Source organism: Panicum hallii, chromosome 5, assembly GCF_002211085.1.
Source record: "Panicum hallii strain FIL2 chromosome 5, PHallii_v3.1, whole genome shotgun sequence".
In the NCBI taxonomy this organism is placed as follows: domain Eukaryota; kingdom Viridiplantae; phylum Streptophyta; class Magnoliopsida; order Poales; family Poaceae; genus Panicum; species Panicum hallii.
In genome coordinates this window covers 5390740-5522055 of record NC_038046.1, presented here as the reverse complement: position 1 = coordinate 5522055, position 131316 = coordinate 5390740, and the positions used below count along the sequence as shown (strand labels likewise).

At 51.2% G+C, this 131316-nt stretch overlaps 23 protein-coding genes and 1 pseudogene across 35 annotated transcripts; 11 read left to right on the top strand and 13 right to left on the bottom strand.

The window, feature by feature from the left end:
- The first annotated feature begins 5377 nt into the window (after positions 1–5377).
- LOC112893669 lies at positions 5378–7631 on the top strand. The gene is made up of 5 exons (XM_025961123.1): positions 5378–5941; positions 6047–6388; positions 6487–6796; positions 6879–6986; positions 7091–7631. Exons 1-5 carry the CDS (start codon positions 5711–5713, stop codon positions 7195–7197), a joined length of 1098 nt encoding a protein of 365 aa, XP_025816908.1. The 5' UTR covers positions 5378–5710; the 3' UTR covers positions 7198–7631.
- Positions 7632–14105: 6474 nt separating this feature from the next.
- Positions 14106–18789, top strand: LOC112891886 (phosphatidylinositol:ceramide inositolphosphotransferase). 3 transcript variants are annotated; one of them, XM_025958885.1, is made up of 12 exons: positions 14109–14616; positions 14703–14792; positions 16348–16434; positions 16528–16596; positions 16971–17051; positions 17130–17201; positions 17282–17342; positions 17411–17513; positions 17660–17755; positions 17826–17872; positions 17955–18109; positions 18300–18789. In XM_025958885.1, the coding sequence occupies exons 1-12, from the start codon at positions 14590–14592 to the stop codon at positions 18378–18380; spliced, it is 969 nt and encodes a 322-aa protein (XP_025814670.1). In that variant the 5' UTR covers positions 14109–14589; the 3' UTR covers positions 18381–18789. The 3 variants fall into 3 exon arrangements, with proteins under 3 accessions (XP_025814671.1, XP_025814670.1, XP_025814672.1); XM_025958887.1 differs by having other exon boundaries at positions 14572–14616; positions 16297–16434; XM_025958886.1 differs by lacking the exon at positions 17660–17755 and having other exon boundaries at positions 14106–14616.
- A 1102-nt stretch (positions 18790–19891) lies between these two features.
- LOC112891953 lies at positions 19892–23624 on the bottom strand. Of its 3 annotated transcripts, none has more exons than XM_025958968.1 (3): positions 23214–23620; positions 22582–23093; positions 19892–20385 (listed from the first exon to the last, which is right to left on the bottom strand). In XM_025958968.1, exons 1-3 carry the CDS (start codon positions 23610–23612, stop codon positions 20163–20165), a joined length of 1134 nt encoding a protein of 377 aa, XP_025814753.1. In that variant the 5' UTR covers positions 23613–23620; the 3' UTR covers positions 19892–20162. The 3 variants fall into 3 exon arrangements, with proteins under 3 accessions (XP_025814753.1, XP_025814755.1, XP_025814754.1); XM_025958969.1 differs by having other exon boundaries at positions 20211–20344; positions 23214–23624; XM_025958970.1 differs by having other exon boundaries at positions 22582–23621.
- Positions 23625–27491: 3867 nt separating this feature from the next.
- LOC112891585 (transcription factor MYB1-like) lies at positions 27492–29273 on the bottom strand. Its single transcript, XM_025958482.1, has 2 exons — positions 28753–29273; positions 27492–28526 (listed from the first exon to the last, which is right to left on the bottom strand). Exons 1-2 carry the CDS (start codon positions 29204–29206, stop codon positions 27778–27780), a joined length of 1203 nt encoding a protein of 400 aa, XP_025814267.1. The 5' UTR covers positions 29207–29273; the 3' UTR covers positions 27492–27777.
- Positions 29274–31104: 1831 nt separating this feature from the next.
- Positions 31105–34175, top strand: LOC112891584 (laccase-6-like). The gene is made up of 5 exons (XM_025958480.1): positions 31105–31277; positions 31529–31683; positions 31804–32156; positions 32237–33232; positions 33844–34175. Exons 1-5 carry the CDS (start codon positions 31188–31190, stop codon positions 33972–33974), a joined length of 1725 nt encoding a protein of 574 aa, XP_025814265.1. The 5' UTR covers positions 31105–31187; the 3' UTR covers positions 33975–34175.
- A 1586-nt stretch (positions 34176–35761) lies between these two features.
- Positions 35762–39609, top strand: LOC112894912 (laccase-7-like). The gene is made up of 6 exons (XM_025962756.1): positions 35762–35982; positions 36423–36574; positions 37331–37575; positions 37721–37843; positions 37960–38862; positions 38970–39609. The coding sequence occupies exons 1-6, from the start codon at positions 35902–35904 to the stop codon at positions 39410–39412; spliced, it is 1947 nt and encodes a 648-aa protein (XP_025818541.1). The 5' UTR covers positions 35762–35901; the 3' UTR covers positions 39413–39609.
- A 1597-nt stretch (positions 39610–41206) lies between these two features.
- Positions 41207–43524, top strand: LOC112891654 (laccase-8-like). The gene is made up of 6 exons (XM_025958564.1): positions 41207–41302; positions 41416–41567; positions 41641–41879; positions 41963–42085; positions 42196–43113; positions 43225–43524. Exons 1-6 carry the CDS (start codon positions 41207–41209, stop codon positions 43356–43358), a joined length of 1662 nt encoding a protein of 553 aa, XP_025814349.1. The 3' UTR covers positions 43359–43524.
- A 1712-nt stretch (positions 43525–45236) lies between these two features.
- Positions 45237–46202, top strand: LOC112891427 (heme-binding-like protein At3g10130, chloroplastic). Its single transcript, XM_025958280.1, has one exon. It carries the CDS (start codon positions 45356–45358, stop codon positions 46025–46027), a length of 672 nt encoding a protein of 223 aa, XP_025814065.1. The 5' UTR covers positions 45237–45355; the 3' UTR covers positions 46028–46202.
- Positions 46203–46672: 470 nt separating this feature from the next.
- On the top strand, positions 46673–52511 carry LOC112893002 (fructokinase-like 1, chloroplastic). The gene is made up of 3 exons (XM_025960135.1): positions 46673–47626; positions 48227–49068; positions 52207–52511. The coding sequence occupies exons 1-2, from the start codon at positions 46739–46741 to the stop codon at positions 48917–48919; spliced, it is 1581 nt and encodes a 526-aa protein (XP_025815920.1). The 5' UTR covers positions 46673–46738; the 3' UTR covers positions 48920–49068; positions 52207–52511.
- Positions 49654–54055, bottom strand: LOC112893001 (O-fucosyltransferase 19). Its single transcript, XM_025960134.1, has 8 exons — positions 53289–54055; positions 51970–52042; positions 51779–51849; positions 51606–51694; positions 51395–51527; positions 51059–51288; positions 50483–50959; positions 49654–50403 (listed from the first exon to the last, which is right to left on the bottom strand). The coding sequence occupies exons 1-8, from the start codon at positions 53712–53714 to the stop codon at positions 50193–50195; spliced, it is 1710 nt and encodes a 569-aa protein (XP_025815919.1). The 5' UTR covers positions 53715–54055; the 3' UTR covers positions 49654–50192.
- A 9239-nt stretch (positions 54056–63294) lies between these two features.
- LOC112891649 lies at positions 63295–63690 on the bottom strand. Its single transcript, XM_025958557.1, has one exon. It carries the CDS (start codon positions 63688–63690, stop codon positions 63295–63297), a length of 396 nt encoding a protein of 131 aa, XP_025814342.1.
- A 5793-nt stretch (positions 63691–69483) lies between these two features.
- On the bottom strand, positions 69484–72083 carry LOC112894981 (reticulon-like protein B12). Of its 2 annotated transcripts, none has more exons than XM_025962835.1 (4): positions 71519–72083; positions 71168–71397; positions 70522–70639; positions 69484–69901 (listed from the first exon to the last, which is right to left on the bottom strand). In XM_025962835.1, the coding sequence occupies exons 1-4, from the start codon at positions 71592–71594 to the stop codon at positions 69741–69743; spliced, it is 585 nt and encodes a 194-aa protein (XP_025818620.1). In that variant the 5' UTR covers positions 71595–72083; the 3' UTR covers positions 69484–69740. The 2 variants fall into 2 exon arrangements, with proteins under 2 accessions (XP_025818620.1, XP_025818619.1); XM_025962834.1 differs by having other exon boundaries at positions 70522–70733; positions 71168–71351.
- Positions 72084–72260: 177 nt separating this feature from the next.
- Positions 72261–75919, bottom strand: LOC112894980 (putative ataxin-3 homolog). Its single transcript, XM_025962833.1, has 2 exons — positions 75397–75919; positions 72261–73258 (listed from the first exon to the last, which is right to left on the bottom strand). The coding sequence occupies exons 1-2, from the start codon at positions 75661–75663 to the stop codon at positions 72524–72526; spliced, it is 1002 nt and encodes a 333-aa protein (XP_025818618.1). The 5' UTR covers positions 75664–75919; the 3' UTR covers positions 72261–72523.
- A 1388-nt stretch (positions 75920–77307) lies between these two features.
- Positions 77308–80603, top strand: LOC112894644 (steroid 5-alpha-reductase DET2). Of its 6 annotated transcripts, XR_003229015.1 has the most exons (4): positions 77312–78918; positions 79035–79129; positions 79800–80268; positions 80399–80565. XR_003229015.1 is itself a non-coding variant. In XM_025962414.1 (2 exons), the coding sequence occupies exon 1, from the start codon at positions 77563–77565 to the stop codon at positions 78343–78345; it is 783 nt and encodes a 260-aa protein (XP_025818199.1). In that variant the 5' UTR covers positions 77308–77562; the 3' UTR covers positions 78758–78865. The 6 variants fall into 6 exon arrangements, 1 of the variants encoding a protein (XP_025818199.1); XR_003229019.1 differs by lacking the exon at positions 79035–79129 and having other exon boundaries at positions 77308–78345; positions 80208–80268; positions 80399–80603; XR_003229018.1 differs by lacking the exon at positions 79035–79129 and having other exon boundaries at positions 77308–78345; positions 80399–80603.
- Positions 80604–81014: 411 nt separating this feature from the next.
- LOC112891643 (E3 ubiquitin-protein ligase WAV3-like) lies at positions 81015–83851 on the bottom strand. Its single transcript, XM_025958548.1, has one exon. It carries the CDS (start codon positions 83849–83851, stop codon positions 81236–81238), a length of 2616 nt encoding a protein of 871 aa, XP_025814333.1. The 3' UTR covers positions 81015–81235.
- Positions 83852–86630: 2779 nt separating this feature from the next.
- LOC112891640 lies at positions 86631–88536 on the bottom strand (annotated as a pseudogene).
- A 67-nt stretch (positions 88537–88603) lies between these two features.
- LOC112891636 (alpha-glucan phosphorylase, H isozyme) lies at positions 88604–94505 on the bottom strand (the record flags this gene model as incomplete). Its single annotated transcript, XM_025958543.1, has 15 exons — positions 88604–89015; positions 89131–89321; positions 89421–89684; positions 89846–90004; positions 90140–90343; positions 90422–90640; positions 90880–91011; positions 91092–91209; positions 91336–91520; positions 91898–91990; positions 92128–92317; positions 92854–92939; positions 93024–93200; positions 93847–94026; positions 94137–94505. Coding segments are annotated over 15 exons (2694 nt in total), but the record flags the coding sequence as incomplete, so codon positions are not given.
- A 2091-nt stretch (positions 94506–96596) lies between these two features.
- On the bottom strand, positions 96597–99874 carry LOC112893289 (calmodulin-binding receptor-like cytoplasmic kinase 2). Its single transcript, XM_025960532.1, has 6 exons — positions 99302–99874; positions 98676–98899; positions 98395–98563; positions 97952–98041; positions 97366–97670; positions 96597–97279 (listed from the first exon to the last, which is right to left on the bottom strand). The coding sequence occupies exons 1-6, from the start codon at positions 99576–99578 to the stop codon at positions 96971–96973; spliced, it is 1374 nt and encodes a 457-aa protein (XP_025816317.1). The 5' UTR covers positions 99579–99874; the 3' UTR covers positions 96597–96970.
- Positions 99875–100043: 169 nt separating this feature from the next.
- On the bottom strand, positions 100044–103710 carry LOC112893287 (probable anion transporter 3, chloroplastic). 3 transcript variants are annotated; one of them, XM_025960531.1, is made up of 9 exons: positions 103205–103330; positions 103039–103121; positions 102384–102610; positions 101882–102245; positions 101735–101779; positions 101501–101647; positions 101061–101198; positions 100926–100959; positions 100044–100831 (listed from the first exon to the last, which is right to left on the bottom strand). In XM_025960531.1, the coding sequence occupies exons 3-9, from the start codon at positions 102584–102586 to the stop codon at positions 100647–100649; spliced, it is 1116 nt and encodes a 371-aa protein (XP_025816316.1). In that variant the 5' UTR covers positions 102587–102610; positions 103039–103121; positions 103205–103330; the 3' UTR covers positions 100044–100646. The 3 variants fall into 3 exon arrangements, with proteins under 3 accessions (XP_025816316.1, XP_025816314.1, XP_025816315.1); XM_025960529.1 differs by lacking the exon at positions 103039–103121 and having other exon boundaries at positions 103205–103710; XM_025960530.1 differs by having other exon boundaries at positions 102384–103121; positions 103205–103336.
- A 499-nt stretch (positions 103711–104209) lies between these two features.
- Positions 104210–105615, bottom strand: LOC112895043. The gene has a single exon (XM_025962907.1). The coding sequence runs from the start codon at positions 105612–105614 to the stop codon at positions 104487–104489; it is 1128 nt and encodes a 375-aa protein (XP_025818692.1). The 5' UTR covers position 105615; the 3' UTR covers positions 104210–104486.
- A 4735-nt stretch (positions 105616–110350) lies between these two features.
- LOC112891628 (small ubiquitin-related modifier 1-like) lies at positions 110351–110847 on the top strand. The gene is made up of 2 exons (XM_025958536.1): positions 110351–110533; positions 110593–110847. Exons 1-2 carry the CDS (start codon positions 110351–110353, stop codon positions 110845–110847), a joined length of 438 nt encoding a protein of 145 aa, XP_025814321.1.
- Positions 110848–111420: 573 nt separating this feature from the next.
- Positions 111421–113904, top strand: LOC112891625. The gene is made up of 2 exons (XM_025958532.1): positions 111421–111615; positions 113335–113904. The coding sequence occupies exons 1-2, from the start codon at positions 111421–111423 to the stop codon at positions 113902–113904; spliced, it is 765 nt and encodes a 254-aa protein (XP_025814317.1).
- A 2547-nt stretch (positions 113905–116451) lies between these two features.
- LOC112894742 (sedoheptulose-1,7-bisphosphatase, chloroplastic) lies at positions 116452–119395 on the top strand. The gene is made up of 8 exons (XM_025962542.1): positions 116452–116703; positions 116809–116940; positions 117047–117232; positions 117325–117406; positions 117848–118069; positions 118155–118255; positions 118386–118457; positions 118975–119395. Exons 1-8 carry the CDS (start codon positions 116599–116601, stop codon positions 119254–119256), a joined length of 1182 nt encoding a protein of 393 aa, XP_025818327.1. The 5' UTR covers positions 116452–116598; the 3' UTR covers positions 119257–119395.
- A 4466-nt stretch (positions 119396–123861) lies between these two features.
- On the bottom strand, positions 123862–125442 carry LOC112892002 (UPF0503 protein At3g09070, chloroplastic-like). Its single transcript, XM_025959047.1, has one exon. The coding sequence runs from the start codon at positions 125440–125442 to the stop codon at positions 124042–124044; it is 1401 nt and encodes a 466-aa protein (XP_025814832.1). The 3' UTR covers positions 123862–124041.
- Positions 125443–131316: the final 5874 nt, after the last annotated feature.

The following is a 131316-nucleotide window of genomic DNA, read 5'->3' as shown; positions in this document are numbered from 1 at the left end:
GGGACGGCCTCGCGGCAGGAGAGGGCAGGTGCCTTCCCGGTTTGTACTGCGGGGCGCGACGCAAAGAAGAAACCAGCGGCGCTTCGGCCCGGCGCGGCGAGGAAACAGCGCCGTGGCGGGGCCACGACACGACCGCGACCGTCCCGGCTGCGTGACTGACGCTGGCCGGCGTTGAGGTCAGGTGCCTAGAGGCGCGTCCCCGGGGTTGGGCGGCGGCCGCAGCCGAGACGACAGCGTGCCGTGCCCGCACAGCGAACGCCGCGAAACGGACAGCGGCAAGGATGTGCACGACATGACAGCCGTCAGATCAGATCCGCTGTTCTCCCATTGTTTCGACGAAACTGCCCCTCTTAGCCTATCTGCAACCGTCGTTCTCTGTATCCTTCTCTATATCCTTCATTTACAGACTTCTCTACAAGATTCTCTCCTCTATATCTCATTTCTCTCCAACAACGTTCTCTAAATCTCGTTCTCTATATATTAAACCCTATATTAGAAACGTATTTTGTTCCAAATTTTTGTAGGTACGTATTTATCATAACTCAAATGCTATGGACATATTTTATTTTTATTTAATCCAGTGTTTAAAACATAAAGAAAAAATAGAAAAGAGAAGAGAGAATCTCTATATATAGAGGAAACCTATAGCGTTCTCTATTTTAGAGAACCATTTAAAACGCTGCTGGAGCATATAAGGAACGGAATTTTCTCTATATATAGGATACTAGAGAACGATTTAGAGTCTTCCGTTGGAGACAGTGTTACAGGTTCGAGCGGAGGAGGAGGACACGGTCGCCACTGGAGCCAAATCTTCCGGCCCGAGTCCTTTCTTCGCGTTCGCGTGCAGTGCTGGTCTAGTCCACACCGCGGCTACGCCAGTGGCTACCTGGCGAGTGCCTGAAGAACCGAAGATACGGTGCGATCATCGTCACCGATCAAAACAACTCGAGGAGTAGAGTCGCCGAGACGCCGAGCCGGCGTTGCAAACCTCCAGGGTCAAGTCCTCAACCGGCTTCCTTCGCGAAGCTGACGCGTGTGCATCGTGCAGACCAGGTCCCGTCGCCTAGACGGGACGGCACTTGAACCGTGAAGAACAGGACAAGAGCAGCAGACACGGCCGGAGAAGGGGATTTGGATGCAAGGATCGCTGTCCGGCCTGTCCCAGATGGCGGGTGCGCGCATCGGATGCGTGGCCGGCTGGCAATACATGAGCGCGGGTCGCCGCCCTCGGCCTCCATGTTGGCGCCGGCATGCTTCAAAATTTGAAGTCCGCGGGAGTAGCCCCTGCCGCCTGCGCCGTGTTGGTGAACGTTGCTTTGCTCTGGCTCCTGCGCCTGCCATTGCCAAATGGCGTCAGGTACGCAGGTCGCCCTCAAGTTCTGCAAAAGCGGCCAAAGTAGCCCGAGTCAAAGCACTGTTGCCACTCAGGTGTCTTTGTCCAGTTCATCAGCGATCCTAACGGCCTGTTTAGATCACGGCGCAAAAAGGCTAAATTTTTTTTTTGCAAAAGAATCTTATCAATTTGAAGTACTAAATGAAGTCTATTTACAAAACTTTTTACACAGATGGGTTGTAAATCGCGAGACGAATCTAATGATGCTAATTAATCCATGATTAAGCAATAATTAGCGGATGGTTACTGTAGCATCACTGTTGCAAAACATGGATTAAGTAGGCTCATTAGATTCGTCTCGCGATTTACAGCCCATCCATGCAAAAAATTTTGTAAATAGACTTCATTTAGTACTTCAAATTAGCAAGATTCCTTTGGCATCTTTGCGTTTACGGTTTTTTTGCGTTTTTTGCGTCGGGAACTAAAAAGGGCCTAAGTGTGTGCGTTTCTGGTATTAGTTTGGAACTTTGGATGGCATGGAAGATTGGAAAAGTTATGCGATATTAAATGTGCGCATTTCTGGTGTCAGGTTGGATGGAATAAAAGATTCCAAAAAAAATTAGTGGAACAACCAAGCAAACAACTCGATCTGAGATACTCGGAGTATTATTTATAAAGGAGTTATCTCGACAAGCTAAGCCAGACAAGTTAGCCGAGATCTTACGAACTACTCATCTTACTTTGGTTCGTGTAAGGATGTGTTCGTTTCCTACCTTCTAAAATTTAGACCCGTCGTATAAAAAAGAATCTTATCATTTAGAAATATTAAATAAAATCTAATTATAAATTTTTTTGCACAGATGGGTGCTAATTCGCAAGATAAATTTAATGAGCCTAATTAATCCATAAGTTGCTACAGTGATGCTACAGTAATCATCCCCTAATCATGAACTAATATACCTCATTAGATTCGTCTCGCGAATTAGCACTGGGGTTCTACAATTAGTTTTATAATTAGACTTTATTTAATAGTTCTAAATAACAAGATTTTCTTTGATGCGATACGTTCTAAACTTTAGACCGGAACACACCGTAAGTTTGAATCAGCGAGCCAAACCGATTGGGCGTTTCTGATCTTTGACGAGGCCTTTCCTTCTTAACCGTACCGCCTTAAAGTTCCACTGGTTTTGGCGGGAAACTCCAACTTGGCGGTGGGACGAAATGGCGGGAAAGCTGTTCCCAGTACGAAGAAGCGCGCAACAGAGCTGCCGCCGCAATGACTCGGAAGTACGGCGGTCAAACCTTACACCATCACCCTTTTACTGCACCCGTCAGCTGACGGAGTAACGGCGCAAGGTCGCCCGGGACGCACACAGCACAGCAGTGGATTTTTGTACCCCGACTCGCACGCAGCGCGTGCAAGACACTGTCTTCTTTGTGAGCGCCTACTTTTCTCTCCAACAGCGGCAGAGCTCGGCGATCAGGCAACGAGTCCTGCCACTGCCGATCTGCCATGCCCGCGCAGGGGGAGCCTGCACGCCGGCCTGGCGACAAATGCCACAAGACCCACCGGCACCACCATCCCCTGCCCATTGTTTTACGAGCACGAGGAGGCTCCCCCGTTCTTGAGCAGTGGCGCGGGGACGGCACGGTCCGCTAAACAACACGGCCCGACGCGCTGTCGCTTGACCGACGTGCCGGGAGCAAGGGCCGTGCTCGTCGAAAAGGCGCGCCCCGGCCCTCCTCCTCGCACGCCGTAAAGAAAGGGTATCCAAAGCGCACGGAACTTCGTCCGGACCCGACGGCTCGTGTCCGTGCCCTTCGATAAGCAAGCCTACGTCCCAGGCTCCCAGCAAAAACAGCGTAGCCCTGAAGAGAGCGCTGTTGATTCGCGTGCCCCAGATCGCTGTTCTGTTGACCTGCCCAAGTGTCCAGTAACCACCTCCTGCTAAATGCTAGCCTATGGAGCAGATTAGTTGCACCCTCGACGTGGCTTTCGCCTCGCTGAGGGAAGGAGCGAAAGGTTTGGGGCGCACGTCGGCCACGTTTGGCTTCCGAGCGAGGCCACCGCTCCCGGCTCCTGCGAACCCGGAGCACGATCACGGGGAACGTACGGGGGGGCGCCCCGGCCGTCTCGCTCTCACGTTTCTTTCTCCCTCACCCGGGATCGCAGGTGCTTTACTCGCGCTATTTCCGTCCGCCCGCGCTCGGCGAGAGCGCCGCGGAGGAAGCGCGAGTGCATGCGCGGCGTGGCCGCAGATGATTGGAGGTTGGGGGAATGCATGGCGAGGACCTAGCGCGTGGCGGCTGCGAGGCTGGCGCGCCGGCGTCGTCGGGCACGGCGGTTGCGGCATCAGCGCGAGGAGCGCGCGGACGGGAGGAGTGTAGAACTGGAGATGGGCGCCCCGAGGAATCTCCGCCTGCCACGTCGGCTGCCCAGGCGAGGCCGCGAGATTCACTGGGATCCAAGACCCCTCATTTGAACCACCGCCTCCGGCAATTTTTAACTTTTGAAGCATGGTCGTACATGGTCAACGCAGATACAGCTGATGGTTGGTCCCTGATTGGGGATGGACGGCAGCTGATGATGGCATGCTGCCCTGACGCTGTCAGAAACAAAATATTTATTTATACCGATACATTGGGCAACAGTATCAGTGCTGGCCTGCGCGGTAAAAACTGCGTGTGACACGAGCCCGATCCGAAAATGTAAAGGTAGGGACCGAGGGCTAGGAGCGATAATCCGGTTGAAATATAAATTTAGGAGCAACAAATCAATAGAAAAGTTTCAGTAAAATATATACTGCTATAAACCATGTCGTGGGCTCTCAACCGCAAGTCACATGTAATAAAAAAAGTTCGATTGAAATGTGATGTTTTTTTTTATAGAGGGAACTCAGGTCGAAGTGCGGATTAAATGACGCATCATATCCTTACGTGTGGAAGTTAGAGTTTCACAAAACCTGAATTCTCAACATTTTTATCTGTAAATGCAAATAACAAAACGGATAAGTGTTCGATACTCAAAAAAGAAAACCAATATATAACTAGTATATCCATTGCTAAGATAAGCGGTTAAAACTGCCAACCATAAGGCGGTGGCACTCATCGTAGGGAAGTTCCATTAAAATGTGATTTTAAGCGTGGGAAATGTAATGGAACACTTAGTATGATATATCTTAATTTTTATGGCATGTTCTAGAGCTCTACTGGGACCTTATGCGAGGCTTCAGGTTACGGATTAGATGGAACGTCACATCCATTTGAAGCCATACCACGTAAAATCTTTACCTTTATCCTATCTATTCATGTATACGGAGTAACTATGCCCTATTTATTTTAGCTTATGACCAATTCTGAAGGCTCAATTTTATAAAATCCAAAAGTCGGATGACTCTCAGAATACAAAATCGAGAATCCATAATCAGCTGAATTCTTAATTCCTGATTCCGAGGGTCATCTGACTTTTAAATTTTTTAAAATTGAGCTTTCAAAATCAGCCATAAAATGAAACAAACGAAGCCTAAGTAGCTTCGTGTTCAGCATTCCAAAAAAAGCCACTACGAAATTATGAGACATCATTGACAAAAAGTTTCGCCGATTGCTACACGTTTGATTGACCGAGTAATGTGTTCGGGTTCTATGAAAAAAGCGAGTTCCTTCGTGTAAACACGGAATTTCCTCGGTTAACATATGGTGCGGTCTAACATTAGTTGAGCTGCTCCCCGACGATGGAGCTGTTGGTGGGTGACACCACGAAAGCAGTGCCGAAACCACAAATAGGAGCAAGAGCAACCAACAGGCTGGAATTCTTCCTGTTCCTCGTTTCGCAGGAGCAGCGACGTCCATTTGGTTGGACTCCCTAGTTTAGCCCAGCCAGGCGGCCACACGAGGCGCCGGGGACGAGTTTGGGCGCCGCGAGACGCACGGGAACGCGGCCCCGCCGCTAATCCCATCTCGCGAAAAGCCCCGTTTTTCTCCCCTCGCCACGCTTTATATAAGCCACCCGCACATCCCCCAGCGGCAGAAGTAGTTTGACCTCCACCACCCCCCCCTCCACTGCTCCGCATCCACAGCCGCTCGCTCTCGCTCGCCGCCCTTCCACATTCCCGCTCGCTTCCCCTCCGCCCGTCGTCTTTTCCTGAGGCCGATAACAAAATCCGATACGCTCCGGTGGCCTCGCCGTCCGTGTCGGGTGCCCTCCAATCTTCTCGTCTCACGCAAAGCGGAGGGGGAGGAGTTTTAGGGGGGCCGGGAGGGAGCCATCACCGTGTCCGTGCTGGCCATTATTATTTCTTCCTCCAGCGGCAATTTCTGGCCACCGGCGGGGCTATATTATTCAGGCGCGCGGCCGGGCCCGTCCAAGCGTGCCGCGGGATGTTTTCCTTGGGCGGAATGGCGGAGGAGTGCCCGCGCGCTGGCGGCGCCGAGTTCTGGCTCCCGGACGAGTTCCTGGACGACGACTTCTTCTCCGAGGAGGAGAAGGCGGCCGTGGCCGCCAGGAGCGAGAGCGACGAGGAGGAAGGGCTCGGCGGGCTCCCGCGCCGCGTGGCGGGGCTCCTCGTCGGGAACGGCAAGGGAGCCGGCGATGATTCCTCCCCTGCAAAGGTTGGCTTTCCATTTCTGTTGCGGCGTGTCCTGTTTGGAAGCTTTTTTGGGTTTCGAATTTCGCGGAGCGCTGATTGTTATTGTTTTCCCCTTGTCGCGTGGCAGGCGGAAGTGATGGCCGGCTCGCCACAGTCCATCCTGTGCGGCCTGGCGGCGTCCGGGGAGGAGAGCCCCAACGGCGGAGCGTCGCAGGTCAGCTCGCCGCCGTCGTCGCCGCTGGAGCAGCAGCCGGCCGATCCCTGGGACGTGCTGCACCAGGCGGCCGGGCAGGTGGCCCGCCTGCGCAGCGACAGCATCCCCGTGCCGAAGAACGCGGCTGCCCATCATGGCCACTCCGTCGTACCGCCGACGAAGCAGCCCGCCGCGCCGGCCCCGGCTCCCAAGGCCGCCGGTGGCGATCACTATCAGCCGAATAACTTGCTGGAACAGCGCCGGAAAGTTGCTCAGGTGAGGACTTCTGCCATGGATTACGGCGATGCGCAAGCTTTTCCTCACTGATTTTTTTATGCGGAGTGGTTTCTGAGGCGTGGTTTCTTCCTTTGCAGTTTAATGCCCTGAAGCAACAGCAGATGCTCAAGCATCAACGGGAGCAGGAGCTTGCCGTCGCCGCGGCGGCAGCGTGGGGCACGCGCATCTGTGGGCCTAAACGAACCGCCGGCTATGGTGCCGCGCCACACGCCCTCAACCCGTCCGCGTGGCCTCCGCTCCAGAAGCAGCCGCAACAGCCGCCTGCGTCCGCGGCCGGCATGCGCGCCCTGTTCCTTGCCCCTCCCGGCGCCAAGCGCGAGTGCGCCGGCACCGGCGTGTTCATCCCCCGCCAGGCCGGCGCCCCCGCCGAGCCCAAGAAGAAGCCAGGTAAGCGCACACCTGAACTTGCCTGTTTGTTTTCCAGTGCACTGTCCATGAACTTTTGGCTGATTTCTCATTCTGGCAACAGCCTGCTCCACCGTTCTCCTCCCGGCGCGCGTCGTGCAGGCGCTCAACCTCAACGTCGAGGACCTCGGGGCCCGTCCCATCTACCCTGGCGGTTTCGCTCTTGATCACGGTAATTAATTCCCTCCAGTAGTACTACACTAATTAATGTGTCTTAGCTGGACTGTGAATGGCGCCCATTAACAGTTTCTTGCCTTTTTATCTTTGCTTCGTCAGACGCGCTGGTGAGCCGGAGCAACGCCCTGGTGGCGAGCCGTTCGTCCCAGCTCCCCGGCGGCGGCGCCGCTCGCGAGCTGAATCTCCCGCAGGAATGGACGTATTGACGAAGCGCCGGATCGCCGTCGCCGCAAGATGATCTCCGGCAGATTGACGGGGTCATGTCTAATGCAAAAATTACTATTGGTATTGCTAGCGCTAGGTAGGTGTTAGGCTAGAAGTAGGAGGCAGCGGTGGTAGCATTGCGCATGGTGCATCAGCGTTAGGTGTTCTTTTGTGTGGGTGATATATTGGTTATTTTGGATGACGGTTGGGGATGGATGGGGGCCGATGAACAAGAGCGGGATCCATGGCCTTCGCAGGTCGCTGGGGGTGAGGAACAATAAGTGGGTGCTTTTGGAGGATTTGGCAGCATGTTTGCTGCTCGTGGTACCCTGATGATTCCCAAGGGAAATCATCAGCAGTCAGTTTGAGAAGAAAAAAAGACGTGTCACTGTAAGCAAGAAAATAATACGAGCTCCATATTTCCTCTTTCGTTTTCTTTTGGTGTGCCATAGCATAACGCATCGGCTTCCCTTTTGCACCGCTTGCTTCCCGGGTAAGGAATTGCCGTCTTCAGGAAAGAATTGGTTGCTACTAGCTCTCAAGTCTGAACTCCCCTTTTCTTTTTTGGTCTGGCCCTGCCTCCATTTCATTTCCGTTTATGATTTGGTTGGAGAGCTCGGTTCAGTTCAGTGTGGTTGGATGATTGGGTGGTGGTGCAGGAAGAACAGAACCGGTGAGTGGTTGCAGTGTACTCGTTGAGCTCTCCCTCTCGCTCTCCTCCTGAGGACCGACTGAACAAGTCTAGATTATGACGTCCAGTTGCTTAGCTTGGTGGCGTCTAATTCCTTTATTCTGGCTTACCTGTTGCTGTCGAAGCCAACGGGTCAGCTACCGCCAAAGAATCTGGCCGCGGCCGGGGCTCCGGGCCCGGGATCTTGCATCTCCGTGGCCGCCATGTCCTTGTCCCCCCTGACAGAGATGCCTGTGAAACTCCCGTAAATTTCCCTGCATTGTTGGCAAGATCCCCCGGGGTCTCGTTTACCTCCAACAGGTGTAGCTCTGAATCTTCGCTGGTCCCTGTCCACGCGAGGCCCGCCGTTTTCCGTGGACGAGGGGAGGAACGCTGCGCGCCGAGGCTGAGAGGTGCGTGCGTGCGTGCGTTCGGCGGTGGCGCGGATTCCGTCTCGCGACGGGGATGGCAGGTTCCTGTCGTCCCGTTGCGTCTCGGTGGTGTGCGCCGTGGCTGCGCGCGCCGACCCGGTCAAGGCCAGGCGATCCTCGGCTCCTGCCCCGACCCCTTTCCTTTCGTTTTGGCTCGCACGCCCCTCTGCCGAAACTCGAGACTCGAAAGCATCGATCCGGTCCTCGGGTCCGTTCCTGTGCTGGAGATCAGCAGACGAGGCCTCGCGGCGCGTGGAGAACCGAGGCCGACCGTAATCTTTTCCTCCGCCGGTGAGCAAAGCGGGGGAAAGAAAGGCTGGTACTTCGATTCGTATCTCCCGGCAGGGCTGTGCGGCCTAGTGTGAACGAATCGGATTATCCCCCTCCGCTCCGGTTCGGATGTTCCCGGTGGCGCCTTTCGTCGAACGCCTTTCTGCTCCGCCTTTGGGTATGCTTATCGTTCTTGCGGGGGATATAACAATCGCGAGGCAACGCATTTGCTGCGTCGGCAATGCCTTTTCGGTGGGAATTTTTTTTTGTGGATTCCACCCATCTAACTTTTGGAAATCAAGTTCAAGTAGACCATGTGAACGCAACTGGCAGGGGGAAAGGAACCTGAGGCCGCATGGGGTCTTGATCTGGCGAGCTTTTTCGTTGTCCCCCTCCCCAGGCAGTCGAGCCGCTCGCTGATCGGGAGGCCATCCATGGCCTGATCCGGTGGCGGTGAGATGGGTATTCGCTTCTCGCTTCCGTACGAGGGTGCTGGTTTGTTTGGTTGTCCTCACCGGTGGAAAGGTGTGGTTGCGTCGGACCAGGTGCAACCGGGCGCCCATGTGGCCGTCACGTTCCGGGAGCCGATGCGGCAGCGGCCGGATGGTGGCGCGGCACCGGCCGCCCATGGCCATGGGTCTCGGCTCGCTGTCACGCCGGTTGCTCTGGGAGTCGAGTCCTGCGGTTGCTCTTCCGTGCCCGTCGTCCCTCACAGAACCCTCTCGTGTCGTCTCTGCTTGCTCGGGTTTGCGTGGGTGGCACAGAGAACAGTGGCGATTTCTAGGGCCGTATTTTAATCTACGGAATATACGAGGTGGGAGATGTCGTACAAGAGTACTAGAGTAGTATTCAAAACTGGGAAAGAAATGTATGTACACAAAGCGCAGAGTTCAAAATTCAAAAAACTCTGGCGGGTTGATTCTGGCTCAGAGGAGCAGCAGAGGCACGGATCCGTCAGGGATTTTGAAATGGCCGAGGCGGGGCTTGTTGCCAATAGTATACTGCTCCCAATCACCCCGCGAAAGTCAACTATATTTATGCGCCGCTGATGCGAGATCAGTAGCCTGTTCATGTGTCACGCTCGCATGGCCGGTGACGAGCAGAACCATCGCTGCCGACAGTTACCGAAGCAATTTTGAATCGAGGAAAGGCGATTGGAGGATTTGAGGTTGCTTTTAATTACCAGGCAGGCGTACCTCAGAGTTCAGAAGTAGGTCAACCTGCGGGCAGTTACCACTTACCACTAGGTCTGTTGTTAATTTGCTCAAGCAGCGTAGCTGTGACTGTAGCTACGATTTTTTTTTGGTGGAGAGCATTTGAAATTTCCCTCCAAAAGAAAAACAGAGGCAAACACAAGCGCAAGGACAAAGCGGAAAAAGGTTGCTCTTAGGCTATTCCCAGCAGGTATCGTATCTGGCACCTTATCCCGATTATGGGATCAAATTGTTACTATTGTGCCACCCAACGTCTGTCCCATATACGATCCCAAAATCCGAGCGCTCTCTTCCGACTTCCATTTTCGCACCTTCCCTCTTCTATCCGGATCTCAACTGCTGGTCCGTGTCTCGCCCCTGCCCAGTTCCAGATCCGGCCGCACACTGCCACCACGCCGCCGGCAGCACCACGCCGGCGCGGGAAGCAAACGGCCGCCTCGGCGGGCGAGCCAGCTACGATGATGTTTCGGAAACCTGCTGGAGGCACGATGCGGTGATGGAAGCGGAATAAGTGGGCCCTATACCGATTCGATCGGTATTTCCCGATCCGAACCCGCTCGCTGCTGGGAACAGCCTTAGATCCGCATGGCCCCCCCGTTTTGGCAGCTCACCGTTTCACCAGCAGTTTGGGCTTCCATTTAAGCTGGCGCTGGACCGACCATAGAGGCAGAGACACGCTCTTTTCTTATGTTCCATTCGCATACTTGTACCAGCCTACCAGGCCCTCTGGCGAGGGGACCGGCAGCGACAACAGATGAGATGAGCGAGCGAACAGCTTGTAGAATCTATTGGCACAACCGTCTCGCTGGTCTCGTAGTCGTAGCCTTTCTTTCTCCTCCTCCTCCCGTTGGGACCACGGACCACTGTCCGTCCAGCTCTACCGGTATGTCTGGTAGCCTTGTCGTCAAGATTCAGCAAGGGCGCGACGAATTTGTGAGCGGTCGCTGACATGCGGGCCTAGAGAACCGGCGTGCGGGCACCGGCTGTGTCGTCCAGGGTAGTTTCTCGCTCCGTACGTGTCCTTTCCCTTCTTCGGTTCTTCCCCATTTCGCCTGCAATTTTAGCATCCCCTGCCGTCATTTGGTCCCGAACGTGTCGTGGCACGCCGACGGGAACATGGGCTGCTCACCGCGTCTGTCTCGCACGGCGGCATGGGGGCAGCTGCAGCTCGCTGAGTTTTTCCATCCCATCCCATCCCTTCATCAAACTGTGACGTGCGTGCGTGTGGTGTGGGGCTACAGATGAAGAGGATGGTCGGTCGCGAAGGTTCGGCCCGGCGGCGGTCGTTTGGGCCCGCGGCTAACCACGTCCCTAGAGTTAGCAGGCAATGGCTTTATGGGACAGTTCCGAGGCTTGTACAGATCCCCGCTTCCGCTCGTCACGCATGTGCCGTGACGCGCCGACGGGCACGCACGTCACCGCCGCGGACCCCCATGTGCCGGACGCCGGTTGGCCGATCCCTCGCCGGCGTGCCGGGGGTCCAACCAGGATTAAACATTATAGCCATTCCATTTTGCCTCGGCACCGCGGCCAGGCGCCGGCAGCGTCTCACGTGCCGAGAAATGATCCTCCGGTGCGTGCACCGCAGCTCACGCGCTTGCCGCTGACGCGATGGATGGCCAGATGCATGCACGCATGGGCAGCCTGTTGCCTCGCTGCTGCTACGACTTCCTCGGTCGGGCTTTGGGCATGTCTGGCTACTCCATCGTCATTCCATGATGCTAGCGTACCAGTGCTGCTAGGGTGATTACGGTTGCTGGGTGTGGCATGGCAGCGATCCGCGGCCGGCGTGCTGATTCGGATGCTTCACACGGAAGTCTCGGCGCCGCTGAAGTGTCAGGACTCGGGAGCTCCTTTATTTTTTTGATTCACTCGGGAGCTCCTTTTGTTGTGGTGGTGATTGCTTTCTCGGCCAACAAAAACTCTTCAGAATTTTTTTTAGCTCCTTTTTAGGTTGCTAGCGCCACGATGCTTTTGGGCCTGGAGAGGAGAAGGAAGTGGAGCACAATGGGCCAAACTGACGCACACGTATTGGCCCATTGGACCTTTTGGGCCCAACGTTCACGCAGAACACACGCACACACACACAAAAAAAGAAGCTCTGACACTACTACGCGCAAGAATGCGTAGCAACAATGCGCCAGTGGCAGCAACAATGCGCCATGAACCCATTCGTTTGGCTGCTCGCATATTCGAATCGACCCGGAACTAGCAGAAAGTTGTTGTACTACCACAGAAACTTCCTCGACTGAATCCGATCCAAACGTGAAGCGTGTGCCGTTGCGATCGAGAGCGCATCAGCACCAGTGGCCTCCACGCGTCGGTGACGCTGATGCTCTCGCCTTTCCGCCCGAAAGCACCTCCCGGCCTCGACCGGATACCCGCGCCCTATCAGCCTATCTGGGAACGCCGCGGGCGTCCGGCCGGTGGGCTTGCCGCGCCTGCTTGTCCGTTCGCCGTTGCGTCGCTCCTCCCCTCCCCCGCCGGCCGCTCATGCCGTCGCCATGTGTACGCCGCGTGCGCTGCACCGCCAGATCAGGGCCGGCACCGATGCGCCCGTCACGCCCGTATTGAATACGGGGGTCGGTAGGGAATGCACGGGACTGCTGGTCGGTGGACGTGCACTTGTCAAGTTGTCATGCAACGTTGCCGATGCCTGGCCCGCCGCTCGGGGACTGCGACCCCAACAGTGCCGGTGTATTCGCCGGTCAGCAGCTGGATCTCGGCGACCGCAGCAGGAGAGGCCGAGAGGGTGAGTATGACATGGTGGGGCCCAGCACGTGTCCTCTCCTCCAGGTGCGTTACCCGGTTAATCCATTTTGAATGTTCCGGGTCTTTTGGCTTCGAACAGTTGTACGTGTAACGTGTTGGTGTCACGGTGAGTTCCATGATCTCCGAGGAGAGTGGCCTTTTGCGTCACCGTGATGGTTGCATTCCGCGGGAAGAGCGTGTGCTTTCTGCCGCCGGCAGCCTAGCTAGCACTTGACAAAGTTTTCAAGTGACGTTGATGGACTCGGCAGAGATTATTCTCTTTGTGCGAGGATGGTGACGCTGCCACCACTTATTGTATACTTCGTTTTCAACTGAAACTGCAGACATGCAGAGAAGAATTCACATTTGGCTCCAAATGGTGGAATATGGGGGGGGGGGGGGGGGGGGGCACGTTTGGGTTGTGCCATCTCCCTTAATGCTTTTTTATTTTTTCTATCTTGGGCTTTTCGTGGTAGTAGGCGGCCGTATGCTTCGTTTGATTAGGGATGGAGAGTGTCAAATGTCAGCTGTTTGTAGAAGTTGCCATGTAAAGAGTGTCGAGCGTCACAATCTGCAGAAGTGGTAAAACTAGTTGCACCTAAGAATCAGTACATCCCACAAAAACTTCTCCACGTCTATCTTGTCACGTAAGGGGAAAAAGCGGTAACCACAACTTTATTTTTTTCGGGTAACTACAAATTTATTAATTGAATGTAGAAGAACAAAATCGAGAGGGACACTGTTTTTGACGAATGGTTATACCTCTGGACGAGTGGAATGGTCAGAAACGTCCTTAGACACCGCGATGCAATCATTGCCCAAGACTATTGCAGTGGTACGCCGCATGGGTAAACGTTCAGTATGAACATCTGCAATCCATTCCGAGCCGAGCGAAAGCTATGTTAGAATTCGTTTGATATAGCTTCAGCTTTCACTAAAACGACTCCTGAAGCTATTTCTCTGGTGAAGTTGAATCTATTTTTAAAATCGTTTGGCGAAACGTGGGGCTGCGAGAGAAGTTAGACGAAGTTATGATTTCCAGCTTCTAACGTGGGCCTGCGAGAGAAGTTAGACGAAGTTATGATTTCCAGCTTCTCCTCCCCAGCGTAAGGTAGAGTTTCACTGGATGCTTCATGGATGAAACTATTGAAAAAAAAAATTTTGGGCACAACTTTGTATGAAGCTCATTTTAAACTCTTCGAGAAGGTGTGATAAGGGGCTCTTACATGGCGACATCTTTTTTCTTTTTGAACTGTACACGTCAACATCCGGTGATCTGGAAGGCGGCGGGCCCCGGACATGTACGCTGTCGACCATGGGCACCGTACAGCTAGCTTTCTCCGGTTCCCTGGCCCAACCGATCGAATTAAGAAAACACGGACACCCTTTGCATCTTCTCTTCTCTATCTGAACTGGTTATAAAAAATTATTTGGATACGATTTCTCGAACAAAAACTTAAAAAAGGAGAGGGATCATGGTCGGCGAACACGGTTGCCAGATGCATAAAAAGAGCAGTGGTACGCGCACATGGTCACGGAGGGGCACACGCACAAGCAGTCAAGCACAACACGGTGAATCGCCAAGTCCACCGGCTCCTCCCTCGGAATCAACGCAGCTGAAAGCAACCGCTCCGATCGAACTGGCCGAAGGGAGCCCGCGGCTTTTACCAAAACGCCCACGCCCCCCGGCTCCTTTTTTTCCCGATTCAAACCGTCGCCGCCGTCGCCGAGTGAGAGTCGTGGGTCGTGACTCCCCCAGCGGCGGCCTGCGACGACCACCCGTTCCCACCCGTCGCGTCTCCGGGAACCACATTTGCGCCCGTCCCCTCCGCTTCCCTCCCCCCTCGCCGAGGCCCGAGAGCTGAGGCTGAGCTGCCTGGGGCGGGTGGGTCGTCGTCCGCCCGGTTGCTGCTGCTGCGGCGGTTACGAGGCAGTGCGAATTCCGGCGCGGGACGCCGCGATCCCCGCAGTGATGTGCGGATCGGAGCATGGGTCTGACCCCGCCGGAAAGTAGCGGCGGCTGGCGGAGGGCTCGGAGCGGGAGCTGCGGACACGACGATGTACATCGCGCGGGAGGCTACCAAGGTATCGATTCGCCCCGCGCTTCCCCGTGTGCTAGGTATTTGCTTGTCAAGTTTTCCTGATTGTGATTGGTGTCCGCGGCCGCGCAGCTGTGGAGGAAGGTGAGCGCGGAGACGACCGCGGAGCTGCAGCTCCTGCTCGAGAAGTGGCAACTGCTCCTCGCAGGACTGGTGTTCCAGGTGAGCTTCTCAGTCGATCCAATTTAGTTTTATCTCATGTGGGGCATATTTACGAGACTGTGGGCTGTGGCGTTGCTTGTTGTTAGACCGGCTCTTTAGTATTTTTGGGTGGCAGATGATTCACACCGTTCTCTTGTTTTGAATTTTAGTTACCTCTGTCTTGTGTTCTTGCTGCTAAACTTAGTGCTCGTCCGCTTGATTTGGGGGCTGTCACCAATACTATGATGATTCAGCTCGAGGGTGTTGTCAGTTCAACTGAGAATATTCCCCTGCGGTTTATGCTAAACTTGTGTTGTGACTGAACAAACATTTATGCGGACACCACTCGCTTCTAGATTTATATGCATGATGATTTGTTGTTCATGAGGGCGAGAGTACTGTAGAAGCAAGTATACTGTGGAATTTATTCTGTGATGTGTCTTCTGTGTATGCAACTATGCATTGAGCTACTGATATATATGGCATCATGTGCGCGATAAGTGAGATTTCACATGGGCTGTTGAAGCGCGGCTTATTCAAATCTTTATTCAACTAAACTCAAGGTGAAAAGGCTCTATATCCTGAGCATATCCCAGTTTCCGTGCATGGATACATTATTACTCCCAGGAATACATTATATAAATAAATTGCCTTTTGTATCAGTAGATTCTTCAAGTCTTACTTTATATACCATAAAAAATTTCTTCAAAAAATTATAAAGCACTAACTACTGATTTAGCAGAAGTCTTCTTGAATCTATTTTTGTTCTGCATATAATCTAGGCCCTTTGCCATTTTCTTCTAGCAAACTCCTTTGCATATTTTTATTGTGACAAATAACACATCCTCATGTAAGCTTTATAGGAAAAGAAATATTAGTCCTAGACAGGAATAGAGATACAGCCGTAACAGTGCACATAACGTCCTTCGCTAACCTTATAAAAACATCGAAGATACATATATTCAAACTTCCTGCCTATACCCTCCATTCTGTTTCGGGATAACACTGGCATTTTGCTATCATGATCCACGTATGATGTGTCCTGGCAATCTACCTCGGCAGATGTAACTTATCCTTCAACTTTTTGAGCATTCCTTGTAGGTGGTTCTAAAGCTTCTAAATCTCTTTATTCATTTAGAGTAACTCAGGCCTTTTGTGCTAGCCTGGCCTATTTCTATCTTGTCCAAGAACTTGGTAATCTCTTGTATCATTTTTTTTTTCTCTGTGAGACTTCCGTGTGCTTATACAATATAGCTGTCTTGCTCTTTGCTTCACTAGGTCAGCCAAGAACTTTGGAGAAACCAGTAGACACTGGGTTCTTCTTTGTGCACAGTTAGTAGAGAAGGAAACTAGTGAATTATTTTTTTTAGATGGCTTGATAAGCTGCAAAGCAACACACCAACTGTCTGCTAATAAAAAGTCTTTTAGGTTCTCTATTTTAAGTTCGCAGAAAGTTCCTAATATCTGAATTTCCATAATTCTTCATTGTCTTCTCAAAATTTACTTGTTAACATATTTCCATCAGTTCAATAATGGATGATTTGGAGATTCATGCAATCATTTTGCCTATAATTAGTACATTCATGGATTGGCTGCTCGAGGAGTACATTACTTGCACCGACCCGGACCACTGCTCCAGGACTTGGGATTTATGGCCCTTCCGGTATGTCATCTGCTTTTATTCAGTTCATGTTAATAAAAGAATACAAGGTACTGATTTCTTTTGTCCCATTGGTAACATATCTCCATATGGTAGGAACTTGGACAAGAGAAAGGTTATCTTAGCGAGAGCGTATTCACTTTCATCTTCATTTCCTTTCTGTTGGTAGGTAACCTTTTACTTTGCAATTTTCTTCATTTCCTTTCATTTGTTGATTACTCCACCATGAGTTACCTTTAGATAAATTGGAGATCTCATTTAATTTCAATGTTTGTGAAGGTTAGATAATAGAAGTTTCATGTGGACTGTCCTTGTCTAAACTAACACAAATGTTTGTTTGGTGATGTTTTTTTACACTGCTATCCTGTAAGATGAAGGCTCCACATTTGTAAAAATTAGTTTTTGGACCTGTTTCTGTAATATGCTCTTGGTGCACATTGCATGCTTTCCTAATTGTTTAATGCTAATTTTCTATAATGATTGATCATACACTGGGATTATGAGCTATTGAGCCTTGACAATTTGTTATGGCATTGCAGTGGAGTTTTCACCCTTTTATTTATCATAGCAAACGTTTTTACACTGTTCTACTATGGCGAAGGGTGCTGGCGTTTTTAGTTGTAAGTGCGGCTGTCTTACTTTGATGGTGTTCAGATTTATATCTGTGTTCAAACAAGTGATCATAATTGCCTGTACAGGCTTCACAATTTTTACGGATTATCACATTCTACTCCACTCAACTTCCCGGTCCAAACTATCACTGCCGTGAGGTAACTTTGATTTCTCATTCTATCCAACGCATATACTCGTGAGCACTATTGCTAACACAATCATTTCAATCCATTCATAGGGCTCAAAACTTGCCACTCTTCCACCTCCAAACAATGCGCTTGAAGTGCTCCTGATTAACTGTAAGTCTTCTATTGTTTGCTTACTCATGTGGGTGGAAAGTTTTCTTGACTCAAATTATTCTTTGCAGTTCCTCGTGGAGTGCTTTTTGGTTGTGGTGATCTGATATTCTCATCTCACATGATATTTACCCTAGTTTTTGTGCGCACATACTATAAATATGGATCAAACAGGTACTGAAATCTATAGTGGCAGTCATGTGTCCCTCAGTGTGTCTTGCATAGTCGCATGTAATCTGCATGAAAATTTTCATTTCAGTTGCCTCCCATCCGACCCAGTTCACATGTTCTAGTTTCCCTGGTGGGTCTCTATCTTGTAGGTTGATTAAGCTCCTTGCATGGCTGATGGCTATAATTCAGAGTCTTCTTATAATTGCTTCTCGCAAACACTACACTGTGGATGTTGTTGTTGCTTGGTAGGGACAAAACTTAATTTCAGTGACATGATTATCTTATCTGCCTCCTTTTGACAGTCTCTTTCCACAGGTACACTGTTAATTTGGTTGTATTCTTTGTTGATAAGAAGCTGCCAGGTACATTCTTTTACCCTCATGTACTATGCAAAACGGCCATACAATATACATTCTGTAACAAGCTTATCTGGCAATTCTGCAGAAATGCCAGATCGTACAAATGGATTACCTTTGCTTCCAGTAAGCTCAAAAGATAAAGATGGCAGGACAAAGGAAGAGCTCCATAAACTTGATGGCAGGATGAGGGATGAGTTCCACAAATTGTTAAATGGAAACACTGTCGATGCTACTGATCGGGTACTATAGAATAATTTTTATGACCTCATAATTTCTCAATTACTATAAAGGGTTTGGGCCTTGGGTACCTCTGGATGCATGCATAAACTTAAAATGAACTAGTATATATCTCACTGCTTTCGCAGCTCACAATCCTCGACCTTTTTTTGTTCCGAGTTTTCTTAACGAATCCCTTTCCTGGTCATTTCAGCGACAACGATTGCAGATGAATGGGAAGCATGGAGAAGACATGAGCCACAGTGTCTCTGATGCCACTCCCACTGGTACATGATCAGCTGCTTTTCATTGTTCTATCGTCTTTAACGTCCACTGGGGAATCTGCTGGGAAAAAAAAATTGCCTGGTGCTCCTCTGCATGATGAAAGGCTTCTCAGGGTGTACCTCCAAGGCTGCAACATCATTTTATTCGGCTCGTCTCCATGATATATGGTGACGGATAAACGAGGCGTTTGAACTTTGAAATAGTGGTAGAAACTGTAAAAGAATCAGAATCTCACGGCTTTTCTCAGAGGCTGGTGCTAAAGTTTTGCATTCTTCAGACTTTCCAAAATGGCTGATATTAGAGACAGAAAAATTCATCTGTGATGTATATATCAATTAGATTCAGCTTAGTTCCCCTTCAAAAAAAAATTTCAGCTGTGGTGAATTGGTGATTGCTAATTTATGTTGATTGACAGTAATTGACTGATTGTACGTGAGCAGCGTGCGGTGGTTCCTTCTATTGGAGCTAGGATGCAAGTTATATTTATTTTGAATTATTGGGTTGATCTAAAAATATGATAAAATAAATTAGAATGGCACCATGTGTAATTAATTTAGAAGGAGAAATAAACTGGGACAGCGTGAATTATTTAGTTGGTACCCACTTGCGTCCGGGCAGATCGATCCGTGTGACGATTGACCACCGGGGGCTCACGGGAGCCGAGCGACTCACGGGTTTGGCGCTGTATAAAGAAAAAGGAAGCCGCTTCACTGCGGACGCCGCGTTGCGTGCGGCGACGGCGGGGGATGATGATAGGAAGGAAGCACATGCGCCCGATGCGTTCCGTGCACGGAGTTCGCGCGCATCGCCGATGCGCTGCGCTTACCAATGTCAGCGGTGCAGCCGTGCAGGTGCACGGCCCGAGCGCACTGATTGTTGCGATGCACGGCTTGCGAAGCGATACGTGCATCACTGTCAAAGGCTAAAGTCTTTTGGCAAACGCGTGGATCCGAGACCCTGAATCTAAATCAATCCGGATAGATGGCTACTCGTAGTTTGCGATTTCCAAACTGTAGCCAGTTTTGCAGGTACTCCTTCCGAAGAAGATCGGCCTGAAATGTCACGCAATTAATGAATGCTTATTGCTGCGGCTCGGGTGCATCTCCCTTGAACCGCGCAAGCTGCATGTGACTCGGTGCAGAGCCCCGCGTTTGGCTATTTGGAGTGCTTCGCCACCTTGGTCATCTAAACTCGCGAAATCTGCGAAATGATGCTGCCGGGTGCGTCGATCCTTCCCTCTCAGGCGAGAACGGAAGTAGTGAAGGTATGATCCGCCGCCAGAAGCGTATCCTGTAGGCTGCAGCTCTCGCCTGTTTGACTGTCGGGATGCAGGAATCCTGTCCTGTACAAGCTGCAGTTCCTACAGACGTCCGAATAACGGAAATTTGGCCACAGTCCGGCCTTTTGGCTGCCCCTTTTGAATTGCAAGACGAATCTACTTGGTGTATGATGCAAGAAGATGCAGAGTAGTACTGTATATGATAAGCAACCCAACAGAAAATTGCTCAAATCACGCAAACATGAAGCCATGAAACATGAGATCTTCCATTCCCCGATTTCCCGCAAATCCGCACCCAATCTTTACAGAATAACCAGCCTTCCACTTTTTTCTTTTTTGCAGCATGTGCAGTCATACTCTCAATAAATTAACACCACCCATTCACTTCACCCAAGCAACTCTCTTCAAATCTTCAGCCCTGCCCATACCCAGCCTGTTTGCGTTCTGGCACTTTCCCATACTTCATCAGTCTTGGTTCTGGAGCTTTTATGGAGAACAAATGCGCGCCTGGACTCATCCAGGGACATTGAAGTGGAAGAGCCAGGATATGACGAATGCAAACACCATGCAAGCGAGGAGGAAGTTGAGGAACCGGTGCCCTTGCCAAAACCTCCGAGGCTCGGTGGCTGTTGCCTGGGCGGCAGCTGTGCTGCTCGATTCATTCCACTGCTCGATGAAGTCCGCATCACTGAAACCTGCCACGTTGCATGCGGTTGAGCCACAGATTTCGCAGATCCTAAGACAATGAAAGAAGGGATGGAGACACTTAAAACAAATCCTTGCTTGTATTCAGATAATATGTTATGGATGCAATTTTACTTGCAGGACACCAATGCCACACATTTAATAATGACCACTAGAGTATAAGGACCGCCAGCAACACAAAGCTTGAATATGATACAAAGCAAAAGAAATCAAAGTAGACAGAATTTCAATTCAATCAGACATAGGCCTAATTTCATCTGAATACCAATCGAGGAGATAATTCTGAACTAGGGGGAAAAAGTTGCTTGAGTATCCTCACAAAATTACAAAACATAACTTGAGTGGTCAAGAGGGTTTATGAAGTAAACAGATAACAGTTTGTAAAGTTCATTTGAGTAAACAATTTCCAAAAATATACCTATCATGGCTATCTCAGTTCAAGTAATTAAAGTTGAGTGTCCAGAGCAGGGGCGAAGCTACGTATATAGCACTAGGTGCCTAGGCACCCACGAAAAAAACCAAAAATACTTAATACAATCAAATTTTCACCACTTATGCACCCTCCAAATTAGAAGCCATGCATCCCCAAGCAAAGCTTAAAGCAACGTAGTGCACCCCCCTCATGTTTTCTCTAGCTTCGCCCCTGAGGTTGTCTATTGATATCATGCATGGGAGTTATACTCATAATTTCCATCAATCTGGAAATAACTAAAAGGTTTATGAAAGATAGCACCATTTCATAAACCCTACCTATAGATGATGTTTACTCAAACAACTTATGATGTACTCCCTCTGTTTAAAAAAAACAAGGAGTGTATTTTGGAAAGTTCAAATTTTATAAATTTGACCAACAATTAGTCAAATAAGAAGTCTTTTTAGTCTTAAAATTTGTACAATTAGATTCATATTTTGAAATTCTTATACACAATATTGGGTCAGTAGCTATAAGCGATATATTTTATGAGAAAATAATTGAAAAAGTCTGCTCAAAGACCGAGTGAAAATAAAATACCACGAAAAGATTGTTTTTGTAGGCAGAAGAATTAGAAAGACCCGGAACATCTTTTTTCTAGAACATGCAGGAGAGCTGCGTATCTGGTTATAAAATCTTGACTATAAAGCAAATGAAAATATGTATGTTACATTGTAAAGAAAACTGTCCCTTCAATTCATCTGGATGCTTGCATTTGAATTGAAGGGGACCATGATGGCATCTTTTCTCTTGAAAACTTGTACTCAAAGAGTCTCATCATTGTTGTTTCTTCAAGTTATTTTCATGTGTGTTTGATCTACACAAATGGTTGATGAAAAAATTGAGTGGATTGGAGAAAACTAAAAAATCTGGCACTTCTGATGTAGGTTAACCTAGGTTCCGCTCTTATGCATGGTGCCTTTACCCATCACTTTCCACTTCCCCCCACTTTATTTTTACTATAATTGTCAACCAGAAATCTAGACTTCACATACCTGATGTAAGGGAAAACTGCCCTAGCCACTCTTCTGAATTAAGCATCTTCTGAATAATGTTTGACACTTAAAAGCATAGCCGCTGAGCAATCTTTTGGACTCAGTAACCTGTGCTGCTTATAACATTCAACCTATGTGGAATTCTCAGCCTAAACGAACTATTTGGAAAACCATTCTGCAGTAAGTTGTCCAACAAAAAGGACCCTCTCTTCCCCAACATGAAGATACTAAACACTCAGTGTACCTTTTTACGCTGAACTATGATTAGTAGCTACAATTTTCATGAAGTGCACATTTTCATGGAAGCTGACACGACAGCACCACTATATCAAAGTGACTTCCACTTTGGAGGATCAACAGAATCACACAAGAATCTGCAAGAGAAGGCCAGGCCAAAAAGGGGAATCTGACTTTATCGACTCTCCAATGTTCTACCATATGGTCATTCCAAAGCCCTTCGATAACCTACGAATCAACTGATTCCACTTTAACCTTTCCTCCCCCATCTCCTTGAAACCTTTATCATCCACCTAACTTAAGCAATTTCCTGCTAAGATTCTGTAACCATGCGTTCATACAGACAAATGGCAACCTTTTTTTTTCACAAAGGCATATGTCCTAAACAAATAGTGACAGGATTGCAGTTGCAAGGAACTCTTAACACATGAAAATATTTTAATTCTGGCAGCCTGTAAACTTGACATGTAATGGCAATCATGCAAAGTAGATTTTGTATGGACATGGCAGCGGGTGGACTTACTTGTTGCCTCTGATCTTGAACCAGGTCTCGGCGCACTGTTTGTGGGCGCAGGAGAGGTCGTCCTTGCAGGAGCAACCGAGCACGATGCCGGCGCCGGACTCGGCGGCGGTGCTGTCCAGGCCGAGGTGGCAGATGCGGCAGTTCCTCTCGTCCTTGTCCGGGCTAGCCTTTGTGATCTCGGCCAGCCCCGCCTCCAGGTCGACGACGTCGTCCAGCGAGCACTCCGACACACACGACTTCCGGGCGCGCTCGGCGGCGTCCCCAGGGCCGGCGTCGCAGCCGACGGACGCAGACGTGGAGTCCAAGGCGGAGCCTTGCCGCGAGTGCGACTGCCAGGACCGGTCCTCGGCGTCCGAGAAGCGATGGCTCCCCTCCTCCTCGTCCGAGCTCTCCTCCGCGAGCCGCCGCCCGCTGCCACTCACGCGGCCCCGCTCCACGCTAGGCTCGACTGGGGCGGTGGCGGCGGTGATCGCCGATTGCTCGCCGTCGTTCACCATGACCAGAAAAGAAACCTATAGAATGAATTCAAGGAGCGGAAAGGAATCACTCGAATTGACTCGGGGCATCTACTCCCGACCAGAGCAAATTGGGAAGGGAGCAAAGAAGAAACGCCGAAAGCGCGCAGTAAATACCACTCGCGCAGGCGGGCGTCGAGGAAACCGGACGCGAATCCGCAGCTCAATGCGGCCGATCACGAGGAGAAGCGAGGCAGCAACAATCCAGAGGGACGCTAGACGCCGGGTTGAAGCATGCAGGCCGCCGCAAGATTGGATTTTCAAGTGACCCCTCGAAGATCCACAGCCGTGGTCCGTGGACCGCGGCAGATAAAACAAAACAGAAGCGGCGAGGAGAGAGAGAAGCGGAAGGAGTAAGTTCGCTCTACACTTCCAAACGCAGGGTGGTAGGCGGAAGCCGGAAGAGAGAAGGGGAAAGAAAAGACTTCGCCGTGGCTGTCGGGGAGGGGAACTGGGAAAGAGAGGGCGCCGGGGATGGCTGGCCGTATCCGTCCCTCGAAGTCGTTTGGTACTCATCCCGTGGAGCGTGGAGTTGTACAAGCGGCGAGACCGTCATGTGCTGCTTCGGAGCTGGGAGTCAGCAACAAGCCAACAGTCGCTCATCAACTCCAACCCGGTGGTACGAAATGGTCAGCTTGGTCAATACTCTCTAGCGTCTGGCTGCACATGACATACAGGGCCGTGCCAGCCATTGATCACCAAACACGGGAGCATCATCAGGTGACGCACGCCGTGTACATTTGTCGGTAAGCAGCGGCGTCGTACGGTTCGGTTCATGGCTCGAATAGCCAGTTTGGTGTCAAATCCATGGTCGTGGCTTGATGATCCACCAATTCCATCAACCGCCAAAACCAAAAGACAAACGGCAGTTTTTCTTTTGTTTTTTGTTTTTTTGGGAAAAGGGATGAACCCAGCTTTTATAGAAAGCCAAACGGTACATGGTTACTGGGGTTACCAGTTTTACAAGGAAGACACACGGCAGTTTTCACCCTAAGATATCAAAACCATCGCGAATTGAAGACACACGGCTCTTTCTCTGCACGGCCTGCTCGCGCTGGGGAATCCGTCGGTCCTCGCTGCTTTCCGCGGGCTCCTTTTGCTCGTCTGCTTTCCTGGACGGGGATTGATAGGCATCGGGAGTCCCGCGCCTGCCGGCCGCGGCCGCGCTGGTCGTGTCGTGGTCGGTCTCCCGTGCATCCTGCCGCCGGTGCTGGAGGAGCAGTCAAGCTTCCAGCGAACAATCTTTCACGTGACTGCAACAGCGGATGAAACTTGGATGCGAAAGTAGAAGGTGTCTGTGCCTGCCCTGTACGGCTGATTCATCGGCGACTCTGCAGACGTTTGACCCACGGTCAAAGGCACTTTGCTACTTGGGGTAAACGGACCTCGACGACTCGTGTTGCCTGCCGGGTTACGGCGCGGAAGGATTCGAAGCTATCCACTGCCATCAGCGCGGCGTGGCCCGCGGCAGGCCGCAGCGCCGATGGCTCGCCGGCCGGCTGTTCTTTGTCGAGTGCGAGCAGAAACGTCTCCGGCCTGCGCGCCCAGTAAAACTGCAGCAAACCAGCCTGGGCCCTCGATCACGCGATGTGCAAATAGCTTGTCGAGTGCAAATGGCCAGATCGAAAGTACAGGGCAACGCCACTCCAGAAGAAACCAAGAAAAAGGGTACAGTTGCAGCTGAAGGGGAGACGGGGAGCACGGCGCCGGAGAGCGAGAGGGTCGTCCCGTGATCTCGATCCTGGCCTAGAACTACAAGTAGCAGCGTAGTGGTAGCTCGGCTGCTCGAGCATGGGTGCAGATGCTACCCGAAAACTAACACATGCGGCACGGGCAGGAGGAATCTAGCTAGGGAGATCAAATCGCCAAGGCTGGACTTGAACAAAACTAATCCGACCCGCCCAGCTCCCCCATCAGGCCCAATGAAATGCTATTCACCTAATCGAAATCCTAACCAACCCCATTATTTTCCTTCCGATGCGTCGAGCTGTTTCCAATCGGCATCCATGGGCCATGGCCGGCCCCCATGACGGGCAGAATCTTCCATCTCCACACCGGCACACACACATCCTACAACTCACCGGGCGGGCGGGGTGGGTCGGTCGCCAGGTCCATCGCCTGGTGCCAACCGGGCATCCAATCCAAGGAGCAGCAGCTCAACAGGCTGAAGGAACGTCGCGCCTAATCTGAACAGCTCAAAGCAGCAGTTTCAAAGGATTAGGTGCAGTACACATTCACCAGGCTTTGCTTGGTTCAGCACTCTAAATTGCCTATGGAGCCTCAGGGCCTAGCCCTGACGACCAAGGCAGGAAACATGTAAAAGTAACTTGGCTAAGCAGATTACCAACCCCACACAAACCAAAACCACGAGCTTTGTCTAAGCTCATGTTTAGCGGCATGTGCAGTCTATGTACAAATAGGTGTCGGGTGCAGGCACATAAAAGCTCCAGCAAGACCATAAACCCAGACAGCAACAGGAAAGGCCAAGGGACAATATACTCAAGGATGTCACCCTATAGCCTACCAGAGACAACAAAGAAAAGATGCACAATTCATACAGACATTGCTCATGCAGCAAGAGATAAAGATTAGACGACAATTAAAGGATATTGCTCAGAACAAATGAAATTAGAGGTAATATCACAGGACCACAAGAGTGAAGGGAAAATGGAAACGGACACCGGTGATAGAAATAGAATAAACCTTGGTCATGAGACAGCCAGGTTATGCCGACATTTATGAATGGGTGGTCATGGAGGGCGTCACATGGTCCCAAATAGAAACTTGATAATGCAAACCAGAGTATGCAATCTAATGAAAGCAAGACCAACCAACTACTAGACTAACATGATTACGCTAATACAAATTATCACACCCCGATAACCAGAACATTTCACCTTGATAAAGACAAGCCATATTCCTGCCGCCTTCAACAAGTGTTATAAGGAAGACAGGAATATAGATTTTTGCAAACCAACTGGGCAGACAGCACAAGCAGTGGTGACACAAAAGAAATTTGATCTCTGGCAAGGATGGCTTGTACAGGGATGTCAAAAGGACATGAAACTGTAGTTACTGCTGCCACCATCATTTAGGATTCATATAGTTTCTAGAAGATGGAATGCTTACAAACTTTATGCAAAGGAAGATAATAGAGAGCCATGTAATTTGATATGGTACTCCAATTCTCCAGAGCAATTCAAAGGCCTAAGACAATTCGCTTATTCTATTCCAATTCAACAAAATAAATGGGAGTATTTGTGTTCCCAGAGGACAATAGTGCACGATGAACAAACTGCAACATTTCCTGAAGCATATATATATAGCATAAAAGTCAGATGTATGGAGTATTTGACTTTTGCTGTTTAGTGATTATACCTCAAGTAATGGGAAACAGAATGTATATGTTCACCCAAAACCCAAAGGGGCAAAGAGAGAGACTCATCATTTGAAAACCCTCAAAGCCCCCACCACAAAAACCCTACCCAAAAAATAAAGAAACACGCACAATCGCAGCCTCCAATTCACATAATTGTGACTAAATATAGTGATGGAGCAAGTAACACAGCTATATTTTTTAAAAATACCACATGTCTGTTCAAAACCAATTTTCAGTAATGCTGCAAAAAAATTGGCAACCAAACATTACACAGACATAAATAGCAAGTTATATTTTTTAAAAGGAACACATGAATTTTCATATTTGTGCATACGTTTCCAAATAAAACCCATACAAAGAGTATATATGACAACAGATCCTAAGTGAAGGAAAAGTTTATATCTTCATTGATAAAGACCACAATATTTGTGAGCATGGTAGCTACGTGGATTACACAGATGTGAGATTTGTTGTTGGCTTATACTAGTGTGTGTCACAAACAATAGCTGGGATTAAGGTAAGAGACAATTTGTATTACAATCATAAGAAAATAAATTCAAGTAAACCATATGCAGTATGCAAACTTTAAGTAGATAATCATAAACTATTGGAGAAAGTAACAAACATTCAATAAAACAGCACGGAATGTGACATTAAAATCAACATAACCTCAACGAACGAACAAAATATTCGTGTAAGCTGATATCACAAGGCCAAGCTATCAAATCATTACTCAAGTACTACTTTATATTTACAACGTTTTGCAGTAGCACTGCTTTGGCCATAGATTAGCAATTCACTTTCCGTGAATTCAACCATGGCCTCCTTCCCCACAAAAGTGAATTCAAGCGACAGGGATTCAACCCGGGCGGTCTGCTCCCTGACAGCTTCCACCAATCAATTCAGTTTTAAAGATCTCTCTCCTTAAACTATCACGATAAGTCCATATTTGGCTACTTACTTATTTAGTTATTTTATGTCAACGCCCTATGATGAACTGACGACACATACAAACATAAAAGAAATGGAATGTATTTTTCCTATAATGCAGTAAAGTTGCCCAATAACTTAAGTAGCACATCCACATGCAACGTGGTAAAGTACATACTTTAGCCTAACACAGCAGCATATTATGGGTGGAAGCACCGGAAATAAGTATACAGTAATGCCCACAAAAGTAAATGCGTTGTCATCTACCGACGGTGAAACACAGAACTGTAATTAATGACTTGACATCATTATGTCTGAATCTAACGAAACTGCAAATATTCCAGCATGCAAGTTCACAAGATTCCTAATTTGTCAGGCTGGCGGAGCTGACTGCAATAAGCTACTGGCATCACCACTTTGCATACCGCTTCTCATCCAGGCAATGCTGCTAATTTCTGAAACCAGTGAAGCAAAACTACTACTCAAAATTGGCGGATGATCTTCAAACTCATAGAACTCAGGACCCAGCAATGAGTTCTTACGAGTCCGCTTGTGGGCACTGCTGCAACCATGCCCACATTTGTTTGGAACCCCAGCAGCAAAGCATGTAGGATCAGCAAACTTGAATACCTCACTTTCAGGAGTCAAAGCTTTAAGAGTTGAGTCACGTTTGAAGACAGAACTTGGCGTTTCCTGCTGGGTAGGTTCGGAAACATGTCCTAGATTGTATGGTCTGAAAGCACCAATCTTTGCAACTGGCCGGGACAGGTAGGGCGGATCAACAGCTTGAGTACTATAACACTGATCTGGGATGAGCCATGCCCCAGCAGATGTTTCCGTAACTGTTTGCACAGGAGCGTCCCTTACATCCATAGCGGTGAAGGAACTGAGGTCCTTTAAAGGCCAAGATTCTTCTGAAACTGCCCTGGACACCTCCGGGATACTCCTCTCCACAGAAACACCATGTTTGCATTGACCATCGTTGCAGTGTCGACGCCTCAGAGTGGAATTCCAGTGATTCTTGATAGCATTGTCGGTTCTCCCATCCAAAAGCTTTGCGATACATGCCCACTTGTTCCCATGGACAGCATGAGCAGCCATTATAATACGGTCCTCCTCTTCTGCAGCCAAAGATCACATGTTCAGCACGCAAATATGACATATACACATATAAGATTGGCACGAAAAGACAGAATGTACAATGTATCGAGTACATAAGGGCAACACAAAATCAGCACAGCCACTTGGATATTGCAAATGAAAAAGTTTGAGGTCAAGTTTAGGTGTCGGTACATTTCTCATGTCATGGGCTTAAAATAGCAATGTAAGGATGAAACGAGGCGGTACCGGTGAAAGGCTTGCGCTTGACTTGGGGGTCCAGCTGGTTGCACCAGCGCAGGCGGCAGGACTTGCCGGAGCGGCCGGGGATTCCGCGCGCGATCAGAGTCCAGTTCCGCGCCCCGAGCTTCTCCACCAGGTTGCTCAGCACCGCGTCCTCCTCCGGGGACCACGGCCCCCTCACCCTCTCGTCCATCGTCGCGTTGCCCGCCGACGCTGCGGAGGCCGCGGCGTCGCCACCAACGGAAGCACCTGAGACAACCACCACGTCGTCGTCCTCCCCGGAAGGAGGCGGGGAGGCTTGGAGCGATTGGGGCTGGGGCGGAGGCTCGGTTAGGGTTCGAGTCTCGACCGCCATCGGGGTAGAGTTGGAATGGGCGGCGTCGGCGTCGGCGTCGTCGTCGGCGGGTGGATCCGATGGCGGCTGCGGCGCCGGCGAAACGGCAGTTTCGGGCGCCGACATGGTGGGCGGGTTGGGCTCCGGCGCTCCGCTGCGGCGCTAGTTGGTGGGGACACGACTGGGCGAGTGTTCCGGAGGAGTGCCGCTTTATTCCTGCCTGCTTGACTGACGCGAGGTCCCACACTGGTCAATCTTTTCTCCTTCCTGGACAATTTTTCAGTTGGGCCGTAATGAGGCCTGTAATTAGTAAGTTTATGGGCTCTTAGCAGGGAACCTTCTTTGTCGTCGTTGGCTGTAATTGTTGGGCCCAAATCTCGCGAAGCCTGTTAGATTTTTCTCCTTCGACGGCAAAGCCTTATTTTTCTTAACACCATCCCCATGCCTGTCACTGTTAAAAGTCAGTAAAACTGCGCCATCTATCGAAATCGAAAACCGAAAAAGTCAGTAAAGCCGTGGGCTGCTACGCGACACAGTAGGTGATGCATGCTATGTTACGTGCTCATGGAAAGAACCACAAGGCATGCATTTTCTCCATCAAGGTTTCTTTCACCTTGCTTTCCCCAAGCGAGTAATCTAGCTTCGTCGCAAAAACCCATTCAATGATATCTCCGATCAAGGTTCTTTCTCTGACGCTAGCAGGCGACACACAGAGTTCTCCATCTTTTTTTTTTCCTTTTTGGACGAAAAGGGTTCTCCGTCCTGAAGATGCTTTTGCACTGTGATGATCTCACAAGCTAAAAAAATACTACGCCTCTGATTACTGCAGATTCGCATTTGTTATTCCCTGATAGGCAAGGCATGGAGTGTGTTCAAACTGAACGCAAAAGATTCTCCGAGTACACCTGGTTTGCCAGAAGTGAACGATGCCAGCTGAGAGATGCGTGGATGGGCGGTTCAGGTACTACGCGCCAGTCTCTCTCACGTATCGTTAAGCGAGGGACTGCCAAGGAGTGGCTAGTAACGACGCTCCCGTAGTAGGTAGCCGGTAGAAATGTGCACGTGCCAAGTCACACCAGCTGTTTACTGCAAGGATAATGTGTTTGTTCTGTTCTGATCCTTTTCAGTGTTAGGAGTACAATGGCGACGTCCCAAGTCAAGAGCGAGGATTCCTTCTCGACGCGAAATGACACCTTACACTGCAACTCTTCTGAGATATAACATATTCAGTGCTATTAACCCTAGAGTCGCCGCCGTGGTATTACCTCTCGAAAAATTATACTTCCTCCATTCTAAAAATATAGTTCGTTTTAACTTTTCTATATTTATAATTTATGCTATGCACCTAGACATACGTTAATCTAAATATATAACAAATACTACGAATCTAAAAAAACTAAAATGATCTATATTTTGGAACGGAGGGAGTACATAGGAAATGATCAAATAAATGTGTTGTTGCATGCATTTCGATGGATATATTACCCTGGACGCTGCAAATGGTTTCGTTGTTCTATTTATTAGGTTCAAAATACTTTTTGATTTATAGGCTGGGTACACCCTTTACAATAAGGTGGGCCAAATATTCTGTTCAAACAGAAAGAAACCTAGAAAAGTCACTTGACAAAAATGTTCTTCCAGAAAGAACTTGAATTGGCGCGATGTAGTGGTTATTTCTTCATAGTGAAGGTTGATTGACGACCAAACATGTATGACCTATCATTGGGGACCAAGTTTGTTTTTATTTTGGCCATTCTTTGAAATTTCTACTCTTTGGGATACAACTACATACCATGATTGGTTAGTGATAAACGTACAAAGTTGAAGTGTTTTGGGGAGAGTGAAGATAGAGATTCCCTCACCCAAACCTCAAAATCTAGTCGCAGAAAAGTATAGTCAAGAACCCAATAACTCGCGACTCAGGTAACAGCCCAATGCCTGACTGCGTCAACTCTGGCGAGTATAAAAGGTATTTGGGTTGCATTTGTAATCACGGTAGGTTCAGTCATTTGCAGCTAGTTCCTTTGCATGTATCTGAGTGAAGCCCAGACAGCAGCAAATTGTTACTGAGCACTTGTTGCGGCCTTGCAAATCGCAGATCGGTAGCATGCCGGGTTCTTGTCTGATCCTAGTGTTGGCTGCTGTGTCTTCGGCTGCAGCCCTTGCTCATGCTGCTACTGTGGAGCATACCTTCAACGTACTCTCTCTCACACGCTCTCTCGTCGCAGTTAGTCTTTTTTTTTTAATAATTTAGACCCTCAAAATCACAGTTGGTTTAGCAATTGTTTGAATCCACCTAGTTCTTGCCGCATATATGACTGACTATACGAGCATTATTCCTAGCTCTGAACCTCAATCATATCAAAGTTTCAGACAAACTGAAGGACAGTCGTTCAAATCGCGTTCAGTTTTGACATTTTGTCTGAACATTGTCCTCCAAATTTTCAGGTCGCCGCATTATCCTGGCCGCGCATCTGCCAGCCGGGGAATATAAGCATCACCGCCGTGGATGGAGTACCCGGTCCCGTGATCGAAGCCTACGAAGGCGACACCGTGGTGGTCCACGTCATCAACGACTCTCCATACGACGTGACGATCCACTGGTACGTACCCACGTAACTGAACAAGAACAACCAACCATGGCCACGATTTCAAACCGAAACGAACGCGCCGCCGCCGGAATAATCACCAGCCGCCGGTCCGGCGTGGTCATGTGCATGCAGGCACGGCGTTTTCCAGCGGGGCACGCCGTGGGCGGACGGCCCGTCGATGGTGACGCAGTGCCCGATCCGGCCGGGCAGCCGCTACACGTACAGGTTCAGCGTGGCCGGGCAGGAGGGCACGCTGTGGTGGCACGCGCACAGCTCCTTCCTGCGCGCCACCGTGCACGGCGCCCTCATCATCCGCCCGAGGCTGGCCGCCGGCGCGTACCCGTTCCCCCAGCCCGACGGCGAGGCGGTCGTCCTGCTCGGCGAGTGGTGGGACGCCGACATCGTCCTCCTGGAACGCCAAGCCTTTTTGAGCGGCACTCCGATCCCAAGCGCCGACGCGTACACCATCAATGGAAAGCCCAACCGTAAGCCGAGCTAATCGACATGCCTGCTACGTGTGCTGTGCTCATCATCGTGTTCATTGATAGCTACTTGCTGCACGCAGGAACCGAAAAGTTCTCGATGCGCGGCAACTCGACCTACTTGCTGCGGATCATCAACGCGGCGCTCAACACGGCCTTCTTCTTCAAGGTGGCGGGGCACACGTTCACCGTCGTCGCGGCGGACGCGAGCTACACCTCGCCGTACGAAACGGACGTGATCGTCATCGCGCCGGGGCAGACCGTCGACGCGCTCATGGCGGCCGACGCCACCCCTGGCTGCTACTACATGGCAATCTCCTCGTACCAGAGCGCGATACCCCTGCGGCCGGGGAGCTTCAACGGCGATGTCACCACGGCGGTCGTGGAGTACGTCGGGGCAGCACCGGCACCTGACGGCCAGCAGGCGGCGCCGGCGCAGCCCGAGATGCCCGAACTAACCGACACCGCAACGGCTAACCGGTTCTACACCGGCATGATAGCACTCGTCCTCCCAGGCAGGCCGACCGTTCCGCTCGCCGTCGACACCCGCATGTTCGTCACCGTCGGCCTCGGCTTCTCCTCCTGCCAGCCCGAGCAGACGACGTGCAACAGGAACGCCCCCGTGGTGGTGGCCAGCATGAACAACGAGTCGTTCACGCGCCCAACCACCACGTCGCTGCTCGACGCGCGGTACGGGAACGCGTCGGACGGCGTGTACACCAGCGACTTCCCCGACCGGCCGCCCGTGGCGTTCGACTACACGAACGCGACGGAGCTGGTGGCCGGCAGCGTCGCGGCGGCGCTGTCGTCGACGGGGAGGCCGACGACGAAGGTGCGGGCTCTGCGGTACAACGCGACGGTGGAGGTGGTGCTGCAGAACACGGCGCTGGTGGGGCGCGAGAGCCACCCGATGCACCTGCACGGGTTCAACTTCTTCGTGGTGGCGCAGGGGTTCGGTAACTACGGCGGCGGCGCCGCGGCCTCGGAGCGGCTCAACCTCGTCAACCCGCAGCAGCGGAACACCATCGCGGTGCCCACCGGCGGGTGGGCCGTCATCCGCTTCGTCGCCGATAACCCAGGTGAAATCTATGTCCACCGTTCATTTTTTTCCAACAAATATTCGCACGAATTTTATGCCGGATGTTTTGAACTTGACTTTGCAAACAGCGTTGCACGACCGCTAACTGAATCGATGTAACAGTTGTACAAAAAAGTCTCGTGTAGTGGTTGGCGTATTAGGAAGTCTGCTGAGGTCAGAGATTATCAAGTCAAACGCATGACAAATTTTAAACTTAAACGAATTTTATGCGAAATAAAAAAAACGCATGGGTTATTAGGGATTAAAAGGGCTAGGTTCGTGCTGCAACTGTTGGATTGGGTTGGGCGGCGACGGCCCACTAACGTAGGATAAGAAAGAAAGGCGTGCGGAAAGAATTTGGGCCTACGGCTAGACTGGTCCACTAATGATGATGTGTACAAGACGCAATCCCATTTCCTTTCTCTCTCTTTTTAGATTACATTTTTCTTCTTTATTCGAAAGGTCTACGATGCTCTTTTGTCACGTCACGATGCTCCTTCTTGCTCCAAGAATCTTATCTTCGATGTATAGTTTTTGCACATTGGAGGGACGAAATACGCACGTACAAGCATGCTGACATCGCTACAAAACTTTGGCGTCTTGTACCTGCAGGAATGTGGTTCATGCACTGCCACATCGACTCCCACCTCTCGATCGGCCTGGCCATGGTGTTCGAGGTGGAGGACGGGCCGACTCCGGACACGAAGCTGCCGCCGCCGCCGCCGGACCTGCCACGCTGCTGAGGCTGCCCGGGTGTGCCGTGTACGTTTCCGCCATGGAACCAGGCGGACCATGGGTTGCCAGCAGAAATAATGTTCCGGACGAGAAGAAGACAAGCTGTATGCTTCGATGATTCATTTTGCGACTGTATCTGTATGGGGGTGACAAAGTGTAAAGGACACCCCACTACCCATGTATTTTGCAGCACGTTTTATTAATCTTAAAATGTGATCCTTGATTGATTTCGGACCTGCATTTTTTTTCTTCCTGAGAGCGGTTTCAGTTGCAGATCCTTCCATTCGAAGCGATTACATGTTCTCTGCTCATAAATAATCCGTGCATTTTAGTCCATGCCATTTTCTAGCTTGGGTAATGCGAGGATGGAGCTGACACATCAGGAAGGACCAGAATGTGACAGTTCAGGGACGGATGGGGCCTTGTATTGTGATAAGTGCAAGCAATGTCCAGCGCGCCTTCGCACTGTATCTTCACAAGCTCAGACCACACCTGCCTTGCTTCTTCTCCAGGCAGCCAACCGTGCCCGGAGACCCGGCGCCGTGCGCAGCCGTCGGGATCGCGCACGGGAGGGCGCCGTCGCCCCAGCTGTCTATTCGGGGGTTCAGGGCTGGTACACTCTGGCCGCCATCGGACGCATCCGCCGGGGGAACGGTGGTGGTCTCCCCCTCCGGCGAGCTGGACGGAGCTTTTTATGATGAATTCTCGCCCGTAGCATAGGCATCACGGCGTTATCCCGTGAAGATAGATAGGCTCCCCGGGATCAACCCGGCCACAGGATTTTCCAGGCCATTTTTTCTCCCCCTCTTTGGATGCCATCCGATGCGGTACAGGTGTGCAGGTCTTGTTTTGTATTGGCCCGTGATGCCGATGCGTGACTGTAATGGCAACGTCTTGGGAAGTTCCTGTGCAGAGGCACGGGAGGTTCTTTGCTTCACAGGGCTAAACTAATGAGCTCCTTTTCATCTGCCTGACCTTTTGTTCACCTGCTCCACAGTCCGCCCTATGTACCTCCAGCTGGTCTGCACTCTGCTCGAGTAGAGGAGAGTGTCCTAATCTCTGACAGCGCATCAGTGCTAAATGCGAATGTGCACCAAATTTTCAACTCTCTGAGACAGAATATGGGGGAAACACTTGTTTTTTAATAGGAAACGGTTGTCTAGTAGCAAAGCTCCACGATTACAAGATTCAAGTAGCTGGCTACGAACCTGGTTCAGGCGCAAAGTTCAGGTACACCTCAGCTTGAGAGCTTCTTTTCTTGACCCGAAAGGCGATTTGGGACACTGAGAGAAACGCGATTAGTTATTCCTGCAATGATGGTTTCCCAGCCCTAATTCTTTTCCGCTGCCTACCTGATTGCAAGACCCATCTCGTACGCCAACCGTGACAGTTCGTCGGAAAACTGAATTCCCGCTGCTTGTGTGCGGAAGTAAAACTCCTCCTGATTGCCCCTGATGAAAGCGGCATTGCGGACGTGTCGAGAGTTCCAGCCAGGAAAGAGAGCTCGACGCTGTTCCATTGGATTCGCTATGGATTTGATACTGCAATCAGAGCGAGCACGAGCAGGTTAACATCCAGGCAGTGGCGGAGGTGGCATTCATTCAGCTATCATTTGGTCAGGCCGTCGCATAAAAAATAATTTGGAGCACTAACACCTAGGTTAACGAGCTGCGTGCGTGAGTGTGTTATCGACGGAAGAAGCTTTATGTCGCGGTCACGGGAATTGGTCACATATAGGACGGCAATCCTATCCAAGTCATTCCTCCAGAAGTTGCCGAAAGGCTTCCGGGGTATATATACTTATCGTGTGTCCTCTGCATTGAGCTACACAAGTTGCCCACGATCGCTGCCAGGACAGCTTTGCCTCTGCTTCGTCTTCCTCCCTCCTCTGAGTCTCTGACTCTGCTGCACTCTGCTCGACCTTCCATTCCACCCATGGTGCGGCTTCTGCTGGTGCTCGCGCTTCTCCTCGTCGGACCGGTGGCCGATGCAGCAACGGCGAAATACACCTTCACGGTACTTCTCCCTCCTCCCTTTCTATCTACATGCATTCGAGGTATACTCGATCAGTTCATTTGGTAGAATTCAGAAAGCTGAAGCTTTTGGCGAGAAGACGAACTTGCTTCAGTTCGTTCGTTCTGCTTCCTTGAAAGAACAAGGTGTTTAAGTCCGCGAGTTACACTCCAGTGAATTCAGCATCAGGTTGTGCCTTATGCCTGACAGAAAAGGAGAACCTGAACCTTTGAACTTGCTGGGCTTTCTTTTCAACTGGCTGAACTTGATGATTGCTAGGAGAGTTCAGTTGCTTAGTTCTGATGGCGCATCCTTATCTGCAATGCAGAGCCAGCGAACCCTAGCTTGATAAATGACACATGCCAATCTTTCTTTTTCTAGGACCCGCAATTTTGCGCGTATTCTACTAAAATGGCAATGCTTATCTGTAATGTTGCTATTAGGTGGGGAGCATGCAAATCAATCAGCTCTGCAGCACAACCAGTATTATTGCAGTGAACGGTCAACTGCCAGGCCCGTCGATAGAAGTGAACGAAGGTGACGCGGTTGAGGTCAAGGTCATCAACAATTCACCATACAACGTAACCATCCACTGGTAACTCCTACTACTCTTACTCAAACTCGAGAAACTTCTTCTTCTTTTTCTTCATCGTCGTCGTGTCGAAAGATAGGAGGGCGTGCCTCTACCTGAATTCAGTTTTTTTAAAAAAAATGAAAAGAAAACTAGGGGTTTGTCAGAAAAGACAGCATTACAGTTGCTGTGAGTTGTTTGTTTTTCTTAGAAACATCAAAGTCGCCCCCGCGACATCAAGACATGTACAAGGTGCCGTAAGGAACCTGCCATCCCAGCGTTTTATTGGATCCTTTGGTGTGATTGTCTTGATAGGTTTATCTGATTTTCTTAGCATCCATCCGGAAGAGACGAAAGTGAAACCTCTGAAAAGGACACCTTACCTGTCGAAACATAGCCTCTTAACTGTATGGATGCTCACCCAATATTCGCCAAGTGTAAAGATGATATGGTTTATCTTTACAACAGAGTGTATCCAAAAAGCTCACAAAAAGTGAGCCATGGAGCGCCATAGAAACTCCAGTTAGGACACTCAAGAGTGGCATAACGTCAGAATCATCCAAAAAGTAACCAAGGTTAAGCTAGTGCTGTACTGTTACTAATAATACTTATTACTCCCTACTCCACTAGGAGAAGAATTCGCATGGTTTTCACACTGCCTTTTGCACCTGAAAGCTCCAGCAATGGTCTATTCAGTTCAGTGCACTTCGACAGTATGGGCACCACTCGAGGCAGAGCTGGCCTAATAACGCTGCCTGCTGGTGCCTTGGAAATTGACAGGCATGGTGTGCTCCAGCTCATGACCCCGTGGGCCGACGGGCCGAGCATGGTGTCGCAGTGCCCCATCCAGCCCAGCGGCTCCTACACGTACCGGTTCAGCGTCCCCGGGCAGGAGGGCACGCTGTGGTGGCACGCGCACTCCTCCTTCCTCCGCGCCACCGTGTACGGCGCCTTCATCGTCCGCCCGCGCGCCGGCAACGCCTACCCTTTCCCGGCGCCGGACATGGAGGTCCCCATCGTACTCGGTAACCGGTGCTGTGCTTTGCTGTACTGCATGTCCGGCCGCCGCTTGGCATCGGTCGCCGCCCGTGCCAGCCGCGCGTACGAGCATATCTTGTTGGCGTGGACAGAAAGAAGAATCTGACGCTTCTTGTCTCTGGATGTGGACAGGCGAGTGGTGGAACCGGAATGTGGTCGACGTCGAGAGCGACGCCCTCTTGGCCGGCCAGCTCCCTGCCCAGTCCGACGCTTTCACGGTTAACGGCATGACCGGCCTGCTCTACCCGTGCGCGAGTACGTATGCATCGCGTCATCGATCGATCAATTGGATGCAGTAACGGAGTTAAATTTAGGCGTGGAATGTGATTAGTAACTGATTGTTACTGCTTGATTTGATTTGATTGGTTTAGATGATACGTTTACGGCGGTGGTGGAGCCCAACTCGCGGGTGCTGCTCCGGGTCATCAACGCCGGCCTCAACTCGCACCTCTTCTTCAAGGTGGCCGGCCACAACTTCACCGTCGTCGCCGTGGACGCGGGCTACACCTCCAGCCTCAACACCGACACGCTGGTGCTCGCGCCGGGCCAGACCGTGGACGCGCTGGTCGACACCGCCGCGGCGCCGGGGAGCTACTACATGGCGGTGCAGGCGCACGACACCATGAGCCCGCTGACGTTCGCCGCGTCGGACACCACCACCGCCACCGCGATCTTCCAATACAACGGCACGTCGACCAACCCGCCCGCGATGCCCGCCATGCCGTCCAGCTCCGACGCCGCGACGGCCAACGCCTTCTACTTCGGGCTGAGGGGCCTGGGCACGCCCGCCGTGCCGGCGCCGGTGGACGTGAGCATGACCATCGAGCTGGGGCTCGGCCAGCTGCCGTGCGACCCGTCGCAGACGAGGTGCAACGGGACCGCCGCGGCCGCGGCCATGAACGGCGTCTCGTTCCGGCTCCCAGGCCCGGAGACGTCCCTCCTGGGGGCACACGTCAACGGCCTCACGGGGGTCTTCACCGACGACTTCCCGGACGGCCCGCCGCCGAGCGGCACGGCGATGGCTGTGGGGACCAAGGTGAAGAAGCTCAGCTTCAACTCGGTGGTGGAGATCGTGCTGCAGAACCCCTCGGCTGTCCCGACGGAGAACCACCCGATCCACCTCCACGGCTTCAACTTCTTCGTGCTGGCGCAGGGGGTGGGAGCCTTCACCCCGGGCAGCGTGGCATACAACCTGGTCGACCCGGTGGCACGCAACACCATCGCCGTGCCCGGCGGTGGCTGGGCCGTCATCCGGTTCGTCGCCAACAACCCAGGTACTTACTGTAATTTTGGGCCGTCATCTCGCTTGTCCCGTAGATTCAGCCCAAATATTACATGGGCCTTACTGTTATTTTGGGCCTAACGGGTGAACTCGACGCAGGCATGTGGTTCTTTCACTGCCACCTGGACCCGCACGTGCCCATGGGCCTGGGCATGGTGTTTCATGTGGACAGCGGGACGACGGCCGGCTCGACGCTGCCTCCGCCGCCGGCGGACTGGGTGGGAGTATGCGACGCGCAGAGCTACGCCGCAGCGGCTGCGGCGGTAGCGCCAGCGCCGGTTGCAGCCCCAGCCCCAGCACCAACCCTGGCACCAGCATCAGCCCCGGGGCCAGCAAATTCGCCGCGGGAGGCCGGATCGCCGGTGATACCTCCGCGCGCGGTGGATCACAAACCGTCGCCCAACCTTCCCCAGCACAGGGAGGACGGGCGCCCCTCTTCTAGATCCGCTGCTGGGCCGAGAGCTACTGGGCATCCCACCTGCCTCCTCTGTATCATTCTTCTTCTCTTCGTTCTTCACGAACACACAAGGCCTAACGCGTGAGAAGCTGCACCTAGACGTGATACCCGCTCAAAATCTACAGTTTTGTTCATTCGTGTAAGTAAGGTGATCATTGTTTTTCGTTTTAAAGATTTTTATACATGTGTATACGGATTTGATTCGATGTAATTGCGACCTTCTCCTTCCCCCTCCACAGGGGGAAGATGTGCATAACAAAGTTCAGGCTTCAGATTGTCTGAGACTCTGTATCCATGGTCACGCACTGATATGCAGTACTATACTGTGATTTGAATTCCAAAAGCATGATAGTGTTGCCAACTTGCCATTTTTAAACTTTTTTTTTACTTTCACGTTCCAACAACTGCATCCGCCGCGTTGAGATAAGCTGCAGATTTCTGAAACATGCATACGTATTTGGCTTAGCTGGAACCCCAAGGACAAATTCAGAAGAGGTCTCAGCCAAGGACCTAGTCATCTGACGACATTCTTTGCCCATTCGCTAGGTTCATTATATTTTGGTAAATACTAATCATACTTTGCCATTGTCAATGCTGCGTAGCCTAGTGTACCGTGGTCATTTAGGTGGTGTTAGCAGAGCAACGTAAGCATGGTTTGGACCATTTAGTTGACAATCCGAGCTTATTAGGACGTCAGCAGACACTTGAAAATGCCTTTCTGTACTGCATTGGGAATCTTGGAACAGATTGTTTCAGTAGGAGCCGAGGAACGGTTGCAGAAAGGCTGTATTGAGCCGAGGAAACAGGCGTCCTTGCATTATTTATCTGATTGTCAACTGAACAAAACCAACACGACCATGCTCTGATCTGTTGAAACTGAATTAACAAGCAACCCCACCCAGTCGTGCCCTGTTGCAAGTGGCATAAGCATTCGCTTTGTGACTTGATCACGTAGAAAAAGTTTAACGAAACAGCAACGATTTCATCTCCCTTTTCAGTTTTTCCCCTGTAGTAGTTTCGATGACATTTCCTTGCTGAAAGCAACAGTCCAACCTCTAGTTATTTCAATATGAAACTACCAGGTCATGCACATATTTTTCTGGACACGTTTGCCTCAGAGAGAGAGAGAGAGAGAGAGAGAGAGAGAGAGAGTTACTGGACATGTATAGGCAAGGCAAACGTCCAATTCCAGAAATCTTGTGTATACCGCGGGCCGCAAATCCAACGTATATTCCTTTTTCCAACAGTCTAGTGATGTTACATTCGACCAATGGTCATGCGTTTTTACTCTGAAAGCGAAGCTACGGTTCAGACTTGCGGCAACTTGAAGTCTTGAACGCCCTACCTACTCCTTGGTTCCTTCTCCTTGCATGCCGCAACAGTTCCGAGCGAGAAAGCATCTAGGGAGGCAGTATAAAAGTTATGATCTCAATCACTAAAAAAACCTAATCGTATTGAGCATATTTGACATCGTCCTGACCATGGCCAAACACAGCTCATCCTTATCGTTACACTGGGATACTACATCTGTTGCAAGACTTGACCCTGGACTCAAACGGCTCCAGGGATCAGGATTCAGGAACCTAGTGAAAAAGTCTAGAACAGAGTTCAGAGCCGAAGGATTCTTCTATGCAGTCGCGGTCTGATTACCTCCGCTGCCCAGGCTCTCACACGGCACACGGGAACGAGCTAGCACTGGAGGAGCATCAGGCAGGCGCGAGCAGGACTTGTTCTGCCGGCAGGGGATAGGATAGACGACGGGTCGGAGCCGTGCATGTATAAATAAGGATGCCGATCGAGCCGGTCCGTACGTGCCCGTTGCGTTTCGTTTGCAGCTTAGGCGCCTTCGTCTCCCGTCCGGTGAGCTGTGCCTCGGGGGATGGCGCGGCGGGCAGCTAGGCTGCTCGTGCTGCTCGTCCCGGCGCTCTGCGTGGTGTGGGTGGCGAGCGCGGCGGTCGTCGAGCACACCTTCAATGTACATGATCCGATCCCGCCGGACTTTGCAGATTCGCATTCACTTGATTAGTTACTCGCCGTCGTCGTAACCTTGCGTGTGTGCCGTTGCCAATGGCGGCGAGTGGAAACCAGATCGGCGGCATGGGCATCTCGCGGCTCTGCACGGACAGCGTCATATACACGGTTAACCAGCAGGTGCCGGGACCGACCATCGAGGTTGACGAAGGCGACACCCTCGTTGTCCACGTCGTCAACGGCTCGCCGTACCCGATGTCCCTCCACTGGTGAGTAAACCGCGCGCCAGCCACTCCAAACCTTTCCCACGCGCTCTGACGAGCTTTCTCTGCGTGCGTGCAGGCACGGCATCTTCCAGCTGCGGAGCGGGTGGGCCGACGGCGCCAACATGATCACGCAGTGCCCGATACAGCCGTCGGGCGAGTTCACCTACGCCTTCAACGTCACCGGGCAGGAGGGCACGCTGTGGTGGCACGCGCACTCCTCGATGCTCCGGGCCACCATCTACGGCGCGCTCATCATCAAGCCCAGGGGAGGCTACCCGTTCCCGGCGCCACACGCCGAGATCCCCATCCTGCTAGGTAACAAAAGCTTCGCGTCTGATTCAAGTGTCATTTGGCACGAGCGCAGCCTTTACCGTTTTTTTGCTCATGTTCTTTGGCAGGCGAGTGGTGGAACCGGAATGTGGACGACGTCGAGAACGACGGGCTCTTGACCGGCCTCGGCCCGGTCATGTCCGACGCGTTCACCATCAACGGCTCGCCGGGCGACCAGGCCCCCTGCGGAGGTGCGGCAAACGATTCGATCGAGCCACGCATGTTCCCGTTACAAAAACCCAATGCATAATAAGCATAAGCTTGGTGTCGATCTGATGCAACCATGTGTATGTTCCATCAGGCGCCGGCATGTTCGAAGTGGAGGTGGAGTCCGGCAAGACGTACCTCCTCCGCATCATCAACGCTGCAGTCAATTCCGAGCTCTTCTTCAGGGTGGCCGGCCACGCCTTCACCGTGGTCGCCGCCGACGCCAGCTACACCAACCAGCTCCCCACCGACGTCATCGTCGTCGCGCCGGGCCAGACCGTGGACGCGCTCATGGCCGCCGCGGCCGCGCCGGGGCGGTACTACATGGCGGCGCGCGCGTTCGAGAGCAAGACCGTGTCCGCCCCGCCGCCGTTCGACACCACCACGGCCACCGCCGTGCTCAGGTACAAGGGTGTGCCGGGCTCCGCCCCCGCGGCCACGCCGGCGCTGCCGCCGTACACCGACGTCGTCACCGCCGCCAGGTTCTACTGGTCCCTGACCGGCCTCGTCCGGCCGAGCGACCCCGTCGTTCCCAAAACCGTCGACCACAGCCTCGTCGTCGCGTTCGGGGTGGAGCAGGCGCCGTGCGCGCCGGACCAGACCAAGTGCCAGGGGTTCTCGGTCCTGGCGTCGATGAACAGGCACTCGTTCCGGTTCCCGGAGAAGGTGTCGCTCCTCGAGGCGCTCTTCAGGGGCGTGCCGGACGTGTACTCGGAGGACTTCCCGGGCTCGCCGGCGCCGGCGACGAAGAAGGCCACGTCGGTGAGGAAGGTGAACTTCGACGACGTGGTGGAGGTGGTGCTGCAGAACGAGGGGTACAGCCGCGCGCTCGGCACCGAGAACCACCCGATCCACCTGCACGGGTTCAACTTCTTCGTGCTGGCGCAGGGGCTGGGGCGCTTCGACCCGAGGATGAGGAAAGCGTTCAACCTTGTGAACCCGCAGGTGCGCAACACCGTCGCCGTGCCGGCCGGCGGCTGGGCCGTCATCCGCTTCACGGCGAACAATCCGGGTGAGAGCTCGCGACAGATTTAAACTGTTTACCAAAATCTGAGACGCTAATTAAGCCGGATTTGAACCTCGATCTTGTTTGTTGCCGGCCTAAAACGCGACGAAATTGCAGGTATGTGGTTCATGCACTGTCACCTGGACGCCCACCTGCCGCTGGGGCTGGCCATGGTCTTCGAGGTGCTCAACGGGCCGGCGCCTAATCTGCTCCCTCCACCTCCTGCGGCAGACTATCCCAAGTGCCACTGAACATGACCTACAGGCTCCGCCTGCTGTTGGCACTTGGCAGGTCCATTGAAAAAACGAGATGGCTGATGAGTGTGCGAAAAACAGCATGTGGGATGTAATATCCGTGTAGTAGTGTCCTTCTCATGTATATCTGCTTGCTTGATTTCATTGTGTGTTGCTTGATAAATGATTCCTTACTGCTCAAGTTCACAATCGTAAATAAAACTATGTTGAGGTGTTCATCAGTTCATGTTCCTTTTTATTCAGGCTCAAGGGTCAATCAGCAAATGCTTGGCGTATGCGTACGTAAGCATCAGCAATCGAACGGAGTACTAGAAACCATTGTGAAAAAAATACACAGCTTGTCAACATTGCGATTAACCGGCGAGTGTGGACCACAGCGTGTGGCTTGTGTTCAGGAATACTAGGCGGCAACCGGCAAGGGTTTTTTGCCCTTATTCGAGAGAAAAAGGGTTTTTTGCCCTCGCTGTAACTGCGAATGACACCAGGTCCGAGATGCGGCAGGAGAAGGATCCTTTTTCCTGTCCTACGGGGAGTGGGCCCTGATTCTTCCAGATGGGCCGTTCTCGAGACCGAAACGGGCCCTTCTAAAGCTATCTGATACAGCCCGTTCAGAGAATGAAGATTTTTTTAAAATTTTTTATTTTGTATTTTACAATTTTTTAAAAATATATATCCAACTAAAAAATCTGCAGATCTATACCACGGCTACTGAATGAAATGGCTACGGCCGGATGAACCGGCGGTAGATGCACCGTAGCAACCTTACCGCCGGTTCACGGCGAAATTTCCCTAGCCTGAACAGCTCGCATTAAAAAAATTATAACTAATTTATATTAAATTGGATGGAGATAAAATTTACATAAAAATTATAGAAATCGACAAGATCTACAACTTTTTAGTTCAAACTTTTTCCATTCGGAGCAATCTTGGTGCTCAAATAATCAATAAAAGCTTCAGATCTAAAATTTAATTTTGGATCTGAAGTTTGTGTCAATTATTTGAGCACCAAGATAGCTCTGAATGAAAATATTTGAACTATAAAGTTGTAGATCTCTCTGAGTTCTATGATTTTCATATAAATTTTATCTCCATACGATTTTATATAAATTAATTATGATTTTCGAAGGTATGTTGTCGAGTGTTCAGATCAAAATTTAAATTTTAGATCTGAAATTTGTATCAATTATTTGAGCCCAAAGATAGCTCTTAATGAAAATAGTTTGACCTGAAAAGTTGTAGATCTGGTCGAGATCTACGATTTTCATATAAAGTGTATCTCCATCCGAGTTCATATAAATTAGTTATGATTTTTTGAATGTGAGCTATCCAGGCTAGAAAAATTCCGCCGGATGAACCGAGGTAAGGTACCTACCGTTAGTTTATTCGGCTGTAGCTATCTCATTCGATGGCAGTAATATAGATCTTCAAATTTTTCGTTTGGATGTATATTTTTGAAAATTCGTAAAATACAAAATATAAAAATAAAGAAATCGAAAACTTACTATTGTGCCGTCATTTCAATTGTGGTTTCCAATTTTTCCACAGTATTTTTTCTTTCTGAATTTTAAATGAGTAGTCAAACCCGAGGAGAATGAAACCTATTGTAGGGCTTCACGCCTCCATTCACACCCTGAAGGTGTTCTCAAAGACACAAATCTAGCCACATGGCCAACGGCAAGCCAAGTTGGCAGCAGGCAGCCGAAAGAAAGTCAAAGCGGCAAAGCCCATCGTCCAAGATTCGAAGTTCGCTGAGCTTGTCCTCCAAGGCGAAACCAGGACACACCCGTGGAGCAACGGGCGCCACGACGCGCACACCACCTCCTCCACACATCAGTCTCTTCTCGCCGCTTCTTAAAGCCCCCTTGCCCGGCGCGGTGCCAAGGCAAGGCGCCACTCATCACACACGCATCCAAAGAGCCCGACCGCTCAAAGACCGTCCTCTGAATCTGCACCGTACCTAGCTCCAGCTCGCCCCCCGCCGCCGACGATCCGCAATGGGGATGGTGCTGGGCAGGATCACGGTGGAGACGCCCAAGCACGAGGTCCTCCACACCGGCGACGGCTACGAGGTCCGCAAGTACCCGCCCTGCGTCGCCGCGGAGTTCACCTACGACCCCAAGGAGTGGAGAGGCGACGCCGACGGCGGGTTCACCGTCCTCGCCAACTACATCGGCGCGCTCGGCAAGCCGCAGAACACCAAGCCCGAGAAGATCGCCATGACGGCTCCCGTCATCACCTCCGGCGGCGGCGGCGGCGAGGCGCCCTCTGAGAAGATCGCCATGACGGCGCCGGTCATCAGCACCGGCGCGGGCGCCGAGCCGGAGCCGGTCGCGATGACCGCGCCCGTGATCACTGACGACCAGCAGGCGCCGGGCAAGGTGACAATGCAGTTCCTGCTGCCGTCCAAGTACGCGAAGGCGGAGGAGGCGCCGCGGCCGACGGACGAGCGGGTGGTGATCCGCGAGGTGCCGGAGAGGAAGTTCGGGGTGGTGAGGTTCAGCGGGGTGGCCGCGGACAGGACGGTGCGGGAGAAGGCGGAGGGGCTCCGGGCCGCGCTGGAGAAGGACGGGTACACCATCAAGGGCCCCTTCGTGCTGGCGCGGTACAACCCGCCGTTCACGCTCCCGCCGCTGCGCACCAACGAGGTCATGATCCCCGTCGAGTGACCCGGTCACCGCGCCCAGCTACCTGTTCAGTGATTCGAGTGTTGGACATTTCAGGAACTCACTGTCTGTATCTGTATTTCCTTCGAACATGTTGTCCTACTAGTCTTTTAACTTCTTGTGTGATGATTGTAAAATATGCTTAGTGCGACGAATAATGGATACTAAGTTTCTATTACTCTTCGATCAATACTTACGTACTGACACGATGTACTAGACCCTACTGTGCTCTGGGTTTCGTACAGATTTTTCAGTACAAACACACACAATTTAACTTGGTTTGTTCAGTCAGCAAGGCAAGACATGCCCTTAAACTTTTTTACTAATGCAAACACCCGAACAACAAGAGTGTTTCAAAAAAAAATGTTTTGAGAAGTTTTGCACAGTCAATTGTGCCCTGCTTGGAAACTGTTTTTTTCCTTTCAGTCCCCAAATTTTGAGCTACGGAGTACGGACCGTGCTGAATTTGGCCCAGCCTACTCGGCCTGACTTATATATTGGGCTTTCCTTTTTTTAACAAAACGGAATATGTTGGGCTTTCTCTAGCCCAGCCCGTAACATGCTCGGATGTTCCATTTCCCTCGTTGCGGGCGCGACCCGACATCTTAACGGTTGCTAAAACCCTTATCGGATCACACTGACACTGGATAGAGTCGAGCCGAGCGCTCGTCGCCGTCCCCCTTCCTTCCTCACCTCGAGCAAAGAGGAGCGGCAATGGCCATGGCCACACCCGCCTTCCTCCTGCCAGCGCTGTTCCTCAAGCCCAATTTCATCGCCGCACCTCTCCACCCGTGTCTCCCACGAGGCCGCCAACTCCGCTGCTCGCCCAACGGCGCCGCCGTGCCGGAATCCCCTAAACCCGCCTCTCGCCGCGGCCGGAAGAAGTCCCCGTCCCCGTCCCCGTCGGAGCCGAAGGCGAAGGCCACGAGGCGGAGAACCAAGAAGGAGGTCCAGGATTCGGACTCGGAGAGTGAGGAGGAGCCGGCGAAGCGGGCCAGCCGCCGGACAACGAAGTCCAAGGAAGAGGCCAAGCAGGAGGAGGTTGTGGCCCAGACGGCGAGCAGCGGAACGGAGGAGACGATTCAAGAGTCCGAGGAGGAGGATGGGTTGGAGGTGGGGAGCGACTTCGACGACGGGGAGGATTTCGCGAACGACTGGCCGCCGCTGGTGTGCTGCTTCGGCGCGCCGCGGTGGGAGTTCGTGCCCACGGTGCGGGTGTCGGACCGGCAGATGCACCCCGACCAGTACTCCACGTGGCGGCACCTGCAGTGGGAGCCGCCGGAGTTCGCCCGCGCTCCGGGGAGCGCGGCCAGCAACGTAGCCATCGCGCTCACCCGGCTTGGCGGGCGCGGCGCGGTGCTGGGCAAGGTCGGCGACGACGACTTCGGGCGCGAGCTTGTGTACCGCATGAACTGCGAGCGGGTGCAGACACGCGCCATCAAGTTCGACGGCAAAGCGGCCACGGCCACGGCGCGCATGAAGGTGAGCTTCCGGGACCGGAAGGACGGCAAGGGCGGCACCAAGCTTGTGGCCGAGACGGTGAAGAGCGCTGCCGAGGACACCCTCCGCAAGACCGAGATCAATGTCGATGTGTTGAAAGAGGTGAGTTGGTGATACTTGGGAGAAACATTAGATTCTGATGCAAACTTATGCTTTTCACAGCAAGCTATGTCTAAATGTCTCTGTTTTGACAACCACCGTCCACTGCATTGCAATGTTGCATAGCAATTGCATCAAACCAAACCAATTCCTAGTTTTGAAACAAAATTAATGTGATCTAGTAGCATAACATGATTGTTAATTGTCTTTTTCTTTAATCATCGAAGGTCGATTCTTCAAACAAGATTCAACCTTGATGCTAAACTCTCTACTCTACTTGAGATTAATTGACATCTGAATCCCTCTTCTTTATATAATCCAAGATAGCAACATATTACAGATTGATAAAAATTTCAGTATGTTTTGCATCGTATAGATAAAATTGCTGCACTGATGTATGCATCTGAACAAATGATGTCCTATAGATAAAATGGTTGAAAGAAGGACTTTGCAGAAGTGCATTTATTTGGTTTCAAGTGCTGATTTTTTTTAAAAGGCACCTTTTATGTTTTTGCTTACATGACGAGTTTTTGATGTTGACATCGCTACTGCATAGTCAACCATCTTTTCTTTATTCAAATCTAATCCATGGTAACTACACAGGCCAGAATGTTCCATTTCAATTCAGAAGTCCTGTTAAATCCATCGATGCACGATACACTCTTCAGAGCCATTGAATTGTCCAAGAAATTTGGAAGTAAAATATTCTTTGATCTGAATTTGCCATTGCCATTGTGGACTTCAAGGGATGAGACAAAGAAGGTGATAAACAGGGCATGGAAAGAGGCTAATATCATAGAGGTATCAAGGGATGAGCTGGAATTCCTCCTTGATCATGAGTATTATGAATACAAGAGAAACACCCCACCTCAGTATTATCTGGAAGGATTTCATTTTACAAGAAACTGGCCACAGTACTACCACTACAGCCCTGAAGAGATTGCTCCTATTTGGCATGATGGAATTAAGATCTTGCTTGTGACCTATGGGACACTTCGGATCCACTACTACACGCCCAAGTTTCATGGCTGTGTGGTTGGAACAGAGGACGCACTCATAACTCCATACACCACTGACCGAACAGGTTCTGGTGATGCTGTTGTTGCTGCTGCGATTAGGAAGTTAACGACTTGTCCTGAGATGTACGAGGACCAGGATATATTGGAGAGGCAACTGAGATTTGCTATTGCTGCTGGAATCATATCACAGTGGACAATTGGTGCTGTGCGAGGATTTCCCACTGAGAGTGCTACCCAGAACTTGAAGGAACAAGTCTATGTGCCTTCTATGTGGTGAACTGGTAAATCATTTGCCAAGGAATGAACAGCATATGCGATATACAAGCATATTCATGAATGGTCTAACAGAACTGAACAAGTTTTTTTTTCTTCTCTCTTTTACCGCAAGAGAGCTACAGGCGCAATTCATATGCACCAATTGCTCAGGTATCCTCTTATCATCCATTCTGTAATCATTTCAGTTTTAGGGGCATTATGCATGTCATTAAATGCTTTGGAAAGTTTGACTGCTGCCGAAATGCCTCTAATGATCGACACAAGTTATATAGTTGAATACACCACTTCAACCTACTCTATTTGATGTGCTACTGTAAAATACACCACTTCACTTTTTAATTTTGCTCATGATTTCTAAACCTTAGAAAGGACCCTGCATTGAATGAGCACACCAATTCTGGGGAGATATTAAGTGACTATATTTCTGTGGCCGAGACTTCCCTGCTCATTTTTTAAATCTTGTTTAACTTAAGAGGGGCACCAAACCTTGGCTGGCCAGGAAACTTTCTGAAACCTGTTTCTCAGGGAGTTACCCACGAATTGGCCGGGTGGCTCTTTTCTCATCTGGAGGTACTAACAACCAAGTAACCAGCTGAGCTACTGCTCGGTAAATCGGTTCTCATTTAGTAACTGTATTCATTATGACTAACTAATGTGGAACGCGGGAAGCACGCGAACATAAGTTTTGATGGACCAAACTAGGCTACAAAATATTTGATGACAGAAAAAAGACGATAACAACATCCAATATTTCAGTAACAGTTAAATGTAATAGAGTAGGCTAGAAAAAGGGTGTAATTGTTGTACAACTTGATCTATCACTAATGATTATTGTACATACACATAATTTGCACCAAGCTGTGCATAATAAAATCAACAAAATCAAATTTATCAAAAAGTGGTAAGACTGTACGTCTGGACTATGGAGTAAAGGTGTAAAACTTACACTGAAACTCTTCAATTTAGCTAATTCTATCCTCCCATGGTACAAATATCCTCTTTGAATTTCTTGCCTCTCCTGTTTTCAAAGTTGGATAAATAATCCTCTGAAATCACACATCTCAGTGACTGTTCCCTCTGATACCCTTGTAGTGGATTGAAAACTACACAAATTCTCTCTGTCTAGAAAAATAATATGTGCTTTTGATGTCAGTTTACCACGAATTGCATTGTTTGGTGTATGTCAATGAGTCAGAGTAAATTCTGTGTCCATTCTTGCAGTCAGGCTCACTTTACGCTTGAAGACTGAACTATCCATTTTCTGTAGAGTAAGTTCATGCCACTTGATCCTGTGTGTTTCTTTTACACAAGCACCCTGGAAGAGGATTTGCATAAAAATACTCCTCTTGCCTTGGACTTCGACCAGACCACCTCTGATATGGACCTCCAAGCCTGTTTCCATGATGCATCTTCACTTCACTTTCAAACTCATTCCAATTTACTGTACCTTCATCAAGCTTGTCAATGAGCTCGACAAGCTTCTGCCTATACAGTCAAAGAATTCAGCACTTTGGATTGAGATCTAAAAACTCAAAACTCAAAAAAAAAAAATCCAGGAATTTACCTGTCAGGGTTAATGGTTTTTCGGAATCCTTCGTATCTTCTATGACCCTGGACTGCTTTGGCCATATTTCCATCGTATGTATACACAAAAACGTCACTCTGGAGGGCTACATTGTAATCCACAGCAGCTAATCTGTTTTGGTACAGCTTGAGAGACTCTAATTCATTTACTGTTGCCAGACTATGATGTGTGTAGACATTTGGATATTCGGCCTTTAATGCATCCATGCTATGTACACCATATAGTTCACCTGCTACAATGTAGATCTTCGTGCTGGAAGGATAACCCAAAGCTTTTAGGAAAAGAGCTGCTTCACGAGGAGTCATAGGGCAGCCTCCTTGGAGTCGCCTCTCTTCACTGTTGATCTCCTTCTCTTTCCAGTGCTGCACCTTGAGTCGCATTTCCCTAAGTTCCTCTGCCTCTTGATGTGTTAGGTTGTGGCTGCAGCCTGTAAACGAGAGCATGTCCTTCTCGTATCTGTCAGTTTGTAAAAAAACCCAAAAGTATTACTGATCTGCTAATTCCTCAGCACAAAATGATGTCAGCCTCTTATTAGACAATTGTAATTTCAGTCACCTTAAGTGAAGTGCGATGTAGTGGTTGGACCTATTCCTCAGTCTTTCAACTAGAGTGTTACCTAGCTCTTCAATTTCTTGCTTGTATCTCAGTGCCTCATAGTTTGCCCGGCAACGGAGTCGTTGGATGGAAGGAGGGAGACCATTGTTAACAATCCGTGAATCTGTATGTGTGAATTTCACAACTTTGACCTTCTTCAGTGTCCTTGTGAAAGCTCTGTAATAAGAAGCCTGCAAAAAGAAAGAGTAAAATCGCCTTTTCTTTTTCTACCTGCTCAAATTTCTTGATCTGTAAGTAGCTGCTACGTCCACTTAGTCCTCAAGTGTCGGTTCATACCTTGGCCCAGGACTTGGGTGCTCTAATATAGGGTTTAAATCTTTTGTAAGCTGGTGGCAAGGAATCCACAATCATGATGTCATCTTCTAAAGTTTCCTTGAAGTGCTCCACATCAAATATATCTTTGAAATCGCTGCATGTCATGACAAAACATCAGTTATCCCAAAAAATCCTATAGAGTGTTTGCTATTTTGATTGCAAAGAGATGGACCTTGGATCAGTCCAGAATGATTTATGATCCAGAGTAGGGATTACTAGGGTGGCATTCATGAGCTTAGCAACTGCAACCATATCGCTTATCTGCAAGAATGATTTTGAAGGAATGCATGTAAGCTGAAAGGCACTGTCCTATGTTCAAGTTTTTTAAGATAATTGTGTACACACCCCCATTCTCATCTGGTTCAGGCCACCATTAGCGCTGACAATTATATAGCCAGCCGTTGCACTGTTGGTTCCTGAAATTGCAGAGCAAGCGTTGCTCAAATGTAGGCACTCAGTTGAGACTAGTTAATTTTAACTTGAAGATGGGACATTACTTATAACTGATGTTTAACTTGGAAGGAAGATAAGCTTACTGTAACGATTTTTTGGGCGTTCGATGCATTTTGTGTAACCCTCGCTATCCAATTTCATCCATATCTGGGACATCTGATGGATTTCAAATCAATTTTTCAGTATAAAACTAGGAGATCATAACATGTATAACTATGCACTGACATGAATGAAAATCTGAAGTCAATAATAGAATCTCTCAACAATGAAATTTAGGAGCATCTATATCTAATAGATTCTTTATATTGCTTTATTTGCAGGTCTACACTTTAGTTAGCCTTCAGACAGGCAGGCTTTCGTGCTTCCAATCAACGAGAAACTCTTTTATGCCTGTGTTCTAGTCATAGTAGCACTATTGTAGTTGTAGCACTTCGTGGGGGGTAGGATGGATTGATGCAAGCTCCCACTTCATGTCCATTCTTCTTTTCCGAAGACTCATGTAGAATTTTGGAGGCCTATAGATTAGATAGCGCTAGGAACTGCCAAAATTTTGTTCACGCGCGGTATTCTGATCATCTCTGGATATATGTGTCTTGGCTCGCAAATGGCAACTTGTCTGCAGTCATGGTGTAACTGTCATCACTGTACCTTGCCAGCTTGTTTTTTTTTTGAACAAATTGCCAGCTTGGTTATCATCTGATTGTTCTGGCAAGAGCTCCGCTATATGTACGATTCATTTGTACACCTCGCAAAAATAAAAATAAAAAACGATTCATTTGTACAACTGTATTTTGAGAACATCAACGTCAACCCTTTGGAATCACCTTGGTGCTAAGGGCCCCCATGTCGATGGCATTGACAACAAGGCATGGCCGTATGGGTATCGCTCTCCCAATTGAATTCCTCCTCTGGACTGGTAACCATATAAAACTACACGAGAAAAAGAGAAGAGAAAGCATGTGTGCCAAAGAGCTGGCACTTATTCCTCTGACGAGGACGCGTACGGAAGGCGGCCTCGAGTCCTTCCGAACTCTGCAGCTTCTGAGATGTCTTCGGCATCCACAGTCTGAATGCCTGATCCTGGAGCTAAGATACAAAAACGCAACTACGGCGAACACGGCCGCCATGAAAGTCCTCACGTCTCTCCAGCGCGCGCACACGCGTGCCCCACCCAGACCCAGTCCACCAGGAGCAGATGATCCAGCACGTCTCCCTCTGCATCCAGTCGCCGACTTGGATCCCATTAACTTGACACATTCGAATGGTTTCTAGTTCGTGAAAAAGGTTTTGAAACAATGAAAGGCTGCAGTTAACTGTGATTAACATGCTGAAAACTGGCAGGGTGAGGTCTATAGTGCATGGCGAGAACTGTAACTGCGCAGCCAGCGGCGAGAGCACTCACCGGCGGGTCGGGCGGGCGGCGAGCGACGGCGGTCAGGTTCTCCTCCCTCCACCCCAGCGCCCCGCCGTCGCCGGCGTCCACCCTGCGCACGAGCGGCCTCCCCGCGCCGCCGGCGGCGCCTCCGCGCGAGCTCGTGACGAGGACGAGGACGACGGCGACGCCGAGCAGGCACGCCACCGCGCTCCTCACCCAGGCCAGGCCGGCCACCGGCACCCGCTTGCAGCCGCTCCTCCGGGCGAAGAGCAGCAGCGCCTTCACGCCCCCGGCGCCGGCGCCGTGCCCGCGGCGCTCGCTCCCGTCGTCGCTGCCGTCGCTCGGGACGCCGCAGCAGTCGGCGGCCGCGGCACGCTCCACGTCCGCGAGGCGGCGACGGTGCGCGCTGGACGGAACGGAGCTGGTGGAGGACGACGACGACGACGCGACCATGGCCGAAGCAAGGAAGCAAGCGCGCACTCGCGTCGGCTGCCTCTGGTTTGGTTCGGACAACACGGCGGCAAGAGCAAGACGCCCAAGCGCGCGCAGGTGCTCGACCGCGATGAGGGAGCAAACCAGATCAAGCGGGCCTCCGCCCTGGCCGCTTCGATCGGCAACCGCGCGGGAGGGGTCGGAGGCGCACGTCGGCGCGGGCGCGGGGGCGGCACGTAAGGGGAACGTGGGGGGCGAGGTGGGTGGTGGTTCGCAGTTCGCACGAGGAGTGAGTCGTGCGCGCGCGTGCCCTCCCTTCCCCGCTGGCGGTTCGGCTCCGCGCACGCGCTGCTGCCTGCCCGAGGTGAGCCGCAAGCGAGTTTTATTCTTCAGGTCTCGCGCCGGTGCCGGTGCCGCCCCGGCTGCTCCATGCCCCGGCCGCACCGCGCGGCCTCGCTTTCGTGGCCGTCATCGTTTACACGAGCTCTCTTTTGCAAGTGTGACGCGTGCGCTACGTGTCCGAATCCCCCATGCCAAGCGGATGATAATAAAATGGCTGAGCTGAATTGGCTGCACTACCTTACCTGATGATCAGAATAAAGATGAACAGAAGGATCAGGGCAGGACTCCTCGTCAGAAATCGGCGCTCGTGAAGCGAGCACTAGCAGGACGTGCACGCTAGAGCTGATCCGTGAAAGTAGCCTTTTGTTTTCCTTTCCGGAGGGGAACTAGCCCAGCTTAGCCTTTCCGTTGCGAGTGCATACAAAGGGAATATGAACCATGGACCATGCACCACAGGGTCCATGCGGCATCGAAGCTTCATTCCCCGATCCGAGTAGAGCTATCGCATCGCATGATGAGAGCAATCCTTAATGCGTCGCAGCACTGCGATTGGCGCCTTAATTTTGGACTGCCAGTGGGGGGTGGTGGGCCTGCTGCCGTGTTAGTGCGAGGGTGCCTGATCCTCACCCGGAAAACAGTAAGCACTGGCCGTTTGGTAGGTAGGGATCGGACGCATGGCGAGTGACGACGCGCTGACCGAATTTTCCTCCAGCTTTGACGTACTAGTCCTCCCGAATGAAATAGCAGTACTAGCACCGCCTCTCATGCAGCGCCGCGTCAACGGTTTGATTCTCCCGGCACACGCGCCACGTCCACGGGAGCGGCCGACGCGTAGAGACGAGACCTATCCTTCCTTCGCCTGCTCTCGTCTTCCGAATTCCGGTTGTATGTGTTCACATCGGCCGAGGAGGCGAGCGGGCGAAATGCCGTGGAGCTCCGGGAACGCGCAGCGGTGGCCAGCTAATCCTAATCCTAATCCTGTCGTTTCATGCAATGGTGACCCATGCGCCTCACCAAGCGTCCACCCGGTTCAGTTCCCCGGGCGCCAGGGACCTGACCAGCGCGCACCGGATGGGCGGGCGACACGACGGGTCTCCACGGATGGCGTCGTGAATTCGTGTGATTGCCGGTGCGAGGGCCCAGGCGGTTCTTGTTTGTTTCCATCGGTCACCAGGGCTGGGATGGGAGCCAGCATCCCAAGTGGGAATCCACCCAACGGAGACGGTGGTTCGGCCGCCGCCCGCCGGCGCCGGGTCGGGTTCCAGTCTAATCAAGTTGACTGCGCATTACTCGCCGATAGCTAGTGTTTCGCTCGGTGCTCGGGAACGAACTTTGCTTATCGAATGGCGCCACGAGTGCGTGGGTTGAGCACTAATGCCCCCCGATCAGCAAAGGACTTTGTTTAGAATAACCACCACAACAGAGGATTCGGACTTCCTGGTTTCCGGTTAGATGGCTGTGTCTGACTTGTTTGAGCTGACACTGACGCGTCAGTAGGTCAACACGAGCACCAGAAGAGGCTCTCGTGCCACGCGGATGATCGCTCGTGTTTCCGGGCTCGCGATACGGTTGGATGGTATATATTGGTATCAGGTATACGTCTTTGCAATTTATTGTGCGTATAATAAATCAGGACGACGACACCCATCCTCTGGGCACCAGGCGACGCGTCAGGGACGCGCCAATGTAGCCACACCAGATGGAGCAACGAGGAGCACTCCTTTCCCCGTTGTTCCTGACCGAGCCCAGAGTAGCGCGACAGGGACAGAGGATTCTCCCGTCGCTTCACCGTCCGTGAGCAAGCAGCAACCAGCGACCTCTTGTATAATTCAAGTTCTGCCCGGAGCTACCCCAAGTCCGGATTCTGCCCACTCTCCACCAAGCGCCGGGACGTGCCTCTCCTGGCTGCTGGTGCCTGGTGCTCCGCAACCGCAGCCCGGCCAGCCGGCCACGACGCGAAGCAAAGCATCCGGGGGCGCGGGACGAGGACGCGAGGCCTAGCATGCCTCGCACGGAAGCCGCTCGTGACCTGGCCCTGCTGTTCTGAGGCACGGCCGCACGGCGCGCACGCGCGGGCACCGCAGCCCCGCGTGCCGGTGGCGTTCGGCCCCGCCCAACCCAACGGCAAGGCAAACGAGCGCGCAGGCTGAAGCCGTCACCCGCCAGCAGGTTGGCGATCCAGGACTGCGATCTCGAGGAGCGTCAGCCTTTCGGGTACACAGGCGTGGACAGCTTCGGCCAGCGCCACGGCCCACCGGCTGGCTCATCGTTACACGAGCACACAGGGTGACATCCAATGCAACGGGATGGGTTTGCAGAGCATTGGACTCCATCAGCATACATGCATTGCGCACATGGCCCGGCGCGTGTTGCCGCCAACTGGAGGCAGGCATGTTTTGGATCAGCCGGCACCAGGGCGTCAGAGAACATAGATCGAGTAGGGGTGGAGAGGAATCGACGACTGAGAACTGCTGATACCGTCGTTCTGACGCATGCGCAGGCCAAACTGCTGTTGCTATAAGTCGGAACATCTTCAACGTAGAAAGTTTTTTTTTTTATAATGAACATAAAAGTTAGGTCACTTACCTGACTACAATGTACGGAGTTGGTTCTACAACATTTGGTCCGCCACGGTCAGTGCAGCTGTAAAAGGCTACAATATACAGACATACCACGATTTAGACAAGCGCCAGAATTGTCTAGCGATGAAAGACAAGTTAACTCTTAAATTTGGGTAGGGAGGGAGGGAGAGGGAGGGGGGTGGGGAGATGGTGAGAGAGGGAGAGAGATGTTTGAGCAGAAATGGCAGTAAGCATGATTATTTTTAAGACTAATTTGCAAGTAATTGTACCATACTTATTGAGAGCAGTGTCTGTCGGAGGAAATCTCCAGCCGGGTGGCGGAATGCACCCGCCTAATCCTAGTCTAGGATGAGTTTGAGGGAAGTCAAGGAACGCTAGATCAAGGGGTGGATGAACACGGAAAGCACACAAGGGTTTAGAGTGGTTCAGTCCGCCGGAGCGTAAAACTCTACGTCTACTGTGTGTTGTATTGCTTGTGAGATTTCGAGAGCATGTGAGTTTGGGAGTCTTTGGGAGTCTTTGAATCCTCCAGGCCCTGTGTTCCAACGAGCGCGCTTTCCCTTTTATAGGCTCAAGGGGAGCGCGTACACTGAGCGGGACCCCGACAGGTGGACCTGGCTGCATATTAAATAATGTATACATTGGAGCTTTTATGCCACAGATTCGGAAATCTTCCTCTCCAGCTCCTCCCTGTAGTCCTCGATCAGGAAGTTGATGTGCATATCTTCTACTAGGGTATGGTCATGTGCCGCCTTATCGGCACAGTGCCTGCTGTCAGTGATATGCACAGTGAAAGTCGTGCTGTCACTGTTGGGTCCTTTCCCGCTGACGGGCCAACGAGCCGTGTTGACCTGCCTTGCTGTAGCTTCCGCGCACACTGTAGCAGCGCATGCCGCAGCCCTCCTGCAGCAGATCATAATTATCCTTTGCTCATGCGCGCGACGCTGTGATGTGACAACACGCCGCCCGCCTTCGTACACGGTGTGGTGATGCAACGCGCCGCCTCGGTAACTGGCGGGCTTACCGTGGTGCCAGCATACCTACCCGACGTGTCAGTGGACAGCCCACGCCCTGACCCGGGCACGCGCACCCCACCTACCAGCATTTAATGCGGTAGTTGAGCTGGCGTCCTGCAGAAGGCTGGCTGCCACCGGACACGTGGCAGAGCTGGCTTAGCAGCCGGTTCCTCAGGGGCACGTGGCGACACCGGACCTCTTCCCCGGAGGGTAGGGAGGTCCGGACCCCTGAGGCCAACCCAGGTGCACAGGACCCCAGAGGGTCCGACTTCCACACGTGGTGGCACCGGACTACCCCGTGGGGGTTCGGGCCCGTGATGGCCGTTCCTGAGCACCTTGTCCTTGTGGGCACATGGAGGTGCCGGACCTGTTAGAGCACGGGGCGAGGTCCGGAGACCGTGACCCCAGCTGTCAGGCCCGGGCCGTACGCCCCGTTACCCAAAGGCATAGGGTGAGGCTACGGATTACCCTCGCACCCTTCGGGCTGGACACCCTAACAGGAGGTACCACTGTCCGTATGTACCAACAGAGGCTCCCGGGCCCACCTCGGGTGAGGAACGAACCCGTTGGTGGGGTCATAACCTAGTGCTGCTCCAGGTGGACAACTTGTGCCCACAGTGAAGGGGCAAGAAGGACCTTTCCCCTTCGGCGAGATCCCCGAGGGGTCGCCCTCTGTCCGCGCTCTGCGCGCCTGACGGTTCAGTTTCTTGTCTTATTCGCGCCCGTCCCGCGGCACCGGCGGTTCGGATTCCACCTTTTTCCCCTCACCGCCAGCGACCATGCCTTTGACCGGCGGGTCCAGACCCACCGATCATAGAGGGTGAGAGGCGAGGGCCTGGTGCGAGCGACTCTTCGGCTTCTTCTCGGTCGCCGTGGAGTTCAAAGGGGGAGCAGCTTTACTTAAAAGCATGCGCCGTAGGGATTGGCTACCTTTTGGCACTTGCCTTCTCCAGACGCCGCCGTGCCCCTTCGTCCTCACCTGCTTCTGGAGCCACGACCCCACGATTCCCCTAACTCCAGTCCTGGTTGGCCCCGTACCAGAAACGGTGGCTGCTGCCTAGGAAGGAGTGCAAGAGGCGGTGGAGATCGTGGCCGCTCGCGTCGAGCGCTTCTCCAGGCCGGACCTGCAAATGGGAAGGACCCCTCCGGACTGCCAATAGAATAGGAGTAGTTTTTTTGTATATTGTAAGTAATGTAATATTTTTTATATGACAAGCAAACTTAGCTGTTTTGCAAGAAAACTTAGCCGTTTTTCCAATTGCCTATTCTGTCATGTGCTCTCGGAACTACCGAGGTCCCTTGGCCCCCTTGGAGGTAGTCGCAATGAATTGGGACTAGCTACCATTGAAATGAGGTTTATGCCTACACATGACTTAGAATCATCGCTTAGCAATCGTCCCCACGGGGTCCCGGACCTTGCCCGCGAGGGTTCTCTGAGATGCTTAGCGAATCAGGGCACCAGGGCCTAGGTTCAAGGATTGAAGGGGTCCGAGCTTCCGGGTCCGTGGTTCTAGGTACTACGACACTTATCTTAGGGAGGTAGAGCGTATAGGCTTAGGGTACGGAACCAGGCTACGCGGCTACACAACTCTGGACCCCGCAGAGGACAAATGCACTTCCCTGAAGCCGGTCCCCAGAAGACCGGACCCTTTCTTCCTGTGAAGCAGAGGTCCTGGGCGGAGACACAACGCTGCAACTCAACACTAGCCTCAGGCGTGGCAGGGGAATGACGGACCACGTGGGGGTTAGGGTAATTAGAAAATAAGAAAAAGAACTGAATTGCACAATCCTCAAAGACAGACTGAGAATAAATTTTTCCTTGATAAATTGGTACTGATAGGTTGTGCGATGGACGCCAGGGGCCGGGTTTACGAGGACGGACCTCCACTGTCCTGGTCCGCACAGGGACGCTACCATTTACAAAGAAAAAAATTTCCTCTCAGCTAAGCCCCTAAAGATAAAACTTACGGAGGTGCTCAATGTTCCACGGGTTGGAAAGTTGCATGCCCTCCTCCATAGCAAAGTGAACAGATCCGGGTCGGCATATTTTCGTCACCTTGAAAGGACCCTCCCAGTTGGGGGAGAGCTTGTGGAGCCCTTCTCGGTTCAGGATTCGCCATAGGACTAGGTCCCCGACCCGGAGCTCCCTACAATGCATGAGCCGTTGGTGGTAACGCCGGAGCGCTTGGTTGTACCGTGCATTTCGGACCGCTGCTCGCCATCTTCGCTCATCGATGAGGTCTACATCTTGGTGACGCTACAGCTCCTGCAAGTCCTCATCGAAGGCCTGGACTTATAGTGAGCCCATGGTGATCTCCCGAGGAAGGCATGCTTCGGCCCCGTAGACCAGGAAGAATGGGGTCTCCCCGGTCGCTCGGTTGGGTGTGGTCCGGTTCCCCCATAACACGCTTGGAAGCTAGTCAACCCACCTCGCGCCATGTTTCTCAAGGTCGTTGTAGGTGCGGATCTTTTGAGCCCCCTGAGGATCTCAGTATTAGCCTGCTCCACTTGGCCATTGCTTCTGGGATGTGCTACAGAAGCAAAATAGAGCTGGATGCCGATGTTCTCGCAGAACTCTTGGAAGTGCTGGCTCTTGAACTGGGTCCTATTGTCGGTGATAATCCGGTGCGGGACCCCGAACCGACACACAATTGACTTAAGGAAGGCAGTTGCTGACGCCTTGGTAATGTTGACCACAGGGGTTGCTTCCGACCACTTGGTGAACTTGTCGATGGCAATGTATAGGTACCGATACCCGCCGGCCCTGGGAAACGGTCCCAAGATATCCAACCCCCATACAACGAAATGCCAAGAGGGTGAAATCATTTGCTGAGCCTGAGCTAGGGTGTGTATCTGCTTTGCATAGAACTGGCATGCCTTGCAGGACTTTACCAACTCAGCTGCATCCTGGAGCGCTGTCGGCCAGTAAAAGCCATGCCGGAAGGCTTTACCAACCAGTGTGGGGGATGAAAAATAACTTCCGCACTCGCCTCCATGGATCTCTGCGAGCAAGTTGCAGCCCTCTTCCTGGGTAATGCATCGCATGAGGATGCCATTGGCGCCACGGCAGTAGAGATCCCTTTATAACACCACGTATCGCTTAGCCAACCGCACTATGCGCTCAGCAGATGCCTGATCTTCAGGAAGGAAGTTGTCCTTCAGGTAGACCCGAATCTCGGAGATCCATGCATCGGGACCACCCTGAGAAACTGGGTGCGGCTCCACGAGGTCTTCGAGACCCTCGAGGGTGCACACAACCCTTGGCGGACCCCACGGATGGAGCACGGCTGGGACCGCTAGCTTTGAGGTGCTAGTCTGACCCCCTTCGTCCAGTTCGGCAGGCTGGACGGAAGGCTTCAGCAGCCGTCTTTGGAAGACGCCCTCTAGCACGGGTGCCTGAGTTGATGCCTTCGCGGAGAGTGCATCTGCCACTGAGTTGCCCTCACGTGGAACGTGTTGCAGTTCCAGTGCATCGATGTCCTTCTCCAGCTTCCTCACGTGGATGAGGTATGCTGCGAGCTGGGGATTGTTGCAACAACACTCCCCCGAACCTGCCCGATGATGAGCTGGGAGTCTCCCTTGACCAGGAGCTCCCAGACCCACAGGGATAGGGCCACCATTAGTCCGAATATCAAGGCCTCACACTCCGCCATGTTGTTGGTGGCCTCAAAGTCGAGGAGCACCATATACTTCACTTGCTCGCTGTTTGGGTCAATGAGGACCACGCCGGCCCCAGCCTTCTTCTTGCGTGCGGACCCGTCGAAGAAGAGCGTCCAGTAGGGTCCGGTGAACACCGGAGCTCTGACTTCTAGAGGTGGAAGGTCCGAACCATGGCCCGGACCTCCTGGGACGCTTGGCGTTGGAGTCCACTCTGCAACGAAGCCGCCAAGACTTGGCTCTTAATAGCGTGGTGGGGCTGGAAGTCGAGTTGGAATCCAGCAAGCTCTGCAGCCCACTTGGCGATGTTGCCCGTGGCGTTGGAATTGTGGAGGATGGCCCTCAAAGGGTAAGAGGTTACCACCACAATCTTGTGGGCCTGGAAATAATGGCGGAGCTTCCGGGACGCAATGAGTATAGCATAAAGGAGCCTATGCGTCTCAGGATACCTAGTCTTTGCTTCATGAAGGACCTCACTGACGTAATAGACCGGCTTCTAGATAGTCTTGACTTTGCCAGCGAGACTAGGTCCTTCTCCCTGAGCTGGGGACTCACCGGACCCCAGGTCTTCTGATTCTTCCCCGGGTCGGGACCCGGCCGGACCCTCCGAAGCAGGGTCGGTTGTCACGTTGGTGGAGGCCGGACCTCCACCTCCTACAGGGGGACCGCGGGGGCCTCCTGCAGGAGTTGCTCGGACCTCTCAGCGACCAGCACCATGCTGATCACTTCAGTCATCGCTGCAAGGTACAGAAACAGTGTCTCACCTGGGTCCGGAGCCACCAGGACCGGCTGGGAGGTGAGGTACCGCTTCATCTCCTAGAAAGCATGTTCTGCCTCTTCAGTCCATGTGAATCAACCGGACCCCCTCATCAGCTTGAAGAAGGGGAGGGCCCTCTCTGCCAGCCTCGAAATGAAACGGCTGAGGGCTGCGAGGGACCCCGTCAACCTCTGCACGTCCTTGAAACGTGCAGGGGGTCTCATTGCCTCGATTGCCCGGATCTTATCCGGGTTCGCCTCAATCCCCCGTTGTGACACCAGAACACCGAGAAGCTTCCCCGCCGAGATGCCAAAGACACATTTCTCGGGGTTAAGCTTCGTGGAAGTTGCGCGTAGTTTGTCAAAGACTTGAGCCAAATTTTCTAGAAGAGAATTCGATTCTCTAGTCTTGATAAAGATGTTATCAACATACACCTCAACTATGTCTCTAACCAAATCACCTAGCGTAATATTCATTGCACGAGCAAAGGTGGGTAAGGCATTAAGCAATCTGTATGGCATTACAACATAGCAATAAAGACCATCCACTGTTACAAAAGCTGTATGTTTCCTATCTGCCTTAGCCATTTTGATTTGATGAAAACCAGAATAGGCATATATAAAGGACAGCAAGTCACACCCGGAGGTGGAATCAACAATCTGATCTATTCGAGAAAGTGGATAAGAGTCTTTTGGACATGTCTTATTGAGGTTGGTGTAGTCGATGCACATCCGAAGCTTCCCGTTAGCCTTCGGGACGACGACCGGATTGGCCAACCACACGGGGTGGTAGACCTCCTCGCTGAAACCAGCCTGTACCAGCTTGCATACCTCTTCACGGATGAAGTTCTGCCGCTCGATGGACTGCTTCCGTGGCTTTTGCCCCACTGGCTTGGCGTCGAGGTGAATCTTCAGATGGTGCTCAATCACCTCCCTGGGAATCCCGGACATCTGTGACGGTTCCCAGGCGAACACGTCAACATTTGCCCGAAGGAAGGTGACAAGCGCGCTTTCCTATTTCTCTCCCAGGTTTCCACCAATGCGGGTGGTCTGGGAGGGCTCCACTTCGACCTGGATGGTCTTCACGGGAACATCGTCCGTATCAGGCGGATGGACCTTGGGCGCCTTGGCAGGCACCTTGACGCGTGAGGGTGAAGGGTCGGACCCCTCTGTGCCAGCAGCCGGGGCGAGTCCCGCTGCCAGCGCATGCAGCTTCTCTACTGCTGCCACGGCAGTAGTCCGGTCACCTTACACGGTGAGGACGCCAGTAGGGGACGGCATCTTGAGGACTAAGTACCCATAATGGGCAACGACCATAAACCGGTACAGAGCCGGTCTGCCAATGATGGCGTTGAAAGGGAGGTTCACCTCCGCAACTTCGAACTGTACGTTCTCTGTGCGGAAGTTCACCTCCGTCCCGAACGTGACCGGCAGGGAGATGGTCCCCACCGGGTAGACGGGATGAGGGCCCACTCCGAAGAATGGGCGAGATGGGGCCAACTTGGACTCTGAAATCTGCGGCTGTTTGAACGCTGCATAGCTGATGACACTGAGGCCGGCGACTCCGTCAATCAGCATGTGGTGGAGCCTGATGTTGGCAATGGTGGGGGCGGTGACGAGTGATAGCACCCCAGCCCCCGCCATGTTCTCCGGGAAGTCAGATGGCCCGAAGGAGATGGTGGTGCTCTTCCACCGCTTGTGGGGCGCCGCCTTTGGTCCGAACTGCCGCCGTACATGACGTACAACTTCTTGCGGCGCTCATCCCTCCCGGACTCGGAGTCGGACTGGTGGAAGAGACCCTTAAGATCCTTGTTTGGGGTCTGGTACCCCAACTCCCTCTCCCTCGCAGCTGCATCGGCATCGGAGACCTTTTCCTTGCCGGACCACCGCGGCGGGGAGGAGCCATCTTTGGAGGCCTGGTCACGACTCTCTTGCTGAGGCGCTCAGCGAGTTTCTGGATCTCGCGGCACTCGGTGGCGCTGTGGCGAGCCCCAGGATGAACAGGTCACGACCCAGGGTCGATGCGCTGTTGGCGTGGGCGTTTGCCACGCGATTTCTGGCCCCCAGCCGCTGCCGCTATAGCGACCGGAGTCCCAGCTCACGGCTTGTCCATGCCACGGTTCTTCTTATTCTTTTTCTTGCCGCTGCCAGGAGCAGCGACACTGGAGCCCCCGCCTAGGCGGATCCTCCTTGAGGGGCATAGTGCCATGCACGGCCCTCTACAGCCCTAGCGCATTTGTCCGCCAAGGCAAACAAGGTGGTGATGATTTCCACCTGGTGTGTGACCAGCTTCTCCATCATCTTCTCGTCACGGACCCTCTGACGGAAAGCCGTGATGATAGATGCATCGGAGGTACGTGGAATGGTTCCACGTACCTTGGTGATGCGGGAGATGAAGGCCCGGAGGGTTTCTCCGGGATGTTGCCTCACGGCGTGGAGATGGGCCTCCACGCCATGCTGCTGGTACGCGCTGGCAAAGTTCGCCTTGACCTACGCGCAGAGCTCTCCCCAGGATTGAATGGATCCTGGAGTGAGATTCATGAGCCATGTCCGGGCTGGTCCGGTCAAGGCTACATGAAAGTAACTTGCCATTACGGCGTCGTTACCCCCAGCCGCCGTGATGGTGGTGATGTAGACCTGCAGGAATTCCGACGGGTTGGCTGACCCGTCGTACTTTTTCTGGCAGGTGTGGCCGAAACTTGGACGGCCAGGCCACCGCTCGGAGGTGGTCTGCGAGCGCTGCGCAGCCCACTCCAGCCACCTGTGCCTGGGCGAGTCCTTGCAGCTTCGGTACAGCCGCATCAAGCTCGGCCTCGAGGTTTCGTCCCTCGATGCTGAGGCGGCGCACACACGCCCACTCAATGGTAACGCGGGCATCCTCTCCCGCACGTCTGCGGTTGAGCTCTGCCCGCAGGTCCACGGTCCGTGCACTCCTCACTGATGGGGAGTGCACAGAGCCGGATGCGCCGCTTTGGCGACGACGCTGCCTGGGCACAGATCCTCCCGCTGAGCCTGGGGAAACCTGTGCCAGGTTGAGGAGGCGGTCAACGTCATCACGCCATTGCCTCAGCGCGTCGAGCGAGGCCGCCGCGCCTGGCGGGTTGTGGAGCAGCTCCCTGGTCGCCATCAACGGCCCGTTTTGAGTGGGCTGCGACACGGCCCGGGAGGACTGCCCCGCAGCTCGCTGTGGCGCAGCAGGTGCCAATACCCTGGATGGAGGACATCGAGAGGCAAGCGGCGCAGATGATGCCACTTCCTCCCCCATCGGGTGGTCACGGAGCTCAGCTAACTGAGGCATTGTGACCAAGGGCCTTGATCTTGCGCAAGTCAAACTATCCTCCTACCTGGTGCGCCAAGTGTCGAAGGAAATCTCCAGCCGGGTGGCGGAATGCACCCGCCTAATCCTAGTCTAGGATGAGTTTGGGGGAAGTCAAGGAACGCTAGATCAAGGGGTGGATGAACACGGAAAGCACACAAGGGTTTAGAGTGGTTCAAACCGCCGGAGCGTAAAACCCTACGTCCACTATGTGTTGTATTGCTCGTGAGATTTCGAGAGCGTGTGAGCTTGGGAGTCTCTGAATCCTCCAGGCCCTGTGTTCCAACAAGCGCGCTTTCCCTTTTATAGGCTCAAGGGGAGCGCGTACACTGAGCGGGGCCCCGACAGGTGGACCTGGCTGCATATTAAATAACGTATACATTGGAGCTTTTATGCCACAGATTCGGAAATCTTCCTCTCCAGCTCCTCCCTGTAGTTCTCGATCGGAAAGTTGATGTGCATATCTTCTACCAGGGTATGGTCATGTGCCGCCTTACCGGCACAGTGCCTGCTGTCAGTGACATGCACAATGAAAGTCGTGATGTCACTGTTGGGTCCCCGCTGACGGGCAAAGGAGCCGTGTTGACTGTAGCTTCCGCGCACACTGTAGCAGCACACGCCGCAGCCCTCCAGCGCGCGGCGCTGTGATGTAACAACACGCCACCCGCCTTCGTACACGGTGTGGTGATGCGACGCGCGGCCTCGGTAACTGGCGGGCTTACCGTGGTGCCAGCATACCTACCCGACGTGTCAGTGGACAGCCCACGCCCTGACCCGGGCACGCGCACCCCACCTACCGGCATTTAATGCGGTAGTTGGGCTGGCGTCCCGCAGAAGGCTGGCTGCCACTGGACACGTGGCAGAGCTGGCTTGGTAGCCGGTTCCTCAGGGGCACATGGCGACACCGGACCTCTTCCCTGGAGGGTAGGGAGGTCTGGACCCCCGAGGCCGACCCAGGTGCACAGGCCCCCAGAGGGTCCGGCTTCCACACGTGGTGGCACCGGACCACCCCGCGGGGGTTCGGTCCCGTGGTGGCCGTTCCTGAGCACCTTGTCCTTATGGGCACATGGAGGTGCCGGACATGTTAGAGCACGGGGCGAGGTCCGGAGACCGTGACCCCAGCTGTCAGGCTCGGGCCGTACGCCCCATTACCCAAAGGCATACGGCGAAGCTACGGATTGCCCTCGCACCCTTCAGGCTGGACACTCTGACAGGAGGTACCCCTGTCCGTATGTACCGACAGTATCTATGATTAGAAAAGCAGCATTTAGAGAGTGTGTGCAGCGTGCCATCAGCAACCTGCAAGAAATTTCTTTTAACAAGATGGCAAATATAGGCATTGTCTTGAAAACAGTTAACTTCGAGGAACGAAAGCAGCTTAAGTTCCTCAATTCATTCATATGCCACATGCCACAGAGAGATATTTCAATTTTCAGGTCATCTTTCTTGTACTAAGCTAGAGCATGATAGGGACCGGATAATAATTGTTTGGCTTAGCCTCACCTCTGAAAGGGCTTCAGTTGGAAGCTCAACAATGATCAAACTATTTGACATACTATCAGCACAAATAAGTTAGCTTCAAACTTTACAATCTGTACTATGGTTGCTACAGCTCAAATAAATAATTGCGGGTAAGTATTAGGAACAACTGCAAATATTCGGGCATATACAGGTCATTTAACAACCAAGAGCCATGCCCTCCATCAAGTCAGGAAACAAACAACTTAAAGATGTAAAAGTGTGGACAATTAAGACCTGCTACTGTTTAATACCCAAGCAGAACAGGAAATAGTATGTACATGGCTCGGATTGTTTGCATACCAATGCTAACCCAAATTTATCACTGTAAAAAGAGGGCATGAGTAGTACCCAAATGTGACATCAGCCAGTATTGTTGCACCTGCACCTGTCTGTACACAGACTGAATATTAGAAATCAGCAACATCTAACCTTAATCAAGGATACAACAGAGTTTCAGGTGCAGGATGGCAAAAAATTCAAGAAAGGCAAGCAGTAAACAATAAAAGACCACATAAGGCACTAAGGCAGCAATATATTAGTAGCAGATAGCTGCACAGTCCCAAGCAATTAAATAAGCTCAACAAGCCCACAATAGATTGCTCCATACATGTACCAAGTGTCGAATGTGATGCACTGACTAATAATCAAGCGTTGCAGTGGGCTAGTGGCACATTTCTCATTCACTGTTTGTTCATAATAGCTTTCCTCTTCTCTTAATGAAATACGTGCTCGGGTACGGTCGTGAAAAAAATTCATAATAGCTTGCCCTCTTACTCAGTACGATCTTTTAACTAGCTCTCTCTCCAGAAATCATGGTGGAAATGTCATGATTCTCAACATCATGATTAAGAAATCCATGGGAATAACCAGCTCTTCTCAAGCTCTTCATTGAGTAAATCCAACACCAACGACCTGATATAGCTGTTGCGAACAAAGACTAACACACTAAAGTAAAGTTTTCTCCCATAAAAAAAAGCAAGTCACGGTGTGTTAACACAACACGGAAGCATTGAACGTACCACAAAATATATGGTAATTAAAGTCCACCTGAAAAATTCATTTGGAAGAATAAAGTGGACTCCAAATTACAGTTAAGAAACAAGGCGTTCAAGCAACAGAAAAGCAATCAGCTTAAATGATGTGGTGGCATTAGATTGGCACAGGGGCAATGAATTGCATTTCAAGATGCTCAGAATCTAATATATGAAGCTGTAGACCTATGAGGAAACTGGGAACTGCTGAACAAATGTCTGTTCTGAAAGTACCATGCGAAGTGTTAAAATGTTACTAAAAAGATCAGCTGAAACGCTTGTTAAGCTAATCTGTGGTACCACATAGTAGAGATACACACCTAAGGAAGAAGATACCTGTTTAGGCTTAGTGTGTATCAGTGTATGATCCTTGTGGGTGCCGTAAATATGTGTTCAGAAAAAAAAGGGGCGGGAGCTGAGCAGGAGGAGGCAGCGTACTGGGTGTCTGGGTGTAGAAGCAGGAGACGTTCCGGCTGTGGGCGACGAGGTAGCGGGCGTCGGGCGAGGAGCGCGGTGACTCCGGCGCCAGTGAGCGCGATGGTGCAGCACTCGAGGACAAAACTCCGGTGGAGCTACTGCAAGCAGGGGACCCACTGGTTGGTCGCGTGCAGAAGCACCGGGGATCTCCGCACCTGAGGTCCCCAGCGGTCGGAGGCGGACTGGCGGATAAGGTAAAGGGGCAGAGAATAGGCGGAGGAAAAGGAGGAACACGAGGAGGGTCAAGTGCGACTCGCCGATGCACTTGAACCACCGGCTGCGGCTGTCCGGCAAGTCCATGTCGCCGGCGGCGACGGCGGAGAGAGCGAGCCAGCGAGGAGACCAGGCGAAAATGAGGGACTAGTTTGAAACAAAAAATGTATCATACAGGGGGGTAAACATAAATATTCGGATCGCAGAGAAGAATCATGATCCAACCTAGGGGTCTATATGTAAATATTCGGATCACGGATAATAATCGTGGTCCATGGGGCTATGTGTAAAAATATTCGGATCGCAGAGAATAATCGTGATCCAATCCAGTGGGCTATGTGTAAATATTCTGATCGCGGAGAATAATCGTGATCGTATTCAGGGATTTTAGTGTAAATATTTGGATCGTGGTAGGGTTTAATTTGTAAATCTCGGCTTCTTTGTGTCGCGACCTCCCCCGCTCCGCCTCCGTTCACCGGCGGCCGCCGCCCGACGTCGACGCCACGCCCGAGGGAGCTGCCTTCACTGTTCCTGGTGGAGAACCCAAAGGGGAGAGAATCTATTTCAGAGATCACCTGCTCCGCCGGAGGACGCCATCTCGCCATCGATGAGAGGCGTCAAGACGAAAGCCCCCGAGGTCACCACCGCCATCGTGCCCACCCTCCGTGACGCCGCCGGCGCCGTCCCACGTTCTTCAAATCCATGGGGTACAGGATGGAGACAGATTTCGTCAGCCCATCATCTCCTCCCCGTTCCATTGTCGCCGTTGACATCACCAATACAGAAAGAAGCAGAGGGTATGGTGACCAGGCCAGGTACCTGCTGGATCAATTAGCATGTGTTTTGAGGGCTCGCAGTCCATTGAAGGCAATTGGCATGGATCAAATAAGTTGATAGATGTGGATTTCATCAAGAAGCTTCAGACGACGAAAGGTCCAGTGGGCAAAGCAACCTGAAGAAGATGGTAAAAACTAAAAAGAACACAATTTCACCAAAGCTATAACTCTTGTGGTGTGATGTGTGCAACTCTAAGGTCACAGTATATAGACAGACCACGATCGTGGTACATATCACAGCTCTTCAGCCTCAAAAGACAGGCTAATACAAGGCAAAAAATTTCATGGCGGATTTCGCCATCAACACAACTTTTCTGAACTCCTTTTTGTCATCTTACATTTATACTCTTCGCATGCTCCCCCACATGCCTGAACATATGTCGAAGCTATCTCTAGGAATCTTGCAATATGTTCTTCAGATTTCTCCAGCAATGCAGGTATCGTGAGAGCAATAACAGCACCTGAAAGAACACATGTTCAAGAAGGTCAGCAATTCAGCTTTGATGAGCAAGATTAATATATCATGTTTTTTAAATTAATTTCCCATTCTAGAGGGTGATCCATCTGCCCCTTTCTATTCACATTAGGTTGCAACGTTGAGTGCATCAGATATTTGTCACTATGAAGGAACTAGGAAGTAGACGAGAGTCATGCTCTGTCATGTTCTTGTGCATACACTAGAAACCTCTTTCACTTGGACTCCATTCGGCAGAGGTAGTGTAAACTATTTGCAAATGTCGGAATACGTACACAATAAGATCTTTTTGCAAATTGATAAGGAACAACTGTTACCAGCTGAAACGATTATGTACTGGTCAAACATGTATGAACTCGTTATTGGCTTTACTTTCGACTACACTAGTGCCCTATGCTGCTACTCTATCTAAAAGAAGTGGCAGTTTGAGCACTGGCTGTGTTTCCATCATTGTGTCATGTATCCCTGCCATTAATTACCCGCACACAGTTCACTATGCAATTCTCAGTTAATTTGATGATAAGTATAGTTTACGACATTTTCACACTACAATCCAGTTTGGGATTTATATATCTTAAGAAAATGTAAATCGGTAAAGGAACTTACTTGTATATACCAAAGTGATAAGATCAGTCAATCGGCCAACTATGGAAACCAGCAGCAACACAAAAGCCACCTTGTAGAAGAGGCCGGAGTCCTTCCCAAGCGCAATGTTTCCAAAATCCTGGAGCACCTTATTCACGAAGTTACCCGCTATTTCTGATGCTTCACTCATTGACTTATCAGAAATTTTCATCAATGGAACAGGAGGAGGTGCCCTGCATAGATTCCTTTTGCTAAGGGGCAGAAACAGTGACTGCAAAATTACTAGTTACTACCTTATACAAAAGGTTCAGATTCGTTTCATTTTTAGTCCGCTCATCATATGCTTTGATTTGCAAAAAGGATCATGCTATTGTACTGTAGTGTTAATTTTTTACTCACTCAAAATGTAGCTGAACAGTTCTACTATATCAATATCTGCAAATGTCATGTCCTACTAGAATCCAGGACAAGACGTATTTGCCACTGCAGCAATTAAGTAACCATATCAAAATGCTAAATCTGTTCAGCCAGAGTCCAGGTCGAAGGCCAATTAATTTCATTAGCTCTAGCACACCACCAAATGACCAAGTGTATATGCCAGCATCCATCCACAAGAATTGAATCGAGTACAGTCACATCAATGGGCATGGGATAGAACGAGCATCACCTGTGGAGGAGCTGTGCAGCCTTGGCCCAGATGAAGAGGACTGCTAGCAGGATCATGAGCACCTGGGACACGAATGAGAGCAGCGTGTTGCCGGGCACGCAGTAGAAGAGCGCCCAGGACGCCACCACCGCGGCCAGCAACCCGCCGGCCACCTCCTTCCTCCTCCACAGCACCACATCCGCCGCTGCGTCCACAGGAAAATTCCAGCGACACGCCCTCAGTCTCAGCCTCTCAGGTCCCAAAAGCGAAATGCAACAATCAGAACGATCGACACGATCTTCGCTCTAGACCATAAAAAATATGAGCTACCCTCAAAAGCCTAGAGCGCAGCAATCAAATCGAAGAGCTCACCGGTGCCGCCGCCGAGGAGGTCGTGCAGCGATCTCTGGGCGCCGAACAGCCGGCAGCTTCGGCCGGGGGAGTCCATCGCAGCACGGATCTCTCCTTCGACGGGAAAGGGTGAGGGGGGACAGGAAAGAACCGCGACGGAGTTGATGAACTGATTGATCCTGTTTAGTCCAACTTCTCGAGCTGGATTTCGGAAAAATGCAAGGGGAGAAAAAATGGGTGGAAAGAAAAAGGCGCAAACGTGGCGTGGGACAGCACACCACGAGACACCTCGTCAGCAACGCCGTCGTATCTGGCCCCCCGGAGAAAAGAAAAGGTGGAAGAAAACCATGGTGTCGGATCCTTGGATTTCGACCAACCACCGCCCCCCGCCTTTCGGCTCGGTTTGGCAGCTGCAGATGTCACCCGCTCCCCTCCTTCGTCGCCAGGCTCATCTTCTTCCAGCAGGCAGCGGCAGCCATACTCCGAGAGGAGCAACAGATAAACAACAATGCAAGCTCAGATTCTTTGTTACAAGTGAATTAACAGCCGCGCCTGTTTCAGAAGAAATAATTCTCTGCAGGAAGTTTCTTGCCACCAACTGCGAGGCTCAGATTCTTTGGCAATGCCTGCATAAACACATTCTTGAGTCGGTAATTTCTGACCGCAACAAACAAAGCACACAATAACAACGGAAATACGAGCATTCAGCATCAGAGTAGCCGCAGATGTAGGAGTTCCAGCACATTTCGCAAGGCAAATGACGGAAAAAACAGGTTCAAAACCGCCACTTAAGTCTCTATGCAGATTGCACACAACCGTTACACCAGTTAAGTTTAAACCCATGCAGTTCAGACTATGCAATTTGTATACGGCATTCTGAAATCAGAAAAAGCAGAACTACTCCACTGGAATGGAGGGCAGTTTTAGACGCCTCCCTCTCTCTTGCTTTCTGTTTGTATGTTCTAACCCGGTAAAAGACTAACTGAAAATCTTCATAGGGAGGCGCACTCTCTAGTCTAGCTCATCCTAATCTTCTTTTGCTGATTCTTTTTCCTCTACAGAAGAAACCTCCTTTTTGGTGTCGCTTCCTGAAGCTGGCTCCTGGGTGTCCTCACAGGGAGGAGCGCTTGGTTCAGATTTATCAGCTTCTTCCGGGTTACTGTCTTTGCTCGAAGTTGCTTCAATAATAGGAGCAGGAGCATCCTGTGGCTTGCTAGATTCTTGAGCTGCATGATAGCTGGAAAATGGACCCCCTGCGTCCATCAAGCTAGCGGCTATTGCAGCATTCAGATCAGCCTCTTCCTGCTGTGCGGCAATCATGTCCATTTCACTCATCCCTTCTGATTGCTGGCCAAGTAGAGGGGATTGCACCTGGTGCGTAGGTGTTTGAACCTGGTTGCAGGAGGCTGTTATCTTCTGGGCATCATCAGGGGTAAGCCACTGACCGAAACCATTAGAGCCTTCAGTTGCCATAGGGCACTCCTTAGGGAAATTGCCTCTAACTGCAAAGATACTCCAGCCTGACCCCTTCAGGGTGTCGATGAAAGCTGAGAGGTAAAACTTTGACAGGTGCTCAGGAGCTGGGTAGAGACTGTTGAAGTTGTACCACTCCCCATTCACCTTCCTGATGCAGAACCAGTGGTCCTGAAGGTGGCAAATGAAAGCAACCTCCTGCTCAGGGTCGAATAGGGATGACCCTGCAGCTGGGGAATCAAGGGGAATAACTTGGAGGTCCCAAACCTCCAGGGCTTTCTGCAAAACCTATTAGAAGAAAGCATAGGTCAGAATAGGGTCATGAGTGCGCATTGCAGAAAATGAGCGTGGCTAAAATAAGAACAGACTTAAAACTTTGTATTACTCTGTTAACATAGGGTTTTAGTGCTAGAAGAATAGCTATATACTTAATCCAACAATCAAACCACTGGTAGCATGTCTAGCTACATTATAGCTAGTGAAACAAATAGATGCAATAGACTGCATAACAGCATTCCAGGTTCATTGCTAAGACAAAGGCAAATAATTAAATATCCCCATAGATGCTCCTCAAAGAGGAAATCAATTGTTCATATCAAATGCAGTACAAAGGGTAAAAATGAACAAAGTAAACATATAACTTGTGCCATCTGTCCAAATTCGGGTCTAGTGTAAACTGTGAACTGCGTGTTCGAGGAAAAAAAGGTGTGAACTGTGAACTCAAGTTAAATAAAAGCACCTTCTTCTTAAGCATGTATTTCGAAATTCTAAAATGCGACCCATTCCCCAAGCCTGCCCGTACCCACTCCAATAATGTTGCACTCTGGGTTACAGAATGAACACTTATGAGTTCTTATTTGTCTTTCCCCATCTAGATGTCTAAAGTGATAGTCAGATGGTTTGATCAGAATATTGCAGTTATATAGCATTTAGTACCATATCAGAACCTAGCGTGCAATGATAAACTATTCTAGTTTATTGGCCAAAGAAAAACTAAAACTCCACTGCAAAGATGAACATAGTGTGCGGCGAAAAGGGAAAAGGCTAATTGCTGCATATGTTAGGGGACCCTTCTCCAGTACATCCTGAAGGAGAAAAGCTTAAATAATCTGAATGCCTCCATATTCTGAGGTACCATACCAGAACAGCACTAAAGCGTATTCACAGCAAACTATGTCGTCATAACAAAATGATAGAGAGATGCACACCAAACAAAAACGTGTGAAGCATCCAAATATCAGCAACATGCAAAACAAAGGTCTGTTGGTGTCCGACTCGGGTGCAAGTGTCAAATTTGGCAAATTTTGGGGGGACATGCCAAATACCAATTGGAATCTGACACGGGTCAGGGGTATCCAGCTCAGTGTGTCCGGACAACACTGATGGCTGTACAATCATCTGGAATTTAGTGACTTGTGAAACACTTCAAAGTACGTATACCGTTATCGAGCTCACTAATATTCCTAATTCAAAATCTAATGAAAATCATCAAAGACTATGAATCAAAGAACAGTCACCATCAACGGTAATAAACACCGAAGTCTTTCTTAGCGTCAGCTATTCAGTACATGACAAAAGGCAAGCTACGAAAAACGGACAAAACCTTGAACATGTACACCAATCACATAAATTTGGACAGCGTAACGGCAATACAATCCGTTACTACAGCATGCATGGACATGCATTGGTGAGGGCCAAGTACGTAAAATACAATGGTACCAACCGTCATGAAGACTTGTGCTATAGTTGACACAAGGTCTCACTACTTCTTTGTTCCTAGTTGATTATTCAAATGCAAAGTGTGATCTGTAACTTCGCAAGAAACAAGTACATCTAAACTTTTCTAGTGATGCAAACAAGTAAAATCCCATATCAAATCGCCTGCAGAGAATCATGCAAATTTCAATGCAGGTCTATGCTAGTTGAAGATATGAAGTACTGATAGTCCCTTCGTCCCATTTCGCATCCAACAAAGCATGATTAATTATCATATATGCAAGGAGCAAGCCCTACAACTAGCACGTGCAGACCTCACACGGTGCCACCACTAGCAATCACCTGATTTCAACAATAAGCATTCCTTCGAATGACTGGGATAATGCATTGTCTAGACAATTTTCTTTTCGTCCTAAACTAAACCCTTCTAGTTTTTCTGCTCCAAGTAATTCTCTTCGTTCTAAACAAAACCATCTTATTAAAGTACACACCGGCACTTTTAACCTAGAATCACCTACTAGAAATCAATCGAAGGGTTTGAAACAGCAATGCTCAAGCAAAATTCCCCTAAATTCTAAGCGATCTTAACAACAAACAAGTTGCAACCGAGCCCACAGAACAAGCTGCGATCTACGCATCAGTCGAACCAGCCGAACCCACGAAACATAGACGGATTAAATCTACAAGGAGCTTGGCGTGCATGGACTGACCTGGATGCTGAAATCGCCTCCGAGGGAGACGTTGTGGGATCCCTCGGCGAGGAAGTCCCCGGCGGCAGCGTTGGCGGCGCCGGGGCTCTGGGAGCCCTCAAGCATGACGAGGCGCTCCCGCTGGTCGAGGTCGGCGGCGAGCGCGGCGAGGTCGAACTCGGAGAAGAAGGGCCCCTGCAGGGCGGTGTTGACGCAGTGCACGGCGCAGAGCTTCCCCTCCTGCACCTCGTGGTACAGCAGCCCGCCGTTGCTCGCCGCCGCGTCCATCGCCCCGCTCCGGAAACCTCCTCCGCCGCGAGCCCTCCTCCGGTGCGGCGACGGTCGCCTCGCCGCCCCTACGTATCGCGAGATTCGAGTCGGGGGATTGAGGAGAGAAACGAAACTGAAGAACGGGGGAAAGGGGAGGGGAGCGAGGGACGCGAGGAGTTGAGTGCTTTTGGCGTGGGTCGGCTTCGGGCTCGGTGGCGGTGGTGACGGAGATTCCCTGCGGGCCTGCGGAAAATCACAACGCAGCCGTGACACGTAGACGGGGCCTGGAAAGGCTGCGCCACGCAACCACGTGGCTTTTTTAGAAAAAGTGTAGATATATTAGCCTTTTCGATTGCGACTATCGACTAGCCGCTGGGCTATACTATAATGTGTAGGAGAATTTTTTTGCGAGGAGCGGAATATATATAATAATAAGGGATTTAGGCATTCTTACCCATATTTAAGAATTCTTTATTTTTTCAACTGTGCGATTTTACATCCGTTTTTGAAAACGAAGGAACCGTTTACCTTGATTTTAACTATGCTATGTTAATTGGATGAAAAAAGAATGAAAAGTTAGAGCGATAGGAAAAGACGCAATACCCTCAACCCTATCAAAAACTCTCTCCTTTCTCATCCCAAACTCCTCCTATCCAAAAGCGGACGACAGCAGATGGCGGTGGCGGGGCAGTAGCACGAGCAGCTCCCGCGTGGAGAAGGACCGGCACCGAGGAAGAGGCCGGCACCGGCGGCCGGCGCTGTAGAGCATCTTCGAGGCCGCAAGCAAGAGCAGCACCAGCTAGTGCTACCGATCGGACCCTGCCATCCGGGTTTCTCTTCTTCTTTCTTTTGATTTATGATTGCTTGTTAGTATGAAGTGTTTGAGTCTAGTCAGCAACTAAAAAAATGTAAATCAGAGCAGGATCAATAGGAGCCTTGTTTCATCTCTCATGTAATTTGGCATGGTGGAACTGAAACTCAGTGTTCAGATCAGTCGAGTGGTTTGCTAGTTGCAACTTTGCCGAGCATGAGTATTGAGCAAGAAAAAGGGGAAAAGAATTATCTTCATACTGCTCTCTCATTCCATCATATCAATCTTCGCGTCGCAAGCAGAAACTACACAAATCAGACAGGTTATCTAATAGATAAGCAAAAATCAGATTATCTGACAGATAAGCAAAACAGAGTGACGAGCTTATTTCAAAGTGCTGCAAGAGGAAGGGGAAGGGGAAGGGGAGGAGCAAGAGCAAGTGAAACAGGGAGGGAAAGGGGAGAAGGAAGAGCGAGAGGAAGAGGAGGAAGGATAGAAAGTTTGGCTGCACTGTGAGGCTTAAATTTTAAAAGTAATTTCAAAAGATCCATCAAGGCTCCAGTAGTTGTCTGGATCAAACCCTTTATGCAATCCAGTCTGAAGGACGATGCACGATTTCATTACAAGATTCTTTTGTTGTCGTTGCCGCTAAAAGACTCGGGATATCAATTAACAATCAGCACGAGAGCGGCATTGCCATCCCCATCCACAAAGATCCATGAGCCTCGATATCAAATTGGCCACATCAAAGAAGCCGTGTGCCATCTCCCTTTCTTTAGCCTCTTTGCCGTGATCATTTCCACCTGATCGCAATGATTGCGCCCATCAGCCACTCTTCAGCCACCACTCCACTCTCCCTACTAGCAAACCAGGCGTCAGGCGTGGTCCAATCTCTCTCAAGTCTCAATTCGTGTCGCTGCACGGTGGGCCTCGCAGCCGGAAACGCCCCAGAACCCCTCGCGATTAACGCCCGAGCGCGACAAGCTATCCGCTCGCTTCCGCACCCCCACGCGGCCGCACTCGACACGACGCCGGCCGCCGCGCTCGTCCCCAAACCCCCGCCGCCCGCCGGGCCAGAAAACCTCCGCCGAAACAAGGGGGGAAGGATGGCCGACGAGGCGGCGGCCGCGGGCGACGCGGTGTTCGCGCGGTGCTTGCTGGCGCTCTACCTCATCAGCCCGCTCACCGTGCTGGCGCTCCGCTTCGTCTCCGCGCCGTACGGCAAGCTCTCGCGCCCGGGCTGGGGCCCCGCGCTCCCGGCCCCGCTCGCGTGGTTCCTCATGGAGAGCCCCACCCTCTGGCTCCCGCCCCTCGTCCTCCTACGCCCGCCCTCCCCGCCGCTGCTCGCCGCGCTCCCCGCCGCGCTCTACGCGCTCCACTACGCCCACCGCACGCTGGTCCACCCGCTCCGCCTCGCCCGCCTGCCCCGCGCCCCGGCCCCGGTTCCCGTCCTCGTCGCCGCCTGCGCCTTCGGCTTCAACATCCTCAACGCCTACGTGCAGGCCCGCTCCGTCGCGCTCCACGCGGGCCGCCCGGCCTCCGCCTTCGCCCTGGCTCGCTGCGCCGCCGGTCTGCCGCTGTTCGCGTGGGGGATGCGGACGAACATCGCCGCGGACAAGGAGCTCCTGCGGCTCAAGGAGGCCGGGGGCGGGTACAAGATCCCGAGGGGCGGGTGGTTCGACCTGGTCACCTGCCCCAACTACTTCGGCGAGGCCGTCGAGTGGCTCGGCTTCGCCGTGGTGGCGTGGACGCCCGCGGCGTGGGCGTTCTTCCTCTACACCTGCTCCAACCTCGGGCCCAGGGCCAGGGATCACCGCCGCTGGTACCTGCAGAAGTTCGGCAGCGATTACCCGGCGTCGCGCAAGGCGTTCGTTCCCTACATCTACTAGGTGCAGTACTGAGCTTTTGTGAATCGGAGGTGGGAAAAAAAATTGTCTTCGTTCATTGAAGACTTCTGCATCGTGTCTCAATTTTTGAGATTTCTCTTCCTGTCTCTGGTGTGCAATGATAGAAAGATTGTGTCAATCGTCAGAATCAAATTGCGCCGTGTGTGGTCGGCTTCTATATTAATATTATTTTGCAGCAAAGAAAATTGACTATTCATGGTGGATTATAAGCTTCGAACGAGAATTTTGCTTGGAAGTGAACCTGGATTGCTGCCACCGCTGTAGGCTGCAGCGCAAAAACACATGTTCATCCGCCACAAAATGCTAGAACCTTGTAATCGGTTAATTCTCTCTTTGGCACCTGAACTTTTCTCTCCCTCTCTTCGCCCTTTTCTCCATTTCACACACTATGTAGCTTGGGCCAGTGGAATGGCACATGGAGCAGTGGCGGCGGCAAGGGAAGTTAGGCACAGCGGCAGTGTCAGCAGAAGGAAGAAGAAAAGAGATAGACCTGTATAGACGGATGATGGATCAATGCTAAATTGCTAATTTGGTGGCTCCATAACCAACGCTGTGGTAATACTCGATTGTCAATCCTGCAATTTGTTCAGATGTTCATTTTTGCAAGACGCATTTAGATAGTACAGGAGTATCTGCCTTCATCATTGCTGACAATTATGAGGAATGATTAGGGGGAATTGGAGTATACATTGATCTGCCAATGACTTGATGGGGTTGGCAGTTCCACTTGGCCCACTACTACTAATACACAAGCTCACAAAATCTGGTAAATGGTGGAGTATTAGTTTTTTTTTTGAGGGAAAGGGGACTATTAGTTTGCCCATTGACTTAATAGGAACATAGATCAGAATACATGTATAAATTGTGTGTTTGTCTACTGTTTTTGCTAATGTCCAAAATTATGGTAGCTTCTTCCTCTCTTAACAGAAAAGAATCTTGCACCTGAGATCAGCATATCTATGGCCACTATGTTGGTATCGAGATTCTCAGGCTTTCTTGGCTTTCTGAAGTTGCATCAGGTTATCTGTAATCTCTACTAGCCCTGCTATACTCTTTAACTAGGAATACTGAAGCAGTGAAAATAGCAGTGGCAACCTCTTAAAATATTCATGGTCATATGCTTTATAGTGATTTCCTTGGGATCATATGAAACAGTGGTACTAAAACCACATTTATCGCATTTTTAGTGCATTTGGACAAAATTATAAATTGGTGTAAACAAACATTCTAGCATATGTGTGCTCCCATGTTGCCCACAATACAATGAATCAACTACAATATGAATTAGGTTTTGCTGTTCTGGAATGCCTTCTGGAAAGATTAAGTTGGATGTGCATATTTCTTGTGTTCTCCTTTTCCCAGCATTCTAGGAGTAGTTTGTTGGGTATGGTGTAAGGTACTGCTCATTCGTTATTGATTCAGTTTCCTTGTAACAGCTGCCTCCTGAAGTCCATTGACCCCGCTGCATAAGAGAAATGGACAATCAGTATCAGCTACCAGTATCAAGCTGAGCTTGCAAAGGTTCACAAATACTGTAGCTCTGCATACCTGAAATGGCGCTGGGTGGCCTCTGAAAAACACAGTGGCTTTCCAAATTCTCTAACCAAATTCCAACGAGTAACATGCCAAGATTCTTTGCTATCACAAGAGAGGAGAGGATGTCCATTTCTCAACACAAACACCACTAGCTCTAGCTGCTGATTTCAGAGGGATAAATGTTTGCACTTGGGTTTTACTGGCACTGCTTTTCTCTGCAGTCTTTTAACAGCTACTAGAAGAAGAGCAAAATAAAGTGGAATGCTAAGTTGGAGTTGGTTATAAGTTTGTGCATGGTACCTTTTCAGATCGTGGCACATGGTTATTGCACTTGGAGTAATGACTATCTCAGTCTGCTGCTGCTGTCAGGTCTTCTTCTCTTTTTTTTTTTGTAGAGGTAGTTTACATACAAACTATGCAAGTCCTTATGATCAATAGTTGCAGTCTTGTTGAATTCATCCTAATCATAATGTCAAAAAGTTTCACATAATATGTGCAGGGTGAGGCATATTTGATCTTAGTCGATGTTCATGCACTATTGGGGTTTTGTCAGGTTTTGGTGAGCTTGTGTTCATCGAATATATGAGATTTGAACTCATTTTTGATTTATGAGATGTAAACTCATGTTACAATTTACAAGATGTAAAGTGATTTGAATTTATGAGATGTAAACTCGTGTTCTAACTTATGAGATGTAAACTCAAGAAACGATGGTTGCGCCTGTGTTTTTGAATCGTGAATAAAGATTATTTGCTTTGTGAGGAAATAAATGATGGTTTTGCCCCTGTTATTGAGTCATGAATAAATGATAGTTTGGTTTATGAGGAAAGAGATCACTGGAGTTATGACAGGATGATTTTGAGACATTTTACGTTGAATTTGTGTTGTAGACATCAATGCTTCAAGTCAGAATTGCTATCAATTCACAGGATGCGCCAGTGTTCTTTTGGTGCACAGTTGTTTTCACAATTCACAGGAAAGTCAGAATTGCTATCACCACCACAAAAGAGTAATACCAATATAGTTTCCTTTGCCTCAACGACAGCGTCAAACATTTGAACTTTTTTGAGTTGAACTACGGCGACAAACAAGGAAAAAAAAAGGAACCGAGGGAGTGCAAAACTGAGGGCTTAGCAGCAAAACTGAAGTGCAGTTCACATCGGACCTTCAACTCATTTTCACAACGACGAAACAAACCAAGGCTAACTTTATAACCTGATAAGAGATAACTAACTTCTTTTCTAATGTAACCCTATGATAAGTAGTACAGGCCTTCAACGTCAGTTCTTCCGGGATTCAACACCCTAGGCTCCGAGCCAGCCAGCTTCCGCTTGTCCTACTTGGGACCAAAGAGACTGCCACCCGGCTCGGACTGCTGCTGCTCGCGTGCCTTCCTCGACGATTCCACCATGCTCTGCATCGCCGGTGTCGCGAAGCTGAACCCGAATCTCGGCGCCGGCGCCGGCGCCGCTGTGCTGAACACGGGCAGCTCCCCGAACGGACTTGACGATGATGCACCAGTCGAGGCCCCGAAACCGAAAGGTGATCCTTGTAGCTGGCCGAAACCCCCGAACGGTGATCCCATACTTGCCCCGGGCAAGCATCCCGTCGTCGCCCCGAACGGCGATGCCGAGGGCGCGGCGGACGCGAAGAGCTGCACCGTGGACGCACGCTGCTGCGCGTGCGAGCTCATGCCGGCAAGCAGGCACGCGCGCCCCGTCTGCTCGTACTCGCGCCGGTCCGCGACTCGCGCGCTCAGTTCGCGCAGCTCCGCCACCAGCTCCGCGCACCGCTCGTCGCCGGCCAGCCCGGCGGCCGCCGAGGCCTCCTGCCGGCGGTCCAGTATCCGCGCCGCCTTCGCGTGCTCGCCGCGCTCCGCCGCGGCCCGCGCCGCCGCGATGTCCTCGGCCGCTTCCACGCGGAACAGCTCCCACGCGACCTCCACGCACGGCTCCATGTCCGCCACCACCACCGGCCTCCGCACCGAGGCGTCCTCGCAGGCAACGTCCACCGACCGCCCGGTTGCCGCGTCCTTGTAAGTGCTGCTCACTTTGATCAGAGGGGTGACGCCGCCGTCTTCAGCCGCGCCATCCCCGGCCGCGACGGGCACGTCCAGGAAAAGCAGGAAGCGCCTCTCCTCGTCCGCGTACAGCTCGCCGACGTCCACCGAAGCGGCGCGGCCGTCCGCGACGACGTGGCTCTCGTAGCGCCCGGACTTGACCGTCCGGACGCGCACGCCAGGGTGCAGGCACTCCACGTCGACGCGCGCCTCCTGCACCGCGACCGAGAGGAGCCCGCCGATGCACTGCGCGAACGAGTCCTGCAGCACCGCCTGGTTCTGGATGAAGGAGAATGTGCCACCCGTCGCCTCCGCGATGGCGTGCATCGCCGCCGCGTCGTGGTCCATGCCGAACCCGAACGTGTGGACCGGCGGGCACCGGTGGTCGTTGCTGCGCCTCAGGGACAATGGCACGAGGTCGTTATAGCTCTTGGAGCAACCAGCAGCTGAAAAGAAACCGCCAAGAGTATGGTTGTCCTCGCCGTCCGAGAGAAGGATAACGCTCGCGATGGGGTTCCTGTGGCGGCGGCCGTCAAGCACCTCAGCGGCGACCCGGAGCCCATCTCCAATGTTCGTGGTGCTGGTGGCGGCGAGGGACTCCACGGCCCTCTTGGCTGAGACCTTCCCCCCGTCCGACATGCGTGTGAGCCGGATGATGCGGCGAGCGTTGGACGAGAAGATCACGATGCTGAGCCGGTCGCTAGGGCCGAGGTGGTCGATGACGAAGCCCATGGACTTCTTCAGTAGCTCCAGCTTGGGGCCAGACATGCTGCCGCTGACGTCGAGTACGGTGACGAGGTCGAGCGGCGCGCGCTCCGATGCCTCGGCGGCCGCGGCGGGGCCCTTGGCGTGCACCAGCACCGCTAAGTTGTCTAGGGCCGAGTCTCTGGCGACAGCCGGGTGCTCGCAGTGCGTCTTCAGGACGAGTACTCGATTGCTCGCTGTTTCCTGGGCGGTGTCCCGGCCGTCGAGTGGCCGCTCCACGGGTTCGTCGTCGTTGAACACGGGGACGGGGCGCGCCGTGTCCGACGAAGGCGGTTGCGGCCCGAAAGATATGCCCGACGCGGATGGCCAGGGAAAGGGGTTGAACCTGAAGGGCGTGGAAGTGTTTGCGGCAGGTGGCTGAAATAAGGGCGGTCGTGGCGGCGAGGAAGTGGGGTTGAGTGGCGGCGACTGCGCCACGGTCACCTCGTAGCGCCACCGCGCGCCGCAGACAGGGCACACGCTGCCCGAGAAGCAGCGGAGGTGGAACGTGTGGTCGCACTCGGATGTGACGGTGGCCTGGCCGCGGCCCGTGGCGCCGTGGCAGACTGCGCACGACGGCGTCCGCATTGCTGGCGGCGCGGAGTCGAGCCAGAAGGGGTTTAGCGTCGACTGTGTCTGCTGGCCAAACAGGCTCCTCCCGGTGGACAGCGGCGACGGCGGAGATGCCGGCTGCGGTCCAGAGAAGCTGAAGGAGAAGGGGTTCTGAGTCGTCGACGGCGACGTCTGCCCAAACAGGCATGTCTGGGAGGACGAGTTCGCCGCCGCCGCGGCCGTCTGTCCAAACAGGCCCGTCGACGATGGCGGAGGCGTTGCGAAGGAGAAGGCGTTGGCAGGCGCCGGGTTCGGTGTCGACGACGACGAGAAGGGGTTCGGCGTCGACGACGGCAGCTGCCCAAACAGGCCCGTCGACGGAGGCGGAATCGACGCGAAGGAGAAGGGGGTGGCCGGCGCCGGGGCGGGGCCCGTGGCCGGCGCGTCGCTCCACCGCGCGGCGCAGACCGGGCACGCGGCGCTCCCGGAGACGCAGCGGAGGTGGAACGTGTGGGCGCACTCCGACGTGAACGCCTCCTGCCAGAGGCCAATGCCGCCGCGGCAGGCCTCGCACTGGCTGCCGCTGCTGCTCGCCATGATCTCCGCTAATCGCCCCTGGCGTGTTCGATTTGATCGATCTGGCGGTTCTCCCCCTCGCGCGTAGTTATAGACGCCGGGAAACTGGTGGCGTGGAAACGGCGCGAAGCGGAGTACGCGTCAACTACTACGGGGACGCGGTTTGATTTCCTTCCTCCGTTCCACGGTTGCGTGCAAGTGCAGCAGCGCAGGCGGTCTCCGCTTCAGTTGGTAGTATACTAGTATACATGTATGTTAGTTTTGGCTTCCTTATTTTGGGTTGCTTAACCATCCGACTCTGATTGCGACCGCGTAATAAGCACGCCAACAAACCATACGTATGTCTTGATGTCCCACATTTCCTTTGCATACTAGTACTAGGGGATAGTGCGGTCGCTGCTGGATGAATTGGCGCGTTGCCAAGGTAAAACGAGAGTGTAATCTAGTTGCTCATGAGTTAGCTCAATTAGCCTGGAGGAATACTCATACGGCGGTTTGGTTAGGTCAGGCGCCTGCAACCTGCGTGCGTGCATGATCTAATCAAGAACGATTCTAATCTTTCGAACTAAGCAATAAAGCTCTCTTTTACCAGCAAAAAAAAAGAAAGAATGTGCCACTCCCTGCCATGTTCAAGCTGAACATTCCTATTACTCTCTTATTCAAAGGTAAAGGCAGAAGGGGAAAAAGGAGGAGCAACGTGCGTGTTAATTTTACAGCAAAGCAAATAACCTGATCATACTAGTAGTGCTTTGGGATTTAGTCGCAGAGTCGCTGCAACCGCAGTAGCACGCAAAGATGAGTATTGGCTGATTCATGAGCGGATTTACATTTTACAGCCACACGATGATGGATCCTTAGTTGCTTTAGCTACTGGTGTATGACTACCTGTCGAAGATAGATCAGTTAAGAAGCTGACGAAATCAGATGGTGTCGCGACGGTGCTAGCTACCAGTTGCTTCAGATAGTAAGGGTGCCGGAGGATTGCAGAACATGGTATCCAATCCTCTGAAATTATGGGTAACAATTAGCCATGCAGGCCAGTGCAGAGCATAACCAGATTGCGAGTGACAAAGCTTTTGCTGAATTCCTGCAGAAACAGGAGTTTGAGGATCACAGCAAAAATGTGATTACAGAGGGAAAGCAAGAGGGACACTCCTAAGGTGACTTTCCATGTAAAACCTCATTTGCGAGAGCCACATGCCCTGTGTTGTAAACTCTTTCAACTATTTCTTCTTAATACAAAGATACACAAAGCTATAGAGCTCTCCTGTATATTCTCAGAAGCCGTCCCAAGGTGCCTAGTGGAACGGAGGCGGTCAGGCGGGGCAGTGTGAGAACTAGTTTGAGGTTGTGGCTGGTCAGATAAAGGCATAAAGCTACCAAATGTGCAGGGAAGTGGATGATGCCATAGATGGCCTGTTGGAAGATGAAAGTCAAGAGGAGGTTCAGATTACATTTTCTTTCCAGATGAATGTTCAGATGACAGATACTGAAAGGTTTGAACCTCAAGAATCTGTTGACAGTGAAGAAGACAAAAACAAAACAATCTAGAGGAATTTCGAAGGTAGACGAGCGTGAAAAATACAAGGAAACCAGAAGAAATTCCAAGGTGCTCCATGTTTATGAGTGCTGAAGACATCCCTGTGATGGATAGAGCTACTGGTAGAGCAAGAGCTAAACATGGGAAGTTCAGAAAAAGATAAAAGCCCCTTGCTCCTGGAGAGGGAGCAGTGTTGCTACTTGCTAGGACAAAAGCAGTTCTCTGGAAGATGGAAGGTTTAAGGTTATTTTAGTGTTGCGCCAAGAGCTCTGGACTTCCCTGTTGATAATTTAGCGCAGATTTGCTGCATGCTGTGTGTTTTGTAATGCAAGCTCAGATTAGCTCCACTTGAACCCGTTTTTTTAGTTGCTATAGTTTGTACTGAAACAAGTTTCTGACAAATGCAAATCAGAAGGGGGCATGTGGCCGTTTGCCACCTATAAGAAAAGCTTTTTGCGAAATATTTTGTTCTGAAGCCAAAAAATAAAAAAAAGAACATAACTCAAACTTAAGTACTAAGTAGCAAATTCGGATTCGAAAATCAAAGAGTGGTCCATGCACAGTTCATATCTGACCCAATCATGCAGATGCACAGTTCACCTTGATCGGCTCTTCAGTCATGCTGATTGCTCCCCGGCGGCTTCCGCTTGCCATTTTGAATCTGTTACGGATTTCACGCGCGGGTTTTTAGAACTCGTAACCGACTAGTTTTTGGGACGCCAAAACTCTAGCGGTTCTCCTTATAAATACGCGCGGGTGCCGGCACAAATAGAAAATAAGAACAATACGCCTCAACCTGCCTGTTGCGCCGCCCAGTACGCTATTTCATCCCGTTCGTCGGCGTGCACCGGCGATCGGGAGAGCAGGTCTCCGGAACCTCGTCCTCAGCGATTCTGCACCGGGAGAGGGCGAATAAGGTTTTTGGGAAGCGCTCTGCGCGACTGCTCGAACGCTTCCACATCGCCGTCCTCTACGTCCTCGTCACCACGGCTCGTCTACCTCCTCGTCAGTGGGGCGCGACTCGGCGTCGTCAAGCGTGCGGAGGTGCTGATCATCGCCGTCGTCGTCTTTGCCTGGTTATTCCAGTCACGCAAGACACGTACGACTTTCTGTCCCTAACTATGCTTTTCATACCTAGTATGATCTGGTTAGGGTTGATATTGCTGCTGCAATATTTTATCTTAAATTACGTTATGAGCATATTTAGATTTATTCGTTTTCTGTATACAACTTTCATCATGGTCATAATTTATCTTTAGATTAATTTAAAACTGAAACTCCTAATTTTTCAAACACTTCTACCAATGGCCGCTGCTGCTCACGTCTCTTCTTCGATGACTTCACCATTCCCTGCATTGCCGGCGTTGCGTACGCGGCCTCAAAGGTCGGCGCCGGAATCCCTGGGTACGGGAACGGAGGTGTCCCATTCGGTGGCCCGAACGGTTTTGGAGAGGATGCCACGGTCCCCATGGCGGCCGGGGGTGCCCCTGCCCCAGGTGGCGGGACACCCCCGTAACCGCACTCCACCCTTGGCACCCCGGACCGAAGAGCTGCACCGTGGATGCGTGCGAGCTTATGCCGGCGAGCAGGCACGCGCCCCCCGTCTGCTCGTACTCGCGCCGGTTCGCCACGCGCGCGCTCAGCTCGCGCAGCTCCGCCACCAGCGCCGCGCACCTCGCGTCGCCGGCCAGGCCAGCGGCCGCCGACGCCTCCTGCCGACGGTCGAGTATCCGCGCGGCCTCGGCGTGCGCGCCGCGCTCCGCCGCCGCCCGCGCCGCCGCGATGTCCTCGGCCGCCTCCACGTGGAACCGCTCCCGCGCGACCTCCACGGACGGCTCCGTGTCGGCCACCACCACCGGCCTCTGAACCACGGCATCCTCGCAGGCAACGTCCACCGACTGCCTGGTTCGCCGCGTCCCTGTAAGTGCAGCTCACCTTGATAAAGCGGGGCACGTCCAGCAGCAGCAGGAAGTGCCTCTCCTCGTCCGCGTACAGCTCGCCGACGTCCACGGATGCGGTGCGGTCATCCGCGTCGACGCGGCTCACGTAGCGACCGGACCTGACCGCCCGGACGCGCACGCCGGCTTGTAGGCACTCCACGGCGACGCGCGCCTCCTGCACCGCGACCGAGAGGAGCCCGCCGGTGCACTGAGCGAAAGAGTCCTGCACAACCGCATGGTTCTGGATGAAGGAGAACGTGCCGCCCGTCACCTCCGCGATGGCGTGCATCGCCGCTGCGTCGTGGTCGGTGCCGAACCCGAACGTGTGAACCGTCGAGCACCCGTTGCCGGTTCCGCGCCTCAAGGACCGTGGCACAAGGTCGATGTAGCTCTTGGCGCCACCGAAAGGTCCATCACCACCTTGTCGCAGAGTATGATTGTCCTGGCCGTCGGAGAGAAGGATGACGCTCGAGACGGGGTTCCCGTGCCGGCGGCCGTCGATTACCTCAGCGGCAACGCGAAGGCCATCTCCAATGTTGGTGCTGCCGTTGGCGGTGAGGGACTCCACAGCGTCCCTGGCCAATGCCTTCCCACCGTCCGTCATGCATGTGAGCCGGATGATGCGATGAGCTCGACACGAGAAGGCCACGATGCTGAGCCGGTCGCCGGGGCCGAGGTGGTCGATGACGAAGCCCATGGCCTGCTTCAGAAGGCCGAGCTTGGAGCCAGACATACTGCCGCTGACATCGAGTACGGTGACGAGATCGAGTGGCGCGCGCTCCGACGCCTCGGCGGCCGCGACGGGGGCCTTGGCATGCACCAGCACCGCGAAGTTTTCTTGGGCCGCGTCTCTCGCGACGGCCGGGTGCTCGCAGTGCGTCGTGAGGACGAGTACTCCATTGTTCGTCGCTTCCTGGACCACTTCCCAGCCGTCGTCGAGAGGCGACAGCTCCACCGGCTCATCGTCATTGAATGCGCTGATCGCCGGTGGCCCAAACAGGCTTCCCCCGTAGGGCGGCGGCGGCGCTCCAGCCAACATGGAGAATGACCTCCCCATCGGCGGCGGCGGCGGCTTCTGTCCAAACGGGGCCGCCCTCGACTGCGCAGGCGAGGCGAAGGGGAACGGGGATGCCGGCGACCCGGCAGGGGCCGTGGCCAGCGTGTCGCTCCACTTCGCGGCGCAGACCGGGCAGGCTGCGGCCCCGGACACGCAGCCGAGGTGGAAGTTATCATGTGGAGTTGGACTCTGCTGGCTACTGCCAGGCACGCACACCCATTTTCAAGCACAATATGTTAACAGATAATAATAACTTTGAATTATTTTGTTTCATGATGGAGTATTCCAACATAGAGCAAAAGGATCTTGTCCCAGACAAAGAAAAAAAATGAACAATTGCGTATAGCACGCACTTTGAAATAAGCACAGCGCGCGGTAGAACAGGCTTCGTGCGCCGTTCCTTGCCTCCCAGCTACAAACGGGAGCGGGTGTCATGCACCGTGGGTCATTATTCAACCTTATTATTATAGCAGCAGCATCCGACGGACCGCATTTGGCGTTGGCCGCATCGACCTCTTCTTTTACGCAACAGGGCTAGCCTTGATGTCCCAGATCTCCTTGGCATACTGGGCGATGGTACGGTCGCTGCTGAACTTGCCACTCCCAGCAGTGTTCAAGATGGACATCTTGATCCACTTCTTCTTATCCCTGTCACAAAAGCAAAGCAATCAGTTTGCGTAAAACTTAAGCTGCAGGACCATGTTTGCTCAAGAGTTTGCAGGTGGACTTAATGCAGAAAGTGTTTTTTTTTTAGTTTTCTTACTTGTAGGCTGCATCCACCCGGTCTTGTGCATCTATATAGCCTGGGAAGTCATAGCCAACAAGGAAATAATCACCACGCCCAAATCCAGAATTCCCTTCAAGGGAATCCAAGAGGGGTTCGTAGTTGTAGCTGCCAAAAGCGCCGCTCCTTATAAGCTGCTTGGCTTCCTCAAAATGTGGGTCTGGTTTGAACTGTTCGTATTGTAAGAAATAAGTCAACAACAGTCCATCCACATGAAAGAAAATAAACTGAATAAAAAATAACGGTGAATTCAAGTCGAAACATCTTACCAAGCCATTTTCTCTGTCCTTCCTTAGCCCAGCAACTTGATCGGCTTTGGCACCGAAAAGGAAGAAATTATCTTCTCCTACCTCCTCTCTTATTTCAACATTAGCTCCATCAAGGGTGCCAATGATAACGCAACCATTCAGAGAGAATTTCATGTTACTTGTTCCACTTGCTTCCATACCAGCAGTACTAATATGTTGTGACAGTTCGCTACCAGGAATAAGCACTTCAGCCACTGATACATTGTAATTCGGAATGAAGACAACCTGGGAGAAAAAGGAGAGCCACACTTTAAATAGGGATGATATGGACCATCATGTGGTGATACTTTTTATGATGGATATATTAAAGTTTCTGAAGGGTTCTAAGAACAAACTACCATCAAAATATGAATGTGATACTATACCGAGATCCGAGAAGTTCATACCTTCAGATATTTGTTAACTTCAGGATCATTGTTCACTACAGCACCAACATCATTTACCAATTTCACTATTCTTTTGGCATTAGTGTATGTTGCAAACGCTTTGCCCCCTATCATGACAGTGCGTGGTGTAACCTTCTGCTTCTCTTCTGCGCTCATTTCCTACAAGAATCATAGGTCTATTTCAAAACGGGATATGTGAAAAAAATGCATCTAAAGATGTAGCTCAACATGGTAAAACCAAAAAGGGTATGAGCACCACTCAAAAAAGGATGCAAGCAACTCAAAGAAGCCTACCTTTAACTTTTTGTATCTGTAAACAGCTCCCAATATGTTTAGCAGCTGTCTCTTATACTCATGGATGCGTTTAATCTGTATATCGAAAAGGCTAGTTGGATCAATCGTAACACCTGTCGCATCCAAGACATGTTTGGCCAGGCGCTTCTTGCAAGCTAACTTAGCTGCTGCCCACTCAGCATGAAGTTTTTCATCATCTGCAAACTGTTGAAGGTTTTCAGTTATAATGTGATATGATGAGCAATAACAAGTAGATGCAAGGATAGAAGCATTCATACATACTTTGCGAAGTCCAGTAAGTAGATCAAGGTCACTTGTCCACTGATCTGTCTTTAGCCATCTTGTGATTATTTCACTCAACTCAGGGTTACAAAACTTGAGCCATCTACGAGGCGTGATTCCATTTGTTTTGTTTTGGAATTTGTTAGGCCATATGGAGACATAATCAGCAAACAGTTCTTGCTTCAAAATGTTGCTGTGTAACTCAGCCACTCCATTCACCTGTCAGAAAAGTGTGAATATGCTTCAGTACATTCTCATTGATATTAGAAGACAAACAAATATCAGAATATTCAATATAACGTTAGGATTGGAGAATCCCAGAACTAGTTGAACGACATTGTGGTTATGCTGATAATTATATGCCATCAGGTAACATTACGAGGAGGGCAGCACATCCAGCATCGCAGAAAGTCTGATCTTATTACTTGATGGGCATGGAATTGAAAAAAAAAACTTACCGTATGAGAAGACACCACACACAAATTTGCCATGCGCACTACTGGCTTCTGGGAATTTGAGCCATCTAAAACCTTCATTGAATCGATTTTTCCCTCCATTTCCTTATGTTTGGAGATTACCATTTCTCTGAACTGCAAAACCAGTGGCCCAACTTGTGAGATTGTACCATAACTGCTGTGCCTAGAAAGAGTAAATGTGGCATGCAAATTACCCGCTTGTCAATTTCCTCAATAATTTCCATCTGTCGTGGAAGCAATTTCCTCATTACAATTTGTGACCATTTTTCAAGAGCTTCAGGAAGAACTGTATGATTGGTGTAAGAAACAGTCCTGGACCATGGAAGATAATTTTGTAATTAGTTCAAGTAAGAACACCTATAAATGTTTAATGGAGCTTAAAATGTTGGTCAAGAAAGATTTAAAAAGATCAATTATATAAATAAAATTTAACCTCACCTGTATGTGATATCCCAAGCTTCATCCCAACCAAGTCCCTCCTCATCCATGAGTAACCTCATTAGCTCAGGGATCGCAAGAGTAGGGTGGGTGTCATTCAGTTGAACAGCAACTTTGGAAGGGAACTCACTCCACTTCCCTGAAACTCTGTCAGCTTTCCTTTCTTTAAACCTGGCAATCATATCCTGGAAATAATCCACGGTTAGTTATGCTCATCAATATTCATCACAGAGATATTTTTTTAAGATATTAACAAATCTCTAGCAAACTAGAACCATAATAAAAGGTACACTTTAATTAAAATAAAACAGAGTAAAATCTAATTATCCTACTATATTTTGAAAAATATCAAGGTGATTGTGCATATAACTATACACTAGTGACATGGTTGATCCTGGTAATAAAAAAAAATATTGACGATTCAAACAATACAAGAAAGCTACAAAAAATGTTTGCAATTATATCATACATCATTCTCAAACATATAGAAAAGCACAACGTGGGCATACATGTCTGGTTCCTTCAATCGGAACCTTGCAGGTGAAATGATTTGCTTAACTACCTGAAGTGATGCGCTGCAAAGGAAAAACTGCTGCTTTAGCCTTAGAAGCTTCCCTTCTTCTGTAGCATCACCAGGATAGAGAACGGCACATATCTGCAATGTGATATTACAGTTTCAGCATACAACAACATCAATAACTATCAATATTCCATTAATTAAAAGCATCACTCTTTATTTAGTCTTTGGAAATTATGAAAATTGATAGTATTCAGTTTAAAAGGAAATATCACCTGTTCGGCCCTAGCATGAAGTTGGGCAGATGACTCATATTGACCGTCATTGAATTGGAATAAGTTGAAATCCTCAGCAGTAGCTTTTGCTTCCCAAAGACGAAGGCTGATTGCATTTTTTGTCTTGTATCCAGGAATCGGCACGTCATATGCTAACGCCTTTAGGACTTCTCCTCCAACCCATTTCCGACTATCGGACAACAAAGAAAGCAATCATATGACGAATTACATCAATGCCCACAAATAACCACACATAATATGAAATAAATAATTAAAAAAATACTGGGAGAAGGGTCCCAGAAGATCTAGGTAACTTTTATGTATGTATTTATCATTAAAGCATAAACAGATTGGCAAAGCCAAACTTAGTTCTATGGTTCAGACATGCAAATTTAGCAAAGCTTTTGGGTTACATAAAACAGGGCATCCACCTAAGAAAGCATTCCTCATCTTTGCAGGCCTTTTAGTCCAATCCCAAAAGGACTGTGTGCTGGATGCTGTGGGGCAATAAGAGGTCTTAATGGATATTTTTTTCATGTATGTGGGACTTCTGCCATCGAGGTTAGAACTAGGTGTTTAGAAAGGTAAACCAAGTTAATATGGAATGTGATTCACTTTTTTAATCTTCAAAGTATAAGAAACCTTAAAAACTTCAAGCTGAACTAAAAATCAGCAAAAATAAATATCATAAAACAGGAAATGTATAGGTGCACGGGTTGTACTTACGAGCCATCAGGCAAGATCTCAACATGGCCGAAAAATCTGACTGGGAACACTACATCATGCCTGGGAATCTCCCAGGGGCTGAATTTCTGGGGAAAGGAAAAAGAGATTAATTATAGAGATCTATAGAAAAAATATGTCGGCAAAATCGTATGTGCAGATGTGGTGCATACATCAAGCCAATCTTCAGCGATTTCTTCTTGTCCCTCCTTGGTAATGCGTTGTTTGAATAGTCCATATCGGTATCGCAGGCCGTAGCCCCAAGCAGGCAAATTCAGTGTTGCCATTGAATCCAAAAAGCAAGATGCAAGCCTACCCAAGCCACCATTTCCTAGAGCTGCATCTTTTTCCTGAGAAAAAATCAGTTCAATTATAATTTTCATCATCAGTATCCGTGAGGAAATTGCTGACATTTCAATCAGATTAGAAAGTAATAGTAAGCACACATAAGTTCCTTGGCAACATTTAGGTTCATATATAAGCCAAATTCTGCCAATCAAGCAGACAAAGAGAAAACATGTAAAATCGCATTGATCCTGGAGCTTCGCTTTTTAGATAAACAACTCATTCAGCTTGAAACTCATTTCCAGATCTGCTTCACTTATTGATCGAGAGAGGATCTGCTTCACTTATGCTATGGGTATCGAATTTTCTGTCTAGAATTGTCACACTGATATCATGGGTTCTGATAAAGTTGGCACACGGGTTAAGTTTATTTCATATACAGTTCAGATCTGGAATCTACAGAAGTTCTTCTACAAAACGTGCGAATTTATTCCCTTTTCCTGGTTCGGTAAGATAGTGAATCAAATCTAAGCTTATTCCATGGAACACCTCAGCTGTTTCTTAAACAAGTGATAAAAGCCGTTGATCCCATTAGGCAACGTCGCAGTAAAACAAGGCACCATCCCATTTAAATAATCTTCTAAATTGGCCTTAACCACAACAGGCACACTCCAATTTAGAGTGGAGTGGGCACACTCCAAGAGAGCTCACCTGCCCCACGAGGGCCTCAAGCTCGTAGCCGAACTTCTTCACCGCCTCCGCGTAGGCCCCGGTGATGCCGAGGTTGCCGACGGCGTTGGTGAGCGCGCGGCCCTGCAGGTACTCCATGGACAGGTAGTACGTCTGCTTCGGATCCGTCTTGTGGAAATGCACGTACGTGTCGTTCCATCTCTACACACGCGCGCGCGCGAGGGAAAAAAATACACAGATCACACCTCCGTCCCGGTGCGGCACGCACGCCGCGGGAAAGGAATTCTAAGGATCGGCTCGCGCGCGCTCACCTCGATGAGGTGGTCGCGGACGCTCTCGGCGGTGGCGTAGAAGGCCTCCTCGGGCCCGAACGCGAGCGGCGAGAAGTGGGGGCTGTACTGCGCGTGGTAGGAGATGTTGCCGGCGATGTCGGCGGGCTTATCCGCCGCAGGGCTGGCCGCCGGCTTCACCTTCTCGGCCGCGCCGCAATTGCTCCCCGTCATGGCGGGCACCCGGCGGGTGGGCGGTGGGGGGGTTGCGTCGAGCAGTTGACGTGCGAGGAGGAGGATGCGATAAGGCTTCTCCGGGTCTCGGGCAAGCACCGAGTGGGAGAGGGGAGATGGAGTGGAATGGGAGGAGCTCTGCGAGGCCGGGGCGCCTTTTCTAGGAGACGGGAGGGGTCACGTGAGGAGGGCGACGGATCCGATAAATTGGGCGAGACCCTGAATTCTTCGGGAAAATGCAGGGGCGGAGAGATATTTTAGCTCGTGGAAGGGGACAAAGGCAGGAGAAAATGAAGGGGCGTCGAGAGTTCTGTGGCGCCGCTGTGATCGTTTCTCTTGCTCCTTTTGCTTGACAAGTGTATTTTTGGAGGCAACTGCTAAATGCATATTCCTAGAATCAAATATGTGCCATACCAAATTACCAACAATAGAATTTTGGTTCTCATTCTTTCTTTAGAAAATATGGAGTGCTAATTTGAATTTACATTTATAGATGTCAAATAAATTTTTGACATAATTCTCGCACAAGAACATGTTTGAACGTAAGATTCGTCTCGATGGGATGGCCGGAGAGCGGCTTCCTCCAAGTGCAAGTATGAAGTAAGTATGAACTAGATGGACCATGATTTGCAAACTTATTTGAAATATACTTGGTATATTCATCTAATATCGTTACTTTAGTTTTATGTTTGAAGAAGTGTATGGGTAAACTGGCTTCACCTGAAGCCCTGTCAAAAAGGTGATTTTAAAACAGCTCCATGTATGAAGCTGCCTATAAGGTAAAGCCACAAATCATGGCTCCATCGGGCAAAGCCGGAATTGAAGAAGCTGTTTCACCAAATATTTTTCAAAAACGGTTTCAACTTCATAAAAAAGCCGCTCCACCAAAGAAACCGGAGCTGGTTTTGAAGGAGCTGCAGCCGTACCAAACAGAACCTGCATATATTATATATAGGGCAAACACATTTGTTCTTCTTTGCGTAGCCAAGGTAGAGAGGGAATCCAATCCATGGTGGATTAGTGGTACACACCTATCGGAGTGCAGAGATCCGGATTCAGGAGGCACAAGTGGCAGGGGGTGGCCTGGAGCGCCAGAGGAGAACACGTGGAACGAGTAAACCGAGAGCGAGCAAAGACTGCAGGAGAGGGTGAATCACTTCAACGAATCATCTGGTAGGGATGGATCGTTCGGGCAATGGCAAATTTTCCAGATCGGGCAGGAGCGCCGCTTTGGCCTTTTCCACCAGCTTTCCTATTTGAGAATGATATCTTCTGCCCTCGGGCACCGTGCGCGCCCAGGTGATTGTCCCCGGTTTTATCATCAGACCCGGTGGGCAGCATGTTGCGAGATCTGAATTTTCTGAAATCCATGTTGCAAATTTAATTACAACACACGATCCGCGAGATCTTATGGGTGGCTCGATGAGGTGGTTTTCTTATGATTACCCGGTGGTCGCGGACGCTCTCGGCGGTGGTCACATTCATACGATCCCATCGAAAATAGTGATGAAAGGATTTCATGATGAATACTCCAGATTATCTGCCATCAACCCAAAGCCACGGCGAGTCCCGGTCTTCTTCCGAGCCAGATTGCACCCGGGCGATGTGATCGGCGCGTCGCAACTCGCGAGTTCGCGACTGGAAATCTTGGACGCGCCACTGAAATAGCCCGTGCGGCGCCTTCGCTAGATTCGGAGGTGCCTTAAATATCCTAGGCGCTTTTCCTGAAGGCGAGAGGTGGCTGCGCTGCAGGACGGCCGACGGCGACCCCTCTGGCTCTGCGGTCCATGAGGCCACCACACGCGTCGCTTTCGGTCTCCGATCCCGGATCGAGCCAGGGAACTGGGGACTCGCAACCCGTGCGTCATGCGTGGTGTCACGTCGATCTCGTCTTGGCGCAGGGTCCCTGCTTGCTGCCCGTTCACCGAGCTGTCATTTGCGGTTCGTTCGTTCAACCGCAAGAGGAAATGACAGAAATACAGTAGCTGATTAATCGGAGGTACCAAAAATATCCATCAATTAGATCCAATGATTAACCTGGCCTGCTCAGCTTGGCTCGACCCGACGAATGCACCGAGCAGGCTCGGGCCTCTAGTTTCCAACCCGCCACAATCACCAACTCGTCACTTGGGCTCTCATGTTTGACCCAAAATCCGGCCCAATCCAAGAAAATCTTAACTCGTAAAAGACCAATCCCAATGAAAATTAAACATGGTGTCATAGCACTGTTTTGTTTTTACGAGGTGTCAAAGAAATAATGAAAAGATAGAGGAAAACGAGTTTTCATCTAGATGAGATCATAAAACTACCTAGACACCATTTTCAATACAAATACACTCTCAAGCCTTGCCTATGAAACAAGAAAATGGGAAAAAAAACATTGGAAGAACTATTCCTATCATCAATTAAATTGCTCTTTTACATATTTGCCACTCTTGGAAACAACCATTAAGTGTGGTCTAACTGTTTTAAAATTACATTCTATAGTACTGAAACGAACTAAATTATATACTTGCAAAAGCAGAACTCAATTTCCCTCAAGCAGAATTCAAACAGTAAAAAAGTAACACGGTACTCTATTTCAGCCAAGTCGACCATAATCCAGACTTCGCGCTAATTTGAAATCTCCATCGTGCCGCAGATCATCTCAAGTTCTCGAACCTCTCCTGCCTTAAACTCGTAACCGACGGCGGTGCGTACGTCGAGCCATCGTGCCCCCTCGCTCCTGCGCTCGCGGCCGCCGCCCGCTGCTGCTCCTGCTGCAAGTCGCGTCTCACGGACCAGAGCACCTCGGCGCACCGCCGCATTGCCGGCCGCGCCGCGCGCTCCGGAGCCGCGCACTCCGCCGCCAACGCCATCACCTTCTCCACCGCCGCCACCACCGCGCTGGTCCGCCGCATCCGGGGGTCCATCACCACCACTGCGTCGCCCTCCCTGCACTTGCGCAGCGCCTGCGCCAACACGGTGATTTCGTCAAACACCTCACGTGCAGTACATTTCAGTGTCAGAAGCGCTAGTCTAGGTGTGCTTGCTTTACCCATTCGGTGGTGAGGCGTTGGTGGCGCCTGCGGCCGCGGCCGCGCTCGATAGGGCGTCGGCCGGTGATGAGCTCGACAAGGAGGACGCCGAAGGAGTAGACGTCGCTGCGGTCGGTGAGCTGGTTCGTGCGCAGGTACTCAGGATCCACGTATCCGGCTGTCCCCTTCACTAGCGTTGAGACGTGGGTCGCTTCAGGGTTTTCGGGGGCTAGGCGTGCGAAGCCAAAATCGGCAACCTTTGCTCGCAGGTGCTCTGTTAGGAGAATGTTGGATGACTTGATGTCACGGTGGATGATCGGATGATCTGCATGCCCATTGTAGGAAAATATCTGTCGACATTAGGATGCTGAAAAATTGGAATCTGTTGTAGGTGTCAATAGATACGTTGCGTGGCTGTCAGACAAAATTCTGATCAAGAATGTTCTGAGATGGTGACTTTGATGCTGCATGTAGCATATAGGGAACTGATGTATAAACACTCAAGGCCTTGACTATATATGCACTTGTGGGGTCATGCCAAATATGAATATATACATATGTGTGCTATGTCTGGAGGGTGATTTAGATTTTAAAGAGTGTGGGTACCTGTATAACCATGTAAGTAGGCAATGGCATGAACTATGTCAATAGCAATGTTGAGACGCTGTGCAAATTCCAATGGTTCCCCTTGTGATCCTGCAACATAATTCGAGCCCCCAAAACAAAAATGATTGGAACTAGGAATATAAATGAAAACATGGTTAAAATACACAGAATGAAAAACCATAGGGTTAATCTGAATAGCATGCACATGATTTTAGATCTCTTTCAGTAGATTAGCATTTAGGAGATCACGAGTGACTTTCATATTTGTAATCAATACTTCAATGCATCTAATTCCACCCAGTTCTATATTTGGTGGCTGAAAAAAATAAGTGGATTCTATAACTTTATAGTTTCTTTTTACCATCTTGACCATATTGCTACATTACTTTGAAAAACAAAATTATTAAAAATTCAAGCATGTCTATTGCACATGTTTGACGTACCATCCAAGTGTTGACGGAGCGTTCCATTATTGACATACTCAACCAGAATTAGGCGTTCATCCTCGTATTCCACGTACCCAAGAAACTTCACCAAGTTCAAATGCTCGACCTTTGACAACATCTGGATTTCACTCCTAAACTCTGCAGATAGGTGCCCGCCTTGAATGCTCTGCCAATTACAAACGTTGCATGAATTTTTTTTCTTGATTTGATTGCTGCAAGTAATTCATTGTAGTAAATATGTACAATCTTTCTTGTGTTGAAGCAATTCACCTACAAACCTTAGTAGCCCGCTTTACAGCTATGATGGATCCATCCCTGAGCTTTGCCTTATACACAGTGCCAAAATTACCTAACCCAATTTTGTTTTGCTCACTAAAGTTTGAAGTAGCGATGCAAATTTCCTGAAATGAGAACTGTTCTTGCCATGACTTTGTTTGGCTGCTATCGCATCTCTGTCTGGATATATTATTGCTTGTGCTACTTGTTGATGATATTCTGGAGACTGCAAGAAACAATTGGAAACCATCTTAATCGGAACTCAGTTTTGCTTGAATAATTGAACAGTTGATTAAGAATACATCCTCACGTGAAAACCCAGATTGTAGACCGGAGTCCCAGTAATCTCTAATTTACTGGTAGGTTGACTAAACATCAGGCTATACTGTGATATTTGTAATCATAAGTTGAAGCTTGATGCTGATTGCTCCTTATTGCTGATTTATGCTACAATTATTTTTTGCACTATCGTGATTAAAATCATTTCTTGTATAAAATCTTGAAGACCTGATATGGCTCATCTGAATAGGACGCAAGATAAGTATTCACTTTCCAATGCAAAATTCTTTTCAGGACTAGCTAGTAACTACTACATGATGGATGAATGAAGAAAAGAAGGTGAGCTTACTGGGACTGATAGACACATCCTGGCCATTGATTGGTGGGTTCTCATGGGCTTCGTCGATTTCAGATCGAGGAGGAGCGAAGCAGTTCGCGCATGACCCTGCAATTGCTGCAGCTTTTCCCCGGATTGATCTTGAGCTCCTTACCTTCTTGTTGACCACACGGGAACGAGGTGTGTAGGTGGAAGTCCAAGAGAACCCAGGATCTGACTGAAACTCACTGTTGAAGCCAGAGAAACCTCCATGGCTGGTGGGGGATGCCCGGTTGCGAGCTACCTGCATAGCTGGTGGGATTCGAAGATAGCTTGAACAGCTGCTCGCACATAATCAGGTACCATGTTCTTCTGTCTCTAAGGTTTTGTAGACTCGGAGACTGATTCAAGTTTGACTGGGTGCACACATCTTTATTATCATAAAGAGGTAGTTGAAATGGGTTTTCAGGTCAAGCCAATGAGATAAGGAGTTATGACTTGAGTAAATGTGCGTATGACAACTACAGTTTGCAATAATTTTATTGGTGGAGGATATCAGAGACTCAGAGTAGGTATGTTCCACAATTCCATAGCCAGAGAGGTAGTGGACCATGGCATCGGGCTTGCGCTGAAGCGTTCTCTTCTTGATGTCATTGGAACTGTTGAGGCCTTTAGACCTCCAAGAATATTTCCTTTTCTGACGAAATGGAACAGTTGACTCCAGTCTTGATTACATATCAGTCTCGAAGAAGCAATTTGCACTGGCATCGATGTATGCTGACATTCCCAACACTGAATAACAACGCAATGGAATTTTACAAATGTTTCATCAATGTACAGATCCTTCTTTGTTCCCCGTCAAGGGTCTTCTCCCTATTTCTTTGCATGCATTTTATACTTGAATAAGGAAAATTATCTCCCGGCCCTCATGAGGCTTTATGATTTTAAAGCTCATGACTTATTTCGTGGGATTGGCACCCAAGTTCCCGGTGTTTCCCAGCTTCCAACTAGCCTGCAAATTAGTTTCAGATCTCTACTACTTTGGGTGCCATGAATGGTCGGGCTCCTACCCTGTTATTTATTCTAAGTTACATATTCAGGTTTCATTGACTCATAACACATTCCAAGCTTACCCTACAAGAAAATCTAGCATGATCGTCTCTAAGCCAGTTCCATGTGTTCACCCACCACTGATATCTGACTTCCAAGATAAACTCATTGGATACTTTGAAAAGTCGAAACCCAATGCTGTACAGTCATAACTTAAGCTCTTCATCCTCATGTGCATAGAACTTGAGGTTTCGCAGAGAGGGCAGCAAAGCACCGTCCTGAATCATCATTTTGTGCTTGATAGAAACTGTAGAGTTCCTCTCAGGTGCTAGCCAGTGCCATCAAAGTCAACACGCTCTCCAGTAGCAAATATATCCCAGAAAAGAGCACTACTGAAGTATAGGAGCGACGTCAATATCAAAAATCCACGGAAAGAACCCATCCGATCAACAAAAAACCCTGCTCCAACAGTTCCTAAAATGGCAGCAAATGTCCCAGCTGTATTTGACATTCCTGTCACAGCACAATTGTAGATTAAAGCTAGTTAGTGCAACCAAATAAAATTCTATAGCTGAAGCGAGGAAGGAACATATTTACTATCTAGTACCGTGTAGGACTCCAGCATATTGTGGGGCAATCTCCTGATATATTTTAAGAATGAATCAGATGGGAAAAAAAGATCCAATTGAGAAGAATAGTGACTATAACCCATCACTGAACTAAGGTATGAAAATTTAACTACCTGTAGATTTACTAAGAAACCTGAATGGCCGAAGGATTTCAGACCAACAGCAACTGTAAGCCAAGCTGAAGCGATGATTGGACTCTTTGCTGCATTCAGACCAAGCAAAGCAATACCAGGACCCAGAAAGCCAATTGACTGCAGGAAGAAATATCAAATAGTCAGGTTTAGTTTCAATCCCAGCAGTTAATGCATACATTTGAAATGACAAAGACACAAAAGAAATTGATATCAACGAAAGTAAACTGCCAATGTTCATTAATACTTAACATATGTTTGGTTGATGTATCTTGTGAAACCAATTACCAGTAGTTAAAGCACAGCATACCAGGAAGTATGTCACATTAACAGTTACAATATGGAGGGTGCACAAGATCGTATGAATAATAAAAACGTACTTTGCTAACTGCTCTGCTACAAATTTTATTGAATCAACATACCTGCATTATCTTCCGTGTTAAAGTAATGTTTGTTCCATTTCTAATAAGCATGTCTGAGACAAGACCGGCCACATAACCTAAAACTGCCATCATCACCCAGGGGAGTGCACTGAACCATGCAGCATCTCTCAGATTGACATGATATATCTGATCAGAGTAAAAACAACATCGAACTGAATACTGGGAGTATTAATTTATACATTCAAAGAAAATTGAAGCAGAATGAAGACTTACTGTTTTGAAATAGACTGGCATCCATGACAGGATGACGAAATAACCCTGAAAAATATTATGACACTCAAGATATTGTCCCTAAAATGTGTCCTTGTATGGCATAACTGTATAGAGAATTGGTGAAACTAAGATGTTTATAGGAGTTACCCAGCTATGCATGGCATTTGCACTGATCAAAGCCCATGTTGGCCATTTGGAAAGTAGTTTGCTGAAAGGGGGGACCTTTTTTGTTTTTGCACTTCCAATTTGAGGCTTCACCAATTTCTGATCTTTGGTTATATACTCCAGTTCATATGCTGATATTTGTGCATGTTCACCAGGTGTGCCAGATATAGCCGGTATCCACACCAACACCCACAGAAATCCGAATAATCCAAATATCACAAAAGGTCCAAATATTCCAGTTCGTGACATGATAATTGGGGATAGAAGTAACCCAATGGTATTGCCAAGCTGAAAGCCAGCCATTGCAATACCCACAGCACTAGATCTCTCTGTGTGAGGAAACCACCTGTACGAAAAGGCCCAATGTAAGCAGTTACATATATCTTAACAGAAATGACGCCCCAGCCAAACAGCAATATGTTGTGGGGAAAGGCTTGGAGATGAATACAGCTAATCAAAGGAATAGAATTACAAAAGAAGGTACCTCAACACCATGTTGTTCATGCTTGGGAGCGCCACTCCTTCTGCAATACCCAGCAGAACTCTAGTAAAGAGAAACAACCAGATAGAGCGACCAGCTGCCCAAGGAGACAGGAATGTAGCCAAGGACCATAAGGCTACACCATAAGCCATGACTCGCTTTCCACCATAGTAGTCAACAAGCGCTCCACCAATTATCGGTGACATCAGATATCCCCAAAGGAAGGATGACTGTTTGCAGTGCCAAAAACACAATGGCGTCACCATATTGTTCAAACAAGATGCGCAAACCCATGCCCTTACTTTGTTATGTGTATTTCTCTGTAAATTACTTGCACTACAGCAGCATGAGTGGGAAATAAGCAGGAAAAATTGAGTGCTGCAAGACTTTTGTGTGAAAATTCAAACCTTATCAACCATATTCAGTGTTTTTCTACGTTTGTAGAACAAACGAACTAATATGACAGTGCAAACATGTCATCTCGAGCCATGCAAGCACGCTTTCACTCAAATTAATCATTTCAATCAATATTTCTAACACCACATCATTAATACGGTAATTACTGCAATTGAGCACAGTGGTGGAGCTACGGCTTGCCGCCCGGGTCCACCGACCTGACGAAATTCCAATAATCCTATGTAAAGCTACTGCTTATTACTGTTTTTAGTGTTGATGACCCCGTCGTAAAATGATGATGACCCTGGTGGCCGTAATTTCTGGCTTCGCCCCTGATTGAGCACTCTAAAAAAACAGATAATTTAGCAGCAGTCACTAGCTCAGGCGAAGCCAAACAAAATTCATCAGAATAATCGGAAGCCGGGTACCTGCACGACGCCGGCAAATGAAGGGGTCCAACCATACGCCTGGGAGAGAGGCACGATGGCGACGGACATGACAACACGGTCGGCGTTGCAGAGTGCGAGGGCCAGCCCCAGCATCGCCGCCACCTTCACCCTCTCAGACGTCACGAACTCCGCCACCGCCGCCGCCTGAGCCTCGCCTCCTCCGGCGGCCGAAACCCCTGGAGGCGTTGGAGGGCGAGGGGCCCTGGCCGGAGCGCGGAACTGCGGAGTAGGATGCAGGAAGCGGTCGTGGAGGCGGTGGGCCCGCCATAGAGGCGGAGGCGAACCTCGGGCGTGCGCGCGGGCGGGAGGCAGGCACCGGCTGCGGCGGCTGGAGAGGACTGGAGGAGCGGTAGGCGGCGGAGGCGGGCGGGTCAAGGGGAGCAGTTGGCCGGAAGGCGTCATCGTTTGTCTTCTCCGTCCCGGAGTCTCGGGGGAGAAGGGGAAGGGGAGCCCCGGAGTGGAAGCGATGATCCTGCTGAAGTGGGTTGGTGGAGTGACGTGTCAAGTGCGCGGGCCTTGGTGACTTTCCTATACGCCGGCCGAAAATACAAGGGCGGTCAGCCCATTAAGGCCCATGAAACTTATTATTATTCTGTATTTTTCGTTGTTTTTCTTCTTTTATTTCAAGGATAGATTAATTCCTTGACTTATGTTTACTCTGTTCCCTGAAAATCGTTAGATCTTAAGGCAACCATGTGAACGCAGCTGCGTTGCTTATGGAGGGCACCGTACACCACCAAGCGCAGGCTGGGCAACCGAACAGGGGCCCTAACAATTACTTGAATGTATACATAGAAGCAGCTGTGGTAGAATTATGTGAGAGAGAAAAAAATGAAGGCAGCAACGTGCATTCCCTTTCTTTCCCAGGGAGCAATACACTTTTTTGAGGCAGCAGAACTAGGACTTAAATAAGAAAATCTAAGCCTCAAGCAAGAAATTAGTTGGTACTACTTGAGTAAAAATATGGACATTAAGCTTGAACAATTACTCCAACAAAAAAGGGTTCATGTGGATCATCACCATAGCTTCCCTCCTGGTTTACAACAATGTCGAATACTAACTAACTAGCAAATCTAGCACAGGTTCACCGAGGTTCAGAAAATAGCATCCGATACTAAAACATGGACTGTAAAAACAGCAGCAAATTAGCATTGAGTCTCTCCGAGCCAATACAAATGGCATCTTCAAGGTGAAAGTAACATCTCCCTCCTCACGCTACCGCGGCAATTCCCCACACTCCTTCCATTTGCAACCAGGCTTCTCAGGGTGCAGCTCCGGCCGGCGCTTTCCCAGCACAGGCAGCAATGAGATCGGGTGGGAGGATCGTCGCGTGAGGACGCACAAAGGTATTGAGAAACGCCGCGCTGCTCATACAGGCCACGGGGTAGAAGGCCCGATCGCCCAACCGCAACCCCTCCTCCTTGAGAAGCTTCAGCACCTTGAGCCGGGGCGCCAGCCTCCGCTCGATGCTGAACTTGAGCAGCGATGGCCCCCGCGCGATGGCCTCCGCCTCCATGCCGGCGTCCTTGGTTAGGAAACTTATCGCACGCCGCAACCGGTCCTCGGAGCTGCCCAGTATGCACGGCATCTTGGCCACCGCCATCGCGACCTGGCTGCTGGACCAGCCGAGAGACTTGAGCAGCTCCATCTTGGAGGTGGCGTTCTCCCGCCGGATAGTGTATGCCACGACGAGGGCGTGGCGGAACATGGGTGTGCCCCGGGGCACGCCGAGCTCCTCGGCGCGCTTTATGGAGGCCTCGAGGCGCTCCTGGGACCCGGCGAACTGCCGCGGGGCCAGGGAGACCACGTAGGCAATGTCACGAACAGCTAGGCCGCACTGGCGCAGCAACGCGACTTTTGGCCCGACCACTCTCTCGACGCTGCGGGTGAGGAGCCTGGCGTCCCTCCTAATGGCGGCGTGCAGCCTGTCGAAGGAGCCGAAGAAGGACATGAAGAACTCGAGCCGGGAGACGTACACCGCGCTGACAAAGGCGTAGGGGACGAGCGGCACGAGGCGGGCGATCTGGGGAGTGGAGAGGCCGATGTCGCGGAGCTGGGAGACGCGTGGGGCGAGAGATTCCTCCACGCTGCAGCAGAGGAACCGCGGGCTCCGCGCGATGGTGGCGGCGACATCGGCTTTGGAGAGGCTGAGGCCGGCGAGGAAGGCGCGCACGGCGTCGGGCTGGTCCGGGGTCTCGAGGTGGGAGAGGTGCTTCGACGCCTTGAGGGCCTGCGATGGTGTGAGGCCGCAGGTGGCGACGAGGTAGCTCTCGGCGTCGAAGCGGGCCGGAGGTGATGTGGCGGAGGTACGGAGGCGGCGGCCGTGGCCGTGGCGGAGGGAGAAGGCGGCGAGGAGGGAGGAGACGAGACGGTTCGGGAGGCGTTGCATTGTTGTGGACTGGACTTGGGGCAAGTGAACCGTGTGCGTTAGCTGGGCAGGGCTTTGCTGTGCGCATCCCTTGCTGTTTACGTACATTCCGGTTCCAGTAACTAGCAACTTGGCCCGCATTAGGCTAGATTATCTACACTATAATTATTTTATTATAAACTAGCCCTACGCAAATAGCATGGGTAACTAGCTTTTTCCTACTAATATTTTAGCTTTTTTCTTAAAAATAAATTATTCAAATAATTTTATTTTATGGTTCATAACAATGCTTTTATCCATAATTATTATTTGTCACCTCTTCCACTATTTAATGCTGGAGTTTCTAGTCCTTTTAGATGAACATGGTGATTAGTTATCCATAAAACTCAGTGGTGCTTATTTAATCATACTTTTTACTGGAATTGTAATGAAATATTTCTAAACTTTGTATGTGAGATTAGTATTCTTTGTCTACTACAAAATCAAGAAAAAGAATGCACCAATCCACATTAAGGATCGGTATTCTTCTATATATGTTGCTACAACACTATCTATCCTGATCGCAACTTGACCAATTAGCCGGAGGACATTTGATCCCTATCGATTCAGCAAGAACATTTTCTTTCCATGTGCAGAACCGGTTCCGAAGCTTACTTTACCTGTTTTCACATTCAGTCAATGCTGCTCACAGAAGCAAACCCTTTCATATAGACGAGCTCGCTGCTCAATCTACGTAACCTGCTAGTCTACTTCAGCGTGCTTGCCAATATGGAAGGGCTGGAGCTCGAGTATCATAGGCCCACTAGGTATAACCATCTTGGTGTATAGGGCTTGAAGAGGACGGGATATAGGAGAGCTACAGAGGAGGGCACAGCCCTGTAAACAATGATATATCCGCCATCAAGGATCAGGCCAACAGCTAGTAATGTGGAGCACGGAGTAATGATAGATGAATATCTAATGAATGACCAGCTCACGTGATCTTTCAGATTTCTCAACACTTAAATAACTGCTTGCTATTGTTGACGGCGATCGTGCCACAACGCATGCTGGGGGTAGACGAATGCGGCTCAGAGCCTCGAAGCTCATCCATAGGCTGGGGTGGCGCGAGGCGAAGGCCGTGGGGCCAGGCGGGCCATGTCACTGCTGCTCGCGGTGGCGCCGCGGGGCTGCAACTCATCCGCAGCGCTCCTTCAAGGCCGGGAAGCAGGAGTCCTCCCCAGGCCAAACATTACTTCCATGACACCGCCGCCCGGACGGAGGAACGCAGTGTGCGGCGTTCGCTACTCACGGTGGCCTTGAAGAATCTGTTCTCCAGCCGGGCGATGACAGCGCGCTCGATTTTGGAGCTAGTCTCGCAGGGAATCACCGATTGGGAGTGTGGAGGTTGCGTGGAAATCTAACCACAGATGCCGCATGTTTTGGGCAATCGGAAATATTGGGAGTTGGTATTAAATATGTTTTTATTTTCATCACATACCATATCTTGTAGATAATTTCTTTTTCATTTAGTTTTGAATTTATATATTTATTAGTCGTACTTGATATAAACTCTTTAGATTATTTTAGACCGTTATATGTTCATAAAAATTCAACGTGTATATTCTTCTCTTTTTCCAATTAACGTGGAATTTCTACTCCCTCTTAGCAAACATGGTTGATTTTTTAACACTATTATATTAAGATAATAGACCATATGTTAGAGTAGTCTATTCTTTTATCACTCTTGATTCAACTTATTAGCATCATTAGATTTTGATGTAAACCCATTAGAGTTTATTTCTGATCTTTCGATGAGAGGCGTAGGATAACTCGATTGATGGAGGAGACGACGTTTCACGGTCTGACTACAGCCTTCCAAGAACGCTGCGTCTTAGCAACCGATACACCATCTCCTATGGCTGTCGCGATCCTGTGGAGCGCGACACCCCAGCTACTAGGGCACTCGTTCTGTAAGCAATTAAAGAACTAGCAAGAACAAGTAGAACAAGTATTGAAAATACGAGATGTAATTAAAGGTCTCAAACTGAATCTCAAATATGGTGGGGTTCCGAAAACAAGTGGACGGACGGCTGGATCAGCACGCGCGCCTATAAGGAAATAGCAAAAATTAAACTTGCATCTAATAAAAATCCGAGTGTTCTTGGTGGCGGCTAAGGGGTATAAGGAAGTGAGAGAACGACCACAATGGTGCTAGGGTCGTATCCCAACCCTAGGACGCGTCCGAATTGGACTCAACTTCATACACGGCCCATTGGGCCAAGATAGAGTGACGAAGCACCGTGGGCTGAAAAGGACTCTGTAGTAAATCAACGATTGCGGTTGACTCCGACCAGATATGGAGGTGATTCCAGATCCATTGGAAAGTAGATTTGATAAGCTTTTCAGAAAGTACTTGAACGCCCAAAAGGAGTCCGGATGAAGTCGTGGCAGCCGTCACAAATCGTGTCTGTCATGCAGTCCGAATCCAGCCTGCGATGCCTCTCCCCTTTTGATCCACTCCATTATTCCTGAATAAAACAAGAGTGCACGTGTCTCCATCATCTAAATATGATGAACCTGAGCTTAAGAGTGGGTAAGTCGACGAGCACGAGTGCGAGTAATAGAACCAAGTGGTGTTGGCGAAGTAGATGCTGATGCAGGTGTGAATGTATCGTTGGTGGTGATGTCCTCGTCAGATTTCCTTACATGTCTTAAGTGTACACATTGGCATATTAAATTGTATATGTCCAAACGGAATCTGAAATCACATGAGCATATACACGTATAATCAGCATCACTCGCTCATAACAACATGAGAAAAACTCGAGTAGCCAATTGTTAGCTCATGGAGCATTTTTTGCTGGTGCCACCCACACAAAGGCTTTTCTACTATTTTGTATTGAATTTCTCCTTGCCTTTGACTTTATTTTTAGCCCGCGTAGAGAGAAGCATACGTAACGAACAATTATGTCAACTACTACTCATGCCTCAAATGGCTCGGCGAAAACAATGGCTTTCAATCACAACACGGGGAGATTTGATCAACAGCTTCACCATCTTCATTTATAACTATTTTTTTCGATTATACAGAACAACTCAGACACTTATAGTATGCGTGCACTTGTAAACACACATGGTCTGATGATCCTCTGGAGAGATTCCCCCGGCACCATCTTTGCAACATGGCCACACGACAGAACTCCTCCAATCTGCGTCAGGTGCTCTCGGCACCATATTGAGGCAGAGGTCACCGGTTCGTGCGCTGCTGTTCCCGCTTCCTGCTTGCAGGCACCATGATGATCCCTGTGATGGACGACCAATAATGCGAGGCCAGATGTGTTCCTGCAGCAGTGGGAGCTGACGGCCCTATCAGCCTCTCAAGTCTCTTCCTTAGTTCTTTTGGCACGCCGGCATTGTGCGACATGGTTATCAAGTTCGGGGTCCTTCCGTCCTTGATGGTAATCACGGTAGCATCAAGGAGAGCATAGAGAGGCTTCAAATGGAGCCCTCACCATACAGGATGTCTGCTTCTTTTTCTCTCCGTAATTTCTGTCACCGAGATCATTTCCTCCTTGATTTCCATTGTCCAGTACATCTTGGTCGGAATCGAGTAAATATGGAATCAACTTCAACCACTCGCTTAAATAATAAGCCAAGCAAACATGGGATGAGCTCCTGTATGAAACTATCCACCATTGTTGTTGAGCGCATGGGCGTAACCATCCGCCGTTGCCGTTGGCTTCATGTATGTACCATACGTAGCACCCGTTTTGCTCGTGGTGGGGAGCTCGATCCCCATGGCGAAGGCGTCAATTCTGACAGCGATTTCCTCATCCATGGCGTTTGAATCTCCAGGGGTGATGGCGATCTCAACACCACACCGATAGTGCCTCAGATTGCCGCTCCGATCAAATTGAATGTCTTGTTTTATCTCGACGTTATCAAAGAGTGACCCATGAGGCTCATACCGGATTTTTGGTAGTTCTCATATTGCAATGCTGAGCTTCTGAAAACAGATATTTCATAGTCCTTGATTCCACCGCTGAGTTGCTGATCTATTATAATAGTTTGTATTTCCTTCAGCTCGGCTCGTTAGTGAAACGAGCAGAAAAGCTAGCTCGGCTCGGTCCAGCTTGCAAGCTGACTCGTTTAGCTCGCGAGTCAAGATTAGGAAACGTCCGCATAGATCAAAGTAAAAATGCAAAAGAATCAGTACAGACTACATGGAAGAAAAAATGAATTCACAAAACGTTGCTTGTTGCTTGATGTTTGAAGATATTGGCCGGCTCCAGAAGCATGTTCCAGTTGGAAATTTATATACTATCTTGGTGATCGTGATCGTGGTGGTCTTTTTAACACTCTCTTATTAATATAATCGATTTGAGACATGTCAACAAAATAAAATTAAAATCATGGATAAAACTCATACAAATGCATTGTTTTATTTTTAATATTTTGTAAAACTCATTAAGCGCTGGAAACCGGGAGTCAGGAGCTCATTGGAAGCCGAACAAGCGCTCCTTCTGATTCCACGGTCAAATTATAATTAATATCCATTTCGCGCCTCGGCGCGCGGGACAGCGCGACTTCCTCTCTCCACGCGCGCTTGATCTTCACGCCGTCATCAGTCTTGGAATTTGGAAGGCTATAGCTCAAAGGATCGTGCTTCTTGTAGCCTGCTGAAGTCCTATATAAGGCGGTGGCACAGAACACGCGATCCAGTAAAATTAAACCAACGTCAGATCGAAAGGTCATAGAGACCGAGAGGAGGATCAATGTCGACGCCGGCGAGGCTGGGGCACGAGGCTGAGTCGGAGGAGAGGGGCACGGGCACGGGCACGACGCCGGTGCGAGTAGGTCGCAGGGCTGAGTCGGAGAGGGGCAAGAGCACGACGCCGGTGAAGGTAGGCGGCGGCGCTGAGGAGGAGGAGAGGGGCACTGGCACGACGCCGGCGAAGGTAGCGCGTCGGATTGAGGTTGAGGAGGAGGAGAGGCACACGGTCTAAAGCCGGTGAAGGTGAAGGCCGACGCGGGTGGCGACGGCTCCCTCATCAACATCACGGTTCACAGCCAGACCGCCGCCGATGCGTTCTTCCGCGTCAGGCGCGACGTGAAGCTGGAGCGGCTGATCAACATGTACTGCGGCAAGCACTCGCTCAACCCCAAGGCCGTCGTGTTCATGGATCCCTACGGCCGTTACATCCCTGCTGACCAGACGCCGGCAGAGGCCGGGCTCGAGGACGGCGACACCATCGGCATACACCTCCACTAGCTCGGAGGCACCGGGGCTCCGCTGCACGCGAGCCAGAGTTCTGCGTGAACCGAGAGGCCTTTTCAGGTTTCATCAGCCAGTACTTCGTCAGTTTGTTGGTGGGTTTGATCTATCGCAGTGATTCTCGATCAGTTTGTCGTAGATGCATCTCAACTTTCGGTGATGTTCTTGTCTTACGATCTGTTCTGAATCTGGTGGCGCGTGACATTTGGTCGGTGTTAATAATGAACTTGGTGTGATGTTCGTCTTATGATTTGCTTGCAATCTGATGCTGCATGGCATTTGGTCGGTGTTGATTGCTGAATTGTCGTGTTGAAAAATTTATTTCAGATCGTGATTTGTTTACGTAGGTAGATTAAACATCAATTGCCGAGGGGTTAAGTACACTCAGAAAATAATGCTGAAAACTAACAAGATATTCACGCCGTCATCGTCTGGGTTTGGATCTTTGGAAGGCTATATGGCCGCCCTAGGCTAGTAGTCTCCCATGCTGCATAAATAACTGGTGGGAACGAAAACTAACAAGGAACACCAAATCTATCGGAACTCGGTAGGTGATCTAGAGAGAGGAGGATGCCGCCACCGTCATCGCCGGCGAAAGCAGGGCCCGGGGTTGAGGCGGCAAGGGGCACGGCCACTGCGCCGGTGAAGGCCGAGGCTGGCGGGGACGGCGGCGCCCTCATAATCAACGTCAAGGTGCAGAGCCAGATCGCGGAGGACGTCTTCTTCCACATCAAGCGCAACGAGAAGCTGCGGCGGCTCATGGACGTAGGGCCTGTTTGGAGTCCTACCTAAGACGCCACAGCCTAACCTTAGGCGTGCCAAACCCTATAAGGCAAGTGTTTGGCTGCTATACTAAGCTTAGGCGCGCCACACTTCTGAGGCGGGGCGTACGCGGCTTGCCACACCAAAACGCGCCGCACCTGGGGCGCTCGATTTGGCCGCCACAGACGCGAATCGCGCCGCACCGCGCCCGTTCGCGTGGATCTCCCCCGCCGCCAGGTACTTCCCCGCCGCCGTGTGCGCCCCGCGCCGCCGCCCCCCACCCCCCACCCCCACCCCGGGCAGAACAGGCCGCCGGCGGGAGCACGACGCTAGCCCGCTCTGCGCCCCTCCCCCCCGCGGCAGAGCAGGAGCAGGACAGCCCGCCCCCCGCCGCCGGCCGCGAGCCAGGCGCCCCCCTCCCCCCCCCCCGGCCGGCGGAGCAGAGCCCCCCGCCGCCCCCCCCCACCCCGCGGAGCAGGCGGCCGGCGGGCAGAGCCCCCACCGCCCGCCCCCCCCCGGCGGAGCAGAGGCCGCGCCGCGCGCAGCAGAGCGCCCCCCCGGGCGGAGCAGGCCGCGAGCCAGGCCCCCCCCCCCCCCCCCGCGGAGCAGGCGGCCGGCGGAGCAGAGCCCCCACCGCCCCCCCCCCCCCGCCCCGCGGCCGGCGGAGCAGAGCCCGCGCCGCGCGCAGCAGAGAGCACCCCCCCCCCCCCCGCGGAGCTGGGCAGAGCTCGGCGCCCCCAACCCCCCCCCCCCCCCCCCCCCCCCCCGCGGAGCTGAGCGAGCTCGGCGCCCCCCCCCCCCCCCCCCAACACACATCTGTGCCTATTTGTCTAAACATTGTTTTTTCTTTTTTCAGGAATAGAAATTCTCAAGCAAGACCATCATCTTTTGTTGCAAGGTACAACTATCCTTTATATTTTACTTGTGTTGTATACGTTGCATGCATTCTAAAATAGTTCTTATGTATAGATGGGTGCAATGAAGGATTATCTAGAGTATTATTATTATGATTACAACATTCGAAGAAGAAGGTTGCTTGTTTGCATAGCCATCTGTGTTTGTATACTGTGGTACAAGTTACAAGAAAATAGATTGATGAGGAGGCCCAAATATGGTTCTTTGTTAGAAAGAGATTTGGAAAGAGAAAGGAGGTTAAACCGTTTATATAACGGGACTGAGGCTAATTGTATTAGTGAGTTACGCATGAGTAAAACTGTTTTTCACCGGTTATGTTGTCTTTTGAGGTCCCGTGGATTGTTAGAGGACAGTATTAATGTGTCAATTGAAGAACAAGTGGCTATATTCTTAAAATTTGTTGGTCATAGATGGACAAATAGATCAGTTGCCTTTGAGTTCTTGCGGTCCGGAGAGACAGTTAGTAGATATTTTAATGCTGTTTTGGAAGTTTTATGTGTCTGGTCTCGTGATATTATTACCATGAGAACCACGGAGACACATCTAAAGATAACCACCAGCCCGGGAAGATTTTACCCATACTTTGAGGTAACATATATATAATTGGAATTCATCCTTATATTAATTTGTAGTACTTAATAACTGAACCACTGTTTTTATGTGTTAGAATTGTGTAGGAGCACTGGATGGCACGCATATACCGGCATCGGTTCCTATATATATGCAAGATAGGTTTAGGGGTAGAAAGCACTATCCAACGCAAAATGTATCAAGTCCAAACCTATCAAGTTCTTCAGTGAAATACAGGAGCTATTCCTTAATAGCAGCGCTGATGGTTCTCTTGCCATGGACGCCAACACTTGCATGAATGAGGCTCAAGCTGATGAAGAAAATGATTATGATGATGATTTATGCAATGACTTAACCAACTATGCCCAAGCTGAGGATGATCTAGGTGATGATTCTGACACTTTACCTTCTCCTTTAAGTGGTATGGCTAGCATGGGATCTCAAGTGGCTGAGCAAAGCTCATCTAGCTCGGGAATTAAACGTCCAAGAAGTGAAAGCAGGCCTCCCAAGAGAGATGTGAGACCAAAGAGCCGGATGTCCAAGGTAGGAGATATGATCGCAACTACTTTGGTGGATCTTCAAAATGAAATCAAGAAGCCAGCACCTCCTCCACCAATTATACGCAATTCTGATGAAATAGTGTGGGAAAGACTTGAAAAGATGACTCTAACCACTGGTCAAAAGGTTATGATAGGAGAATATCTAGCACACAAAAACCAAAAGGGGATGCGTGGTTTCTTATCAGCCGCATCCGAGACAACATTCGAGTCATGGATCTTCAAGTTCCTTAGTGACCAGGGGGTGTGAGTTGGTTAGGTGTGGTTCGCTGCTCCTTTTTTGTCAGGTAATACATGCTGTATTTCAACAATCCTTATGATCATTATTTGCACTTTGCTAAAAAGATGTATTTCGCACTGGTTATAGGCTCATCGAGTACTCAGCTGAAGGATGGTTGTTTTGCACTTGTTCAAGGCTGATTGGAGCATGGTGGATGGTTCTTTTGCACTTGTTCTCATGCATCAGGGCTGATGGAGATGCATGGTGGTGGTGGTAGCTGCTGCACCACCCTTTTGTTAACTGAAATTAGAATCTGTTTACAGTTAGTGGGCACTTGTTCAAGGCTGATTGGAGCATGATGGATGGTTCTTTTGCACTTGTTCTCATGCATCAGGGCTGATGGAGATGCATGGTGGTGGTGGTAGCTGCTGCACCACCCTTTTGTTAACTGAAATTAGAATCTGTTTATAGTTAGTGCTGTTATGAACTTATTTAGCAGATGTTTGTGGACTTTTATTACTGTTACAAATTATCGTTAACATGCAATGCATAGTTGCTGGATTTGTGCGGATGTTATATTGATTTGTTACTTTTTTATCTTATGACACAGCCCAAAACGCTTTATTAATTTGTATGGTATGAATGAAGTGAAGTGTGGTGGCAATCCAAACAGCTGCCACATATTTTTAGGTGTGCCTAACTTGAGGTGGGGTATCAATCCAAACAGGTGCCACACTTTTTCAGATTTGCCTAACTTTAGGCGTGGCAGCAAACCAAACACAAGCCTAGAGTGAGCTGCCTTAGGCGCGCCACAGGTGTGGCACATGCCTAACCTTAGGCTTAGGCAGGTTAGGCAAGACTCCAAACAGGCCCGTACTGCGGCAAGCACTCGCTCGACCCAAGGCCGTCCGGTTCCTGGACCCGGCGGCCGCCACATACGCGCCGCGCAGACGCCGGACGAGGTCGGGCTCGAGGACGGCGACGCGATCGACGTGTGCCTCGACCAGGAGTTGTGCACCAGAGCCGCTGAGGCTTTTTCCTTGTTTGATCTCGGGCAGTAGTTTCAGTTTGACGCACATGCATCTGAACTTTTTGTGGTGTTCTTCTCTCTATAATTTGCTTGGGATCTGATGCGGCGTGACAATTTGGTTGGTGATTGATTGCTGAATTTTCTGCATGTTGAAAACTGAATGGGCGTTCAGATCGTGATCTGGTTAGTAAGGGTTGGCTTGAAATGATACCCTACAAAGTTACCACCTGTGGTGGTAGTAAAAACCATGGAAGGGGCTTTTGGGCTTGAGAGTGCTTATTTCGACTGGGCCGTAGCCCAGGTTCCATTTAGGCCTTGTTGACAACCATTGAGGCCTTAGCCGAATAGAGTTTTCTCCATATAAATGCTTGAGCTGAGACGTGGTCATACGCAATTCAATGCTAGTATTTGGTTGATCAATTTTGTTATTATTTTACTTCAATACCTATATTTTAACTACTCTTTTATTTCGCAAATTCTAAATCCTGAATGGATATCGAAATGGAAGTGATTCAAAACTGAAGCATGCGCGGAATTCTATGCAAGTAACTGCCTTAAACTATCACACTGGTAAATTATTTTTCATTTTTAGAAAAGAACGACATATGAAACATACAATTGTGCGATAAAATATAATTAGTCTTAAAAGAAAAGGGGAGCACTCAAACTTTCTTAAAATGGAAAATCTAATCCCACCAGATCTCCAAAAAGGAAAGTTGTCATATTTACCTTAAAAATAATTTAAGGACTCCAATGCTAAAAAAGTAACTTTGTACTCCGTGAAAATTATAAAAAAGTAATTTTTTATTACGTCAAGGTTGTAATACGTAACTTTTTCTGATCCGTGCTTTTATTAAGGAAAGTAACTTTTATACTCCGTGAAAGTTAAGAAAAAGTAATATTGTAGTATATGAATTTTAGAAAAAAATAAATTTATAATTTGTTACAGGGAGTAACTTGTGATTAATTTATGTGAGAGGAAGTAAGGTTTGTTTTTTAGAAAAGTAACTTCATCGCTATGAGCAAACATACTCAAATAGATCTTATTTTGATGTTGTTGTTAAAACAAACATAATGGTACATTCGAATATTTTGATTTGGATGTATGGTTGTAGAACTTTTGTGTTTTTTAAAGTTGAGATTGATGTGCATGTACTCATCATGGCTCACATACAAACATATAACATGGTGAGGATAGGGAGCTCTTCACCTATCGTTATCGGAAAGCTCTCTCCTCGTAGCCAGGTCCTTGTAATTAAACGTCCGAATCGAATATGGTCAGCCCCAACAGGAAACAAACGGAGGAGGAGCCAGTTTCCGCTTGGCGTTACGCCTCGACCGAACAAACCTAAACGGCAAACTACGGCGACGGGCCGAACCGATCCGCCGCTCGTCCCGGCATGGCCACACACCCACGAACGGTCGCCGTGCACCGCAGCCGCGGCCCCGCGCTCTATCTTCTCCAGCGCCACGTGGCGCCACGGCGGCGGCCGGTTTATCTGGTCCAGACGTGCATCCTCCGTGTGATCCATTCCCTCGCCGAGGCCGTGCTAGCTAGCTGCAAGCCTGAAAGCACCAGCTGAACTACGAAACCTTGGCGCACGCGGACAATTTAACATCTTCACGATCAGAGCACCAAGCGTATCAGGCCCCTGCTCGCGAGCGTCCGGGCCACCACCACACCTGCGAAGACAATGGAGACCGTCGCGGCGGCGAGCTACGCCGGCAAGGCCACCGGCGCCACGCGCTCCCCGGCCTGCTGCGCCGCCATGTCCTTCTCGCAGTCGTACAGGCCAAAGGTACGGCGCTCTTTTCTCGCTTCACTGGGAGAAGTAGCGCGAGAGCACGTGCAGAAAACGAAAGCTTTTGCTGATGGCTACTGTTGTCGCGTGTGCGCTCGGCAGGCGTCCAGGCCGCCGACGACGTTCTACGGCGAGTCGGTGCGGGTGAACACGGCGCGGCCGCTCGCGGCGAGGCAGACCAAGGCGGCGAGCCGGGCGGCGCTCAGCGCCCGGTGCGAGATCGGCGACAGCCTGGTGCGTGTGGATCGGTCGTCGTCAGTACAAGCTGTGTGCGCGTCGTGCCATGCGACGAACGAACGAGGCTGACGCTGCTGCCGCGTGTGTGGTTGTGGTGTGCCAGGAGGAGTTCCTGACCAAGGCGACGCCGGACAAGAACCTCATCAGGCTGCTCACCTGCATGGGGGAGGCCATGAGGACGATCGCGTTCAAGGTGCGGACGGCGTCCTGCGGCGGCACGGCCTGCGTCAACTCCTTCGGCGACGAGCAGCTCGCCGTCGACATGCTCGCCAACAAGCTCCTCTTTGATGTGCGAAACCAGTGATCTCGCACTGTATATGTCTGCCTCACACCGAACGGTTCCTGTCAATTCGCTCATGCCTGATCTCGCTCTTCCCGCAGGCTCTGGAGTACTCCCATGTGTGCAAGTATGCTTGCTCTGAGGAAGTCCCCGAGCTGCAAGACATGGGTGGCCCAGTTGACGGTACTGCCATTTCTTCTCCTCACTGCGCATGGCCAAAGCTTCCAGCATTTGTAACCTGACAAAACTCGAATAGAAAAGGAGAGACCGGCTACTACCCCCAATATGTTTTTGCCTGAATTAGAGAGTTGCAGACGTGCAGTGCAGTGCTCTGTACTGCTGTTACTCAGCTCTTCTGCATCATCAGAACACTGTAGAATGCAGCTGCAAATCAGCAGCAGTATGCCTTACCAAAGTAGCATTCAGTCTTCTTGGATTCTAGTTCTAGATGCTTTCTAGATTGTAATCACCAAACTGTAATACATGCTGATCTCTCTAAACTTTGCACCTTGCTGTAACAACTAGGGATATTCTCGTTCTTTTCCGTAGAGATGCAGAAAGCAACTGATCAGCAATTAAGGGTTAGTGATTCAGACCGGCTTAATGTTTCATCCCATCTCGCAGGTGGTTTCAGCGTTGCGTTCGATCCCCTTGACGGTTCCAGCATTGTCGACACCAACTTCACCGTCGGAACCATCTTCGGTGTCTGGCCCGGCGACAAGCTGACGGGAGTCACCGGCGGCGACCAGGTCGCCGCTGCGATGGGCATCTACGGCCCCCGCACGACCTACGTCATCGCCCTCAAGGACTGCCCTGGGACACACGAGTTCCTCCTCCTCGACGAAGGTGACCCTGAATTTGCAATCGCTGTTGACTTGCAGAGTCGCAGTGTGTGATGCAAGTGTAACCGAGGTGTTCACGAATGGTGCAGGTAAATGGCAGCATGTCAAGGACACCACCTCCATTGGGGAGGGGAAGATGTTCTCTCCTGGTAATTTGAGGGCAACATTTGACAACCCTGACTACGACAAGGTGTACTCTCCTAGCAGTCATTGCTGTTCTCACTTTCTTCTAATAGACCTTGATTACCTGTCTATTTTTTGATCATCTATAAGAACAGCCTTTCGTCAGACTGACATGTGCAAAAAATGTATCTTTGCAGCTCATCAACTACTACGTCAAGGAGAAGTACACATTGCGTTACACTGGAGGAATGGTTCCAGATGTCAACCAGGTATATGTCAGAAAATCTTTAGCTTCAGCAGTTATGGTTCGCATCTTACAATGCACAAACATATTTCTTCCCGAAACCGAGAAAACATCATCAAAGAGACTCGCTTGCTTGCATGGTAGTACTCTCGAATGCCGTGGCAGCAGTAATTTATCGTACTCATTATTCAGTACTAGACGATCCAACGCTGAACAGTGACATGATGATCAAACTGTCAATCAGTTCTACAATTTCGCACCAGAGGGTCCATTTTTCTGACAAGGCAAAGCAAACTTTCGAGAACAAGAATTTTGTTTGGCGCGTGCCAGTAAATGTCTGGAACTGTAGTGCTACTGCAAGCCCATGCTAGAGACTGTGTTGGGCTGTACCGGCGTCTGCTTTTAGCGAGGCCAGGCCACGCCAACACAGCAATTCCCTACAGTGCACCGAGTCCACTTTAGGTCCACTCCAACACTGCCTTTAGCGTACAGAACTACCGTGACCACGGATGCATGCATGATGCCTGTGACCGATGACGCAGATCATAGTGAAGGAGAAGGGCATCTTCACCAACGTGACGTCCCCGTCCGCCAAGGCCAAGCTGCGGCTCCTCTTCGAGGTGGCGCCGCTGGGGTTCTTGATCGAGAAGGCCGGCGGGCACAGCAGCGACGGCAAGCAGTCGGTGCTGGACAGGGTGATCAACGAGCTCGACGAGCGCACCCAGGTGGCCTACGGCTCCAAGAACGAGATCATCCGGTTCGAGGAGACACTCTACGGCTCGTCCAGGCTCACCGCCGGCGCCACCGTCGGCGCGGCCGCCTAGGTTTTTGCTGCGATGTGTGCAAGCCGTGCCACCATTTTGGATCCATCTGGTGACGCCTATACAGATGAGCTTGTAGAACTCTCCTGCAAAGTAATTTTTGTATACAGTTTGTGTGCATGCATGCATGGCATGGCAACCAGCACCCGCGTCATCAGATGTCTCGGTTCTCGCCGGGCAATCCCCGTCCCTGCACGCAACCTTATTTCCTTACAATGCTGCCGTGCATGGAGTAGGCAGGCCTGCAACAGAGTCCATGCCCCAATGTTTCTTCTGCCGCCATACTGGAACAGCGATCCGTGTAGTGCACTGTCGAAGAGAAACAGTGGTACTACTAGCTCCGTAGAGCACGCCGGTCGAGCAGGCACTTGGCTTGCGGCCACGGCCCTTGAGAGACTCGGAGACATGCTAGACCAACAAACGATCCCAGTGTTGCAAACCTGACGAGACTACGGATCCTGACCTGTGCCCCTCTTGTTCCACGACCCCATTGTTCCTCTGAGGAGACGTTTCAGGGTCAGGGTTATGGATAAATGGCGCGACGCAGCAAGTTCAGACAGATTGGTACACGGAACTACAGTGCCGTTCATGGTACAGTACACTTCTCTCTTGTCAGCGCACGTAGACAAAAGTAGTGCTGCTCAAACAAAAGTACGCAGGCTCACTGCAGCCTTGCCCGGCCGGACCATGCACTCCGTCGCGAACCCACGCTAGCTCCAGGTTGCCGTCCAAGCGCACAACGCCTCGCCTTCGGATAGATCGTTGATTGCACAATCGATGGGTCGAGTAAGCACGCTGCCCGGAGGCCCGGGCAGCCCCCGGCCGGAAAACTCCAGCCTGCGGCAGGTCTGTGCCCTGTACGATCGAATATCGTGAGCCCCTATGAGTCCCTGTCACGTGTCTCCGATCCGACGAGCACATCTCCATGCAGCCGCCGTGCCGCGAGCGAGGAGCTAGCCAGTAGCCACGACGTCCGTCAAAAGGACGCGCGGCACATACCGGTCCGGCCGGCACCGGGGGCGACGGAGGTGACCGGCCGCCGTCAGACTCGCACTGCCTGCCAGAGCAGAAACGAGGACGAGGCTCAGCCTGTGCGTGGCATAGGCCGGTAGGGGGCAGAGGGGGACACGCGCGTACCACGCTGGGAACGGCGATGCGCCGCCTGCGCCTCGTGTTCTCTCGGTCCGCGAAATGTCCGTCCTCCTCGCGGCAACGCCCGGGGTACGGCGGCGCCGCGCAGTGCCGTGCCGCCGATGTGATCCCGGCGACACGACGCCTGCCAGGCCGGGCCCGGCCGGTCGGTCTCCGCCCGTCGCGCTTTATTTGACAACCCGCCCGGCGACGGATTAGGCCTCGTGCTTGCCGCTCGCCATCATCGTCATGCGCGCGATTCCGATTCCGATTCCGCGATCTGGCCGCGACCGGTGCGCTGCGCTGCAGAGGCAGAGCGGTCGTTTTTACCGGCCGGCGCAAGGCAGAGGCAGCAGGCTATCAGACGAGGTGTTTGGTCCAGCCATCAGTCTGATGATAACCTACCAGGTTTTAATTTGCTGCCTGGTTTACAGTTGACGCGTTGCTACCCGGGCGCTGGCATGGTTTACCATCTTGAGGGATTGATCGTTGCCATGTCTGATTGTTCAGTCAACTTAACCATGATGAGTTGATGACTAAGTAGGTAACTCAGTGGTGGTGGTGCATGGTCGCGCAATCTCTACTATTTTTCATTGAACGTCTTCAGCTTTTTTTATATGGTGCTAGTCATTCCATCTCAAAGCTAATTCAGGTTGGGATTTTTCTCCCCTAATTTCGAAAAAAGAACATCTCAAAGTTCATTTTGGATGATAGGCACAATTTTGCTGTTGATAACATATTTTTATGAAGTTATTCCATATTTATTGGTTTGCTCAAAGAAAGAAAATTTTTTAAAAAGAACGGAAGTAAGACGACTATTTTTTTTTGTGTGTGTTCTTTTTTCTGGGGGGCATATACCCCGTATAAAAGCATCTCCAGCAGATTACTCACTTCTTGTATCAAATATATTTTCGCTCTCCATTGCTAATAATACTTTTTTTAAGTTTCGGTAGCTAGTGCTATAGCAGATTATTCAGTGGATAGGGTGGAGGGAGGAATCCCCTACAGGAAGGAGGTGTGTTTTGGCGACCACCAAAATTTTGTAGGTATTGACGATGGAATTGAAAATCTGCTAGAGCACCTTCCATCCATTTTTAACATTGGAAACAGAGATGAATAGTCCTTTGGAGGTGCTGTTGGAGGTGCTCTGACGATCATAAAGACAACCTAGACTCCACATAAAAATAAAGATGCACACGTAATGTTAAGCTAGAACTTTTTAGAATTTGCCGGACAAGACTATAACGGTAGAAGGCATACTTGAATGCATTAAATACCGATGAAGCTTGTTGTGTCCGGTCTTATGTATTATTGCATCAATAAAAGCTTTAAGCTAACCATAATAAAGACGAGGTTAGACCATATATATGTACTCTAGGTCATAGAAAAAAGACATGAAAATTTTGGATTACAATCACGTCTAAGAACTAACACCAATGTAACATGCTAGATTCTTATATAAATAAACACAATTCTGTAATAGCATGACAGAGTATTACTCTCCATTCGGAAGTCCCGAACACCTATAATGCCTTGCTTTCATTATCGTAGTTCAAGAGGTTTTGTTGTTGATCTCGATCCACTAGTTGCATAGCATCCCAATAAATCCATATCACTAATCTTCAACAGCTACCATAATAGTTATCCAATTGCACTCATTAGGCTATCTCCAACTCTCCGTGTAGCATAGTTTCCATATCATTAATTATACCGTCGCATAGTTATTTTAGCTTTTGTGGCACCATAATAAATAATAAATGAGAGAGAGTGGAGAGAGAAAGAAACTGGGTCTCGTGCAAAACCCAGTATTAATACATAAACCAATACACTAAACACTATAAGTTATGCATTGAGAGTGGGTGGTACCTTCATAATAAATGGAGAACAAATATAATATGTTGAGAAAAGAGAGTGAGTTTAATAGAAATCCACACCAAGACATTATGGTTGTAGAGTGTAGTTTCCAAAGGTGGTTTCTTGATGATATGGCAATATAGACACTAACCTTAGACACTGTAGGTTGGTATTGCTCTTAATACTTACTATATCACTCCACACCATTTATTCTTCACTCTTTAATCTTGGCTGTCGTTATAGAAGAGCAATGCAAATCACTTGTAGAACAAAATGTATATTGTTTCTAGACCTGACCCATTTGTAGTTTAAAATCTTTGAACCCAAAACCCCGACCACTCAGAATATACTACTTTCTTACAACTTCACCTACTAAGTTTTATTCCCTTTGACTCATATTGCTTAAAACTTTGATCAACTATTTGGACATCGTTGTGATGCTAATCCAGCAGGTCCTCGTGCACAACTGGACATGACTTCAAATTTTTTAAAAAAATGTAGAAAATTGTGGATCTTTTACAAAAAAGTTATGATCTCCAAATCAAATAAAAATTAGATTAGAAACACGAGAAAGTATATATGGCGGCATGTAATAAGATTTGGTATGGGTAGCCTCTGAGACAACCATACTTGTGATAATTGGAGAATTTGCCGGATCATATTACCAGCCGGTAAGAGTGACTACTCCGTGCCAACTTTAATTTTATCCGAACGAATGAGCGGGCACGAAGGGTGTTTCTTTCAGTGTGGACACAAACAGAGTCTCATGGCGTTGCAGAGACGAGCTTGCCGGTTGGGACAAAGCACGGCCGACGGGCCAACATCGGTCAGAGGCAGCCAGCACAGCTCCACAGTCCAAACGCTCCTGCAGCCGAGCGACACGCTCCGAATGATTATACAGAATGGATCAGCGCAGGGGTCCCAGCCGAACGCCAACGCCTGTGCTGCTGCCACTGCCGGTGGGCGCTGCGGCGCGAACACAAGGCCAACAACAACAGCACGCCCCTGATGAGAGGCAGGCAGGAGCAGGAGGCAGCGCACGAGAAGAAGAAACAAGGGCGGCCGCGGCCGGGGGCCGTCCCGTCCGCGACGCGGCGGCGACAACGGTGGAGCCCCACGGGCAGGGCGACCGACGGTGGGCGCGCCCTTCCGCCGGCGGGCCAGCCGGAGGAATGCGGGAGGAGCCGCCTTTAACGGTTTCCGAGGCGGCGGCAAGCACGACCTCCTTTAAGGACCAATCACGTGCAGTGGACGGGCCCGACCCTAGTACCACCGGTGTCGGGGCCGCGTGAGCCCAGGCCCGCCTGCTCGGCTGCCCGCCCGGTCGGCCGGCCGCTCCTACGGCGGCGGCGTGTCCGTGTCAAGCTCTTCCTCGGGTTGTGCTTGTGTCTCCGTGGGAAGGAATTCCCCACGGTCCAAAAGAGCAAGCGGGTGTGACCGGCGGTAGGGCCCCTCTCGATTGACACAAAGCCAATGCTGGTCGCGAGGTTCGGCACCAGAATTAGAATGCGTTTCCCTCCAAATTCAGATGGAAACCTTGCGAAATTGCTGCCGATGGAGCTACAACAACTCATGGAGAAAACACTGGTGATGGAACATGCGAAACGAACGATAGGATGATGAGGTACGAGAATACGAGATGCGTGTTATCCAATCCCCCCGAATGAACAAAAATAAACAGCTTACATTACAATACGCGAAGATTTATGGCTATAACCCCAAACCCTCTCCTTGAACCTGCAGATCGGCAGAGGAACCTGACCGGCTGCCTGCCGGCGTCGTGCGTGAGCGCCGTGCCGTAGCCTAGTACAGGCGGAGCACGCTGCGCGCGAACGACTGCGTGGCCAGCGGCCGCCCGGGCCCGGCCTTGCTCGGCAGGCCGCCACCGCGCGGCCGCGCGCTGCCGCTGCGCATCGGGGTCAAGTAGAACCGCAGCATGCCGTTGTCCGCGGCGGCGCGCCCGGGCGAGTAGCGCGCGCTGCGGTTCCGCTCCAGCGGCGGCGCCTGTGCGTGCGGCTCCTCCCTCCGCCGGACGTTACCGCTCGCGTCCACGTAGCTGCGCCGGGAGCTGCCGAGCCCGCCGCTGTTGCTACTGAACGAGCTGCGCGCGCTCAGGTTGCTGTTGCACCGCTGCATCTTGGGGTTGGCGCCGCGGACGCGCAGGTCGGGCCACGGCTCGGAGAAGGAGCGGTCGGCGATGTCGGACGGGCCGCCGCCCCTGCGCCCCGCGGCGCGCCGGTGGATCAGGCCCCAGAGGCTCCACGCCTTGCGCCACCGGCGCGGTTTCTTCGCGGGGCCGGACAGCGCCGCCTCCAGGCTCGCGGAGATGTCCTCGATGAGGGAGTTGGAGCTGAAGCCGCGGTCCAGCAGGTCCTCGGCGTGGTGGAAGTGGTAGAATTCTGAGCCGCCGATGGGGGATGCCTTGTCATTGACAGCTGCGGTCACTGGTCTTGGGTCTGGGACCTCGAAGGACGGCCTGCGTACGGAGCTGGAGCGCTCCAGGCTCCGACGCCTCCGGCTGGAAGAGTCGAGGTAGTAGTCTCTTGTCTGCAAGGAGCCACCTGGCGGCTCGGGGTCAAAGTCGTCTTCCACGGGGATTTGGCCATCGGAGCGCTCGACGATGTCGGTCGGTGTGTCCTCCAGGACCGACAGGATGGGAGGGAGGCGGGAGAGCGGCGGAGGTGCGCGCCCGAGGCCAATGCCGGCGCCGGCGCCGAAGAGGTACCCGTCCCAGGACGCCCGGGGCTCGTCCCACGAGAAGCCGGCGTCGTCCACGGACATGCGCGCCGCGTCGAGGGAGAAACGCGGGTCCGTGTCGCAGGAGCGCCGGCCACCGGCGAGCTCCGAGCCGGCCTCACCGCGGAGGCGACACCGCCGAAGGAACGACGGCTTGGAGGGCTTCTCCGGAGGAGGCATTGCCGCTGCCGCGGCCTTGCTCACGGCAGCCTCCTTCTTGAGCTTCTGCTTGCGCCGCCACTTCTGCCACTTCTTGCTGAACACGGAGGCGGCGACCCAGAAGCTCCCAGCGATCTCTTTCAGGTCTTTGGGTGACGCCTTCTTGTTCTGCGACGACTCGAGATCAATGTGATCCTTGATGTTCTTACCTTCCCGGGTCACATTGCCTTCGGCTTCCACCTCGCCGGAAATGTCCATGGCGACGACGGGCTCTTCCTCGACCACCGGTATTATCTCGTCGGACTCCATGACCACGGGAATGTCCTCGTCCAAGAAATCGTCTGGGATGCATGGTGCCTGCGGCGGGAGCTGGACTTCGGCGGCGAGCGCAGCCGCTGCGGTCGAGGACGAGGCCGGGAACGCGCCGAACGCCGTGCCGTCGCGGACGCGGTCGCGGTCGTCCTGGTGGAACAGCGCCCACAGCGTGCTGCGCCCGCGCACGTCGCACGAGCGCCGCTGCGGCTCGTCCGCCCTGGCGGCCGCCGCAGCGGCGGCGGCGGCGAGGGCGTCCCCGCCGCGGCCGCACGAGAACGACTTGCAGCGCCGGAGGTCCGGCGGCTCGGCCGGGCCGGACGCGGACGAGCCGCTGGCCGCGAACGGCCTGGCGAAGAGGGACCGGATGGCCGAGGTGGACTTGCGCCCTGGTGCCGAGGCCGCGGCGGCTGACGCCTCGAGCCCCTGGAGGCGCTCGCGCAGGCACGCGGCGCAGAAGCCGGTGAACGTCTCGCCCGGGTGCAGGTCGCAGCTCGTCGACACCGACCGCCGCGCGGGCGGCGCCGGCGGGTCCATCTGCAGCGTCGTCATCGCCCGCCCCCCTCCCGGGCGTCACTCCCCCCACCCCCCACACCCACACCCCCCGACGTCACTGTGCGGCTAGTACCGTTGCACCATTGCACTCGTGCTGCTGCGGGAGGAGGGAGTTGCCGGTGCGCGAGGCCTCGCGTTTAGTAGAGCCGTCTCGGACAGGGTAAAGGGTAGGGTGGTGAAAGGAAGAAGAGAGAGAGGAAAGTGAAAGTTAAAGGCGAATCACGGGCCCCGGCGAGGCCGAGAGAGGCCTCTTGCTCCTCCCTCTCTCTCTCTCTCTAGTTCCTTTTGCTTTGCAGCTCTGCTCTTCTTGGGGTTCGTGGCATGGTGTTGCTTTGCTCGCCTCACCCTGTTGCTCTCTCTCACACACACATCCTGCAATCTGTAGATGCTGTGTCCGTCCTATCGGGATTTGCCTGATCCAAAAGGCGATTATATGGGCATAATCTGCACGCGTGTGGTAAAAAATAAACGTCACTTTGCATCCAGCAACAGGCAGACGGCCGACGATGCCTGACGGTCCAGTGTTTGTCACTGATTCTTTCCCCCAACCAGTGACGAACGAGCATGTCGTTATACTTCTCGTACACCGGCAGTTTTGCACTTGACAACCGCTCTTTTGCAGCTACGAGTTCCACTTCACTTGCATCAACTCCGTGCTGACTGTGCATTTGTGCCATGTGATGCTGGTACTTGAAAGAGCTGTTCATCCAAGGATCACTGTCAGCTCGTGGGATGCACTGAATGAGCCGCTCCTGGCAGCAGCAGCAGCAGCAGCTGCTGCTGCTGCTGCTGGACTGAACTCCCTACTAGTTCACCAGCGCTATCAGTGGGAGGAGACTTTGACCCGAAGGGTACAAGATTCACCACGAATTTCCGGTGCCGGTTCGATTTTACCTTATCCGGTCAAAGCTAACTGGAAAAAGCATTTTAGCATCTCTAAGAAGCTTTTGTTGACAAGTTGGGTGTGAGCTGCGCTTTCTCCCAGCTTTCCCTTTCCATCCTCATTTCCCCGCTCCCACATGCTTAGTGCCAAAGGCGCGGGGCCTAATCGGTCATTTCCCACCCAGCGCTAGCTTCGGCTCATCCATGCAACGGGCCAAAGGAGAGAATGGAACCAGCCCGCATCCCCTACCCTTCAAGATTTGTCCTACTAGCCTGGCAAAAGGAAGCACCCAGAGTTACTGAAAGCGTTTTGCCCCTAAACCATGGCGTCTGATCCACGGTCCCTAGGAGGTTAGCAGCTTTGATCATGGCGCTCTAGGCACATGACAGGAGACCGGAGCTGTCGCCTTCTCGAGCTTAGGGAAGCTAATAAACCGTGGTGCCGCCTCCTCTTTTGTTCGCTTTTGCTCCCGCGCGGCCTTGGTCGATCGGAGAGTCAGAACGCGCCACGCATGTGGGGGTGCGGATGCCATGCGCCTGCCTAGGGATGCAAGCGGGGCGGGTTGCGGCTGCCCGCCCCGCTGCCGTCGCGGGTATAAGCGGCTGCCCGCGTAGCGCCGCTTGCGTTTTGCGGACTTTGCGTCTACCCGCATATGTCCGCCGCCAGCCCCACAGCGTGCGGCAGCCGTCGCGCGCGGCAAGGCCGAGGACGGCATCGCCGGACTCATGTCCGTGCAATTGCAGCTGGCGCAAGCTCCAGCACTGCACCGCGTGGCGACTTCTTGGTCGCACGCAGCAATCGGCACGCCGCCGCACCTGCTCGTCGATGATGCAAGCGTCCGCTAGGACCTGCACGTCAATGCCATACTCGTGTGATCACGCCGTGCTGCTGCTGTCGCCGCCGCTGGACGCTGATTGGACACCGGACTTGGCGCAGGGGCGGGCACGAGGGCAGAGGAGCTCGCACCTCGCGGTGCCTTGCCGGCGAGGACGAGATTGCTCTTGGCACCCGGATCGAAGAGGTTGACGCGAAGAGACGAGACGCGGGTGTTTGCGGCGCCGCTGGGCACCTCGAGCAGAGCTGCGTGGTCTACTTCAGCGACGCGGGTTCGCGGCGCGGGCTATGCAGTTTTGTGGCGCGGGCTGAGCCCGCGAGTTCGCGGCAAAGCCCGCCCCGCTCGCATCCCTGCGCCTGCCTGAATCCAAGTGTATCTGCCACTTTGTTTTCTCTGGGACTTTGGTGGCTTGGCTGTCTGATAGCGAGATTAATTAAAGAATCTGAAATGGGCAGGCAGCAAGACGCTGTTGTGTTGATGCCTTCTCGAAAGGAATTGAGAGGACTCCGAGGAGCCTAGGCTGGGGGGTTTAGTCTACCTGATTGGGGGATTAGAAAATGGCCGGCGGTAGATCTCTGTTCAGAGCTTCAGATACTGCAGAAGCAAACGAAACGGCTGTCGAGCTCACGAGCCACGCTCTGTTTCACATTATGCCGTCTTCATTCTGTACCTGATAACATCGTTCCCGGCGGTATGATGGATTAATCTCAAAAGGCCGACGCGGTTTTTCTCCATCCCCTTTTGATGAGCAGCGGCGTGCCTAGACCTGTTTCTTCACTCCAGAGGGTGAGAACAGGGCGCCTTTCGTTTTCTTTTAATTGTTTTTTTAAAAGAAGACATCCAGAGATATACTAGCGACCGCTATTTGTGTCACCTCATTTGTACTGGAGCATGCCGTGATTGCCTACAAAACTAGACCTCAAACGCCCGTGTTCAAACGGGAGCCAGAGGCGAGCACCAGGAAAGAGCCGATCATGGCGGCATGGCACTGGGGTTTCGCCATTTCCCGCGGCGCCTTTCCACCTCGCCATTTCCCGCAAAAGGCCACCGCAAGGGCTCGGCTCGGCGTCAGCCGGAGCGCTGGCGCTGCGACTGCAAGGCTGCCGCCAAGGCGCCAGGAAGATACCCAGGGCGCGCGTACAGTGCAAGGACGGACGGGCAGGGACGAACGGCGGGCACGATAAAGCGCGCGCAGCGGCGGAGCGGGGGCGCCCATGATTGCGGTAACATGCGGGGACGATTCGCCCGGCTCGGCTTTCCCGAACCCCCCCGAGCTCGATCGGCCGCGCACGGTGCCGCCGCGCGCGGTGGCATTGCATGGACGGATCCGATCGATGGATCCCCCTCGAGATCGCCTGACCGTGGCGTTCGCGCGTAGCTGCGAGCCTGCAAAGCGGCCGGGGAAAAGATCCGCGTTCTTGGTCCTGGCGAGGGGAACGGGGGGCGCTTTACCAAAATCTGAGCTCGATCGGTTCAGGCGATCCGCGCCCCCTCGCCTCGCCTCGCCTGTAAAGGCAAAGCTCACCGCACCTCGCCGCTGTTCCATTGCTCCGCCTGTGCTCCGAACGCTTACTTCCATGCGGCGCGGATCCCTAGTCCGTGGCGAGGTAGAGGTAGCACCAGTGTGGGAGGGAGGGAGGCACAGGCACCACAAAGCGACGCTTTGGCGTGATTGATGCTAGCGTGGTAGCATCGCGATCGCGTTGCGTCTTGTTTCTGCCATGGCCGCGCCGGCCGGCGACCCTGTGTGCTTGGAGCGTGCTGTGCTCCACGGCTCGTGGCTTGGCCATAGCGCGAGCAGGGGCGAGGAGGACAGGCAGGAGCGGCAGGCAGCCGGCAGGGCGGCAGGGTAGGGGGTGTGGTATAGGGACATGCTCTTCTTGCAAACTGGGCGTGATTTGGACGAAGTTTAGGTGCGTGCAGATCGTGTACGCTGGATTGCTGGTCCTGGCGCTGCCACCTGCTGGTGAACTGATCGACTGGAAAAGGGAAGGAAATTGCTGGACTGGCTGCTGCTGCCGACTGCTGTTGCAGCGTCGCTGCAGCCTGGAGCCGGCCTGCAGGCTGCAGTAGAGCAGGCACACCGCTGCTACCTGGCTGCAGCGACGCAGGCTGTTACTACTATTGTACTGCAAGGGGAAAAAAAACATTTTTACACCACGTGGAGTCCTTGCTTTTGCCGGATGAGCATTGGGTGGGCATTGTTCTTGACAGAAAAATCTGCACTGTAAACACGTGTTTTCAGATCCAGTAACCTGTAAATCCCGTCTGTAACACCACGGTTTGTCCACGTCGGCTATCTGGGTGTCTTGAGTCGCGCCAACATTCAACAGTGCAGGAGTAATCGGATCATGATCGAAGAGCTGTGAGCCTGCATGGACATGCTATCTGTTCCTCTCGTCTTGAAGCAAGGTGACGCCACGGAGGAGGGAATCCAAGGCCAGCGGGAGAAAGAACGAGCATCCAGAACCAAGCATTTAACTCCAGGCGAGGCAAGTGTATTGGTTTCGCTGGCATGAAAGTTACTACTCGGATTGAAAACAACGGCTCAGGATCAGACCGAGAGAGCAGCAGGAAGCCATCCACCAGCAGCAGCAGCAGCAGCGTGCCTCGAAGCTCGCGAGGAGTGGCAGGGAGGAGGGCCCGGCGGGCGAGAAAAAACAATTTCTTTTTCCCGTGGCCTCAAAGCTGGGCCTGGGCGCGTAGTAATATTTGCACTGCATGGGAATCAAATCGCCCAGCAAGCGCTGGAGAAAGCAACGGGCTCCGCAGCTTTAATCGCGCCTCTTTTCCTTTTTCATTTTCCAGGCAGCCACGGGCGACGGCACCAGCAGACGGTAGCGACGGGCCGACGGGGCGTCGCAGCGCGGCTGGCGTAGAAGACGCCGTCGTCGGCGTCGCGTACAGGTAGCCAGGCTCCACCTGCACTGCACAGCGAGGGCGCCGGCCGGGCGGTGCAGAGCAGCATGCTTGATGAGCGCTTGGCTGCCAGGCCGCCTCACGAGCACGCGCACGGGGGCGCCGCCGCGGCGTTGTGTGGCGAGCAGAGCTGAGCAAGCGCGGCGGGTTCGCGGGCGGGCGGGGGGCTCGCATCTCGAGGCACCTAATCTGGCATGATGACGGGGGGTTGATGATGATCAGCGACCGGCTTTTCGCACCGAATCATCATGCTAATATTCATGCGCGGGGGGCAAAAATACCCTTTCCGAATTCGTTGCCTAATCATTGCCGGCCCGCTTGGATCGCGGGGGCGCTGTCCCGGCGGGCGGTGGAGCGCCTTCCGCCGCCCGCTCCTCCTCCTCCAAAGCGAGCTGGTCAGAGGCACGCGCGGAGGTGACGTGGTGCGGTGGCTGGTCGCGTGCCAACTTGTCATCGACCCAACGAACTCGCTAGATAAGAGGCACGCCGATGTAGGTTTGTGCATACCAACACGTGCATGAATCTTGCTCGCAAAAGAAGAGAAAAAAAAGGAGAAAGTGTATAAATCATTGGGCAGGAGGCATGCAGATTTCCACTTCACAAGGAGAATTTTGTATGCCTCCCTGCGCTGAGATGTCATTTACTGGTCAACAAATTCAGCTAGGCAAAAAAAAAAGAG

What these genes read in the sequence shown, in the direction of transcription:
- LOC112893669 (XM_025961123.1), top strand. Translation starts at nt 5,711, where the DNA reads ATGTTTTCCTTGGGCGGAATGGCGGAGGAGTGCCCGCGCGCTGGCGGC. An exon ending in ATGATTCCTCCCCTGCAAAG is followed by an intron (nt 5,942 to 6,046) that starts GTTGGCTTTCCA and finishes GTCGCGTGGCAG; the next exon opens with GCGGAAGTGATGGCCGGCTC. An exon ending in CGGTTTCGCTCTTGATCACG is followed by an intron (nt 6,987 to 7,090) that starts GTAATTAATTCC and finishes TTGCTTCGTCAG; the next exon opens with ACGCGCTGGTGAGCCGGAGC.
- LOC112891886 (XM_025958885.1), top strand. Translation starts at nt 14,590, where the DNA reads ATGTACATCGCGCGGGAGGCTACCAAG. An exon ending in TGGGATTTATGGCCCTTCCG is followed by an intron (nt 16,435 to 16,527) that starts GTATGTCATCTG and finishes TCCATATGGTAG; the next exon opens with GAACTTGGACAAGAGAAAGG. An exon ending in CTGTCGATGCTACTGATCGG is followed by an intron (nt 18,110 to 18,299) that starts GTACTATAGAAT and finishes TGGTCATTTCAG; the next exon opens with CGACAACGATTGCAGATGAA.
- LOC112891953 (XM_025958968.1), bottom strand. Translation starts at nt 23,612, where the DNA reads ATGAGTACCAAACGACTTCGAGGGACGGATACGGCCAGCCATCCCCGG. An exon ending in GACGCCCGCCTGCGCGAGTG is followed by an intron (nt 23,094 to 23,213) that starts GTATTTACTGCG and finishes TTCATTCTATAG; the next exon opens with GTTTCTTTTCTGGTCATGGT. An exon ending in TTCAAGATCAGAGGCAACAA is followed by an intron (nt 20,386 to 22,581) that starts GTAAGTCCACCC and finishes TCATTGTCTTAG; the next exon opens with GATCTGCGAAATCTGTGGCT.
- LOC112891585 (XM_025958482.1), bottom strand. Translation starts at nt 29,206, where the DNA reads ATGTCGGCGCCCGAAACTGCCGTTTCGCCGGCGCCGCAGCCGCCATCG. An exon ending in CAAGCGCAAGCCTTTCACCG is followed by an intron (nt 28,527 to 28,752) that starts GTACCGCCTCGT and finishes CTTTGGCTGCAG; the next exon opens with AAGAGGAGGACCGTATTATA.
- LOC112891584 (XM_025958480.1), top strand. Translation starts at nt 31,188, where the DNA reads ATGCCGGGTTCTTGTCTGATCCTAGTGTTGGCTGCTGTGTCTTCGGCT. An exon ending in TACGACGTGACGATCCACTG is followed by an intron (nt 31,684 to 31,803) that starts GTACGTACCCAC and finishes ATGTGCATGCAG; the next exon opens with GCACGGCGTTTTCCAGCGGG. An exon ending in CATCAATGGAAAGCCCAACC is followed by an intron (nt 32,157 to 32,236) that starts GTAAGCCGAGCT and finishes TGCTGCACGCAG; the next exon opens with GAACCGAAAAGTTCTCGATG.
- LOC112894912 (XM_025962756.1), top strand. Translation starts at nt 35,902, where the DNA reads ATGGTGCGGCTTCTGCTGGTGCTCGCGCTTCTCCTCGTCGGACCGGTG. An exon ending in CGGCGAAATACACCTTCACG is followed by an intron (nt 35,983 to 36,422) that starts GTACTTCTCCCT and finishes TGTTGCTATTAG; the next exon opens with GTGGGGAGCATGCAAATCAA. An exon ending in GTTCGTCGCCAACAACCCAG is followed by an intron (nt 38,863 to 38,969) that starts GTACTTACTGTA and finishes AACTCGACGCAG; the next exon opens with GCATGTGGTTCTTTCACTGC.
- LOC112891654 (XM_025958564.1), top strand. Translation starts at nt 41,207, where the DNA reads ATGGCGCGGCGGGCAGCTAGGCTGCTCGTGCTGCTCGTCCCGGCGCTC. An exon ending in CGAGATCCCCATCCTGCTAG is followed by an intron (nt 41,880 to 41,962) that starts GTAACAAAAGCT and finishes GTTCTTTGGCAG; the next exon opens with GCGAGTGGTGGAACCGGAAT. An exon ending in CTTCACGGCGAACAATCCGG is followed by an intron (nt 43,114 to 43,224) that starts GTGAGAGCTCGC and finishes ACGAAATTGCAG; the next exon opens with GTATGTGGTTCATGCACTGT.
- LOC112891427 (XM_025958280.1), top strand. Translation starts at nt 45,356, where the DNA reads ATGGGGATGGTGCTGGGCAGGATCACGGTGGAGACGCCCAAGCACGAG.
- LOC112893002 (XM_025960135.1), top strand. Translation starts at nt 46,739, where the DNA reads ATGGCCATGGCCACACCCGCCTTCCTCCTGCCAGCGCTGTTCCTCAAG. An exon ending in ATGTCGATGTGTTGAAAGAG is followed by an intron (nt 47,627 to 48,226) that starts GTGAGTTGGTGA and finishes GTAACTACACAG; the next exon opens with GCCAGAATGTTCCATTTCAA.
- LOC112893001 (XM_025960134.1), bottom strand. Translation starts at nt 53,714, where the DNA reads ATGGTCGCGTCGTCGTCGTCGTCCTCCACCAGCTCCGTTCCGTCCAGC. An exon ending in GCCGCCCGCCCGACCCGCCG is followed by an intron (nt 52,043 to 53,288) that starts GTGAGTGCTCTC and finishes GAAATCCATCAG; the next exon opens with ATGTCCCAGATATGGATGAA. An exon ending in TACATCGCACTTCACTTAAG is followed by an intron (nt 50,960 to 51,058) that starts GTGACTGAAATT and finishes ACAAACTGACAG; the next exon opens with ATACGAGAAGGACATGCTCT.
- LOC112891649 (XM_025958557.1), bottom strand. Translation starts at nt 63,690, where the DNA reads ATGGCGGGGGCTGGGGTGCTATCACTCGTCACCGCCCCCACCATTGCC.
- LOC112894981 (XM_025962834.1), bottom strand. Translation starts at nt 71,594, where the DNA reads ATGGACTCCCCCGGCCGAAGCTGCCGGCTGTTCGGCGCCCAGAGATCG. An exon ending in CCTCCTCGGCGGCGGCACCG is followed by an intron (nt 71,352 to 71,518) that starts GTGAGCTCTTCG and finishes CTGTGGACGCAG; the next exon opens with CGGCGGATGTGGTGCTGTGG. An exon ending in GCTGCACAGCTCCTCCACAG is followed by an intron (nt 70,734 to 71,167) that starts GTGATGCTCGTT and finishes GAATCTATGCAG; the next exon opens with GGCACCTCCTCCTGTTCCAT.
- LOC112894980 (XM_025962833.1), bottom strand. Translation starts at nt 75,663, where the DNA reads ATGGACGCGGCGGCGAGCAACGGCGGGCTGCTGTACCACGAGGTGCAG. An exon ending in GAGGCGATTTCAGCATCCAG is followed by an intron (nt 73,259 to 75,396) that starts GTCAGTCCATGC and finishes TTCTTCTAATAG; the next exon opens with GTTTTGCAGAAAGCCCTGGA.
- LOC112894644 (XM_025962414.1), top strand. Translation starts at nt 77,563, where the DNA reads ATGGCCGACGAGGCGGCGGCCGCGGGCGACGCGGTGTTCGCGCGGTGC.
- LOC112891643 (XM_025958548.1), bottom strand. Translation starts at nt 83,851, where the DNA reads ATGGCGAGCAGCAGCGGCAGCCAGTGCGAGGCCTGCCGCGGCGGCATT.
- LOC112893289 (XM_025960532.1), bottom strand. Translation starts at nt 99,578, where the DNA reads ATGCAGGTAGCTCGCAACCGGGCATCCCCCACCAGCCATGGAGGTTTC. An exon ending in GCTCCGTCAACACTTGGATG is followed by an intron (nt 98,042 to 98,394) that starts GTACGTCAAACA and finishes ATTATGTTGCAG; the next exon opens with GATCACAAGGGGAACCATTG. An exon ending in CTACTTACATGGTTATACAG is followed by an intron (nt 97,671 to 97,951) that starts GTACCCACACTC and finishes ATGGGCATGCAG; the next exon opens with ATCATCCGATCATCCACCGT.
- LOC112893287 (XM_025960529.1), bottom strand. Translation starts at nt 103,627, where the DNA reads ATGACGCCTTCCGGCCAACTGCTCCCCTTGACCCGCCCGCCTCCGCCG. An exon ending in TAACACGGAAGATAATGCAG is followed by an intron (nt 101,199 to 101,500) that starts GTATGTTGATTC and finishes TTCTTCCTGCAG; the next exon opens with TCAATTGGCTTTCTGGGTCC. An exon ending in GTTTCTTAGTAAATCTACAG is followed by an intron (nt 100,960 to 101,060) that starts GTAGTTAAATTT and finishes AAAATATATCAG; the next exon opens with GAGATTGCCCCACAATATGC.
- LOC112895043 (XM_025962907.1), bottom strand. Translation starts at nt 105,614, where the DNA reads ATGCAACGCCTCCCGAACCGTCTCGTCTCCTCCCTCCTCGCCGCCTTC.
- LOC112891628 (XM_025958536.1), top strand. Translation starts at nt 110,351, where the DNA reads ATGTCGACGCCGGCGAGGCTGGGGCACGAGGCTGAGTCGGAGGAGAGG. An exon ending in CTGGCACGACGCCGGCGAAG is followed by an intron (nt 110,534 to 110,592) that starts GTAGCGCGTCGG and finishes AAGCCGGTGAAG; the next exon opens with GTGAAGGCCGACGCGGGTGG.
- LOC112891625 (XM_025958532.1), top strand. Translation starts at nt 111,421, where the DNA reads ATGCCGCCACCGTCATCGCCGGCGAAAGCAGGGCCCGGGGTTGAGGCG. An exon ending in AGCTGCGGCGGCTCATGGAC is followed by an intron (nt 111,616 to 113,334) that starts GTAGGGCCTGTT and finishes AGTGAAATACAG; the next exon opens with GAGCTATTCCTTAATAGCAG.
- LOC112894742 (XM_025962542.1), top strand. Translation starts at nt 116,599, where the DNA reads ATGGAGACCGTCGCGGCGGCGAGCTACGCCGGCAAGGCCACCGGCGCC. An exon ending in CGCAGTCGTACAGGCCAAAG is followed by an intron (nt 116,704 to 116,808) that starts GTACGGCGCTCT and finishes TGCGCTCGGCAG; the next exon opens with GCGTCCAGGCCGCCGACGAC. An exon ending in GCGAGATCGGCGACAGCCTG is followed by an intron (nt 116,941 to 117,046) that starts GTGCGTGTGGAT and finishes GTGGTGTGCCAG; the next exon opens with GAGGAGTTCCTGACCAAGGC.
- LOC112892002 (XM_025959047.1), bottom strand. Translation starts at nt 125,442, where the DNA reads ATGGAGTCCGACGAGATAATACCGGTGGTCGAGGAAGAGCCCGTCGTC.